The sequence below is a fragment of the Pieris brassicae genome, chromosome 9, assembly GCF_905147105.1.
Source record: "Pieris brassicae chromosome 9, ilPieBrab1.1, whole genome shotgun sequence".
NCBI classification, from domain to species: Eukaryota; Metazoa; Arthropoda; class Insecta; order Lepidoptera; family Pieridae; genus Pieris; species Pieris brassicae.
Window position 1 is genome coordinate 9,626,291 of NC_059673.1, and position 109,025 is coordinate 9,735,315.

The 109,025-nt window shown below is 35.3% G+C and overlaps 6 protein-coding genes across 9 annotated transcripts; 3 read left to right on the forward strand and 3 right to left on the reverse strand.

Annotated features, from left to right (window-relative positions):
* Window positions 1-16,701: 16,701 nt before the first annotated feature.
* LOC123714206 (visual system homeobox 2-like) lies at window positions 16,702-77,636 on the forward strand. The gene is made up of 9 exons (XM_045668397.1): window positions 16,702-17,134; window positions 34,996-35,049; window positions 44,356-44,376; window positions 47,737-47,827; window positions 48,315-48,441; window positions 68,023-68,197; window positions 75,460-75,605; window positions 75,911-76,090; window positions 76,280-77,636. The coding sequence occupies exons 1-9, from the start codon at window positions 16,840-16,842 to the stop codon at window positions 76,358-76,360; spliced, it is 1,170 nt and encodes a 389-aa protein (XP_045524353.1). The 5' UTR covers window positions 16,702-16,839; the 3' UTR covers window positions 76,361-77,636.
* A 125-nt stretch (window positions 77,637-77,761) lies between these two features.
* On the reverse strand, window positions 77,762-85,743 carry LOC123714112. 2 transcript variants are annotated; one of them, XM_045668248.1, is made up of 5 exons: window positions 85,597-85,743; window positions 83,572-83,668; window positions 81,317-81,502; window positions 80,643-80,793; window positions 77,762-80,524 (listed from the first exon to the last, which is right to left on the reverse strand). In XM_045668248.1, the coding sequence occupies exons 2-5, from the start codon at window positions 83,650-83,652 to the stop codon at window positions 80,430-80,432; spliced, it is 513 nt and encodes a 170-aa protein (XP_045524204.1). In that variant the 5' UTR covers window positions 83,653-83,668; window positions 85,597-85,743; the 3' UTR covers window positions 77,762-80,429. The 2 variants fall into 2 exon arrangements, with proteins under 2 accessions (XP_045524204.1, XP_045524205.1); XM_045668249.1 differs by lacking the exon at window positions 85,597-85,743 and adding an exon at window positions 85,304-85,548.
* A 734-nt stretch (window positions 85,744-86,477) lies between these two features.
* On the reverse strand, window positions 86,478-88,870 carry LOC123713913. Its single transcript, XM_045667793.1, has 4 exons — window positions 88,736-88,870; window positions 87,634-87,801; window positions 87,205-87,364; window positions 86,478-87,011 (listed from the first exon to the last, which is right to left on the reverse strand). The coding sequence occupies exons 1-4, from the start codon at window positions 88,814-88,816 to the stop codon at window positions 86,881-86,883; spliced, it is 540 nt and encodes a 179-aa protein (XP_045523749.1). The 5' UTR covers window positions 88,817-88,870; the 3' UTR covers window positions 86,478-86,880.
* Window positions 88,871-91,731: 2,861 nt separating this feature from the next.
* LOC123713911 (acid phosphatase type 7) lies at window positions 91,732-97,849 on the forward strand. Of its 3 annotated transcripts, none has more exons than XM_045667791.1 (9): window positions 91,737-92,247; window positions 93,310-93,504; window positions 94,155-94,461; window positions 94,772-94,978; window positions 96,126-96,244; window positions 96,737-96,872; window positions 97,322-97,383; window positions 97,465-97,556; window positions 97,669-97,849. In XM_045667791.1, the coding sequence occupies exons 1-9, from the start codon at window positions 92,130-92,132 to the stop codon at window positions 97,750-97,752; spliced, it is 1,320 nt and encodes a 439-aa protein (XP_045523747.1). In that variant the 5' UTR covers window positions 91,737-92,129; the 3' UTR covers window positions 97,753-97,849. The 3 variants fall into 3 exon arrangements, 2 of the variants coding, with proteins under 2 accessions (XP_045523747.1, XP_045523746.1); XM_045667790.1 differs by lacking the exon at window positions 96,126-96,244 and adding an exon at window positions 96,436-96,554 and having other exon boundaries at window positions 91,738-92,247; XR_006754247.1 differs by lacking the exons at window positions 97,465-97,556; window positions 97,669-97,849 and adding an exon at window positions 96,436-96,554 and having other exon boundaries at window positions 91,732-92,247.
* A 928-nt stretch (window positions 97,850-98,777) lies between these two features.
* On the reverse strand, window positions 98,778-100,672 carry LOC123713912 (poly(A) RNA polymerase cid11-like). Its single transcript, XM_045667792.1, has 3 exons — window positions 100,464-100,672; window positions 100,182-100,334; window positions 98,778-99,966 (listed from the first exon to the last, which is right to left on the reverse strand). The coding sequence occupies exons 1-3, from the start codon at window positions 100,477-100,479 to the stop codon at window positions 98,924-98,926; spliced, it is 1,212 nt and encodes a 403-aa protein (XP_045523748.1). The 5' UTR covers window positions 100,480-100,672; the 3' UTR covers window positions 98,778-98,923.
* A 979-nt stretch (window positions 100,673-101,651) lies between these two features.
* Window positions 101,652-104,924, forward strand: LOC123714415 (terminal uridylyltransferase cid1-like). The gene is made up of 3 exons (XM_045668655.1): window positions 101,652-101,655; window positions 102,520-102,573; window positions 103,774-104,924. The coding sequence occupies exons 1-3, from the start codon at window positions 101,652-101,654 to the stop codon at window positions 104,664-104,666; spliced, it is 951 nt and encodes a 316-aa protein (XP_045524611.1). The 3' UTR covers window positions 104,667-104,924.
* The last annotated feature ends 4,101 nt before the right edge of the window (window positions 104,925-109,025 follow it).

Sequence of the window (109,025 nt, forward strand, 5' to 3'; positions counted from 1 at the left end):
ACTAAAGTTGTTTACTATTCGTGAGGCATAATGGGACCAGTGGCAGTTGGCAGTTACGTCTCAATCATCCTACCTTTTACTTACGAGAGAAGGAGACAGCAAAACGCTCGCCCTTACTATAGAGCGAGTTAGAGAACACATTCACGATCATTGTGCTTTCCCATATCTGGAACGCGATTCTAGATTTTCGACCTTACCGTTGAGAAGTTAGAGCTGAATTTCACGCACCGCGGGTTTCTTATTTCGCTAACAATTTAGCATGTATGTTTTCTTTAGATATGAATGCAAATAGTAATGGCGCATTTTTATTCAGAATGTTTATGTAGAGGAGTGCTCGGGGCGATATGAAAACTGGTAAATACGGGCGCCATTTTGTGGCGGGCCCGGTACCGACAGCAGAAGGGTTCATCCCGGAGAGATTTGAGAAAATTGTAGTGGAAGCTGCGAGGGTGACATCGGCACACTCCCTCGAGGCTCACGAATCATACTTAATATAATTCTTTACAAGTATAAACCTTTATAATTGTTATAATTGCAAAAGTGCGAATACATTCTTATTACATTACAGTACAATGTTTTGAATCTTTATACGCTACTGTACCACGCCCAACATACATATATAAGTAATATATTCATGTGCCCGAAGACAATCATAAAACTGGTTGTTAAAAAAAAATTCGATATAATTCTTTTTCTTACAAAATTTGTATGTTACAAACGGTCTGAGCATAAAGGCCTTATTTATTACATAAATCAATTTTGGCCTTAATGCTTCTTTTAACACAATATTTACGAAATTTACTCAATGAGAAGAATAAAAATGATAGTGTATAAATGTGGATTACATATACACTAAGCATATCAGGCATTAAATGATATTAATATATGTACACATATAATTCAGATATTTATATATTTACTCTCTTTCTCTTACTGAAACGTTTGTCTATTGTTAGCTTTTAAAACTGAATCAGTAATTAAGTATCTGAATATATATATATATATATATTTACTAATTTAAGAATATATAAATATAAGAATATATAAATATATATTTATATTTATATATTCTTTATATTTATCCTGAATTCAAAATATAATTTAACGTTCTCTTAACATTACCTACCTTGACTACGCCAGTGAATTTATTTTAAATACTACCTAGAGGATATAGAAATACTACTGCTCAAACGAGTGATGGGATGTACGTATTTGGATCATTGGGTTGCAGAGGATTTGTCTGATGGCCCCGATCTGGAGCGAAAAGGGGTTAAGCGCCGAAAGGGGTTATACACTGACTCGCAGGTTAATGCAAGTAGCTCACCAGAAGCCAAAGCAATTCTGTTCAAGGTGTCAGACATGTTACCTGGGCTTGTTTTACTAAAAACGTAATATTTAGGTTGCTATTGGATTTTATGAGGTTCTGCCGTGTTTCGGGTATGTTTGCCGTGACCCGAACTGACGGTTTTAACGCCAATATTCGGAAAAAGGTGGCATCCTCGATGCATCCTGTTAGGCATAACAGCAACAGTATCCTGAATGTGTTGAGCACGTATATCTTGAGACGTTGGTATACTGTGAATGTTCCACCGTGGAGTCTTTTTGTTGTGTTTACATAATACAAACATAGCAACGAAGAACAAACTTTTACTAACTAAAACTTAATATGGATAAAATCTGAAATAAAGAAGTTATTATTATTATTAAAACACTCTTTTAAAATATGTGGTCTCTGGGCCACAACTCTTTTCATATCTTCACAAATTAATCTTATGTATTATTTATAATTAAGTGATAAAATACCTAGTGGTCGTAATGTGTCTTAACTCTCGTAAAAAGTCCAATAAAGCATTTACATAAATACTCTTCTTCTTAGATGAAAATTTTGCCTGATTTGTCGTGAAATCGTGTCGTGTCGTTTATGCAAGTGGTTTAGGGGGTACCTAAACCACTTGCATAAACTTAAGTTTCAATTCCCTCGAGTGAGCTCCATAAGAAAACATCATAGATTTCACAATTTGTCTTATATGCTATATAATATAGCTATTTCTCGTCACCATACAAAGGTATCAAGGATGTCGATCAATATCTCCGGTATAACTAAAGCTGCGACGGCAGTGTCACCAGCGGAAAGAGAACGCAACGCAGGGCGTCTGTCTGCAACAAACGAGTCTAATAAGAGCGCTAATGCTCATTTCGCTCTGCGGTCCTCTGCGAATCCCGCCAATTCACGTACAGGATGTTATAATATTATGTCAGTTTTAACATGTGAATCTAACCAACTGTCACGTTGATAAACTAGATTCTAATAATTGTATACCCGAGTAACAGATCCTCTGAACTTGTTCTTAATTCGATATTATTAACGTCCGTAGAAAACGCAGAAGATTTCTTATATTTCACGGATATTTGAATCTCGCAAAGGTCAAATCAAATTTAAATGACCAGATTTGCATATTTCTTTTCCCGATAGAATATAATTAAAACGAAATATATTCAAAAGGTGTTTGAAAACACGACTCTCTTGTAAACGGTGGACTGACTGAACGTATGAATAAAAAAAATCAATGGCGCTACAGCCTTTTTAGGTCTGGGCCTCAGATTTTTGTATCCGTTTCATGACCATTTGTTAATTCTACTAGGTACCTAAGCAGGTGATCAGCCTTCTGTGCCTGACGCACGCTGTTGACTTTTTGGGTCAAAGCAAGCCCGTTTAAGCAACGATGTTTTCCTTCAGTGCGTTAAATGCGCACATAGAAAGAATGTCCATTGATGCACAGCCGGGGATCGACCCTACGACCTCAGGGATGAGAGTCGCACGCTGAATCCACTAGGCTAACACTGCTCTGAACTGACTGTAACGTATAACCATATAAAAACATGGAGACGAACACGGTTTACAATAATGCGACTGAGCACCATAGTGTAGAATTATCGTATATTTTGAGTAATTTCGACCAAATAACGTTTAGTACTTTCCTAAAAGATGTTGCCCCATACGTATAATTTATTATGTATTCGAAAAATACTACTATTGTATAAATAAATTAAAAATGAAATAAATATTAGTTTAAAAGTAAGTATAAGGTTTTTGGCAAATGGCGCAACGTTAAATAGTGCAATAACTTTAACTCATGAAATGACAGTTCTCAATAGAACCTCTACCTATCTCTATTTGTCTGTTTTGTTGGAGTTTGAATATGTAAACAATTTTAGTTTCGAATATTGGTCGGTAAGAAAATCGATTATAAAAATAATATCATGTAAATTATGAACTCAAAAGGACCAGTTTGAAATGGTCTATTAATCATTTATATATTCTATTGGGTCCTTTAGAAACATGGAGCAAATGTATCAACCCTCGGAGTACTACTCACACCTACCTGTAGATGCCAATGGTGATAGAATGATCGTCAATACATTATGATATAGAATAATTTGTTCGTTGCGTGCCCTGGGGGGTGGTCGCAAAGGGGTGGGGCGGTCGCGGTCGAAAGTCACGATCTCACGTACCACCGCCCCGGGCGCTGGCCCCAGGGCTGCCTCGTTACTTTGTAATTCTCGTCATTACTGCAGTACCCCTTATTAAAAATAATTTATATCAAAAACATTAATTTTCATTAATATAGCGATCATAAATTTGTAGCTAATTCCCAAGATACACAGAACTAGGCATCACTTTAGACTAGGATCACCTTTGATTTAAACCACACCTATTTATACAAATAAGAAATGGCTAACTATAGTTAATTACATTTTATTTCATGAATATTCTCCTAAAGTTATATCTCTGAGTGAAACCAATGAAATGGTGTAATTGTGTGAACCCTGTGTTTGTAGTACCTAGTGTCGATTTATAACGAGTTTGGACAACTCGCTAATGAGTGACAGTAGATGTCACGCGGCCTCACCCGCACCCACAGCCTGTCTCTTGGCAGTGGCTCAACTAGTCTGATATAGTGTCATTTGTTATATAACAATCGTCTGTGTACAGGCATATACGAATTCATTTCAATACTGAATGGAGTCTAGACGAGGTGACTTAAATACTAGAATGCGGCTTTTATACCTTATCTATTTCTATGGACATAGTACCTTACTAGGATTATCATTTGATGTTAGAAAGATGTTATTTTTGTTTTAATATTCTGGTTATTATGATTTCCAACTTTTTAAAGAATATGGAGCATATAGGTATTAATTATATAAATATATTATGTTCGTGAGAAAAATATTATCAAATTTACAATGTGACTTATTCGTATGAATTTCTCGAATATTGTAGACGCTTCGTAGAATACTACAAAATAAAAGCGAATGATGCTGCATTCTGATTGGCCATTGCCCCTGTCGCAGACCTACCTAATTATTGGTTGACGTAAAACAATACGCGCGTACAAATCAACATGGCGGCACAATCGGCGAAACTAATAATTGAAAACTATTGTTATCCTCTAACGAGCCAGTTGATATCGGATTTTTGCAACTGATTGCCGTTTCTTCTATATTTCTACGTTGAGTTTATTGTGTCATGGCTAACAAAATAAAACAGGATTTTGGGAATGTTCATTTTTCTGTGAAAAAACTACAGCTAATAAGTGAAAAGTCTAGTATTTATTTGTGTTTGTAGATTATTTCAATGTGGCCTCGTCGGAAGCTTTGTTGTGATGGTATTCGGACTATTTTTTTGGCATCAACGTATTTTAGAGCTGTTTTTCGCAATGTAAGTACAAATACCAATATCTTTATAATGTTGCTTCAACATTGAAAATGTTCATTTTTAAACGATACATTTATATAAGGAACGTAAAATAGTCTGTATAAGTATACGTGTATATTAGTCACGTGATATGTATTTCTGCTATGCTTATATTATGAAATTGGTTATTTCTTAATATACAATTACCTTGTCATGCGAGTGTCACCTATATAATATAGGTACGGAATATTTTACGTGAAAGAAGTCGATAAGATATTTTACTTAAACACGCTTAGAGGTGTTAGTTACACATAATCCTAAATAAAACTACATCGCATTATTTTCTTAATCAATACAGAAGTGGAAGTAAGAGGACACAGTTTTAATAAAAATATACGTTTAATATCAAGCATGAGTGAATCAGCGGTCTACATCAGCGGTATAACTGAAGACGCTGGTAGTGGTAGGTAGAAGAATCTTAAACGATTACACATCTTACACCTAACCTCCTTCAATCTTGTCTAGAGTTACACTGCGAGTAGACAAATATCCGCTTATTACAAATATTTGTAAACGAATGAAACTTTTGCTGTTATGTATGGAAATTATATAGAGTATAACAATGACCACATTATTTAATCCCCATTTCTGGAAATCACCCGAAATGTTATGTAAAGAATATATTGAATTCGCCTTTATTAGTAACGTGAAATAGGAACTTGCGTAAACCAAACCAGGAGTTTGGATCGAACATTTTCTTTGTATAGAGAAATACTACATGTTAGCCGTTCATTGCAAGTTAAAGATGATATTAGCTGCCGTTTAACCCAAAATAGTTTAGGTTGTTATCTGGTACGTCTGAATTACTTAAACCGATGGTTAACGTGAATTTGGTACAAACGTAACATAATGATATATAAATATGTATTTTTTGGTTAACCAGCTCTTGTTGAGAGCAATCTGTAGACATACGTACTTAATCGTTATTTAATTCGCCACATAGAAACCCAGTTTTATTTATTAAAAATCGATAACAAGTTAACAAGTTTTGTAATTCTCCACTCAGTTTTTAACTTAAGTAATGCGGGCCTCTTCAAGTTACCCACATCGATTTATCACAGTTACTGAACAACTTTTGCAGATTTGCTTAAATGATAAGGTAAAAGAGAGAGAAATAAGAATATTTCATAAATTCGCAATAAACATAACACATGTTTAGCAATCTTGGTAGGACTTAATAATTTCCATTGTGTCATTCATGTCATTCTTGTTAACTTTTGGTATGAAAATATTGTCAGTGGAGGTACTAAGTCGTACTAATCGTTCAAAGACACGAGTGGCTTGTCGGAGCAGAGTGCAGCCATGAGAGCTCTCAAAACAATGACGTGTCTGCACTTTGCTCCACCGTCTCTGCGGTGCAACAAGTTTGCACAAAATTCACTATTTTTTTCATATCGCTTCCTATATCTATTTAATGCTAAGCCAATTACTTTTTTTGCATAAAAATAATCCCAAGAGCAATCTTTACAATTTGCAAACCATTAACAAATAATCAGAAATAATAGTGAAAACCGTAAGTTAACGAGCCCGTGAGAAAACTGTTTATTTTAATTAAATTAAAATATCACTCTTAATTTCGAGAGCCATTATTTATATGGAAAGTGTTAAAGGCAGAAAAGAAAAAACAATTTTGAAAATGCAATTTAATGAACTGGAGGTAGATATGAAGCAAAAACTCATATTTTCTTTAAGGTGTGTTCGCCATAAATATATTAATTAATAGGTATAATTTTTAATGAGTGGAACCAGTGAGGGGTGTGTATAGAGTGCAGCGTGGAGCCACGCCTCCGCCCTCGCTAAGGTTTTTAATCAAGCCTCCTGTCATTAGTATGCGGTATAATGGAGGTGCATACGAGCCTCGCGCCCGGCGCCGCCCGCCCTCCGCGCATTATACACTTTGCATTCTCTCCATTGTGCATTATTACGTGAATACGTGGAATGTGGCGCTGAGACTTCTTGCAAGAACTATTATACTTCATATTCACTTAGTTTTTAATTACACTAGAGCTCTACGCGACTTCGTTCCGAGAGCCCACTCAAGAGCACGGCTGAATTGCTCGCGGCTCGAGACCCCACATTACTCCCAAATTATTCCTCTATGTACCTACCTATTTCTCTTACTCGGGTCAATTATTCTTACAACCAGCAACACTTTTCTTATCCTGTATTATTTCTATTGTGAAAATGACTACAAACAATAGAAACTAAAAGACAGCAATATGGTAATATATCATCTCTGTGTATTTCTTAATATAAACTTTAAGAGTTTAAGCCTTTATATAAATAAAATAGTTATTAACCCATTCCAATATACCTATACTAGTGTTGGAGATGATGAAAAGTAAATTTTCCTAATACCTACCACAATGGGAAAGAGATCTTACAATTCTTTTCAAAGCCGAAACCAATTTTGACCGGAGACGACCAAACTAAGCTTAAAATATAGCTATATTTCTATGGCTTTATATATATATTTTTATCTAATATTAGGCAAATGGGCAGGAGGCTCACCTGTGTTATGTGATACTGCCGCCCATGGACAATCACATTGACATTGGACAATCACCAGAAGGCTCGCCAGTGCGTTGCCGAAATAAAACAATTAAATAAAATTGATCCGAGCTACAGAAAACAAATAATTCATTGTTAAAAACTACTTTTAACAGCTATTTTTTAATACGTACCACTAAACTCAACAAACCATTCGATGAAGGTCTATCTGTAACACTTTGATACAATCCAGGTTTAGGAACAAAATCCTCTTATTAGTTCCAAGTCTTATTGTAATCAAACCGTACTTTCGAGAAACCAAGTGTCCAAACCAAGTGTATAATTTGTGTACATTATAAACCATTATAAAATAAAATCTTCAAAAATTCATTATTCCTGAAAGTCTAAAGATAAACCTGTCTTCCTTAATATAAAATAAGGGTTGACGTGCGTTACGTGGTTAAATTCCGCCGGGTGGTTTACTGGGTTATTGAATTAGGTCGCAATGTTACAATTAAATACATTCCGAAACAACCCATTATCTTAGCAGTATGACTGTCACAACTGAGGGTATTTGTAGTTGAAAAATGGTGTGTTCTATAACAAATTTCGTTAATGACATGTCTATTTTCTTTGCCCTCTAAACTGAATTGTTATAGTAAATTTTCATAATTTATGAACAGATATTTTATATTGCAATGCGTCAAATTTGTTTTATACATATTTAACATATTCATGACGTTTGGGTAGGTATGTGTACATTATCTTATACCTACCGAACATATTTATGTACCTAGTACCTAGCCTTTTCTCTACTAAAAAAGGCTGTATTATGCAATAAGACTAATTATTCCGTTTCATTGTTTTCACTTAAATAGTACTCATCTGATTGGACCTATGCTTACTTATATGATAAATGTCATTTTTAATGTTTACTTTATAATAAAATCACTATAAAACATTAAACAATTAAATTTAAAGGGCATGATTCCATAGGACAATGTTATTCTACTGCAAAGGAAAAAAAAATTGCCACTCGCTGAATCAAATTGAAAAATTCTCAGCTAACTTATCCTGATGTACTGAAAACTCACCGGAGGAGATAATACAATGATATTTAATACATATATCTGATGCACTGTATTTAACGATACAGTTTTGTGAGTTGTTAAATTGCGCTAGATATTTCAGGTCGATTACGGGTCTTTTTCCTAAGTGTAATAAATTCGTGACTAATAATAATAATATCGTTGAGTAATCTATATTAAGTGTGACCCCTGGAGTCATTGGGAGGTATTAGGCAGATAAATTCGAGGCTAAATACGTGATTGATTTGGAAAAAAACCGCACACAGTTTGTAATACAAATGTAAATCTGGATATGGTTATAGTAGTTCCATACAGTCGTAGTCACGAGCAGCAGCTATTTATATCAAGATAGACTAGTACTATAGAAAGTTATTAAAAAATCATGCAAGTTACTATTATTATTATACCAACATTTTGAACAGATTTTTTATTCATCTACTCTAACGCAAAACGTGGATGCACTGTTATTGTGAAACAAGAATAAATATAACGAATATGAAGACATATAAAAGAGAATTGAAAAGTTATTACTTTAGACAATACTCAATACGGCATACCCTGAGAAAATCCTGTATTTAGTTGACGAATCCTTTCAAATGTTCTGAAGTTCTGCTTGTAATGCCAAAAATGTATTATTTTAATTTATAAAATACGCAACAGTAGGTATCGTTATTAATTCTGAATGCATGTCTACTGTATCAAAATGTCATAAACAATCCCTTTCATAGATTAGATATAAATAAATAAACTAAAAAAATTGACAAAACGAGATATGAGTTTAAAAATTAATAATAAAAAATGTTCAAAGAGTTTTTTATTTGATTTCACTCTCTACTTCTGCCCTTCTCTAGTGAATATCGCATAAGTAGTATTTCTCTTTCAATTAGAGTTACTGTATAAAATAGTCAAAGAACAAATAAAGAGAATCTTATCAACCACATCTTACCACAAAATGTCCATAACTCAGTTTACGCTGGTCGCAACGAGGTGCACGCCGCAATTATGCACCCCTGTGTCCCCGGTGGGGCGGTGGGGCAGTCCCCCCGGGTGCGGCGGGGGCGAGAAGGGGCGGCGACACTTAATAAAAATGTGTGCGTACCCCCTCGCTGCGTGTGAAGCCGTAATTGAAATTATGAAACAGTCTTTGATTTCTAAGGCTGCAGTCACATCAAGCAACCGCTCGTAGTCGTTGCTACTCCCGGGTATCGTCTCTAAAGAGATATTAATAATGCCTAATACATTTTATTTTTAATTTATCTAATAACACAATCTTCTAATGTGAATAAATTCTTTATTCGTCGTTAGATAAAACGATTTGTAGTACTCATATTCATAGTCACTACACCCTATCTACTCAACAGGTAAACGATGTCATATGAAATAATCCTATGCACACACATGATCTAGCAAATTATTAGTAGGTACATTGTCTTTGTTAGTACATGATGTTGGCCGTATATATGGTGCAATCCCTTATGGCTATATTTTGAAGTGAAAAATTGTAAATGTCATCTTTTATAGCTTCAGATTATCAGTAATTAAATACATAATGTTAATAACTTCTTTCCAGATTTATAAAACAATTTATTTATTTATAAATAAGTATACTTTCACAGAGGTTCAAATATCCTGTTGAAATCTCTTCTATGCGATACGATACCATATAAGAGTTGTAAGCTTGAACAAAATAATCTGTGAAACATGAATCGATTTTGACAATTCACCTTATTTGTTTAGTCGAAATCATCTTTTCCCGTTTCTGTTGTTACTATATTCAAACGTCTAAACTTTCTAGTTTATCATTATATTTATCTATCTCTTTTGCCAAATGTGAAAGCGAGTAATAATAATATTACACAAACCTAAGGAGTAAGAATCTCCATTAGTAAGAATAATGTTAACAGTCAGCTAACTTTATATATCATTAACTAGATTTAACTAGGTTTTAATTGTGTATTTTAATTGAATGTTCATTTTAATATATTAACTACACACGAGACATCTTTGTACTCAATGAAAAATAACAAATAGGCATTTGATCTTGAATGGTTTCCCTTAATTAAAGTAATTATTCAACAATTTTTTTCGATGGCGGTTTATTAGGTGGCCATGTCGACTGCAACGTATGTGGGACACTTATAAATGTATAAAAGCTGAAATAAGTGTTCAAATATGACAATTAAAGGTATATTTACCGATGAGGCGTAGATAAGTGTTGCAAATGTGGAAGATAATGTAGTACAAGTCGAAGTACAGGAATATGATGGTTTCGCTGAAACTAAATTAGTTTTCAAGAACATTGATTGAATATCCGTTTATATACACATTTATGGCTTATGTTTTTGTGTGAAAATGTTATTATAGAAATCACTCTTGCATCTTGCAATTATTTTGAATATATAATAGACTATACTGAGTCTTGTTTTGGCCTCCACTTGGTATTAGCTAACGTAACCGATAACCTATCAGCGAAAGTAAGAACAATACATAAAATAGTGAATAGTTTATAGCATTGATACAAAACTAAAACTTGTAGTTTAAGTGACAACTTTTCATGAATCTTAGACTACAAACCACTGCGATTTCGTTCCCTGAATCACGTTAGAATTCGCGGTCCCATCGGTATCCACATATAACTTCTCGACCTTATGATTAATAGTGTATTATGTGTATTAATAGTGTGTATATGTGTTATGGTTCTAGTGCCCAAGGATCTTCACTTTAAGTTGGAGCAGGAGTACACCATACTTCGTCACAAAAGTCAATATACGGGATTAAAATCGAATATTGTAATAGTTTCAGTGCAACACAAGAACACACACTTTCGAACCACTTATACCAACTGAAAAAGGCTTACTTGTTTTCTACTTGTTACATTACACAGACAAGATTAGGATTTCTGTAACATTAAAACAACTGGAGCCTTTTAATTATATTTTACAAGTCACACTCATCTCACTTTACTAAGAGAGATTTAGGCGTACAATCTAGCAGGCAACAATAGATATATTTTTTTTAGGTTGGATAACTAGGTAAATAAAAAAATATACTCTTTTGGCCATTGGTAGTGAAACTCGGTTGCTATGGCGATCGAAGACAGTACCCAAACGATTGGTAAAACTACGTTGTGCCAAAATTTTTGTTTGCATATCTGTAATATTAATACTTAATAATAATTAAGTTCATATACAATTTTTTTTTAATTTTCGTTTAGTTAATGTTTACAATCTGGTTTCGTTGATTATTTTTCAACGGACATAAACATTTAGTCATGAAGTAGCACCAAATAAGAAGAATATGCATCTAATCGTCTCCGTCGCTTAGTTAGTCATTCGGATTGTTCAAGCCGAAAGTCCTATAGCCACCAGAAGGCAGCTCTTATACCATTATGCAATATATAGGTACTATCACTTTTAAGCAGAAAACATAGTAACAGTTAATAAGATTATTACTTGTATAAAAATACTAAAAACACACTGTCTGTCATTATATTCATGTTATGTGTCACTCGTGCAAGAGCTTCTTTATACCATTGAGGACCTAATAGAATGCTGTCGAGCAGAAAGTACTGAGTGAGGTCGTGTTGCCTGTGCGGTTTCAGAGCACCAGAAAGCCAACACTGAATGAAGCCCTATAAACCCTTGGTCATCGGAGCGAAAGATACACTTTTTAATTTGGAATTAGTATTTTACAAATTTAATATTTCTTATAATAGTTGAACTCAAATTTATATTACATTACATTCGAACATCGTCCTGTTTATACTGAAGGTTTAGTTTTATACAAATTTATAATTATTGTGATAATTTATTTTAATACGCCCGAAGGTGAGTAAAGCAAGAGTAAAACAAATAACGGGACCTATCCGTTTTGAAAGATATCGAATAATATCATTGGGACGAAATGATATGTTAGTTTAGGCCTTTCTACCTGTTCTAACATAACGCACGATGATCAGATAACAAACGTATGCTAAAAACGAGCAGATTATATCTAAAGGAAATATTTAAATTAATGCAAATAGTTTAATATAATCAATCAGGATTGAAAGCTGAAAGCTACGAGATACGATACTTTGTTAGGAAACGGAAATAAATAAGCTCAATGTTTGTATTATATAGGTATAAATTACATAAGTAATAAATATTTTTACACGCAACTTAGTTAAGAATGCCAAGTTTAATTATAAATAAATTAAATCGGTTTATTAAAACATTAATTAAGAAGGAACTAGTGGTACTGCAGTAAATTACCTATTTGTTTTTTGATTATTATTTTAAATAAATACATGATCCGAAAAAAGTAGTTGGAACCTTTAGAAATGCGAAGATACTCAAATCTCAAATACTAGGGAATCGAAGAAACTCGTCATAAAATTAAATAAGTGGAACATATTTAATTTAAAATAAAAATAAATTTTATCTTCATAAAATATTCTGAGGAGATCCATATAAGTTTTGGTGGAGATACGTACAAACATACATATACTTAGAAATTTGAAATGAAGTTGTAATAATTCCAACAATAGCACATTCAAACAGGTCAAACCCATTTCTTCCTTTTTTGAAATCAAGAAAGTGAACGTAGTTTTATAAATATCATTTGAAGAAGTTGTGTTGAAGACCAAATTTTTAGTATTGACCTTATCTTGTTGTGTCTTCGATGTCATCAAACATATTATAATTGCAAGTAAACTCTTCATCGTCATCATAATAGACAATTAGGTATAGTGTTGTTTCATTTGCTTCGCCTTCGAGAGATTGTGCGTTTGAGCGATTAAAATAATTTGTGCACGTATATAATAATATGTGTGTATATATATATATATATATATATATATATATTATTCTTCTTGTTTGCACATCGAATGAACTCAAAATTTAATGTATTGGATCTAGTAGGTTGTAGAACGTATGAATGTTTAAGATAACACAGTGTAAATAAATAAAATAACGAAAACCAATTTCTCATTTTCAATAACTAACAAGTAATGCACATACATATTAGTTGCCTGGACGAAATTTCTCGAAAGCGATGAGGCCGCCAGTTGCCCTCCTTTTTATTTAAATATGTCAATCGTAGGTTATACATGTCTGTATGTAACCAAGTATAAATACATAAATACCAAATCGGCTTAGGCTACAATGATGATAAAAATAGATGAATTATTTCATTCACTTTTATTCGCCATCAAATTTTTGTGTAGAAATTTCATGTGAGATTTATGAGGATTTTAATTCTTGTAAGTTTTATCCTAAACCTTTAAAATAAATAAATAGTTTCCAGAAAATTAATTAAAGAAAAACAAAAGTAAAAGCCACTCTTTATTCAAAATTCAAAATAAAGTCATTACAAACATTATTTGGAATGCTTTAATATGCTTTTTATCTACTTGGTAGAACTATTTGTTCTACCAAGTAGATAAAAAGCAGAGAAATTTTGTAGATTTTTAGATATAGATAATTATTTATATAGATTCTATTGTATCGACATCGAAATATTTACAAAAGATAATATATTATTTTAAGAGAAGGTATTATCTTAGTTGTTTATTTATTTATTTACACTACTTTTCACTACAATATAAAAAAAATACCATAATAAAATCGAAAGGAGGGATACTGGCGGCCTTATCGCTTACGAGCGATCTCTTCCAGGCAACCACTGTGAGTAAAGAAAAAATAAAAATGTATTAAATTAGATAAGATAGGCAAGTAGTGCAAAAATACATGTTATACACATTTATTAAGACAAAACTAAACGGGAACAAAACAAAGAAACTAAACTAAAAAGATGATACATTAAAAATAGAAAGTAAAAAGACACATAAATCACGATAATTTAAGATAAATCTCAAGTCAGTTAGTAGTTAGTAAGAAAGTTAGGGATACGATGTGGACAGGTAATGTTTGTACAGAAGAAATTTAAAGAAGATAGAGAAGGAGCTAAGCGAATAGGGACGGGAAGTGAATTGCGGAATCGCGAATAGTTGTTGTAGATATTATTGGGTATTTCTTTTAATTTGTAATGGATATATATGATAGACAATAGTAGTAGACTTTGAAGTAAGTTTCTTTTAAAATATTGCTGGAAAACAAAAATAGTAACATGAATTCATAATCTAGTCGGCTCAGCCCAAATCGCAGATTCAATTAAAACTATGTAAAACTTCCTAATATAATAGCAGGGAACTACATAATAATTCAAAAGCCGGACGATCAATACGCGCTGGTACATAAAGGCGAAGCAAAGACAATAATTAGAAAAGATCGTGCGAACTGAGTCATACAATGCGAGCCGAGCGTAACGTGACACGAGCTCTTACACCACTACAATATTTTGATCGCCTACAAACGTCGCTATTCTCTTCTCTTCGTTTGGCCATTTCCTTATTCTTATTAATATGCCATCACTCGTTATGATTTCGGTCTTCGTTGCTATGTTAGTATTGTTTAGTAAACGAGATATACAGACGGTATGCCAACATTTTGTTACCGTTGGTGCTATGCCAGAGCCGTCAGTTTCTATTTTATAAATTTTCAAGAGCCACATTCGCCTTTCTCTTTCTCTCTATCTTCTTCAATTCTTTATTATTTGTAATCATTTGGAAGATTTATGCCACTGAAAATAATAAAATTCTTTGAGGTGGCTAAATCTGCATTTCAGTCCAGTTAAAGATTTAATTGTAATCCCATAGAATCCAGATAACGTGAAAGTCAATTACTACGATTTACAGCTCATTTCATAGTTCATACTCAAACCCAGTGTTGCCTCAACTACTAGTTCTGCTACTTAAGAAACTTTTTAAAGAAGAAATGGAAACAAACGAAAAAAACGTAAAATAAATGTTAAATTACCTAATTTATTAATATAAACGTTTATTTATAAATTCCTATTTATCAAAATATTTTGAAACCTTATTAAATTACTGTGTTGACATCTTTAATACCTTCAGTGTGACGATAGGAATAAGGCAAAATCACTTCTTCCAATATTAATATTTATCGCTTGATTTATTTATAAAATAAAATTCGCTTCTAGTCCTACCTATGGGTAGTTCGTGTAAATTGTTGTCTGTGATTTTAACAACAATTTACTATTTTCTATCTCTTACATTGCAATGTTTCTACAACATGTATATCATGACTTATAAAAAGGCTTAATCATAGTTTAATTAGATTAAACCAATATGGGTTTACCAACTACTGTAAGTTATAAGTGAATACGAACAACTTACGAATCTTAGAAAATAAACATAGTTGAAAATATTTGATTAGTTGAACGGAACATTATTTAAGAGAGTCAGCTGCAAACTAAATCTACTTTGAGTGATGGGATGTTTGTTGCACCACAAAATACTCCAAACAGACATTGAAATAATCCAATCTTTCCAAATTACAAATGAATAAATTTACTTTACAAGATAATATAAAATATGTTTTTGTATGTCAATGTTTCAATCACTATTATGAACGAATGTTTACACCATACTTGTATCCTAAACCCCGTATTCTTCTCTTTTATTATCGGTTTCAGCATTATCAATTAATTGCTTTATCTAAAAAGAACTTTAACGCCGAAATTCGTCAAATCAAAAGTAAAAAAAAATATTTTTGAAGAAATGACAATTTCTTCAAAAATATGTGGACTCGATCTCAATGCAAAGTTTAGGCGAAACTAAAATGAACAAAACAGTCTTCAGAAAGCATTGAAAGATATGTGGGCGTAAAAAGAGGTTTCTTTGTTTTAACGCAGTTTTACCCCGAACCGTGCGGCAGGTAATGATCTATAATGGGATATTATACACTCGTGTGAATTCGCGGACGTAAATTAATACCCCCTCTCGCATTATAGGCCTCCGCCTCGCGGGAACCTTCTCCGGCCACCTGCCGCCGTCGTCGCCGCCGTCGCACCGCAGCGCCGAGAGACGGCTCACTCTTACGATTAATCGAAATTAAATCGAGTCGAGCGATTCCGACACTTTAAGCTTTAACTCGAAGTGTTGTAGTATCAATTCGGTCGCCACGAGTTCGAGTGGGCGTGTACGCCGCGAAGAAATCCGGCCAATAGAGTGCGGTAACAAAATATCCGTATTGGCTATTAGCAGGCTCCGCCCCCCCGGCCCGGCCGTAGAGGCGCCCGACGCGAAACGTCCCAAGCGCAGCGCGGCCGCGCCACAGTTGGGACCTTTTAGAGTCGGCGCTGCGGTTCCGCGTCTCAGTTCCGAAAGGTCGGGTGGCGCACGGGGAGGGTGGTGAATTAAGATTTTTCAATAGCGAAACCGCTAACGGAGCGCCGAGGGGGGTTCGGTCGTTTTTACACGTCGACGGGCGGCGCCGCGAGCAGACACGCTCGGCACGTCGCGGAGAGCGGTCGGCGTGCGGTCACATATCGCTCTCGCTACAATTCACTTCGCAACTTTAGAAAAAAATCTCAATAAGTGATCGAACGTTCCAGTGTAAGTGTTATTAGAATTATGTCTAGTTGAGGACGAGACTGAAGATGCAAGCCATGAGCGCCAACACGAGCGCGCCGCGTGCGCCGCAGCGGTCGCCGTTCGCGATACAAGAGCTGTTGGGATTATCGGACGGACGAGATGCTCGCGACCGGTACCTCGAGAGCCGCGATGACCGCGTTCTGAACCTTTCCGAGGGCCGCGAGGCACGCGGTTACCCACCCCAGTTCCCTCTGCCGGCGGCGATGGCCAGCCGCGTAGCATACGCCGCCGCCTTCAACGCACAGGCCGCCGTAGCGGCCGCCTTCCTCCCTGGACCTCCGCTGCTGCATCCGCCGCCCGGTGAGTTCAAGATATTGAAAATCAGACCGAGCTCAAACTCTCTGTGCTATTATCTTCTTTGGGTCGCCCGCCGTTATAAAAGTAACACAGTTAATAGAATTCCTACTTTCAAATAAACAATTCCATATTTATAGAAAACAAGGCTTTACTGTGTTAAAAGAAAAAAGGTTTTGTCAATCGAAACAATACAACAAAAATATACGTTCGGCACAAGTAACCAAATAAGTATTGAGATTGCAAATGTCTGCTAAATTAATATTAATTGTATTCTCATTCAAATTAGTTTTATCAAAGAAAAGTACCTAATGCACCTACATTTAGGAAATCGGTTTTTTTAATAAAAGTTCAAACATTGAAAAGTATCAAGTAGTAATATTTCCACGGAAGCAACTTGGCCTTTCCTGTATCTTATTAGAATGAACTAATATGTTCTGTGAATAATAAAATAGTCAATAAGCTACGTTCAAACAGCTCATTGAAGGAACTTCGGTAGGTGAGAATAAATCAAACGCGGAGTGGATTGAAGCTTTTGCGCAGCGACGCGAACGCTTTGTACGATTAATTAGCGTTTATTTTGTTTTATAATTAGCGTCTTTATAAAGTCTGTGAGCTTTGTGCGAGCTGTCAGACAGGATCGGGTTTCTTTGTGTCGCGAGTGTGAGCCGCCTGGCTGCTGCTTCACAGCCTTACAACTCCTTATGTGTCCCGGTCGAAACCTCACTGATGCCCTTTAATATTTGACCTAAACCACCTTTCCTGTGTTTTATTTCTGTGTAAAAATTGTCAGTTCAAAGTAATCCATCAAGAAAAAAATATTTAATTTTATTCAAATAAAATGAAACGAATTGCAAAGTTTTATAAACAGAGTTATTCTTCTTGATTTGAATTGCAATAAATTCGGCTACTTAGATGTTATTAGCATGGACCCGCTGTGTATATGTTTAAAAAAACTAACTGTCTATTCAATATTTATCCATCATAATGAGAATTTAATATATTTGACATTTATTTTCAATATTATATATTGTCTTAACGCACGTTAATGGTATTTCCGTTTCCGTCGGCCGCCGTATGTGCCTTATCAAACGTAAACATGAAATAAAAAACTTTAATTAATTTAACATTTTTAGTTTAATCTAATAAAAAACCGTTCATTAATATGTTAAATTAGTCTGAACTGTGTTTTTATAAGTTATACCGTTTTTTAATTTAGATTACATATATAATAATACGTGTGTCGTTGATTGAAGTTATATCTTAAATAATATGTACAGTTTTGTATTCATTAATAACTTTGGTTTCTTAACATTCATACGTGAGTTACATTTGGAATCATTTATTTGCTAAGGTTTTTTTCCCCAACGATTTACTAGAAATAAACCAATTCTAAAATTGAACCCAGATAGAACTAAATGGCTATACTTTAATATCTAGTATTACTGGTATTTGTGGTTCAAATAAATATCTAATACAGTTAACTTTTATACATCTATTATTTATTACATATATTTCTAAACGTTTGAATTATATATTAATGCATTTGTTTGGAAGACACAATAGGTACGTGACCTAATGGTCACTTATCAACTTGTTAATTTTTTATGTTTTTATATATTTTTTTTGAATATCTTTGAAAATAATTAAGTTGCAGAGTCCCGTTTTCCGTTACCGAGATTATTTAATTTTCTAAAAGTTGTCTGGTTATAAGCTCCGACAAAATTTGCTAACCGCGTTACTACTGTTAAATACACAATTTAGGTTGTTTAGACGTTTCACTTAAATGGGTATTTGGTAGACAAACACTTCTCAAATATTTTGGCTTTTAGGTAATAGTAAGCCCGTACTACAATTACCTAAAGATATCGAGGTAATAACACATGTACATTGTACTCATTTATTCAATAGCACTAGATTAGTCTGTTGACTGCGGTATAACAAGACTGATATTTATATTCGTTCCGTCGTTAGGACATATTGACAGAAAAAGATGAATTAATAGGTACATACAATTATTAGATAGGTATATGTCATCATTTGAGCTTTTACTAAGAGCACCTCAAGTTTTCCCAAAGATGAATAAAGTGTGGTTTTACTCATATAACGGGTTTGTGTTTGTTTGCAATGACAACCAATGACTCATGAACCCAATTCATATAATTTTTTAATTATTAATCCTGTTTTGTGCTTCGAAACTATACTTCTTGTGGAGTAGTACCTAGTACTTTATAGGTATGTCAAATGGAGGAGACTGGCTGCCCACATGGAATAGTGTGGAGGCCAGTGCACTTTCTTATTAGACTGTACATCTGTTTCTGTGTGATAAAGGTTTTGTTTCTTTCTTAAAAAATGTTAAACAATGGCAGTTACCGCCTACAATATGCCACGGCCCAATCAAAGACATTACGTAATAACCAAATCGTGTGGTAATCGTTAATTTAGCAGGCAATCAATATAGTAGGTATGTGGAGCATGGTATGTGCCCTGCCGCCTGCGCCCTCGACAAAGGGGCCCCTTCAGAGGTGAGCACAAAGGCCGCGTGCTTAGCCAAACGGCTAAATAATAATTATCACCGATTTCGCCAATGGCCTCCACATTTTAGTTCCGCTCGTATCACCTCGATGTCCGTCTGTTCGCTACCGAGCATTTCTTAGACATTTGTTGACCCCCGTTTCCTTCAGATAAATACAATCTAATAAAACCAACACCAAATGGCTATGATGAGACTCCAATTCACAGCGCATTCCCTAGGCACGTTAGAGATACACAAGGGTACCTCAGAAAGAGTTTACTATTCTGAACTCAATTAACTTTGGCACTGTTCTATAAATAAACAATTGTTTGTCTTAGTTAACCCAGCTTAGCCTCGGCTACGTGGTGATGATTCTTGAGAGCAATTTAGACAAAAGTTGACAAAAAGCGAAGCAAGGTAATGCTAGTCCACGACACCTCCGAATGTAGACAAAACGCTTTTGAAAACCAGTCGCGAAGAAAAGATAAGTGAGGGCTCACACCTCAGCGGGCTTTTGTGCCAGCTCGGCCACACAATGCTGTCCTCACAACGTGGACAAAGCCGCTTGATAATGCGTTAGCTGATCTCATTCAACAAATTAGTGCTCCTGACAGTTGAGCTTACAGCTTTGTCCTACTTTAGTGCCTTTGTCTATTGATTATTGATTAAACTCGGCTCGTTTCGGTTATTACAAATAAATTATAAGCAGTTGAGCTTGTGATCAACACCCTAACGTATCATTTCGTAAAATAATACTTACAAATTAGATTTTATGTCAGAAGTGAAATCATAATATATATATACTCATTACTTCCTATTTCAATAACTTATATTTTATAGAAGGTATTTGATACTACAGGCATTTATTATTTCACAATTGTTGCTAATTAAAATCAGTTGATTAATGATATAATACGCTAAGTATTTATAGCAATTAATTGCCAAATGCAAGGCTTGTGTGGCAGAGGTGTTGTTTCGTTTTTGCAACATAAGTGCCGATTGGTGATCGATTTCAAAGAAATTCGGCTGAACACCCTCCGGCCACCGGAAGAGTGGAATGGGGCCGAATGGGGAAGAAAACATCTATAACTCGTGTATAATTATAACTTTTTCATACATTTTACAAAAGCGTTCTTGTTGTTTTTCAAAAAGTAATTCTAAAGAAATTTAAACTTCCATCCACTCATTACCACTTCATACTTGTACAATGTAGTACTGATATATACGGAAGATAGTGATGTGTAGGTGATCAGCCTTCTGCGCCAACAGAATACTGCGGGTATCGAAGCCAGGACCTCCGAGCCAAGTAGGCAAGATTCAGAGTCAAGACTTGGCTCAAAAACATATTGCGATTGAAATAGGAGTCGTAGGTACTCAGAGCTCAGTGTCACTTAATCTCTTTCATTGGAAAATATGTTAAAAGAAGAGACACCTAAATAGCAATCGTGTGGGAGAATGAAACAATTATATTTTTATAATTCATTTGTAAATGTTTGCCAGTTTATACATTTTTTATTATTATTCTGTTTTAACCTCGGGTTGGGTCCAGTACAGTCGTCGGTAGGCAAAGGGCGGCAACACATCGATCGCTGCGGAATGTGGCGGAACAAATTAGACAAACGCATTAGCAACGTTATTAGCGGGTTTGGGCGGATATACACCGATTGCTAAGCGATACTATTAATGGTTCCATCAGTATTTGTATTCATTTTTACACCTCCAAAAGTGAAGTAAAATTGGACTCCAACAAAAAAAAATATTTCAGTCCGAAACAAATAAGCTTACAACATTAAGATAAAAATGTAACCAACGGTTCATAGAAGTTTGGAAGTTAGGACCTTATAGACTTCGGCTCATTCTTTCAATATTTGATATATTTCTCTTCTTAGTTCATAGCTTACTGCAGCTTGCAGTGTAGACGCGGCGGTACCCGTAAGGGTAGTGGGTTCTAGTACGAACACGCACGCACACATCTGACGCTCACATGCGAGCGCACACTACTGCACGTGTTCGCGAACGCTTAACCCTTCCTTATCAAACCAGTTTTAGCATTCGGTCGCTGGCAATGGCTAGTAGCGGCAATGACTTCTATATTTCAACCAAACTATTTCTTTACTTTTTATTTTACATTAACGAAGATTTATTAATATAATTATTTGGATAAGAGACGCATTCGCAACTAATTCGTTTATTAAGATAGATTCAGTAATTCTGATTTCTGATGAATAGGAGGTTTATTCATTGCCATGTTAAAGATGAAAGTTTGCTTAAAATAATATAAAAATAAAACAAATATTATATTATAATCGCTGCCGCTCGTTGATTGGACCGTAATTCAAAGCGAGATCCGTGAAGGTGTGAAGTAAGAGCGCTTGGGCCGATATTAGCCGCGCGTTATTCGACACACAAACATTGCACACATATTGCTGTGCGTGACACACAACGCGACTGCGATTTAACCCTGCGACTATGACGCGACTGCAAATACTCAATTACACCAAAAGGATTTTGGGAAAATGTATATGAAATTAAAATAAAAGGGAAAATAATATATCGTATATCTATTTATTGATCAATTATGGTAGAACAAGTTCTCGAGTCACTTATTGTGAAGCAAAACAAAACATGATGTCGAGATACTGATCAACAATGTGACAGTGGTCATAATGATGAGGGATCCCAGCAACGGTTCCTATGAGCCGTGAGTATCGGGCGGCGAGAGAGCTTACGCAGGCAGTGTCTTTGTGCCTGCAGTTTTACATATTGTTGTGTGGAATCGATTGATAATCAGATATGTAGATTACTGTCTCGGCCTCCTCTCCAACCCTCAACAGTGCAAGGTGGCTTGCAACTTGCTGGTTGTCATTTTTTTAAACTTCTCTTACCGGGTTCCATATACTATATTAATACGTCACATATGTATTTGGACATTATCATAAACTTACAACTCAAATAAGTACTTATGTAACGTAAGTACCTAAGTGTATATTAATACTGGTTGTCAGCAATAAAGGTCTAAAAAAAACTAAAAAAAACTTCTAAGTGGACTAGTGGTTCAACTCGTAATTACTAATTTGAATTTCATTTACAATATTCTTAGAGGTTTTTGCGGTTACAGTTTTAAAATTTGAATCAATAATATTCATTCACGGTTTCCACTTTTAAAATGATAAGATAAAGTTATTCCTGTGTCGTCGTTGTCGTCGGCGTCAATAAACGTGTCGTTATTTCTTAAAATAATTAACAATGTCAAAATAATTCAGCGATCGTCGAGCCAGCGGTGCAGTGCATAAGATGTGTTGTGTGTGTGTGTGTGCATTCGGCAGTGTGGGTGTGCGCAATAATGGCGGGAAGAGTTCGCGGCCCGACACCTCCGCACAAAGACGCCGGGCTTAATAGCTACTTTCACAGCCCTAGCGGCGCTCCCGGCGATGCCTCACTCTTTTAATTGACAATTAACCTGCAGATTTTAACTAATGAGCGAATGCATATACCCACAATAACGTATGGTTAATTTACTTAATGAAATGATAATTTAGAAGATGTATGATTGTCATACATAAATAACAACAACATACACAGCCGGTTTATTTTGGATTTTTAACACCTTGAAAATATCAAGTCGGCAAGTGACCCAACCGAAATGAAACGGTTTGCTTACGATATAAGACATGTTTATCACTATTGGCAACAAACAAACAGAACGATAGTATTTATTTATAAGCTAAAAAAACAAACACTAGAAGCACAGAGAAGCGTGGAGCGGCCGCCCGCCCTGCGCCGCCCAAACACCCTACGCTTCTAATTAGCCTGAAAACGAAACTATCACGGCTGCACTCCACTCTCAGCCCTGCTGCTCTCCACATAAAGACTAATCTACGACGCCAACGATAATAATAGAGAACACTCGACCTCGTAGTGCGAATTTTTTTAGTATGTTTGTTATTGAGACAGGTGCGAAGAATTCTAAACTATAGCCTAAGGACTCTCCGGCTGGATATTGAATTGACTAATAAATGAGAACAATGCCTGACTCCATTACCTTTGTGCAGGATCAAGAGATTATTTAGTGAGCCTACGTGACGCGGTATAACCCAACTGCGACAACTATATTTTAGAAATTCGAAAGCCCTAGATCCTGCATATTCAAGAAGAACTTCGCTGTGATGTGCTGCAGAAAAATTAAATGTTTAAATTTAAAAACATATTGTTGCCTTATTCTCTATAAGTGTTAAATGCTAATTATAAAAAGGTCATTTAATCATAAACTTAATGACTTAAAAATAATTAAGTGGAACATAGAATTCTTGGATATAAAGTCACTACTAAAATTGGCAAACAACTCTGCCTTACTTCACGATTTTGTATTTTATTCCTTGATGGTAAGGGTTCTTTTCCCAAATCAGAGTTTTTAAGAATTTTCCAAACTGGAATACAACCTCATTATAAGAACTCCAATAAATTTTTAGCGTCGTCAGAAGTTCTCAGATCGACCGTCCCGCTCTGGCCGTCCTCGGTAGGCTATACTCTGTCTCGCTCGACAGCCGATTATGATAATATCCCTTGGGCTGAATATAAATTGGGCGCTTATTTACAATGAGTTATTTAATGCGCGCGTATCATCGTTATGCTAATTTTATTAAATAATATTATGCTGTTCTGCCCCGATATTCTCCTACTCTATGACTCATCATTTGTGTGTTAACCCATTTTATATATTATACATGCGACCGCCTTCCGACTTTCAAGTAAATTACTACATATCTGATAGCAGACAAAGAGGAAAAGGCATTATATATGCTTTTGAGGTCGATATGCTACGAGCTGGGGCTACGCGACCGCTACGACGGTCATATTATCGTCTTTCCCTGTGCCCGTGTAACATATAGTAAAACATATGACGTATCCTTTTTCGTTTGATGTCTAAATTCAATTCTATAAACCAAATACTTTAATTAAGTCAACCCACCAAAATTAAGAAAAAGTAAATGACTCAGCAGCGAGTTCCCTGAAAAACACGGCCATAAATAAACTCACCCCTGCATTTTTGGACTTTTTAAGGCAAGATGGCTTAATTTCGTCTTCTTGAAGCCTCCATTAGCGAGCGACCCCCGGGATTAGCATTAGGACAATGTATACCCTCACTCGGTCTGTTTGTGTTTTGCTTAATTACGATGGGAGGTTTATTTTCTTTATTTGCGATTGACAAAGTTACGAAAAAAGCCTTTTTACATTAAAATAAAACAAAGACCGACATCCAAACTCCCTTTTTCAATGTTTTCAAAGATTACAGACCCATTATCGCCTTTTTATTTTCACCACGTTGAAACCTGTAATTACCTGCTTTTAATAAATTAATATTACAGTCAGAACTAATTAGTTTTGTTATCAAAATAAATCTCTTTGCCCCTATCTGCAAACTCCGTTTTATTAATTATTCTATTATAGAAATATAGAAATACGTGCAATTTTAATTGCTGCATATACTTTGATAAACATAAAATATCGCTTCATACAACAGACATGACACGCATATAAGTGTTTAAACTTATCATCGGCATATATATTATATTTACGTTACTTATTTGTAGTCGAGGAGCTCGATTTTAACCTCGGTTCTTTAGTAAGAGTCGATGTCACTTTTTGCTCCTCAAATAGGTCAGTGTTGTATGTTTATTGGGTTCAGTTGGAGTCGTGGACGGGTGAGGGGTGTGCTGTTGGAGGGAGAGGAAACAGTGCCGACTTCATTGTTAATTTACTTTCGAACTGAACCCTGTGATGACAATCGGGATGAGGTTCGGAGCACAATGAGATCAAACTACCAGCAGCTACAAGTCTACAATGAGGAATTTAAAATGAGATATAATTTATAAACTAATAAGCAACTGAATTAAATTTATTGTGAATTTCATTTTCATAAAATATTTTTCATTTTCTTTTTAATAATTTGTTTCAACCAAATCCATCCTAAGGAATAAAAAATATCTCTTTTCGCTAATTACGATTACAAAGACATAAAAACTAATAAAGGAATCTTGCAATCCATAGATTTTAATAAATAACTACAATCTAGCGAAGCGAATCTGGCGAAGCAATTAAAGCTTTAAAATATGACGTCATTGCATTAAGAACATACAAAAGTATAGAAAGCCTTAAAGGTATAAGAGAAGATATATGAGAGAAATTATACCGCAAGGTATAAACTCCAATTTACAAGGACGATAGAAGAAGAATTAGTCGATGATTTTTTTTCAAATACTTATTTAGCCATCCTAGTAAGTTTATATTTATGTGAGACTTTAATGCCAAAATAGGTCATCCTATGAAAAAAGAGAACTCAGTAATACAAATAAATGGCAATGAAATATAAACAAAAAAGGAAGAAACCTAATCGAATAGAACAAATAAGAAATGGACCTGGAATTCGCCTGGCGGAAAGTATAATAAATCAGATATGTTCCAGAACAGAACCATTGCGATAGGCATAACACAAAGTCTAGCAGTTAATGCTACAGAAGATAATGCCAGCAAAGAACATAAAATTTGAACAAGTCGCACAATACCACTAATAAAATAAGATGGGGTCTACAGAAAACTAAGAATAAAACAAGAAAGATCTTTCTTCCATATAGAAAGAGACGTGAGGAAGAGAAACATGCTTTCACCAATACAACTAAATATAACATTAAAATAGACGGTATATACCATTTGCGGATGACCTAATCCTTTTGTCAGAACCATGGCACCAATTACAAAGAATGGTTAAGGATTTAAATGATGGCAGAATAGAATTTGGTCTCAATGCTATATATACCTAAACAAAAGAACTTCGAGCGAACTCTGGAACCGGAGAATCTGTAATTATTGCTGGAGCCTGCAGGAAATATTCAAAAGAAACATGTCACTGAGCCTTAAAACTCAGGTATATATATGACCTACGCATGTAAAGAAATTCGATACATTTTAAAATTTTACTACAAAAAAGAAAAAAAAACAACGCAAGCCGCGAAAAAAAATTGCGAACTTAGTGCAGTGTCTATGAGAGTAGCACAAATTTGGTTTAAGCGTTTCCAATCCGGAAATTTTCATGCCAAAGATGCACCTCGATCTGGTCACTCCTATTACCGATAAAATGGATGAAAAAGTGGAGCAAGATTAGTGGTAGTTACGACGTATCTAAAGAACTGGCCATTAAAGCAGCAAGTTAGAGAAAGCGGCTAGAATTACTCAACAGAAGGGGTGTTTTTTTCATCATGATAACACTAGACTTCACACATCTTTAGCCACTCAGAAAAAAATATGAGTGCTTGGCTGGGAGGTGTTAATATATTCGCCGTCAGGTCAGGACTGTTCCTGACCTTGTACCTTCAGATTTCCACCCGTTTCGGTCTCTTCAGAATTCTTTAGGCGGGGTCAGGTTAACATCACGAGAGGACTGCAAAAAGCAATTGTTGCTGTATTCTGATCAGAAGCCCCAAAAATTTTATAGCAAAGGGATACTGTCCTACCTACCTACAAGATGGCAAAACGTTATCGAACAAAATGGTATACTTTAGTTAAATATAAATAAACTATATTAAAAAATATTGTGAATTTTCTTATAAAATGCGTACAAACTTTTTCCTCAAACTATTATTATATGTAAAACAAGTAACAATATTATGTTCGTATTTATTTGTTTGTATATTCATAATAGTTTATTTATTATATTATTAATTTAGTAGGAAATTAAAGAATTGTTTATTTCTATAAATCGCTGTTTCGTCCATATTTTAGCACATTTAAAAATCGTTATTTATAAATGAGTTAAAATTAATCTGAAAAACGTTAGTCCTTTTGTGTTCTCAACCTAACCGAAATCGCTTAATTCCGTCACCGTATGAATTTGCTATTTTCTTATTAAACGTGAGCGCAATCCAGCGTTTAATGAGTATTTCCCGAGGGCGAAGTCGCCGTCGCCTTCGCTTCTGCACATTGCTCACGATCGCTACGGTATACAATAATTTTATTTTGGACAACATTCTACTCGACGTCCATAGAAGAACTACACAGCTCATGCTCAGCTTTGTATTTCTATAGTTGGTAGTGTTTGCGTTGGCGACATTAAAAAATAAGTTATTAAAAACAAACACTGTTTATTTAAACTAAAATTTACCAGTGAATTATAATTAATTTGAAAAACATGGATAACACGCTTTACGTTTAATTGCTAGTTTGTAGTCGCAGCGTGAACACTCCTCTCGCCTAAGTAGTTGTGAAAACTGTCACATTGTATTCATATTTCTGCAGAACCATTTCGAAACAACAGCACGCCACATTTCATTCTTCTACAAAAACGTCTTCAGAATTCACTATGTCCGTGAAAAATAATTGCCCCGCCGCCGGTTTCGGGCGACTTTGAGCCTTCCGCCTTGCAAATAAGGTGCACTTTAACATTTTCAACTCAATAATGCTAACCAAATATAAGACATTCTAGTTAGTCGTTTGTTGACAAGCGAAGTGCCAATTGGTTGTTTTTTGTCTTTTTGCCTCGTTATCACCCTCGTCCCCCTCGCCCCTCGGCCTAGGCGGCAGCGGGGTGCTAGGTGTGTGAGCGCGAGTTGTCATTAGTTTTTAGAGAGACAATAGCAGGTGTTAGGATGTAAAAGAGGCCTGAAACAAACGACTGTTTGTGTTGCCAACAACGCCTCGAGGAGCTCAGAAAAGAAAGCTTATTACGAGTTGCCTCTCTTGCGTTACGGAGCTCTCGTTTATTAGTACGATGGAGTAATTACCCGCTTTATCGTTACATCCTTTTGTTTTAAGTCTTTTCAAAGTAAGTCTGTACTTTCCGAAAACTTGTGTCCAATAAAACTTTATAATTGCACTTTGTACTGAGGCGAAGAGATTGATTTGCTTTACTGTTTCGGATGTATCACAAACTCACTCACTAGAAAGGTTTTATAATGTGTTTATGTTTATCTATTTCATTATCTGAAATGAAAATATCTGCAAAAAAAGCATAATAAGCTAAATTTCACTTGTTTGACACTTCTGAAACAAGAACCACCTTGATGCGCTGAATACTTGAGAATGGTGCGAAGCGATCGCAATAGGCCAGCATGGCGCACGGCAACATTGAGTGGAACAGGATTAGACTAGCGTCCCCTCCCGGAATCGCCTGCGGCGCGCGGCGTCACCTTGAACACCTATGCAATAACTGTACCGTACGCCCGACGACAATTCGCAATATAAACAAAATTGTGTGTAAACGAATTTCACCTCTATCGAGCGGTGCTTTAGCCTAAATTTGAGTGAGGTAATAACGGTAATCGTGTAAATGCATTGCAGGAAACGTGGTAGCTCGTAATAAACACGTTTTATACTCGAACCGTCCAGCTAGGGGTGAGCCCCGACGGCGAGAGCGGCCGAGTGTTTGGCGGGTCAGCCGAGGGCGGCCGGCCGTGGGCCCGTGTGCCCTAGTGCTCACTTCACACGTAGGACAAAGAGCCCTAACTGCCTGCTATTAACCCCGCCCCGCCCCACCGCGCCCCATCCCGCCGAGCGAACGTTGCCCTAGTGATGTTTGCACTCATTTGCTAATTTCATAATATTATTTTTACCAAATTAATTAAATCATATAAAAAATAATAATAACTTAGTATCGATGTTTTTATTGTTCACCCAAACGTAATATTTCATTGCGATAATAATATAAAGAATAATCAAAAGTGATATTATATTCATCGTTTAGAATTTGCTAAAGCAGAATGTTAAACATCTCGAACCTAAGTTTCCATTGTTTTTGCTCGTTACAAGTCAATAAGTTTTTCATATAATTAACTTTAGCAGATATTCCTCTACGACAGCTGTTACTACTGACTAAACAATGTTACGTACATTACGTAGGATCATAGCACCAAACTGCTTTGGCGTGTCAAAATAGTAGAAGGTTAGTTATTATTCAGGCAATATACATGAAAGACTATGTAGCTGTAATAAATCATATAACGGGTGCATGAACATTAATTCTTTGTAATAATTTAATTAAAATGCAATAAAACATGCAAATCCGATTGCGTGTATCCCATCTCTAGCTCAAACGCACGGGCTCTCTTAGTAAATTTCCAACCCGACTTGAAACCTTAACACTATGATAATAAAATTCTAATTGCTTTATTTACCGCACACAATATGAGAGCCGTGTGTCCCTGTCGAGCTATTCTCGACACACGCGCAACGTGTTAAGGTTTTATTTCGTGTGGTTCGCGACATAATGATTTGGAGAAGTCGCCGAGGGCGGTAGACGAAGATCCATCTAGATTGTTTTCAAAATATTTATTCTAGTTTTGAAAAGAATATGACGAACGCTCTACGAGTTACATCCTAGATAGCTGCCACTTGTGAATACAGACGCGACGAACCTTATCTGACGCTGCTCTCAATTAAAACCACTTTATGAATAACTTTTATAAGATCTATTTATCGTAACGTTTTCATTATTTTATCGTCGAGTCCGTTAAGCACCAAGAATGCTTTTGAATATTAGGGATCAGACTCTCTTGCCCTTTTCTCCCACCATGAAGACATTTTTTAACACTCGATCACGTTCTTTGATAACATTGAAATTGTATTTATGTAATCCTAGACAAAGAGTACTAGTACTAAACGTACTATACGTACTACGTACTAAAATAAGCTTTTATTGAGTACTAGCGAGTAGTTCATGGTGACAATAGACCACGTAAGATGATCAGCACAATGCTGCCATCCGAGAGGAAGTGGTGATCCCTCGTAAGCCGGGAGGTGTGGCGCCTGTCACAATATTGTGCGCTTTATTGTCACTTCTTTGTTGGCAATATTCCCCGCCTGCAACAATTCTATTATGCTTCCTAATGTAAGGGTTATCGGAACTATTATAGTTAAAATTCTGGATTACAATATAAGTTATATTTACGGTGAACTATAATCAACTTACACGAAAACTAAATTGAAATTCAAGTATTCGACTATTATTATTTCGTCAATTTGTTGTTTTTGCGGGACAAGTGGTAAGTTTTTGCCTGTTCAGGGAAACGTATGTTTATGTAGCGAAGTGTTGCTTTCCACTCTTTCAATAATTTGTACCATTTTTTACAAATAGGTGTAAAATTGTGATTTTAGGACGCTATTGTTAATTAAAGTGACTCGCAGATGGCTCGAACGGCTTGAGTTTTACCGTTCTGTTATTTTAATACAAAAAGTCAAAATGGGGTAGATCAGATCAGACAATTCCAGAACAGAAGTGATATTCAAAACAATATTTTAAGCATCAATATTAGCCGAGTAAAAGCCGGGACTCGAAACTTTTTTTTTAAGGTTAAAAAAAAAAATTCTTTGGGACGTATTTTTTCTCTCTTATCAATAGTTGTGTGGTGAACAAATGAAAAATATAAATTAATAAACCCACTACTCAAACACGTTTTGAAGCATATGAGCTTTATGAGATAATAAATGAATATCCGATATATTGTAGGGGATAGTTAATTGAAAGCGTTCTGTCACTAGGACTTGTAATCCGCCAAGAATGCGACGATACAACCCCACCAGCGCAGCCTGACTCCCCGTCCCGCGCTCGCCGGTCGAGGCCAGAGCTCTGGACTCGCTGGCGGGTGGTAATACCGTCTAATACACATAGCTATTTCAATTACTAGCCCTCTGCATGCCGGCAGCTAATCCGCCAACAAAAGACCGCTTATATTTGAAGTCATTTCTGTTTAATTGAAATTTTATTGCGGACCCAAATACGAAGTGGTGGCTTAGTCGCGGTTTACCTTCCGACCTACTTCAGCGTAACAGATAATTTAGACGCCCTTTTTGAAGTGGCTTTGCTTAGCTCACTTCTTTCTAGCGATTATTGCAACTGCCCGCGGCATAGTTAACCTATTGAATTATCGTAAAACGGTATTTTGTATTATTTATTTATTTTAAAAAGGTACACTAACGTAACACATAGACACTTACAGAGAACACACAACCTTCGAAAACCACACCACATGCATGTGCACAACGAGAAAAAAGAGAAAAGTAATGATATAATAAAAATAAACTAGACGAAGAAAATATGCCATTTAAAAATGTAATATATTTCTTCTTTGGGATTGTTAATGGTTAAGGAACAATGGCTACACAGCATTACGTTACGCCTGAGCACATGGAGACTGTCATAATGTCTCTGCCTCGCATGTACTCAAAGCGTCGTTTACTGCAGAGAGATCTGATTAGAGCATTACAACCGACGTTGGTCCTCACTGCCCAAACGTAAAAAAGGACTGATGTGTTTCTCGTCAAGATAAAATTCACTTGATTTGAACATTTGATAAATCTACCTAGTTCTTTAAAATTTTGTAAACAAAGCCAATTATTGCACTTTAAGATGTTTATATCAGAAGTTCTTTACGAAGTATAGAGTAGTTAATCTGATTGTGACAATTCTGTAAAAAGACAAACACACGTAAAATTATTTTCAATTAATCATTATTATGTTAAAAATTTGAACTCAATATAAAATTAATATCTACGGTAAAAAAATATGTTACAAAATAACATGTTGGTTTTACTTTACATCATCATACATGTTTTACTTTAATGCATACATCATGTTAATGAAAACACCAATTTGATTGGCCTACTATGTAGTTAAAAATTAATACTATACATACTAAATCCTAAAGGTGTATAATTTAGTAAAATCATAAAATAGAAAAAAATCAGTGACGCTACATCCTTTTTAGGTCTGGGCCTCAGATTTCTGTATCTGTTTCATGATCATATGTTAATTTAATAGGTAAGTAGGTGATCAGCCTTCTGTGCCTGACACCGTCGACGTTTTGGGTCTAAGCCAAGCCGGTGTTTTCATTCAACGTTCGAGCGAATGTTAAATGCGCATATAGACAGAAAGTCCATTGGTGAGCAGCCTGGGATCGAACCTACATGAGAGTCGCATGCTGAAGTCACTAGGCCAACACAGCTCGATACTTACTCGATACCAGGTTTATTTTTTTCTACACCATAAGTGTATTTCTGTAAAGATCATCGTAAATTTATTTCAGTTTACGCAAAAGCCAGTGCTAAACCAAACCATGTTAGGAGCGGTTAGCATAACAATGTCAATCGGTCACTGAGATATAATTATAAACTTCTTCCAAGTTAAAAACTCGTTAAACCGGCGAATTTGTTATAAAACGGTAACAACTTTGTAACCGACCCCCTTGAACTTAATCTGAGCTCAACTATACTCATTATTCGCTTTATAACTTTCCATCAGCCGCAACAGGCATTCCTGCTTAAAGTGGGGAAAACGCCCAATTCCCACTACGGCTCCACAGCCTAGTGCCTGTGTGACTCATCTTTCAAACCAGCTAGCATGTGAAATCGAAAGTTCAAGTTTACAAATGATTGCAGGCGTCAAAATGTTGCACTGCCAAGTGCCATCCATTAATTATCTAAATGCTTTAAATGAAATATTAGATAAAGTTAGATCGAGGTTCCTCTTGATGATTAATGGCAGTCAATAAATGCCATAAGAAATATTAGGTTACATCACAATACTGATGTGGTTTATGACTGTGTCCTTTTATGCATATAAGTTATACTAAAAAATAAAAAACTTACTTTTTGTTACTGCGCCTGCGTATATACAGACATGGCCCGCTGCGTAGTACAGTTGTATCAATTGTGTCTCAAGTCAGTCATGAGCAAGGCATAGATGGCATATCGTTGTCGTTGCAAACGCTGTTACGCTGTAAACGCTAATGATAAGGTTGCCCATCTAAGGGCGGTGCGTGCACTGTGACATCATTAGCGGGCTATCAGCGGGTCGTTAGCCGCCCATCTTGTCGAATTGTCATTCTCGTCACGTCCGGGAGCCGGCCCGTGGCCCGCGGCGCCTCATTTTAATATTATTACACCATATCACATAAGTAATTAATCTCGAGACTTGAACAAATTAAAAATATTGTATAAAAATAATAAATAAACCAAAAGAAAAGTTTTTGATAATACACATGTATATTTTAAGTGTACCTATATACATACATTGAGTTTTGTTCGCTGACATACTGAAAAAATCTGGGGATGAAAATTTGGTTTTCCTTTACTTAAATATAAAAGATAATGTAGAATATTGCGCCTCGTAAATACCCTTATAAGTGCTGTCAATGATCATCAAGACAATAGCTCTAATTATAAGAAAAAAACATGCGCATGAGTGTTCTCGATAAGTCAATGGGCTGATTATGCCGCAACTGCGGCAAAATGACGCCGTGCCGATGACAGCAAATTAACAACGCTTCTTATAGTTTTTTTTACTAAAACAATAATCAGCGTATCATTATATACACTATATGTATTATTAAACAAGCGTTGTATTACTGAGCTTTGTCCACTGAGTCATAGTGATACTTTATTGCTAAATTTATTCATCTGATGCAAGCATCAGAACTAATCAAATGACACGGGGACCGTTCGTTTGCTATAATCACAACTACACTGTTTTCGGGTCAATCTATTTATATGGTGAAGTATTAAATTGCTCCATTCTCCTTGTCAGACAATGCGCAAGAGTGTTTTCACATAATTGAGGAAGTGTTTAGCAGCCATTGTGCGCTAACTCGTGAAATTGCGCAAAAAAGCTCGTCTTAGCTTTCCATTGTCCCGCTTACGTGAGCTAAACCGTCTAAATTCGATTCTTTGTTCGTTTCTTTTTATCTGTGCTGAAATCGGACACCGCGACATGTGCCCGCGTCACTGTCTCTGTGTTCTATTTGCTCGATTTACTTTTTTTAATTGAAATCTCTAAGTTTATAGAACAATTTAACTTATTTTCTCAAATCAATGTTGAATTCCCGATTAAAGTTTTTGAAGCCTCGTTGTCATGTTGTCAAATGATCAAATTAACAGTTTGCATCTATAACTATCACTACATGTCCACTATAAGGCTTTAAGAAGTTTTGAGTAGTTTCAGAATTGTTTTATAAATGATCTAACGAGTTATATTTTGTTCTATTGCCATGTGTTTATATATGTACTTAATTTCCACAAACACTAATCATTTTTATTAGGTATAAATAATACGTGGTTTACTTAATGATGCAATGTCATTTTAACGTATATCCTGCTACATGGACATACATAATTATTTGATGTCTAATCAATTAAGCAATTTCTAGACGTACTTTTGTAAAACCAACGAGATATTCCGTAAGCTAAATTAGATAATTATAGAGAAAGGCAAAATAAAGCAATTTGCCAGTCCCGGGCGTCCCCAGGTCCCAGCAAATTGAGATTCCTGTAGGAAGTGTTAATTGTTATTGAATGAATGCAATTCTTGCAGGCTTCCCGCAAATGAAGTCGCCCTACAGTCCCTCCGCGCAGCATCACCTCACAGGTCAGTACTTATCTTAATTTTCTTATTATTTCATTATACATTTCATTAATGTAATTAGATGTTTTTGTAGTTAGTTAAAAACTAAGAAGACTTAGACTAGAATAATTTGATGACATTTGTTTGTTTGTTTGGTACTATATTACCGGTTTTGTTGACGATTTGTTTGAAAATATTTTTATTCGGAATCACATAAAAAGTTACAGTATGTAACTTATGAAATGATGGCTTAAGAACAATTCTTCTTACGGAACAATTATTTGTAGAAAATACTCATATTTCCCGTCTTTAAAAAAAACTCCTTAATTACTCAATAACTAATTTATATATATATATATAAACTTAATTATCAATATTGATACATTAGAATTAAATTGAATGTGTTGATTCTATTTTGAGCCGTTTGGATAATTTCGAAATAAGTTTCCACACACAGCGCTCCCATGCGATTCCAGCAACACCTACCATACCGAGTGGATTCCTAGGTCAGAACTAATATCGAACAATACACGCCACTGATTTAGGAAAGTAGCTGCGGGGTGGTCTGGCTAAGGGGGCAGGAGGGGGGAGGCCCCCGTGTGTACCCGCAGTACTCCCCTCGCCTTTGTCTCTCAGTAATGAATCCGCCAAACACCAAACGTCACCGCGCAGGCTCCCCGCTCCGGGCCAATACCATAAATCATAAAACTTATTCTACATCCGATTTTGAGCCCTGATTTATTCCCTACAGAGTTGGCTTTCCCACGCACCGGATGTGTTTATTACAATATTTCTAGAGGGTGAAGAATTTGCTTAGGTAGGACGCGAGGAAAATATCCTGCACGATGCAAATTAGAGGAAATAGTTCCGGTGCTCGAATTACGTCATTAGGTCTCTATACGCGGCGTGCACAATGCTGGCTCCTGTATGACTTTTCAAATTCTTTCAGCCAACGAATCTTATTTTGATAATAAAAATAAATAATATCACCTAAAATAGGACATCATAGCACTCACACTCATGTCGAATTAGAGTCTCTAAAGTAATAATAAAAACAACAAATCGGCTACCAAGTGATCTGTCAAAATTATGGTATACCCACAACCCAATCAATTTCGTTACTGAATTCTACTTGAGTATTTAAGATTGTTCGAGAAATGAAAATGAATTATGCTATGCTTAGTAAAGTCCTAAGCCGATTGCATCAGTCGAAGTCATATATTGATTTGAAAACGTTGAGGAATGTCTGTGGCCATTTAACGTGTGTTTTTACAACCCCAGCGTGGTTTATGAAAAGCAACCTGCCTGGTGAGGGCTCGGCAGCCATTTGTAAAAAATTGCCGCCATTTCTACGCGGGAATTTCATATTTGGAACGCCGCGGGGTGGAATTCAGAATTGACATTTCCAACAACATGGCCGCGCTTTTTTATTGTTCCTAAAACAATGAAACCCGATGTTCGTTTCGGCAGCTATTGTTTAGAAAGACGCCATTTTTAATTTGAAAATTAGGGTCAGTTATATATATATATATATACATGTAAAGCATATAAAAACCTAATAAAAAGCTATGAAGATAAAAAAACCAATGACATTTCTAAAAATACCAAATCAAATACTAAAAATAACAAAATCCCTTCACTGACCATTGAAATGCGTTTATATGCCTTATGCAGCAAATCTGGGTCTAAAAAGTGTATATCCAATAATTAATGACAAGAATTAAATGGTATAATCTATATGAGCGTAGTAGCCTACGGTGGCGTCTACGTAGCATCGTAGCATCGTAGCACACTTGTTCCAACGTATAATAAACGAAAGGAATGATAAACTGACGCAAATAGATAAGTATGTTTTACTAAAATCGAAATTATTGGAAATTAATTTGATCATGTATTGCTGCTTTACACCAGTGCATTTTATCAGATATTTCGCAACTCTTGATGTTCTCGTTAATGGTTTATCTCTATTTAAAAAATTAGTTACATTCCCATCTTAGAAAATACATGACGTCAAAACCTTCGTAAACAACGGCGTGACAAAATGTCATGAAACTAAAAAATAGTTCCGTTCGAAGTGTCAAAATGACGGTTTCCACACTAGCAGTTAATTCAGTCATTATTAACCGACACAACGTTATCTATTACTTCTACATTTGTTACATTAGGCTTGAACAAAAATGAGCGTTATTTTAAAGTAATATGGTACATTTCAGTTTACACGGGTAAGCGTGGTGTTGGGTTTCGAAAGCGCCGATGTTGTCTCAGCTAAGTGGAGCTGTAACAATAACAAGTATCGGGACGTATCGGGTTCTGTTCGGCGTCCTTTCATTTTACAGCTCTTAATTTTTGGCTTTGCTTATTAGTGCGGCGCATGTTAATTGTTCAATATATTCCTTAACTCAAAACATTCAAATGTTCCGACATATAGGTCAAATAAACAACAATCTGATTCAAATAAATGCCTTAATTACTTCGTGCTTACTCTATAAGTATTCAAATCAAATATCACAGACTTTAAACTATTTTACGTGGTAATTAATGTCCATGGAAAAGCCTTGCTGGTGGCCTTAATTGATTGTCACACCAATCTCACTGCTGCAGACTGAGACAGTTTTTGGATTATTTGTTATAATTTATAGGAACCATGATGATGCAACTACTAAAAAATGAAAAAAGTCTAAGATTAAATTTACAAAATATAACAAATTGAATTAATGAAAGGTCTACGCATAAACCGCAGTAGCTACAGGCGCTACGCGCGTAGCACTCTTCACACAAATATTATGTGGATTTGTTTGACATCAACACACTAATTAAACAATTTACTATTTGCTAAGCTATTAAGAAATCTAAAACCTAGCAAGTTTTCTAATCGATTGACTTTAATTACTAATATTTGTCGAAACAGCGCGACGTAAGTCACATAGAACTCTTGCAGGGAATTGAGTCTCAAACTATGCGTTTCTAAAAAGGAATTGATAAGCAAAATTGTGTGCAAACAATCTCCCCTAGCTGTGCAAGTGATGCACTAAGCAAACCGAGAAACAAGTGCCTAGTAAATATACTAAATTGTCAACTAAACGTGTACAATTTCTTCGACATCTGCCGATTCGCACGCTTCCAGGAATGTTTATTAATTCATTATTTATACGTGATAAATATTTGATTTTGATATAAGTAAATGAACAAATTCTTTAGGATCGAATTTCTCAAATGATAGCTGTCTAAAAGTAAGAAAAAAAGCGTAGAAATGTGCAATGTCTTTGCGCAAACTGCGTGAAAGAACTATGCGATGGAAGTGTTCTAAATAATAGAGAAATATTATTTTCGAAGCCATTTACACACCTAATTACACATTGCCAAAATGTCTCAATATTAAATACTAATTGTCTATATTAATATTTTTCAATAACAAAGAAATGGGTGATTACATTTTCCCAGCAAATTGAGTTACATTAATATAAAAGTTAGGATGGGACTAAAAATCCATTTGCTAACGACAATTTAACAGCATTAAGAGGAAATATTTTATGACTGTAATGCTATAGCAATGCTCAGGATCTAGAAGCTTGATGAATCCTGCAAAAATAGTATTACTTTATTCTTAACATATTTTGGTAGATTCTATTGCCCAGAAAGAATAATAAGACTTTAGATGATAAAATATTAAGTCTATTATAAAATACGAATGTTACGTACACATAGCTAGTTGAATAGACCTACAAATTTTCTTATAACTGGAGATTTAAAACAACGTTTGTATAAACTTTTTACCAATCATTAATTGGATGTTATAGTAAGTTGCCAACCATTAATAGAAAGAACTTAAAATATATTTTTAAAACAATGTAGCTCATAACACTTTGTGAACGATGGAACAGTATTACTCTAAGGTCTGAATTTTATACTTGCTCCAAAATACTTATAATAGTGAAATATCAATAAGAATCTTATACGTTTGGGTAAATATTTGTTGTATACCATGTGAAAAAAAATTTGAAACTTTCCATATTTATACTTGGATTGGTGTTATATAAAAAATAAGATCATACACTTATTGAGATAGTTGTCTAGAAACTACTAACTAGTTTTACTAGAAAAAACGATTTTCTATAATGAAACTTACGATACAGATATTTTTACATTAAAGTGAATTATTAAGAAGCTCAAAGCAATACAACAAAGAAATTAATTCAGCTAACAATAATAATTTATGATTAGAATCATCCCCCCTCTTTCATTCAGCCTCGATCGAATAATGATTTAAGTGCCAACCACTGTTTTGGTTAGTAAAAAATCGAACTTATTCCTTGTGCCGTAAGGGCATTCTCACCCCACGAGGGCCGGAAGGCTTTTGGTAATATTAAAGGCCCATTAGCAATTATAATGGAGGCGTGAGTGCCTCATTACGGTGTCAGAAACGAAACTGCGCCGTGACACCTTGCCTGGATCGATTTAGTTATTGTCGAAGGATTATTTGTTATTGTTAACGAATAACCATTTTCTGAAGGTTCAATTTACAACTAAAGGTTTTAATCTGTTGGTTCATTTAATCCGGAAAGTGTTCTATGAGAGTTTTAATAACTAAACACGTTTGATACAAATAGTAAGAATCTTAAATTCAAGGTGTAAGAAACGAGAGCCATACATATATATTCCATATATGTACTCTTTATTTGATTCAGATAGATTTAGCAATGATAAATTAAAGATCATAAAGTAGATTATTTTTAATTTTTAATTATTATTTATAAAGTAAATACGTATGTTTATTTAGTTCGAAACTCGGTAATGTGAGTTAGAATCAAGTATTTACAAACTTTCTTGCGATGCGATGCATTTTGCATCAGTAACGTATAAGGCGCGTTTTTATTCACACTCTTCTAAATAAAATATATTCATTAAATTTGTCGTCGATAGCTTTGTTTCAAGTCCTGTTCGAGTGTCCTCTTCGAGTATGGTTAACGTTATTAGATGTAGATAAACGCATACAAAGGCTACGTGACGCGTCAGACAGACATGTGTTATGAATAATGTACGCACTAGAGGCCTGTATGTTAAACGACGCTCCCGGAGGGCGCAGCGCCCTCTGCCGTCGATCTCTTAAGATACAAATTTCAGTCTGCACAAACTACATGCTACAAGTTATACGCTTGATTAATTAATTCAGATATATTTTCAAGGCTTTCTTGATATGTTTGCTCTGACATTACACATGTTACACGGAGGATAATCAGATACTTAAGAATAAATATTAAGGAAAATGTGTGAAAGTGACCAGATTCATGCTTCTTCCTCACAATCGAGTAGCCCGCAATATCGCAGCACACTACTCACGAGGGGACTCTTTGTATTGAAGAAGTCGCATAGGTTCACCTTTGGTCATGTTGTGGGTCAAATATCGATGAAGGTGTTATCTATAAATTGATTTACTCATCTTAGATTCTAATGAAAGATGCTAAGAGCATAGTTCAATTGTCAAATGTTTCACCCATAACAGTTAAACGTGTTGTTGTCGGGTTTGATGAGTCTTAGACCCAGTGACTAAAGTTAGTCATTATTCCCATACAATACTAGAAGGAGGATGCTCGTAGTACTTTTGCAATAAGAAACCTTTTTGAGTTCCATTTGTGGTATGTTGTAGAACAGCACAATCGAAACATAAATATGGATTATTGGAGAGGGCAGCGTGGGTGAAGGTTCAATGTAGAATTTTAATTGGCACTCGTGAGCTGGGCGGGCGGCGCGCCAGCACAAAGCTCTTTGCGATCGCCCGCGCCGCCTTAATTAGTTGTCGCCGCCTGCTGAAACACCACGCGATTACATTATAACAACTGATTACTTACACCTTTTAAACATAGTACATCTTAGCTAGATTTATTAATAATTCATGTATGTATGTGAAACTGATATATATAAGAATAGATAAGACACAGACCGACCGACCGAATCGATCTGTTTTCTACATTTCATTTTTGAAAACTTATATAAAAAAATGTTCAATGACTATATTAACTTTTTTAGTTTAGTGTATTGCTATAGATACTGAATTTTAGTTTAAAGAAATGCAGTGATATAAAGTATGTATGTTTTATGTATTTACACACCCTTACACATACATCCAGTGGCACTCAAGTACGTAGTATTGGCAATTTGAAGTTATAAACTTCAAAGATCTTTTAAGATCAGATGTCAGTGTAATTGAAAGTATTTTTAACTGCTTGAATGAATGCAATTCTACATAAAAGAAATATTTTTTCCATGCATCTTAAATATACGTATAGATTGTTATGTTACAAGAACAAACATAGGTTATATGTATGATATTCATTGATACCTGGGACCTAACCCACCCCACTGGGTGAACACAGTAACGGTAACGAAATAAAATCGCTTATGTCGATAGAAATCCTCTTTATGTTTTTGACGCTTTGTTTTCGCCAGTGAAAGAAGTGGAAATAATCGATGCTTCAAAGCTTATATTTGTTATAAAAAGCTAACAAGCATTTAAAAATTTTGCACGAAAAAAACAAATTGTAACAAAATCTAATTTAGAAAAGTGTACAATAAACAAGGGAGGGAAGCGGAGCGCACGCAGTCGGCTGTGAAAATATAATGGCCTGGTAATAACATTATAGCTTTCTTGGGTAGCAGGGGGGGGGGGGCAGGAGGCAGTTTTATTCTTCGCCCATTTTAACCCTGAAATCTTGACAGCTAGATTAGAAATTTGTGAATGCTAAATCACATTTGCCTGCTTACAATTAACCTTACCGGAGAATATGCACCTACTTTAGCAAATTGGTTTTCAAATATTCTGCAACTGTAAGGGGTTTTTACCGTCCGCGCCGTGGTCCCAAGTGGCCCATACACTTAGTGATGAGGTTCGGCCATATCACGAGTTCAGGGGGCTATTTGATGACACGACTATTTATTTGTAAGATGGAAATGGGATGGTTTCAAAAATTCCGTTATTCAGCCGATAAACGAAATAATGAAATATTAATAAAATTATAAACTTATTAAAGTTTGTTTAAGACACTTGTTTCCAGACAATAGAAGTAATTACATTTACATTGCTACATTGCTACATATTATGTTGACAAATTAATTGAGTCATTGTTCGTTTCTTCATAACCTATTAAGTTAAATCAATTGACAGTTTTGTTAACACATTGCGCAGTTAACTCATTAGTGAATAATTTGATTGGCATTTAATTATTTGGAGTCCCTTTACTTTATTAGGAAACATCGTTTACCTCACCATTTTAAGGCAATTTAATACATTCTTATATTTGGAACATATTACTGTATTTCATATATGCTTTGAAATTTTATGTTCAATATTAACTGATTGTCATACATTCACCGAATAATTGCATGCTATAAAATTAACTTACATTTAGTCATCAATGCATCTATTTTTCTAGGCATAACCATAGATAGTAAACTCCAGTGGGGCACACATAGAGATTCTTTCGAATAGGCTGAGCAAATGCACTAAAGAAAATCCGACAGTTTACTGATGACACGGACACGGCAAAAATTGTGTATCATAGCTACTTTCACAACGTTTTGTCATACGGTATTCTACTGTAGGATGTTGCTGCAGAGGTTCAATCCATATTTGTGCTGCAGAAGCGGGCTGCTCGGGGTATTTGTGGTGTTTCCCCAGAGGAGTCGGTGCGGAATAAGTTCAAGGAATTAAATATTATGGCACTATCTGGTCAATATATTCTTGAAGCCTTGTTGTATGTACAAAAATGGTTACTTTCACCAGTATAATACTCGAAACAGAACCAATTTGAGTGTACGACCAACCAGGCTCCAGAAGATAAATCACTCCTTATATGGAAATTGTATTCGTTTTTACAACAAACTCCCAAGGGAAATTAGATAATTATCACTAAAAAAATTCAAAGCCCTCGTTAAACGTAAATTAATCAATAAAGATTTTTATAAATTTGACGATTTCTTAAATGATCCTCATCCTTGGGTGTGATTTGCTCCAGTTCAAACAATTTGTATGACTCAAAACTTGGCGATTAAAAAGTGTGGCGGAAAGTTTCTTGCCCGCTCTACGCCCTTGACTAGCGAACTGGTAGTAAATGTAAATTTAAAGAAAACACTTTTTCAAAGGATTGACGTTATGTATATGTAACTTACATGTGTAAAAGTTATTTTAATAAAAGACAATACTAAATGTAAATTTACAATTAATTGAACTTCATAAGTGAACTTGTTTACCTATATGAATAAAGATATTTTGAGTTTATTGTCCGCTGAAATACAAATCTTTAAAAAAATTCTTCACAAGCAGAAATATAATACCATTTAGTAAATGTGTCATTACTTAAATATAAATTATACACAGGGTCACACAAAGCCCCGGGCTGAGTCTTTTGGCTTTCAACATACTGCCCAGTATCGGCTTGGCAAAGGCGATTGCCTCTTAGTTCTTAGGGACGATCACAAATGATCCTAGTGCGTGTAATTATTTAATTCAGATTGTTTCGTAATAAAATGATTATAATGGGAAATCATTTAATCAATATACACGTACTTTAATACTAATTCAAATTTCTAGAATCTTAATCTGCAAAATAATAATAAATATAAATAGAAAACGAAATTACATTTAAAAAGTTTAGTTCTTGTAGCAGTATACCTTTATGCCATTAAATGTATTTTCTCCTAAACTCCTAAATAGTTTTTGTTACGATAAATTATTTATCAACCTTGTGTTATACTGATAAAAAAGAATGTACTCAATATTAAGTTATATTTTAAATTCTATTTGAGTGGAAGATGGAAATGATGTGGTAAAAAACATTAGCCGTCATATATTATTTATAATTCGAGTTATTCGCGTCGACCTCCAATATTATAAATGTAATGAGTGAATTCATAGCGGGTTGTAAATTCGGGGTAATTTGAAAGCTCTGTCCGAGTCGAAGCGAGGCGAGGGCACAAAAGGTGCAGATCACAATATCAGACAAAACCGGGGGCTATACAAGTGTTTTTGCTCCATTTTCTTAACGCCCGGCGTGTGAACGAAACACGATACGTCTCAAAAGGTTTTCATATCGCGGAGTACGCTTCTATTTACTTGAGTACTTTGATTTTGTGAAATTTCGCCTTGGGCCGTCTTTACCGCGGACTTACTTGTCAGTCCTTCGCCCGAAATCGACTCCGTTGCGCAATAGTATGCATGTATGTGTTTAATTGTGTGTATTTTTGCCTTAAAATCTACAATTTACATTAAAAGAAATAAAATTTGTTGTTAAAATGCTTGCTTTAATTGTGTTATTTTGATTTGTTTCATGTATGTAGCCGTCCGACAATTTTACTCAGGTAACTTGCTTTTATATTATTCCAATAATTTTAGCGAAATGCACTAATTTTATAGACTTTTGGTTGCTCTCGTACCTATGATTTGGGATTCTGAAGGCCTAATTATTTAGATAGACCTAAATAATTACTGCCATATATTTAACATGTGCTTTAGAAATATTTGTATTGCAAGTTTATCAATTGAAACATAACTCTCCTTAGCTAAATCGTGTAAAGCATTTCGTATTTGGTGTTGTGGCAAATCAAATATTGTCGGTGTGGGCGCCAAATTGGCTCGCTGCGTGGAAATTGGCAATTTCTTCCTCTCGCGCCACTAATTGTATGCGCTCTTCACGCGACGAATTGAAATTTAATGTCATTTTTTATGTCTCAGAGATTCACCGAAATAGACTTTGCAGCCAACAAGCGCTTTTCTCCACCAATTAATTATGTTTTATTTCGTAAACATTACATTTACTACACCGTTCACTTCACAAATTATTCAACTATCTCTTTCAATGACAATGACCCAAGATTTTAAGAGACGAAGGTGAGCGTATCTCGGTTCTGAAATTGTTGTTACATATATAAAAGTGCCAGTGAATCACACGGATTTGACTTAAACATTGTTTAAGATAGATAACTATTAACAAGACAAGGAATGGAAACTAATTACTTCGGATTCGTAGAGCGGTATGGAAATGACACGAGCAAAAGATCTGAACGAGGCGGCGCGGTCTTTCCGAATACTTATTTAGTCATTAACGAATACTTAAAACACTCGTTCATTAACTTCAATGCACTCGAAATACTTTAAAACCCCGAAATTATCCCCTTTCCTTTCACGGCTCCTTTCAATCGTTCGCCGAGTCGAGTGTCTTCGCTGTCATTACGCCGAGGTGTCTAGCATTCAATACACGAGTACCGATTTCGCACCTCAAATCAATTAGTTCTCGTCTCTCATCTCTTTGTGCGTCTTAAAAATACTTAACTGCCAACTATTTTAGAAGATCTTGTTTAACTTTATTATATTTTTACCTATCATAAACCCTCGGGTGACTAGAAACTTAAAACTATTAACTTACTAATTTCATATAGTACAATGAATATATAATATATACGTTTAGGTACTAGTGTCGTATATTTTTATAGTTTTTTCTCTTGGAAAAAACTGCATTCCTTATTCAGTCTAGGAAATCTTAATATAAATAATACTAAAACATAAATAATAAAACGATGTGACAGAAAATCAGTTAGAAATGTAAACAACATCAAAGCCGACGAACGTGTTCTGCCGTAAACGGTGGAGTTCAGGTAACAACGTCTCGCTTCACAAATAAATCTAATAACTGCACCGAAGATTGCCGAGAATTGACGACGATTGCCGTCGATTGGCCTAATATGACACACTCCACCTTTGAGATACTTTTATCAAATTTGCTGATATTTTTGTGCATCCATCTTGTATCGAATGTATGGCTTACTAAGTGCGACAACAATTTACATTGAAAACTTACAACTTCGTAAGACTAACGATTAATAAGTAACCTTTTTTTGTTGAAGACATGCTTATATTGTTTCAAGTCGTGTTATGCTCACGATCATACAAATGTGAAGTGAAGTGAACCAGGCTAGCGGCACCTGCTTCACGTTGGCAAAGGGGTGTGACCGCCACCAAAAACTGGCGAAAATAAAAATAAATCCGCCGATTATCAAGAAGGAGCAATTACCAAATAATTACGCGGCTCGAATAAAAGGTCGGTTGTTTGTTATTATGTGCAACAATGTAAAGTGGCAGGCGCTCTCGAGCGGAGTGGCCGACCCCTCCCTTCCCTCCCTGCTGGGGCCTTCTAGCCTCTATGGCCGCGGCGTAAGGCCGAGAGTGGGGTGCGGCTCGCGTGCGTGGTGACGCATACATTGAGTAGAGGCTTGCGTAATGATCTTACGGTAACCGACTTATGATCCGTTCTGTTTAGCTCGTTATGTCTTCGGTTTGTTGCTATTGATTTCCGATATGGAGCTGGCTGCTCGCCAGGAGCCGCCGCTCCGCGGACGTGACGTCATACTCGGTCCCTTACAGGATACCGGTCGTCTACTGAAGTGTACGAACCCCGTTTGGCCAATATTAGTTTTTAAATAATATCAAAGTTTACCTAATTGCGAGATAATCATTCTTCTCCCTGAAGTGATCAATCATCCTATAATTATGAAGCTTTGCGGTCCTTAGAGTAGGTTTTTCTTCTATTTTCAGCATTTTGCATTCATTTTTGTATTCAGGAACCTGATATCGTATGCCACTGGAATAACGACAATTATTTAATATTATGAATATTAAATCATTTTTGACGTTAATAATCTACCTTTAACATTATTTTATATTCTTAATAAGACATTGTTAACATTGATATGACATTTGCAGGGCTATTTATATATGGCTGATTGTGCGGATAATTGTAATTGATCGATCTAACCACTGTATCACTATCTTGGCAAATAAACTATTATTATTATTATTCTAATAACTTACCTATTTACTGACTATGTATTTACATTTTAAAAAAGTAACAATGAAACAGACACAGTAATGAGTCTGCTCTTTACCTCTTGGGGGTTTACGCTCTTCTTTGATAATCTGGATCATGATTAGTTTGCCAGAGCATGAATTCGCTGATAAAATATCAAACAACGAACCTTTAACTTTTTGTTTTGCTGTAAATTATGATTTATATTTGTGAAGTTAAATCGTGTAAGTGCAATTTAAAATAAACAGAACGAATTAACGTCGCACTATCCCTAGCACGTGGCTTGACCTCACAACATGTTACGATGTTACCCTTTACAAATAAACCATTGCAATTCGTCACACGCACCAAATACGTCACCCGCGCTCTCACTACGCAATACATTACTGGCACCGGCCCGCGTTCTCATCTCGCGTGTTGGTAACGGGCAGTGTATAAGCGACAACACGATAACGCTCGGTGTAGTAAATTTAATAATTCATTGTAGTATTCATTGGTGCAAATTCAATTACGTGTGTTCCCCCGGGTATACCCGGTCGGGCCCAGGGGAAGCAATTCTATTACCGGCGCTCGGCTGTTTACTAATTCATTTGGCAATCACATTCGGTAATTATGTGACAAGTTAGCGCGTAAGTTGTCTTTTGGGATCTCGCAAGTTGGGCCGAGAATTGGGGTTCGATAACATCGCGGTTGATTGAAAGTTCAGTCACTATAATTTTTATAACGGTTTGACTATCGGAAGAGTTAGACCAATATTTTTATCAGCTTTTACAGCCACGAACTTTTTCATATTCATTGTAAAGCTTTTTAAATAGTAGGTTGAACATTAAAACTTAATTACAAGTCTCTTATTGTTTAGGCGTGTCGTCTTTAGAAGCAGCGAAAGACTTCACGGTCGACGGTTTGACTGGCTACAACGGGAAGAAGAAAAAGAAAAAAAGGAGACATAGGTAACTAAAAAATGCTTTAATCATTTGATTACGCGTAGACACTTTGTAAATCTCTTCCTTTCATCAAGGTGAAGTTTATTAATCAACAGTCAATTAAATTTATATATCCTGTTTTTTTAATACCTATGTTTATCAGTAAAAAAGTATTCGGTTTTTATAAGTGGGTAAATGGTAAAAAATGTATGTTACGAGTAGGAAGGTTCCCTTTTACGCTTAAACCTTGCATAAACTAACTAATCTCAGGTAATTTATTTTTGTAGTTACTAACCAATGTGTTTAAGTTGTCTGTACATCAGTATTCCTATAACGGCCGACGTTCAATTCTGTTTGGTATATGAAATATCTAATTAGTTAATAAATATTTACGACGGAGCTTTACATTGTAGTATATTATTATGACCTCACCAAATCATTTTGTGAGAACTAAAACGCAGAAGAGTCAAGATCTTTCACTTACCAGAAATCCCGTCTGTGTTCTGTATTATAGCCGGACCATTTTCACCTCGTATCAGCTGGATGAGTTGGAGAAAGCGTTCAAGGATGCCCACTACCCTGACGTGTACGCGCGAGAGATGCTCTCCCTTAAGACAGACCTGCCCGAGGACAGGATACAGGTGAGTGCTAGATCTTCTACGAACAATTAGTGTTTTTTTACTGCTCCAGCGTAGTAAGCAGTAATTTAAATTATTGTGAAAAGTAAATATTCGCTTTCCCTTAAATCATTAATTTACTCTTAAAAGTAATACCTTTGTGGCGCTTCTCATTGAAAATAATTATTTATTCAGTTTTTTGGAAACGGTATTCCTTGGTATGGTAGGTATGCCTCAATTATAATTTTTGACATCGACTGATGATTTTATAGCCTTATTTAACAACAAACAATATATATTAGTAGATGTTCGCTATCGTTTGATGGAATATCTTTGATCTATTCAATCAGCATACCTAAATTTACATAAGACCTGAAATCTTAAGCTTGGCAGAACTTCGGCTTGCACTCGAGGCCTGCAGCCAGGAGCATGACTAGTAAAATAATGAAAGAAAATTGATTAATTTATATTTGAGATTTGATGTCAACGTTTATTAGGTATACATGTCATACGCTGAAATACAGAGCTGAACTTGTACTGCCCATGTTGAACGGATTCATTTGTATACATTGGTATTATTGAGCACGGTTTACATGCGCGGGTTTTTTGGCTGCGATATAATAATCGCATTAGGATTATGTCCTCAATTGGCGTCGCTTGTAATGCGACACTGTGTTTTGTGTTGCGTAAACGTACGGCCCACAGATCTACGTTGAGTAGGGTGTCCATTGCTTTCTTACGATTTTATATGCAATATAGCCCAACATAATATTTTATACTCCGCTTGCTTTGCGACCCAAAAAGTGTCTTGGCCTCCGGAATGAGGATAATATAATCGATGACTCGGGTTCGATATAGAAAGATGATGTACCTACCATATTGGCTTTTATGAAACAAATATCAAGAATACAGAAATCCAATACTAAGAAGGCTTTAGCGCCACTGGTTTCCTTATCGTTGAGTCCGTAAAATTGGGTTAAAAAAATATCTCTCTTCGATAGGCTCGAAAGCCATGGACTGCGTGGTCAACCTTCTCTCAAGGGTCTGTTGATCCGAATTCGACACCCGTTGGTAGCAATACGATACTTTAAATCGGCAAAAGATTTCGCGGAAGCAATTTCTATGCGATTTCTTTCTATTGTTGTGAGATTGACGTCTCTATTGACGTTAATTATGTGAGGAGCTCCGTCAGCAGCAGTAATTAATAAGGATTAATTGACGAGGGTCCCCTCTTTATCGATTGTTAAGCGAATTAGACAAGTTTTTTATTAAATAACTGATTTTTAATTTACAAAATGTGCTGCATATTGAAGGCATAATATACCCCTGGTCAACGATTGGGTTTATTATTTGTTGTAAGGAAGTTCTTTAGCAGCACAACACAAAGAGCGAAAGTGAAGGCTTGTATGTATTTAACTAAATACCGAAAAGATCCGTGATTGTGGGCAACATTGTCGCTGTATTCGTAATGTACATACGTTATAATTACTAACCACTAGAGGTGTGATTATTATTAATAATTTTTCCGTTTGCCGGCTTCACACAACGGCCTCAAGTGTCGCTTTCCCTCGGAAACTGCGGGGAAAATACAACCTCCTCCCGGGCCCCGCGGAGGCCCGCGCTCCTTGCGACTCCTCACCCCATTCGAAGAAACCCCCCGCCAGAAAATAAACTTTAACCTAACCGCATAGAGTGTATTACAACTTAATTTGAATGAAGAGGAAAATTCGCTAAAACATTGAAAAATGGCTCGTATGTCAGGAGTTATGAAGTTTAACATGGCAGCTCGGAGCACCGAATTCGGAATAATAGCTTTGGAGAGATTAGGTTTCCCCGATACGGGAGAGACGTTGCAATAAGTGAATTATTGTGCAACACAATCTCTATGTGGAGTATGAAACGTATCCGCTATTAATTAAAATCGCTCCTAACGATCTGCTTTTTCTAAAATACTCATCCAGTTAGACGAACACTTCACAATTCTGAGTTTCTCGTAATATATACCTACCTATATGTATTTGTTTGTCTCTCTCCTCTTTTATACTTACTAATTTTGTCTAAAACCCGTTTTATTACATTAACTTTTTACTTTAGACACTTAAGGTACATATTTACGTTTTAGACAGACAATGTTTTTAATTTGTTATGATATTGTATTGTATTGTTTTCACTTCGGCGAAGGTTGTTGTTCTTGGGAGCAGTAGGTAGTATAAATAATTAAATTAAAAAATATCTATATTTCAATAACACCTGATGTTGAATAAGATTTGAAGATTTATATCATGATCTATAATGTAAACTAGGTTAAATCCATATAGTTTTAAGAAAATAAATAATATAGTTTTTATAAAATCATAAAGTTAAGAAATCATTTGATGTGTAATATAACAATATGTTCAGCTAACGCCATCTATGAAGTAAATGTGAAACTACGAAGGTATGGCGACCGCGCGCTGATTGGCCACTTTTGTACTCTACGTGCATGGTAAAAGGAACTAACCGCCACCGTACGGCACTTAAAATGACGACTTGATTTGTTGGGATGAAGCACATTTTTACCTAAGTTGTTATGCTAAGCGAGGATGCTTGTGCTACGTGCTGTAATATGATTAGCTCCGCCTTTCAGAGTGGCATGGCGGCCGTTTTGTCTTGAGAGTTGTCTTTTTATGTCGTTTCTGCGAATATGTGAGCCTATTTTGTTATTGAATTATATCGCCCGGAGCAGAATTTATTGCTACGATTAATTAAATGGAAAACATGAAGTTTTCTTGATGACTGTGTTGTGGTTGTGAGCTGGTATATTTTCGATTATTATTAGGTAGGTACGCATCCAATTATTAAGCCTTAACAATAATAACACTTGCAAAGCAGCGTTTTAAAAAAATCGATGTGCATGTGCATGGAGATATTATAAAAAGTAACTAATTTTGGAGTTAGGAAAATATTGAAAGATTTGTGGATTTTATTTATTTTTATTTGTTAGTAAGCAAAAAAATAGAAGTAGGTATTAATATGTATGACTGTCCTTGGCGCACATGAGAACATAATTCGATAAATAGTGTACAAAGTATCAATGTTTTCGCATTGGCATGCATTTAATACATACAAGATGTGCCTTTCTATTTCGTAAGGTTAGGTTAGGTTCATTATGTAGAAAGAAGCTTTATATGAAAATTAATCCCTGACCTCCGCGTTGAACATTGAATAAAAAGGTAAAAATTGCAGGTCACACGGAGAAATTATTTGTGAACAAGAAATTGATGCGATTAGGCGATAACGGAACTCCCAATATCCTCGAAGCAGCTCTTGCTGAAAACCTAATCAATTCCATCCGGTTTCACTTGCGGAAATTTTACTTTAGAGCACAGTGACAAGTTATTGAATCTGACGAAATCATGTTTCTATAATAACAATAATCAATCGAATCGGCGACTCGTCACACAATATATTTTTGCTAATACCACAGTACTAAGGGAGACGCGATATTTCATAATACCCATGGGAAAGACTAATGGGCTGCGAATTGCCCCAGGCAGTATCTGCAAAGTCTCCACGTAAGTCTTCTTAATAATATGATGATACTTCTTTCCTGAATTTCAAAGAACGACTCAAATAATAATAGGTTGTATTAAGTAAATGTTTCGAACTATTTCCAACGTTAAATTAACAAATGAGAACACATAATATCCTACTCTTGTAAACAGTCCCAAATCCATATTAGCTTTATTATCCGTTGGTACAATATCCAGTAAAGGGCTGTGCGCCTAATGATCGGATAATCGGATTGTGCGCACAGATAGGTAGATACTCCTACCTACACCGTAGGCCACTCTGATTTGAATTATGTTCTGTTTAACTATTAAACTTAGTTCTTAGGTCCAAATGAGACTTCTTTGACAATATTACTTAACTATTTACGGAAAAAATGTCGTTGATTTGTCTCTTCGTCGGCTTTTATGTTATCAAAACAGAGCTGAAGCCGGGAGATACGCAGACGGCTCCCAGAAACTTTTATTAAAAACTGAACATTGCCAAATATGCACTCTTAAACAATTCGTAGATATTCAAGTAGGTACTGTAGTGCCATATTTTTTTGTTAATTGTTTTAGTATGAAAATAAAATTTTATAATAAAAACCTCATCATGAGTCTTTGTCTCGAGCAGTAACGTATTAGTAACTCAGATAGTAGAAAACAGCTTAGTAGCACCTCGGGAGACGTCGATATTTCCAACTAAAAATAACCAATGCCACACCAGCTTCGAAGATTTACTAATTATTTAGATGTCAGAGTACAATTTCATTAGCAGGGACAATGAACGCGTCCAGACGGGGCTGAGGCTTAGGGGGGTTAGAGGAGTGGGGGTGAGGCGGTGGAGGCCGGGCGGCGGTCCGGGCGAATTTAGCAATTAGCGTGCGTGCGGCTTCCTCCACTAATAGCCACCTAGCTACGCTCGCTCGACCAGAATTGACAGATCCGTAGCTCGCCATACCTACTGACTACTACCTAGTTACGATACTGCATACGCAGCTCATACCTACGTAGTCAGTACCATTCCAATTAGAGACCTAATGTTAGCTTCTGAATGATAACTTAGGTACCTACATTGGTGTGTTATGTACATGTCATAATAATCCTCTGATGATACAAATCACTAGTGGTCTCTGTGGCTGATTGATTGCTCTTGTTTCTGCCTTAAGAGACTTTTTCTGTTTCTTAATAATACTGAATAATACTGCATTTTTAATTTTGAACTTGGTCAAATCCTTCAGTGGCCTTTTCTCAGCTATTATTGAAAAAGTGGTTTCTGAAAGCTATAAGTCTTGTCTTCTACATAGTCTTTGAGTAAACAGTATAATGTCAATTGCCTCTGTGTGTATTGTTTTTTTTTTACACTTTGGTGATAAATGTACCTATGTTTGTTTGTGAGGATCCCTCACAAGGAGGGTTCGCTAATCCCAAAATCGGTCTTTCAAGTGCTTGCCTTATTAAAATGCCAAATGTTCCTCTAAACAGATTAATTTGTCGCCTTTTAAAACAGTGTATTTATAGACTAAATTTATACTGGCTGTGTCATAGCATTTATATGCTTTAGTTAGTAGTGCAGTTGACGTAAAATTACGTAAAAACTTCAATCTGAACAACAGTACCTTTTCCTCTCAATGTTAAAATGTGTCTGATAATATACCTATTAATAGATATAAAGAACAGCTCGGACACTTTAAAAACTCCATTAGGTAATTAGTAATTTAATAGAGCATAGTGCTGTGCATTTTTTCTCCTGATTTCTGATCGAAACTATTTTAATCTTATTCAAGTCATTCCTACATCGACTACTAACTCCATACGAGAAGTGCTTGTGTTTTGTTCCAACTATGTTTATAAGAGCGTTATGACATTTTGTTTCAATGTGTCAAGTAAAACATGGCATGCAGTTCTAAACAAATTCCTTGTACACATAACGAGCGGCAAAGAGCCTTTCTTGCCAGCCCTTCGCTCTTAATTCAAAATTGGTAGTAAAAAAAAATTGTCTTCCATAAATATGATTAATAATTACATTTTGATTTCATTTGAAACTGATGCGTTCTCTTTGCCCCGCAAATCACTAAAGTTAAACATCAAATTAAGGAAGATAAATGCGCAGAATGCCAGAGAGTATAAAGAAGTAATAGAATAAACCGCACAGTCTCCGCCCCTCATTCGATTAGCGGTGATTAACTGCCGAGCTGATCCGTTTACACGATCAACTATACATTAACATTACACAAGTTCAAAACTCGATGGGGCCTGCTTTTCAATAGACAATTTAGTTTTATTAATTCTGTCGTCAATTCAGTTTAATTCGTCTTAAAAGATGTTGATTAAATTAATAGATGTGGAATAGATCACACGTCTTAACCTTGAATTATCGCGTCGATCCAAAATAATATGAATTCAAAAGGTGTTTTTTACATGTTAATTTTTATATATTTTAACTGTCTCTGACTGTTAAAACTGAAACTGAAAGTATCTTAAATCACTTTGTATCCAAACAACGGTTGTAACGATTTACGGACCTGTCAGACAGGGACGCGTGTAGCCCCGTTTCGCTCGTTTGCAGAGGCCAGGGGAAGGGGAGCGAGGGCCCTCCGAATAATTTGGTATCATTTATTATAACATCCACAATAACTTATAATGTTATTAAGCTCCAGAGGGATGCTCTTTATTAATTCATGTGTGAATTACGCACTTGCTTATTAATGGTTATTTTTATTTGAAATAAGTAACCTCCGTTGTCGTCTTTGTAAAATTAAATCACTGTTATTATAATACATGTATAATAAAATAAACCCATTATTCACTAGTAATGAATTACCTTTAGAAAATGTGCTTTCACGTCGTGGGTGGTGTGCAGCAATATATGTATATGTCACCGAAATATAACAAAATCCGCAAGGATTCGAGAGATAAATTGTATTATTTTACGCCCGGATTTTGTTATATTCCGGTGACATATACACTACTTATGTGGAGGAAGACACCTTTTATCATGAAACTACATTTATATTATCTATATTCGATCTGACTAAAGTAAATTTTGAATAACATGTCCTCACACTCCATTGAGACTACATCACAAAACATGACTCCCCTGCACTTGTCGTTTACTGGTACATCACCACCATTAATATTCATTATAGCCGCGCACGCGACGTTCACAAATGATTCAGTTACGCAATTATCATTCTTAATTACATGACTTTAAGGTTTTAAATGAGATAAAGCTCCACACGAAGTAATGGTCCAAAAAAAATTCTACTTTAAATGCTTTTAAAAGCAAAATATTCAAAATTTATTAGATTACATTAGCAGAATCATTTGTAATGTTTCAATCGAATTATTTTAAACGGATTTAAACTTTTTTAAATCAGTTTGGTTTAAACAAGACATATTTTAACACTATTGTACGTTTAAAATATCCTACGGTATCCATACATAAGTTAAATTTTGAATTTCATTTGAAGTTCTCCAAAACATCTTCTTTAGTTGTTCAGCCTTCACCTGTGCCTTTGTAAAGTAGTCCCTAAAAAGCATTAATTATATAGCAAATAATATCTATTTCAAAGTAAAGTCGGTTCGTAATGGTGGCTTAAAAGATTTTTTAAACGGTGTTTATTGAATAGGAAGAGGGTCGTTGGTCGAAATGTTGGTTTTGGTCGGGATCAACAATTTCATTTCGAAGATACGGTCATTTGTTAATAAATACGTGATAAAGCTAAACAAATGAAAACTTTATTTTATTGTACTAACACCATTTACGGCAAAAATTGGTAGAGAAATAAAACTGCAGGAATTTAATAAAATAACATTGCCATCTTAAGTGTCTCATGCTCAATGGTAACATCATCAAAACGAATGAAATGGATCTAGTCTAATGAATTTGAGTGTAATTAGGGTGTTAGCGTCGATAAGTCTCGTATAATCAGCCGCGCGTTCGCACGCAGGGTGCGCCGGCGGCGGTCGACCATCTTAAAAAAAATGAGTTGGTCTGTAATGACGTCACGTGCCCTTAACGAGACATTTTCCCGCCCCCCGCGGAGCGAGGGAGACTATTATTTTGTTAAACCATTATCTGTTTGTTATACTTAATAGCCATTGTGTGTTATTGTGATGAATCGGCTCGTGTGAATATATTTTTTTATGTTACTGAAGGTAAACGGGCTCGTCTGATGGTTTGATAGCCCACCCATGCACACTCACATTGCCAGAAGTGTGTTGCCGGCCTTTTTTAGAATTGATACGCTCTTTCCTTGAAGGACCCTAAGTCGAATTGGTTTGGAAATACTTCAGCGAACAGCTGGCTCCACATGGTTTGTCGCGGAAAACACTGCCTAAAGAAACGCTTAGTTTCGGAACGTCAGACGTCGAGGTGACACGGATGGTATTTTGTATTCTTCCTTGACGTAGGTACTTGATGAAACTCAGCTGCAGGTATCCGAACATCTCCTCTAAATCCTCTCATGTTAAATTCAGTAGAAAATCTACGCCAAGAAATGGGCTGCGGAAAAGCCGCTCGTAAAGTGACTGGTCGTCGAAGATTCGAATCCCTCTTCATTGAATACGTATAATGTGCAACGCAAACTAAAGTAATATTATTTCAAATGCAACTAATTACGTAAATCAGAAAGAGTACTCTGATCTTCAAGACTCAAATAAAGCATAAGATTGGTTAAGCGATACGTATAGGCAACATTGCATCAGACATTAAAGACTCAAATCGATGACGTACGACTGACTTGAATATATAGGTAACTAAAGTATAGGCCATCGGTAATAAGAACGAAAGTATTGTCCACTAATATTATTAGTAAAGTAACGATATTTCTTACAAAAGCGCAGCAAAAGTTATCTAAATATGGCCCACTCGACGATAATCCCACAATGAACGCTCTAGTTAGGTATCTGAAAATTTCCCGTAATGTGATAAAGTGGGTTTGATTCCCGACGATGTAATTTATTGGTTCGTTGATACGATCTCCGGTAATGGACAGTTGCTATCACTTACTGTAATGAGATTGCTTCGACTTGTACCAAGCGTCGACCCCATAGACCTCGAAGGAATATCTACCTACACAACTATTTATGTATCACATTGTATTCTTCAAGGATGTGTAGAGTGTTTCTTTATGTTTTCTTAAATCAAAAATATGTCAGTTTTATTCAATTTGAGATGAGATGGTGTTAACTGTAAGATAAGAGTTACTGAAAAGCTGTGTAATAAATGATCAATAGGTTCAATCAATCAACATTGTATAGTAACATATATGTACCAACATTGCTAATATATTTACTTTAAAGGTCATTTCAATATTTTCTTAACTATTAATTACCCGCCTTAGTTTACACAATTCCTTATTTGCGGTTTTGCATCACTTTGCCAACGTTTATTACAGACACAAAATATATATCTTCGACCGCCCCATGAGGCATGGGACAGACACATTTCCGTGTATTTACTAAACAGCCTTTTGTGACTGTGCATGTCATAATATTTATTTGTTAGCCTAAAATCGGACCCAAAAGAAAACTAGTAACTAGGAAAACTACTAACCTTTAACCGCCAATTAAATTAAATAATACTGTCTCTAACACGAACGACTGCAACATTTACAGTGTAATGTTTCTAGTGAGCGTGAACCTGCGGCATGTCAAGCCCACGTCCCGGCAGCCGACTCGCGAACAAAGACAATTCATTTTGTAATGGACCCATTGTATTGATAATATAATTATATTTCCCTTTTCCTGACTCGTTTATTACAATGTGCTATCATTTATGACAAATTGTTTACATTACTTTATTATCTTTTATTGTCGTGGATTTAATCGTGATCTAACATTTATAAGTTTAAACATTAAATTAATCCGCAAGTTAATGTTATAAGTAAAGCCACGAGAGACAAAAAGGACGAGTTAATATTTGTAAAAAAACCACATTTCATCGTAACTTAATAAAGAACATTGCAAACCGGGCCATTAATCCGAAAGACCCCTTGGCGACACAACTCGCGTGTCCAATACGATTCGTCGCAGTGTCGCGTTGGACCTACTGTAGTTAATGTGATGTAAACATTTAATTTTAATATTGTTTTGTTTTTAAAAATATCTTTGCTTGTAATGTTTAAACAAATCAAATGACCTTTAGTGAGTTTTTATTGTTTTAGGTCAGAAATTACGGCTTAAAACAGTATCCGTTCGTAGCCATGTATGTCGTAGCGTTTCGTAGCACATATATATAAATAATTATTATATATACATTAAATTATATGCCCAAAGATTACAAAGGCGCCTAGCGTTGAAAATCTTCGTAAATATTAATTCTAATGTTAGTACAAACCGAACAGCAACCGTGTATTAATACAAATATTGGGACGTAATAATTCGTTGACACCTGTGCTGACTGCACTCCCACCTGTGCTAACAAGATATTAATTATTATTTAATAACGCACATTGTTCTCACGAAACCTACATTATTACGCGTTACACCTAATTAATTATACATTTTAATGGAATTAACGTTTGTAAATTCACGGTAATATTGTGTAGTTATTCGTGATTTACGAATTTACTTGCATAATTATAACTGAATTTATATCATATCGTATGTATTAAAATCTATTAAAGATATACCCAGGGTATAACCTAAATACTTAACCTTTAAAATGAATAAATAAAAGATTTTAAATGCCAAATAGTTAATTGTTTAATTAGAGTTGATTCATAATGTAATGTAAAATATATGTAGCAAGCAAGATACTTTACATATTTTAAAATTGTATATTGTAACTAAATCAATATGTCTCAACGAAAAGGATAAGTTTAGTAACATATCTACAGAAAACATTAAAATAATGTTATTGTACAAAAACGTGCTGAAGCTTAAAGTAATCACAGAATGTTGCGGAAATAATTCAATATACCGTAATATCCGAAATGGGGAAGTATACAACACCACGTTAGTAAATAACAATCTGATAACCGCCCACAGAGAGATTTACAGGCTATGCGCTCAGCCTTTTCGTGGCATCTTACACGTTGTCTACTTACACATAAGAATGAAAGTTGTGTGTGTGGGCTCGGGATAAGTGATATAAAAATGTTGGCAAGTGGATCCAATAAAAGGTTGCATGCGAATGTATGATAAACAAGCTTGAGATGCTGACTCAGAACTTTTATATTGATCTGGTGTTTGGAGACATTATGAAAACTGATAAAATTGTTATAGAGTTATAACAAACAATGACTTTAACCTAATATAATAACCTTAAAATCAGCAAAATATATTTGTCCATAGTTTATTTACCGGCATGTTTTCTTAATTGAATTTTTTTCTTTAGATTCGCGTAACTTTTTTCTGTTGGGATGTATAAATAGCATATGTAACATTAGTTGAAATTATGTAAATATTAGGTCCTTGCATATGAAATTGGCGTATTTCGTACTGGCCACTTTAATCACGATGTTCTCCTCTTTGGTAAGGAATTCCAAATTCAAATTTGTACAGCTATTTACTCATGTATTTGTGCTTCGATGATCGTCATTCATTTGTTTTTTTCTTCTGTTTTTTTCTGTTTGCGTCACTCATTTTACAAAATGGAAAACTTAAAGTATCGCATTATTTACGAGTACGAGTTCCGCCGTGGCACTAGTGCTGCGGAAACGACTCGAAGGGTGAATGATGTCTATGGCGGTCATGTTGCAAAAGAAAACACAGTTCGTTTTTGGTTCCAACGTTTTCGTTCTGGAAATTTTGATCTGCAGAACAAGCCCCGTGGACGACCTGAGACCGAAGTTGATAATGAAGTATTGAAGGCTTTTGTGGAATCGGATCCATCGCAAACCACGTCCGAGTTAGCTGCAGGCTGCAGTGTTAGTGATAAAACTGTTTTAATTCACTTGAGGCAAATTAGGAAGATTAAAAAGCTTGAAAGGGGGGGACCTCACGAATTGACTGAAGCAAACGCGCGTCGACCGCTGCGTTACATTACTGAACCAGCACAATAATGAAGGTATTTTAAACCGAATCAGTACCTGTCATGAAAAATGGATTCTTTACGATAATCGGAAGCGCTCAGCGAAATGGTTGGATCCTGGCCAGCCAGCCAAATCCTGCCCCAAGCAAAAATTAACGCCAAAAAAGTTACTTGTAAGCGTTTGGTGGACTAGTGCCGGTATTGTTCATTGCAGTTTTCTCAAATCTGGCCAGACTATTACGGCTGATGTCTATTGTCAGCAATTGCAAACCATGATGGAAAAGCTAGCGGCTAAACAACCTAGGCTGGTCAATCGCTCCACGCCACTGCTACTTCACGACAATGCTAGACCACACACTGCACAACAGGCGGCTACCAAATAAGAAGAGCTTCAATTGGAATGTCTAAGACATCCTCCGTACTCCCCGGACCCAGACCTCCAACAGATTACCATTTTTTTCGAAATTTGGACAACTTCTTGCAAGGGAATAAATTTAACTCTGATGGAGCAGTCCAAATCGCCTTCACAAATTTTATTGATTCCCGTCCGACTGTTTTTTTTAGTAAAGGGATAAATGAACTACCTATGAGATGGCAAAAGTGCATAGAAAACAATGGTTCATACTTTGATTAATTAAATATATTATATTTAAAAATATTCGACTTTTTGTTCCTCCCAAACAAAACGCCAATTTCATATGTAAGGACCTAATATTTAAAAATATTCGACTTTTTGTTCCTCCCATACAAAACGCCAATTTCATATGTAAGGACCTAACATTAATTTTCAAAAACAGAATAAAAACAACTTTTCAGGTGTGGTATACGCGTGTTTATTACACATTTCAAACATTTTAAAAAGCTAAGAAAATTCGTGCACTCTTAACATATTTCCTAAAGAAACAAGCTACTAGTGGAAATATTTACGCAATCTTGAAATAAATCGTTGGTGCGACCTCGACGTGAAGATGTTTGCATACAACGAAAAGGTTCAACTCTCCGCTAGAGCCTCGGAAACTAATACCTCTCAATTGATTCTTTCTCAATAATACATTCCTTTACTACATTTCAAATGCTGATAATCTTAAGAGATTTTGAATCAAACAAAGATTTTTTACTTTTAATTAAATAACTTTCATAGCAGGACGGTATCAGAAAATAGTAAAAACTCAAACAAAGTACTTATAGTATAAATTTGAAGATTTTTCTTAACATTGTTCTAAAACCCTAAGTTCTTCCCAATTTTTATCAATAACAATATCGACGTTCATCTTCCATTTAAAACCTGCTTAAGTCGTACGTTATACTCGTTATTTCAACAATTTTAACTCTTAACACAACAAGTTTAACATTTAATGTTTTATGAAAAACTGGTGCAATCCGTTTCTTTAATCATAATTTTTTAGACGAGATAGTAATCTACCTTCTATGCCTATGACAACTCGTTGATTTTTGTGTTTGAGACAAGACTGGACTGGACTAGCCATTAGGCCACCACTACTGCTTCTGAAACGTTAATGTTCTTTTCACTTAAACATTCCACTGGCTTTTCCGAAGAGAAGAATTATTGTTTTGTGTGGCTCTCAACTCTGTGTTAACAAACATTCCTGTTTGTGTGTAATTGGGTATCCTCGCACAATACCTTAAAGTTATTTTGTTAAAGTTTGTAGTTTGTGAGCAAGCTGTCCAATTTGACGGACAAATTGGAGGTTTGAGTGTCGTGGAGTGACATCTACTCGAGCACTGCGTGCTCGCGCCATTATATTCTGTATTTTATTTCATAAAAACATTTCTCTTCGACCAGGTCACTATCTAGGTCTTACAATGCAACAGTTTGGAAAGTATAATTCAACCTTTGTAACACATATTGGAGTTAAAACGGTGCGTTCAGAACGAGATGCGATGGATTTTTAAATACCGAAGTCTTTCCCCGAACTCCTTAGCCATCTATAAGAATAAGACCGAACACTCGACTACGTGACACGGCAGAATAGTTTTCCAGTTATATGAACACGATAACCGTCTAATCCGTGTTCTCGTCCGCGCCTGAACAAACACCTTCAACGGCGCGGCCAATTACCACCAATGCAGAGTGTTTGCTTAGTCGACACTAACACTTCTCTCAATAGATAACATCAGTGCAGGTAATCACAACAAAAAACAACTTAAATGCTTGGAATTCACGATTTTATTCTAATAAAATTTACAAAATCGTCGGTTTACCGGTTTTCTAAAAAATCTGAAAGTTGATAGTCACGATGATATAAAATAAAACCACATCACTCCTTATCTACAATATATAGCAGTTAACAAATTTAAGCAAGTTACATGTGGAAGGACATAACAAAAAACGTCTCGTCTGAAAGGGTCTCTTTTAAACTTTGAAAACACAAAGAGCCTTATTATCGCTTTATTATTTTAATATTGTTGCAACACTAACAATCGCCGAGCCCATATTATTTATTATAAGACACTAATGAGCGTGTAGGCACCTCATACAACAACCAATTTTATCTGCGTTTAATCGATGCCGCTCGAAAGTGGACCTTATCGACCGGCAATAAGGTGTTACGGCATGTAACGGACGGTTATTATTTATTTGGCGGAGATACAATAGTGACACGGGATGCATCGGGCTGAAGTGGGGTTTTGAGTGAAAATAAATGCGTAATGATTGTGGCAGAGTGAGCGAGAGGTCCGACTGAGAGGTGTCTTGTAGACGTTGATTGACAGCCTATTTGCTGAGCAGCCTCATTCAATGATTCGATGAGAATTGCTTTTATTTATTTCAACAATAAATTAATATAAACTATCACTCAAAGTAAATATCGTTTGTTATTTGTAAGCGAGATTCATACGAGGTTATTGAGGTTTCAATTACCGAATGATAAGTCTTCTGTAAAGAGTATATAATAATTTTATTATCTATATTTAAGGCTTTTTACATATAACACCTACGATGAGTTCAATGTCTTAGAGGAATAATATAATTGTTGGCCACTAAAGGCAGAAATTAAAATATAAAAAGAATGGACAATAATTTGAAAATCGAAACTCATATAATGCATCGTTTCCGTTGCATACAATAATGACAGATGACAGCAAGATGGCGGCCGCTATCACACGCCGCGAACAATGACAGCTCTTGGAATAACAACGATTCGGTCTTTGAACACTAATTATGCTTGCTGTACATTTGTTAATATATTATAGTGGAAATGTGACGTATCAGGGACGTGTGCAAAGAAATAATTCCGGAATTGTGTTTGTTTAGAAACATTTGAGAGAGCAAATAATAATAACCCACACAGAATTTGGTTGATCTGTATAATATATACCAATAAAAAATATTGTTTAAGATGTCTTTGTAAGTATTGTATAGTTTAATTCGTTGTTGAAGAAACAAAGAAGCTATTATGGCAAGGCGTACTCTCATCAAGGCACATTGTCTGCCGATAGGCTGCCACTTTGCCTCTAAGAGAAACAAAAAACAACTTTTTCCAGTGTCTGTCATATTTCTCTGTGTATTCTTTAGATATGTACTTATAATTTGAACACTTAATCGTTTATTTCCCTTACATAGTTTAAACAACAACACACTACAACTCTTCGTACTAAATGTCTTAGAAAAGCTGTCACTATAAAACCGTTCATATTTTGGAGCGTTACAGTATCACAGATAAAATTAATCTAATAAAGAATAATAAAGCTGATTATGTTTGCTCAAGTGTAGAAATGTGTTTGTCTGACACATTCCACCCCGACACCGCACTTCCCTGATGTTTGCCCATCGTTATTTTTTGGTAATTGTTTGCCCATCATTACGCTCATTCTCCTCGACATTATTCGTCACCTGTACCTTGATGTAGTCCATACAATATGGATCCATTTTGTGGGTAAATCTGCCACTCGACAGTTTGTTTGACGGGATTGCGTATCGCAATATGGATAAGAGGAATAGCAATTATTAAATGTCCTAAATAGAATACACGAACGAATTAAAAATTCGCCAAATATTGGAATATTCGCACACAAAGAGAGCTATCTGAGTAATCTGTATTAATTCCGACATTAAACCGATACACGGATATGGCAACTATTGAAATCAATTTGCAATAACGCAAATCTCCATATCATAATCGGATATGAGGCGATTGCAATTAAAAAATATATTAAAGACGTCTTTTGAGCGGTAAGGAGATTACGCGGCAGTCGCAGCCGCTTTCAGCCGCCGATCAATTCGGTACTTTCAGCATATTAAGATTACCTATGATACATTTTCACCACTTGTGGATAATTGGGATGGTCCGAAGTAAATCACTTTTTGTTACACACACAAACGTAGCGAGTACTTGTTTTATTCGCCTCATTTCGAACGTGGTCTCGTTTAAACTGTCATCCGTTGATTAGACGTCAATTGGCGCTCTGTCAAGATATTATAGCAATTATTTCGATTGGGCAAACCGAGCAATTGCCCGAAATCGCTTATTCACGGCCGCTAGTTGCTCCGTTGGAACAGCTGTTGACCACTGGCCTAAGCCTCGAGCGATAGCGATTTGGAACAGGTTTACGTTACATTTTATAAAATCTAAACTTTCTGTATTATGTGTAAAAGTTGTATTTATACTTAATAAAAGACAGCTTAAATTACTAATTTCAACCCTAAAGGTAATATTGGAATAATTAACGATAACATGGCCTTTAGTATTAACCGTGCCAATAATTAATAACCTTTGAAATTGATGTAGATTCTAATCTCGCAAGAGTTCTTCGCTTGCAACCCGCTCAATGTAAACTATAATAATTTCCCGCGACACGGCTCGCCATGTTAGTCTAACGTGCTGTCGGAAGTCTCCGCCAGTCGTTATTATCATATTTTTATAACTACCCTCCATGGGCAGCAACCTGACTTGCACTTAATAAATTACAGTTATTTTAGGTTTCCGTTTCCAACAATTACATAATATAATTGTTCCTATAAATTGTTGGAATATGGAATATTGTGGCGGTGACAATGTGTAAAGCAAAGTGAAGCACTTAACTCATCACTCGCAAACCGCATATTAACTTATAGATTAATCAAAATGTGTCCAACGCACCCCAATTGAATAATAACTTGTTAAGGCGACGCGGCGCCGAGTCGACCGACGGCATTGTGTCGCAAATTGCTGCCAAATTGGGAACAGAATCGCAACTCCATTTAACCGAGGCTGCACCTGATTGGTTGCCACGCCCCCGCGCGCACCAAGAAATGAAATTATGCATCTCGCAAATAAGAATGCCTCCTGTAACCTTATTTCAGCTGTCAGCGACCTAATGTAATTGCTGACACTCCGATTCCTTGCTGCTGTCACTCGCCCAATCGACGTGATCCCATTGTGTTGAAATTATTACCTGACGATTCTAATCCATCCAATCAAATAATGTTGAAACATGCTGAAGAAACTTCATTAGTGTAAAAGAATAAAGAGAGGAGCACGTCTCACTCCGGGTCAACAAAATCAATTTCCTACACTTACAACAATTATGGCGAGTGATCGTGTTAGGTGATTATAGTATTTATACAATAACGGTGAGCCCCGAGGGACCCCGTCCCCCGGGAGCGTACTTAGCACCTTGATTGTGATCCTGTCGGCTGAGTTTCATCCCTTTTGTGATAGATTAGATACTGTGAGGAGGGAAGTGGCTCACCCACACCTTTCAATAAGTGTTCACAACTTTGTTGCAACCCATAAGGGCCTCTTACGGAAAATTGACTTTTACAATTTAATTAAATCGTAAGAACGAATTATTTATATTTCGTAAGAAAAGTTATTCTTATTGCGTAAGTTGATTCTTCTGATTTGAAAAAGATGATGTCCATTAATCGCTCTCACATCTCTTAATTGCCGATTGCGTTAGTTCTGTTGTACCACTAGCTTTAAAGTTAGCTTTCAAATCTACCAGCTACTCGTAACAAATTGTTTTACAGACGTTACAAATTCAACCCTAAACTAATGCGTCCATCCAACGAGGAGCCCTCGAGTCGGCCACAATAGCGCATCCAGGAGGTCATGTGAAAGTGGATTGTCACACATGGATAATAAATTGTCGGCGGGTGTAATTCGCAGTACACGCGTCATTAACGTGCCCGAATGTGCTGCCAAATTAACAATTACACCAACCTTGTGCCTTTATGTTAATTAGGAAATTTGGAGATTCCGTGCATTGCCTGTCTCCACCTCTACCCAAGGCTACGGGCGGTGCCAATTACACGATATTGAGAAGATAACTGGAGCGGAATTACTTTTAGAGCCGACGATGTGTTTGCATTCTCATTACTTGTGTTTAAGCAGTGAAACACTGCCATAGTTTCTTAGTACTATGAGATATCAAATTAATTTCTTACTATGTACCACCTCTGATTTCACTGCATAAGCCTGATCCAATCTTAGCCGTCAGAAATAATCAACACGATAATGTTAAGCCAACAAAACAATTGAATTTTCCAATAATCATTGGGCCGCGGGGCTCGACCGCAAACAATTAGAGTAGCCTGGTGTAATCCGGGTTGGCTGGCTAATCCCGGGCCGCACAATTAGTCTGTCACCGGGTCGTAGTGTCCAATCAATAACGTCCGCGTCCGTCCCTTCCGGATAAGCTGACGTAAACGCCGCTAAGTGATCATTACGCTCACAAACATGCTTTCTTTCAAGGGTTAACTTTGTCGGAGCTACGAACAATAATGTCTCTTGTCATCAAATCATATTATTTTACTGAACTTTACGTTAGTTGTACGTACGTACGTACGTTAGTTGTAGGTGCATACTTTGTGTACTCACATTGAAAACGGCCGTGCAATGGATTTTTTATCAATGTACAAGAGGAATACTCCGTCATACAGTGAAGGAAACAATGTAAGACGCACGCCTATGACCCAAAAATTCACAATTTCATGCACAGAATGTATACTATAAATATGAAGAAAATAGATACGATACTCTGAAGCTAAGATAAAGGGTTATATATTTTACCAAAGAAATCTATAAGTTGCTGATACTTACAAAGTCTATGCATACGGAAGGAATAAATGGAGGAAGACAAATCGTAGTAATTTATTTAATAATATCGCCATTGTGCTTGACCAGTAAACCCTTGTTACTTTAAAGACTGTGTTCTTAAATATTCATCATGGTATCCACCTCCTTTAATGTCACAGGTATCTTAATATCGTTAATAATATAATAACACGTTGATAAATACACGTTCCGCTCACAAAGCAAGTAGGCGGATTTGAGACGAGGGGGTTACGGAGAGCGGGGGCGGGCGGAATATAATACTGCCGGAGTATTAATTTGCGCGGAGAGCGCGGATCGAGTTTAATTAACAAATTTAATTAGAAATTAACTGTTTCGCAGGCGCTCTGCACTGAGATTGTAGGGCTGCCAGTTCCCGAAGTGTGTGCAACATTATTAAGTTTAGTTATTACCATTGAAGTGTCGTATGATTGGTAAGAAGAATAACGTTCAGTTACTCTAACTCTGTTCTACTGAGGTTTTTCTTAAATGATAAAATCATTACATTATATCGTATAGTGATTAGGCCGATGGATTAAACGATAATTCCGTATAAGGCGATCCTTATGATGACTGAATAATAAAAACCCATATAAAAGCTAATACCGGTGCAGCCCTGCCGGTTAGGTAGAGAGCTACACTCGAGTTTGAAAATTTAATCTAGTCGCGTTTGTTCCCACTAATTGGTTTGTTTTACTCGCTTAGTTAATAACGCGGCGTCGCACACTTCACATCCCTCGCCGGCTGGACACTGTCCATGTAATCAATTTATGTTCTAAATTCGAAAAGTGCTTTTAGGTAACCTATTCGCAATGAGGTATTAGAAAAATAACAGCATATTATGAATTAATATACTCGTAGCATACGACTTAAGTTATCATTTTAAGCATAAATAATCTCATTCAGATAAACTCACTTTCCCTCTGTAATATCACAATTTTATTGATAGGATTTTTTATGCCATAGAACGTATCATTTAGAGTTTAATTATGAACAATTAATCATTTTTAGGCTCTGTATGATATATGATAATTTTTAGGTGTGGTTCCAAAACCGACGTGCGAAGTGGCGCAAAACGGAGAAGTGCTGGGGCCGGTCCACCATCATGGCGGAGTACGGCCTCTACGGCGCCATGGTGCGTCACTCGCTACCGCTGCCCGAGACCATCCTGAAGAGTGCTAAAGACAACGACAATGTCGCCCCGTGGCTGCTCGGTAAGCAAATCTCCATTACTTATAGGAAGAAATTATTTACATACCCAAATATTTATATCAAAATGTATGTATATTAACTTATAGTTTTTTATGTCACATAAATTATGAAATTACAACAATAAACCTCGTGACTTGACTGTCTTTTATCTTCGCAACTGTTAGCATAAGGAATTAAATAGATGTATATGCCATAATTAATGCAGGTAAGTGATAGTGGTAGTAGCTCTAGTAGTTATATGATAAGAAAAGACTATTATTACTACTTAAGGTATTTTAGATGATTGGGAATGAACTCTCATTGAAAATACCTAATTGGAACACGTAACTTTAACCATGCAATATCTCGCAAGTAGGCGGGTGTAGAACTAGGTACTTGTTGTGCCAAATGTATGATGTGATGATTTTGTTGAAGAGTCGAGCGGCGCGGCCGGCCGACCGTAGCGCGCCCTGCGCCTCCGACCACCCGCCGGTGAGTCACTTTTTTCTTTCCCGATCGCAGATTCAATTAACAATACAATAATTAGCCACAACAAAATCATCACATATTAATAACTAATCAATATAATTGGACACTAATTGGCTATGCTTTGTACGACATAATTGTTAGCAATCCAGTGTTCTTAATATAAAACTCATTTGAACGTATATAGCAATGTAGATAAGGATTTTAACTCTTTTTTTGTCCAACTGAAGTCAATATTGAAGAATTTCGCTTCATTTATTTATTTTTTTACTTTCATCTAGTATAGCGCGAAACAATAACGCGTACTTATTAAAAGCATAGTTTATAAAAAAAGGAAAGATGTGAATGAGCGCTAGGTTGTTATAAACCACCTAAAGCTATCTGAAAATGATGCTAAATGAAACAAAGCCCGAATTTTTTAATCATGCTCCCAAGAACTGCTCATTTTTCACACTTGTCTCAAAGCTGGAACGTCGCGTCTAGCCTTCATGTGTCTACTCGCGGCCGTCTTTGTTACACTATACAAGGCTGTATTATTTCCTACTCCTGTCATGCAACTCATTTGACTCAACATTCATCATCCCTAAAAACATTTTTTCTTCATTATCATTTCTCAAACTTAAAACATTTGTTCAATTACACATAATAATAATAATAAAAGCCCGAATAAAATAATATACAGCATAGATTTTATACATACATTTAATTAAAAAATTATTAATATCTTATGTATCCCATATCCCAGCAACCTTAAGTACCGTCGATCGGAACCCCTTCACGGGCGTCACCCAGCGTTTTCCAACTGTCTCTGTCCAATTATATACACTACATATTAAATATTTTGTGCTCTGATATTGAAGGTCAATAAAATGTCTAGCATGATACGTTAATTAAGGTCTAAGACCTTACATAAATGCTTAATAATCAGATATTGGAGATATTGATTAGTCAGGTAAAGGTAGAAAAAATCTGCGATGTTTAATGGCTACGGGTCTATGCAGCGTAGCCGGCGCTACGCGCTACGAGGCACCGTTACCCGTTCCCTATGAAAACACACACAAATCATTAAAAGAATGCAGCAATATGCACAGAGCTCAGGCTGCGCGCGGCGCAAGGTTCGGGGTGAGGGCGGAGGGGAAAGCCAGGCGGGGGGAAACAAGATGGCCGCCCTTGTCTAAGGCTTGATTAACGCAGATTTAAAGGGCTACCGCTTTACATATTAATTATATACTTACTCACCTGCCCATGTAGTAGTAGAGGGGTTGCGTTTGTTTTTGCTTTTTATAATTTTGCATTTTCAAAATGGCCGCCCTCGTCAATACATAAACGTAAGGTTCTGATTAGGTATAAAAGCTGACAATTGAAATACTCTTCGGCTGCCTCCACATTATGATAATTTCTCTCTAAATAAGAGTGTACACTCATTTGTTAATCATTTATATATTTTTAAATTTAATAAATTTATATTATTCAATTGTAAGAACTATGTAATGAAGTAGGCAATATTGAAGTAAAAATGGGCAGCTGTTAACGTTATTAACAAATAAAAATAATTACCTGTACTTTGCCATATTCCTAAAACTATAAAGTTCAATAAATACATATGATATGAATATACTTTAGGAAAAGGTACTTCTATTTTATTTTAATGTTATTTTAAAATAATAGAAGCCATGTCTCATTGATACTAACCTAAGATGACTTTTCTTTACTGCTAATCTTTGAATGATATATAAACAGTGCTTTGCCGCTTATCTTAATGTTATATATAATAAATTATACCTACTTATAATCAATTATATACAATATGTACAATTATTTCATTTTCGTTCTCGTTGCTCTTTCGGTAGATCACATCAAAGGGACATGAAGGCCCTCGTCCGCCTGCCCTACTGCTCCATAAAGTTTAGCACAATTTTAAAAGTTGAATGCGCTCTACGAGCCACTTAATAAATCTCGAAATGCATAAAAAACTTGAAAATCCTTGGCAACGCCAATTAAATGTCAATCAGTGATAAACAAAAGCCTTGCATCAAGGCATTATCCAATCCACTAGACGGCCGTGTGCGCCACTCCGGCAGATCAAAGGAAACGCAAATGGATGAAAACAGGCATCTTTCTAAATTATCAACCTATTACACACTTGCTTTGTGCATAACGCTTTTATCTAGGAAAATGACACCAACACTTAGGCGCAGTCTACACGACGCGCATTACGCACTCCGCTCAACGTTATCAACAAACAAATGAGAGTGCCTTACTTCATTTCGCCACCATTTTTTAAATCAAAGGAATTAATAACATATACCAACCTATACCACTGAGCCATTCGATAAAAGAGTTCAATTCAATAATTCAATTTATTAAAGCCTTAAACTTTTTTTTTTCAAAATTTATAAAACGAAGTATGAAATAATTATTACGTTGTCGATTGAAAATTAATTGCTTATATCAAACACCAGATTAACATCGATATAGTACAGATATAAATAAAAAAGCTCCTGACTTGTTCAAAAATTGTCTCTCTCTCGTGTATTCGAAACCTAACGTTCGTGATATGAAAATTTAATATGAGCTTAAAACGCTAGGTGGTATAGGACGTGTCCTTTGTGTCGCGGAAGCCACTTCACTAAATGGCTAAAAATTATCACACAACGCATTAGCAAAGGCTTTGATGTCTTATTTCTTTTAAAATTAACTCTACATTATGGCAACGTGCTAACAAACGCAGCAACGACTCAGAACATTGTTATATCTATTAGAAATCAAAGGAAATTGAGCCATCGTTGTGGATTTCATTGCACTTCAATTAAAGCTTTTAAGCGACACACTAACGACTATTGAAAGAGTTTTTAATAGTAGACTTAGGTGATGTGGAAAGTTGCCTTTGAATTTTACTACTTTAAAGGTTCATATAACTAGATTAATTTAATTAGTTAATCCTTAATTTAGTTAGTCATTTACACGACTAGGCAAGACAGCCTAAGAAAATGCAAACCTCATCACTTGAGAATTAAAAAATATATATTAGTTTAATAATTGGGAATAGCATACGTTAAATGCTGGAATTAGAATTTCTTAAATATCATAAATGGAAATCAATAAAATACTGACAAATACTATTTGCTAGACACGAGACAAACGTTGGCACAGAGACCGCAGTTACGTTTAAATAAACGAATGTAGTTGGGCTGTAATAGAGGAACTTTGCGAGTTAGTCCGGTACAATTTGTGACGGTCAGAAAGGTACTTGTCTTTTGGCTTCTCGTTTAGTAGTCGTGCATACTCGTTTATTGAGATGATGATAAAAATTAAATATAATACTGTATTTTCTAAAATTCTTACAAGAAATATACCTGGCTATATGCTGGCTGCTTCAGTTGAGTTTAGTTATTGAGTGACGATCACAACCGATCAAGTGAATGCCATGTTTCAAGTTCAAATAAATTTGTTTAAAAAGTCTTTTATGCCATAATAATTTATATTGATAAAGTCAATGTTTCATTATATACAGACTAAGATCTTATCAATATACATTGGGATATATCGAAAATAAAATGAGCCCCAACGGCGCCACTCGATGTCGTAAAGTAGAACAACGTCTACTGATTAGGTATTCAGTATTCACATCAGCTTCTACGCGGAAATAAAAACCTCGTAAAATCCTGCTTTGATATTAAATCTTCATAGTTCTTTATTAAGAAAACTTAATCGCAATCTCTGTTTTAAGTTTGAGCTGTGTTTGATTTATGGTATTTAAATTTTTGTCTATCAATCTCTAAACCTAACATATTATTAATAATACATTGTAATAAAAAAAATACGAATAGGTGTGATCTAGTTATTTATGCTCAGAAGTTTTATAATACGGATTTTTAGAATTTCATTGTTAACATGTACTATAACTATTCTGGCCATAAAAACTATTACATAAAATCAGTACTTTTTTTCAAACTTTTTAATTATATATTACTATTTTGAATTTGGAACACGTATACACGATTTTGTACCATTTCACATAGATTTTCGTGTTTAATATCAAATTTCAATGTAGAATGGGGTGTTAAATAAAATGGGATTGCAGTGATCGCCTCGCACAAAGTGGATATGGAGCCGTCGGTCATATTCCACACACTTTAAAAGCTGGTATCTGGTCTGTTGAAGACTAGTAAAAGATAGGGGCGGCCGCCTGCTGTTATAACTACAAAGGCTGAGTATGTTGCTAAAGCCAGATTCATCGAAACCCCATTTACGAAGCAAAAAATGTTATCGCTAGAAATGAAGATTCACGCTAGGACTCTATCGCGTGTAATAAAACAAGACCTGAACCCTCTGTACTTATCGTCGTTATACAGTACATGCCCAAAATCAGTCTTTACAATTATACAGAAATGTTTTGAATCGATCATAACGCCTTCCGTCACGATACGCAGGTGAAAAGCACAGAAATATCCTATTTACCGATGAAAAAAAAATCACGATTGAAGATCACTACAATAAAGCAAACTGTACGCTCACAGTTCTAAAGAAGCTGCTCAAGTGGTGGGAAAGGTAGAACGTGGTCATCATTCAGCGTCAGGCAGTGATGGTTTGGTGGGGCGTGTCTTATCAAGGAGGCACAAAATTACATTTTTCTGAAAAACGAGTAAAAACTTTAGCCAAAGTGATGAATATATAGTCTTTGATCATGTTGTGAAACCTCTCAGTAGTACACTTTGCTTTTTTAGACACAAAAAATATGCGGTAGACTTTGCAGCAGGACTCTGTACCTGGTCAGAAGGCACGAACTACCCAAGCCTAGCGTGAAACCAACGTTTATTTATTTATTAAAGCTTACCACATCATACATTCTACTTAATCTACTGCATATTTTATATAATCTTTCCTCTAAAATGTATGACAATTGAAGTAAACATAAGTGTTTCAAAATAGAAATTAAAAATTAAAAAATACATTTAAAACATATAGTACAAAAAAATCATGAGCAAAACATCGAATTAGGTTCGAGATAGGCATCCAACAATGCTTTCTCTAAAACCGATCAGCCCACTACCGAATATATCCATAAGCACTGTTCAATCCGTTAAACTCGCCAAGAATGGAGTCCAAGCACCTCTCTTTCGAGGTGCTTGGACTCCTAGGTTGGTTTTGTAGGACGAATTTGGAAGATATTTCTGATTTTAGACCTAGGGAATGAGTACGGGACGACAATTTTAATATCATGTAAGGTCACTGCTCTGTTTATATAAGAAGATTATCAGAAGAAGAAGAACACTATCTAAAGTTCTACGATCATACAGTGATATCATATTAATTTTTTTAAGTCGCTGATGGTACGGGTCTATGAGTAAATCCCCTGCTTATAAAAGCTAGGTGTCGCGTAAAAGATCTTTGAATGCTTTCAATGTTTCGAACTTTCAAAGAGCTGAAGACTGGCCCTCATCTAGCCCAGACCGCAACCCTTTAGACTTGAAATTATGGTCAGTTTTAGACACGGCGACATTGAGTTCCGGCGACTTTGGAGCTAGCAGTGGCGTTTCCCTTAGAAATAGTGAGTAAATCCATAGATTCGTGGCCAAACAGATTAAAGGCCGGTATAAAAGCCAAAGGTGGCCCTTCCGAATAGAATTTATTTTTATTTTTTGCTGAGACTAGGTATATGTTTAAATTTTAAACCGTCTTGAGTAACAACATTATATCACGAATGTTATTATAGCAGAGCAAGCATGATATTTTATAGACTTTACAAGTTTTAATAAAGCCCAAAACCACATAAAAGACCCAGAGCTCACATACATTAAACAACTTAATTAGTCAAATTCCTGAATTAATTTGTGAAGTAATGGTAAAAAGTGAGATCAAAGACGGTTTAATGACGTGAGCTGATACGTGTCGCTCCATTGGCGAGATCCACACTTCGTTATCATTCCCACAGACACGAATTCCCTTACCCTTAAATACATAAATCATAATATATTGGATTTGACAGACGGAAGTTAAACTTTGCGCTAAAACTCGCCTCTCAACCTCGCCCTGATTTCGTGAAAGTGTTATATATATATGTAACTTTTATATATATATATATATATATAAAAGTTATTTTGTATATTCGACGAGAAAAGGTAAAACACAGGTTGCAATGATTATTTAAAAAAATACAAAACAGTCCAATATTACCAAGGGCACACAAGTCATCAGCCTCATTTTTAAATAAAACTATTTGTATGACTTCTGTTTTGTAGTTATACCTACAAATCATTACCAAAAGCCTTTTTACTTTTGTTTTTAAAATTGGAAAAATATTAAAGTAGGTACACTCCATTAGTACTATAACTATATAATTGGTATACAAAATATCTGTTTAACAATAAACACTGATTATACTTACATGAAACTATTGAGCGTAATAAGTCTGAATCCGTCCCCGTAGTTCAAGTTATCGGTATTGAAGTATCGTGCATAGATGCCGGCGCCTCGTAACCAGCTCATTTGGTTATCCGGGTTAATATTGAGTGCTGTGATCGTCACGGCTTTGATAAACGCGTTAAGTGATTGTTTCCATTCATTACTACGACAGACTTTGCTCCGCTTTTGTTTTTTTCCTTTAGACAACAGTTTATATGTTTACATAATTAAATTAGTACTCACATAAGTGAGTCACGCCGTGACTTATTTTGAATTGGTGTTTAACTAATGCAAATAAGACTGGTGGTCTTTGGCACTAGCGCTTCTTCTAATATATTAAATTTAGGAATAGAGGTAGTGTTGTACATTCCTTGATAAAGGTTCAATCTTGCAGGTATGCACCGCAAATCTCTTGAAGCGGCGCAGCACCTAAAGGAGTCAGGGTCGGAGCGCGAAGGCTCGGAGGCCGAAGGAGAGCGGGCGCCTTCAGCCTCCCCCCACTCCCCTCACTCGCATCGCCATGACCCCCACGACGCACAGGTAATGTATACTGTTCTCAAGAACTGTTCATTCTTATAATTGGAAACGAAGTACGTGGTCAGTTTAACCCAGGACAGTACGGTATTCGGCACGGTCCCATTAGACTTGTTTACATTTCAGATTTCAATGGGAATCGCTTATAAAACTAACGTCTAGATATATTTTTTACCACGACATATTAACCATTGGTCTGTAATTTACATTAATAAAACATTGTGGCATTGTATAGATGTAGAAGGCATTAACAGTCAAAGCTTTCGTTTAAAACAAAAATCTGGGACTTATTTGGTATGGGCTTTCTGCAGGCACAAAGCTCTCCGGGCAGTAGCACAACAGCGTCATCTGGGGCGAAGGGTCGAACTTCGCCCGACGGTCGGGATGTTTACGAAGACCCGGAAGCCTTCCGCAACAACAGCATCGCCTGTCTTCGAGCAAAGGCACAGGAGCATCATGCGCGCCTGCTCTCCAGCAACCTCCTTCTTCAGGTACAAACCATGTCACTTATATCATAAACGTTTGCGAAGATGCCTGTTTGACGACTTATTCGTCTACTTATCCATTCCAAGAAAAAGCAAATGACTTTACTTAACATTATTAAAAGAAAGCTTAGTCCTTCAAGTAAAGAGAGTCCGACGTTGCCTTTGCAGCTGTATGAGCGGCGGGACTGTCCACAGGTGCGCGGGCTGCGGGCCAGCGCAGAGGAGGACGGGGACCGGCAGGACATCGACGTGGGTACCGAGCAGCCTCTCTACTGACCCCCGGCTCCTCTGGCCCCGCTGTAATTATGTACATTCTAGCCTATTTAACGTTTCCCACTTTTCGTGCAATACCTTTAGTTAAGTATTTATCTGTTTAGCGTTGTGTTAGCGTTGTATAAAGTTGCGGCGACTCGCCATTTAGCACTAAATGTACTTATTAGGCTTAAGGCTCCGGACTATCGACGGTTCAACGAATTTTCTTTCGTAGCGTATACAAAGTTATCATATTTTTATAGTTTGGGAGATCGGACATTCCATGTTTTGCGAGACGAGGTGTTCCGCTGTATATTCTTAAATTGTAACGAAAATATAAATTTATTGTGGAAAGACTAAGACAAATAAGATAATTAAGACATTACCAAAAACGACAAATTAACCCACTCATCGGTGTGTCAGTATTTTTACTAAAGAACACTTATTTAATTGCAATAGTTACTTTTAATAGATAGGTTCTTTTCTTGCGCAATAACTATACATTATATTAAGATCAGCTAGAAAAATATTTATCTCGAAGAGTCGAGTTGAATTGCGCCATTGACGACATCTATCGCATCTTTTGTTCTATTATCATTGGTTGTGAATTGTGATGGCCGCAGACGATAGACTTGTCAGCTGTCAACATTATATTTTATTTACCTTAGTTCTTCAAAACGGCACGAAGCTTTCAAAGGGCCTAATTGAAATGACATCATTTTGTCGGCGACATTTTTATTATCTTGTAACGCAATTAACTTATCTTAATTTAGCCTAATTAAGAAGTTTAAAAAGTTATATTAAGACAAATGCGCACTCACAGTACTTATTATTGACGAATAAAAGTTTGGCCTAAAGAAGTCACTGAATGTACGCGTTACTAAAGCCCTGTTAACTTTTTAGAGAATATGACCGCCGCGTACGGCAAAACCTTTTAAACGACGGTAAACCTTTTGCTCAATAACGATATGACTTATAATTGTAATTGTATAAAATTGTAATTTTCTACGAAATTGATAGGTTTGTCAAAACTTTTTATGTAAACAGGTCAAAATAGCAGTTTAAAAATGGTTCAGCCGCGTCTAACGCCTCGTAAAATCAAAATCATAGCTGTATTATTGTAAAAGATTTGTTTATATTTGTTCTGTTCAATTAACAGGGCTTTCGCAACAATTGTAAAGACTAAAAATAATCTGATATTCGGCGTTGTGATAAATTGTTGTTTAGTCTTAAACCGCCGTAATCTGTACTTATAATAATATTAGAATAAAATTGTAATATATTTATTGAATTACCACTCGGAGGCAACTCAATGTGACTTCATCGTAATATAAGACTATTCCGATGAATAAATAATTAATTGCATAAACTGATTTTGATTTATGAACCCACCCGTCGCCCCTCGGAGGAAATAAATAACAAACGTTCGAAGAGCACATTTATTACTCGTTTGAGTATATCTTACAATTAACTAAACAAGTACATTTCTGCGTCGTATTTCTTTTTAATTTATGTGATTACATACTATTCAAAGGAAAGGTATTGTGGCAGCTAAATTATTGAATATAACAACGATAATATATTCTAAAAGAAAATAGTATTAAAATTATATTCGAAAAGAGGAATGAAGCCGAATCTGATATACCTATATATATATATATATATTTAACACATACAGTCAAAATCTTTTATAACGACTACTCATATTTGGTCGTAAAAACCGATAGTCGTAGTTTTTATTAAGTACCTAATACTTATTACTGAATGAGTGATTAATATACTTATGTATAAAATAAACGACATTTTAGTTTGTTCCAAACACTTCTGTAGTACGTACGCACTTTGTAGTTGACGCTGAATTTTAATTAAAGTATTGTGATTTGTTTATTTGTGAAACTGTTCTTTAATAATAATTTTTTTTAGTTATACATTGGACAGTATCGAGACCATCATCCAAAGTTGGCGGTGTAATTTTTCTTCAGTCTCTTACTGTTCCTCATTATCCTCTTGAACTTCTTCTACGATATCTTCTTCTGTAGCCGGTGCACAAATACCGTGCCAAGCCCGGAAACATCGAATACAACTGCACGTGCAAACGAAATCTTCACCAAGACACTAAGCAAAATCTTTTGCTTTTTGTTAAAGAATTGGTCCATTTATTGCCCAATTTGGTGAAATTCTCGACTGATACACCTTTGTTTGGAATTCCACTCTCAAGCTTTGTTATAATACATGTCTTCTACAGTAATTGGTTTTTGACATGTTAAAGGTTTCACGAATAACTCAACGTTATGTTTTTGTGCGTCTCGTGTTCGCATAAGTAATAAACCGATTGAATTGAAAATCGGATTCGTTTCTGAGAAAAACAATAGACATTCAACTCGAGTCCTTTTTGTTTACTTCTGCGATCTTAATTCACTTCAGTGGGCCAGATGTAGAAAGAGGATGCTGCCCTCGTCTAATCAAATATTTACAATATGGTCGTTCTTACAGATATAACTCTTTGAAAATATCATTACATGAAGTCGCTTAAAGAGAAATGTTGTAATAAGCGATGCCGTGAAAAGCGGTGCGGTTATAAGCCGGTCTAATAGAATTCATTTTTGGTCAATATAACTACCAGGTACCATATTTTCAACGATGTGGTCGTAAACGGTTTTGACTGTAGTTCCAAAAGATAGATGTATAATTTAAAATAATTCAACGGCCAATAGATCTGAGTTTCAGTAATATCGAATAAACGTTAAAGAGCGACATCTGTGAGCGAAAGCTGAACTTATTTCGGTAAGATGTTTGGAACCGCTCCTGGATGGCGCTGCATGGCGAAAGACAAATAAGTAAACATAAAATATATTAAACTTTACAAAACAATAAAAATACAGTATTTATAAATAGATAAGCCCATCCATGAGCGGTGAGATCGTATTTGTGGTCTCAGATTCCATATTAACACAAAAATATAATTACAGAAGCAATTGGACACGTTCCGTACTTAAAAATAATAGTTAAGAAAACACTTTTTAAACGGTCACGGTGATCACGCACGCTGTAAAACACGCGAAACGTCGGAAAAAATTTATATAAATAATTATAAGATTATAATAATAACACATAGCTTCAATCCGTCTAAAGCGTTTTCTTAATGTGTAAAAGCCATGTTAACAAAAGACAATACTATAATAGTTAAGTCTTAACCGGAAACAACAATAACATTTAGACATACGCTAAGTTTACACATATTCTTAATATTAAGTTTTTAGCATTAAGCGGTCCAACTTAACCGTTGAAACCTGTTTAAAAGTTGCGCAAAAGGACCCGTTTCGCTAAGTCAATAACAGCCTAAACGTATTAAAACAACGTAATATATTGAACAAGTATAAAATCACATTTATATCACCAGACGAACCACTCGTCTCGCGTATGGCACTCGCAGTGAGGGGACTCCTTTCGTGAAAATTTCTTTTTTTAATGTAGACTAGTATATGAAAATATACGTTTAGTAAAATGAACGAGTCGAAAGGTGAAAGTTCATCTTCAAACATACGAAGGGGGAATCGATCGGACGGATCGGAGCGTCCAAAGGAAATGATCGTCTTTAGTAAAGAATGGTCCGTAGATTACAGTAGGCAAAATAGGTTGATACTGTAAATATAGTTAATATATTATACAATTCGAAAAAATCAATTTCTTCTCGTAAATACGACATTCGATTTCTTCTAAAAATGGCTTTTCGTAAAACTCTATAATACTTCATTTTCTATATAAAATTGAGATTCTTTGGCATCAGAATATTCCGTATACGAACCCTACTTCCCTCTCACGAACGTATAACGCATCGAAGAAAATATATTACATCTGAAATTCTCAACGCTCCGTTCGTGCAACCAGTCCAGTGGTATACTTCGGCACGGTCACGGTCCGGGACGGTGGAGGACCGTTTACGTAAAATACATGGTTCAATAGATGTCTTATAAAATTTGTCAATTCACCATTGCATTTCATTCCATTCAAAGTAAGAAATAAAGCGACGAAGAATTAACCGTTTAAGCGACATTTAACCTTAAGAAGCCTCGAAAGCACCGACGACGTTCGCTTAATAGTCGGCCTTGCAGGGTCCTCGCATGTCTTCGGTGCTCTTCAGCATCAGGTAAAAGCTGTTGACGCAGAGGATGCAATACAACATCGAGCCTGGAATTTTTATAAGTAACATTCAGCTATCGATATTAGGACTCCGCCGATCGTATCTGGCGGTGTATGCGATAACACAGATTACGATAATAGATAATAATGATGAACTGTATCTGACCGTAAAAGAAGACGCCTTCCACCACGGCCAAGTAGATTTCGGAGCCCGAGGAGGAGAAGCCCCAGGGCATGGACCCCAAGATGTACAGCAGCGAAGATAGAGACAGCGCGCACATCATGAACACCCACCCGCGAAGCACTCGGCTGGACCGCTTTTAATTGAAATTGTCATCGTCAATTGTAAATGTTCGAGCGAGATTGATAATACTTCTCTCGTCTCCGAGTGAAGTATAAACGGTCGCATTCGACACGCGCTCCTATTATGAAAGAAAACATAGCGAGAAAACCGGCATCCACGCGTGTCAGACACGGAAGGCTGATCGGTTTCTTGCCTATTAGAAAAGAACAATCACAGCACAGACACATACAAAACTCTAAGACCCAGCTCTATAGTCTGTGTCCAGGAGTTGTATGCGCCAATGTTTTTTAAGCAAATTTGAAGCGTTCGTTTAATATCATATTTTATTGCTTATACGTATAGTAACTAATATTTATTTGTATTTAATCATGTAAATCACTGTTGTGGTACACTTTTGATACTTAAATAAATGAATTAGAGTTAATAAAAGATTGAAGCATGTGATTTAAGCTTTCTCGCGTATAGCAGAAGATACTACTGAAGGCAGATTTACTATTACGATCTCATAATAGGTTAATTACATATGACAGACTTACCGTGTAAGCCCCGTACAGCAGGGCGCTGGCCAGAAGAACGTGAACAACGCTCAGCACCGCTATTGTGGTGGTGATGACGTACCAAGTGCTGTACACGTGGTCACCCGCGTCTTCGGCTGTGCCCGCGAATGCGCGGAAACCCTCCGCGTATATCGAACACACAACCATCAGACTTAATGATGTCAGCTAAAAAGTCGTAGTTATTATATTATAGTTTTTTTTTTGTTTTTACAAACTAATCGACTCTAAAGTAAACAAACTAACGATACCAACAACCATTGATGTCCAGTATATAGACAAACATGCTAATAACCTAACGTCCCTACTCCTAATAAGCTAAACGCAGTCGTGTCTCCTCACCGTACCAAGATGGAGGGGGGCAAACAGAACTGGTCCCGAATTGGAGAGACACCGTCGGAAGGTCAGGAAACTGTTCAACAGCTGGGAACATAAGGTTAAACACCAACTTTTCGAAAATTTCATTTTACGTTTGTACGCATCCTAAAAATGTACTCTCATCATTTTTCCCTAACGCGCCAGAAGAAGTATAACTTCAAAATATTTTTTTTATGTATTAGGAGGCAAACGGGCAGGAGGTTTACCTGATGTTAAGTGATACCGCCGGCCATGGACACTCACATTGCCAGAAGGCTCGCTGGCTTTCGGCATTTTTCCAGGTCTACTAAGATGGAGTAGGAATCATACATCATTTTTATAGACCTCTGAAATGGAGGGAAGTAAAAATCACATTCATCCCAAAACCAGAGAGGACTACACCCCAGCGAAATCCTTCAGACCCATCAGCTTCACCTCATTCCTTCTAAAACGCTGGAGACTGGGAAACCTGAAGATACGAAGTCGGGTATCTTTGTCTGAATTCCTATATCCAAATCAACATGCCTACAGCTCAGGCATTTGCCTGATTCTAATGATTTCAACATAATCATCACTCCACAAAGTTGTGTCTCGCATTGAAACTCCCTGAAACTAAAGCAGCTTGGTGCATTTATTGACATTGAAGGCGCTTTTGACAAAACGAATTGACGAGCATGAAGCCAGAGCACTACTTGAAACATGTGGAGTACCATCGACTCTTACAGAATGCATAAACAATATGTTAAAACAACGAGCTATACAGTTCACCGTGAATACCATTACACGAGGTATCGTCAGTGGAGGTTGCCCACAAGGCGGTGTCCTTTCGCCGCTATTGTGGAATCTCTACACTAGTTGGGTCTAGTTGGGTATGCGGAATAAAAATTTTTGCAGGTCTTGGATTTCGGGGTGGTGAAGAAATTGTTGGTTCACCTCACAATGGAAATTATTTAGGCTTGTTATAATTGAAAGCACAATTTGACGCTTTTATGCCTGAACACATCAACATATTAAATTTCCTTCATTAACAATCATGCTAATGAAGGAAAGGGACATGCGTAATATTTAATATACTATTGTATTAAGTTCGTATCCGACAGTGCGTCTGTGCTGATGGCGCTTATAAGTAAAAAGTGAAACAGCAAACTGATACTGTAGTGTCAAAATGCTCTGGTGACAATAACCCTGACAAACAGTGCATAAAGGGGCACAGTGGATCTCTGTAATGATGCTGTGGACAAACTGGAGAGGAGAGGCTCCGGAATGATGCCTGCTAGCCCGTATCCGCGTATACCGCTCCTTACCTTGCCCTTCTTGCAAGTGCGAACCTGGATTCGCGAAAGATCTGTAAAATTCCAACATCAACGATGGTCGCGAAGCACTGACTGCAGACCGTCCAAAATGGCTTTGTCGACAATTCAATCTCAAAACAATGATAATTTAGGCAATTAAGGGGCCATTGTCTCCTTATTGAAGATATTTTTCGTAGGTGTGACCGCCAGCCCCATGTGCTGTCAGTCATCCACGTAGTCCTGGAATGCGAGGCAGTGGCTAAATGTGCATATATCTTTGGAACAGTGTAGTCGCTCCGTGAAGCCTGCGAAGTGCCCAGGAGGCCTCTGTGTTTGAAAGAAACAAATGGCTTAGTTAGCCCGAACTATACGCGTTGGGTATAGTTCGGGCTAACTAAGCCAGCTGTAGTGAGAGGCTAAGTGCAGAAACTGAGTCCACAAACCCTATAGTTAATTTACGAAAACGGAAGGCTACAGCTTGCCTTATATTATTATTCATAGCCCTAGATTCACATCTGAGCATCATACCTAGCCTCTCGAGTTTTACGCGATGTGTAACAAACAGCATAGTTCTAAACATAATCTTACCAAATGCACAAATCCAATGAACTTGCAGCCAGCCTCCAACCCCATGCACCAACAAAATGATGTAATATGTGGAACCGCCATTTTCTGCACTGATAATCTGAAAACCCATAAAACTTTGCTCAATTGATAAAGATTTTATAACCAGGAAACATAAATTAAAAGGTATTAATTAATAAATAAGGAATTTAATTGCAAATGGATTGTCGACCTCTCTGTTCTCTGTACTTTACTTTTGATATTTAAGACTCAAAGTAGGAAAATAATATTACTAGCAATCCATATCCACTGCTATGGTATCTTCAAATGAACTTATTACTTTTACTAGAATATATTAAGAGATTCCTGTTTCATAAACTACTTTTTACAATAACCAGTTCATTTTTGCAGTGTTTGTGACAAGTAATACTAACTCGGAATAGATTTTAGTTCTCGGACTATGTTTTAATCAATATTAGATAGAAGTGTGAGTTTGTTTCTTTATAATACATTCACATTTATTTATTTATTTACACTTTGTTGTGAAAATACAGTACAGTTTAAAAAAGTATATAATGATAATGGCAATGGGCTTTTAAGTGATCTCTTCTAGGCAACCACCAACTTATATTAAATAAGGTAAGCACAAGAATTGCAAAACTACATTAAAAGGACTATAAAATAAAAAAGTGCTGAATCAAAGCTCAAAATATTGTTCAAGTACATATAAGAAAAATATATTATTTGACAAATATAAACTGTCTTCAAATTAATATGTCCCTTAGTTTTAACCAAGTTATTTCTAGCTTCTAACATGCACCACACTTGAGATGGACTTGATCAAGGTTAACATCTAGTACCTAGTCCTGCTTCCATTTTAGTGCTCATTTATTTGCTGGACAGACAGCAATAATCTTAATAACATGCTGCAGATATTTCATAACAGTCTGTGATATATCAGCAGTTCATTTAATTTTTTTTAACCAAAGTAGTTCTACAAGAAACTAAGTCAAATTCAAATTATATTAAATTATAATTACTGTAAAAAGAAAGCTTTTCCATTTTATAAGCTTTATGTATGTTTATGATGTTAAAGTACAGCATAACAATCTATTTTAATAAGCATGTGCCTATTAATTAAGTGAATTCTTTAAAGTTCATGAAATTCTGAAAAAAAACATGGTCACAACAAACATCTGATATCCAGATTAAAAATCTACAATACAAGCTTTAGTTATGCTAAATTCTGTTAGCATTTAGAATATCAATAAATTCAAATCTTTGATTTACTGTTACACTGCTACAATAATTTATCTTTTGCAACATAAGAGTTTAAACTTACAGCACAGTTAAACCTGATAGGTCTAATAAAATTTAAATTTAATCTCATAATACTTGATGGAAATGTAAGGCCTTCCTTAACTACTTTCAGTAAAAGCTTCTATCCTTATGTACCAGTAGATTACTCTTTACAAATTTATATTATACATTTTCCCTAAAGAATTTTCGTACTAACATAATATTGTTCATTTAGATAAATTATTGATTATCGGTTACACATAAATCGAAGTCAGGAAAAAATATATAATAATGTTACTTATATTTCTAATATAAAAAAATCCATGTATATATATATATATATATATATACCATTTTAGTTTTTTACTAAGTGTAAATCATTTACATGTACACATAGGGAAAATAAATCAGGAGACAAAAATATTATAAAACCATTAGTCCATAAAACCACACATACCTTCAGAAAATATTTCACTCCTTAATGAGAACAACGATCTCGAAACAACCACTTTTAAATTGATTTTTAATAAATCTGTTGAAATCTACCTTATCACCGCTAGTGTAAACGAAAGAAATAGAGTTTAGAGACAACACCAGTATTTAATGGAAGTAAATCGATATTTTTTTTCACACTGTGTATTGTTTAAGTTATTAATAAGAATTATTTAAGATTTGAATATTTATTGATTTTCCTTATTTATTTTAGAACTTATTTTCGAATAAGAATAATTAATTACATTAGGTACTTACAATAGGCTGTGGTAATAGGAATTAGGATTTGGGTGGAGATAATACGCACTACGCAGATAATAATTTTTTTTTTGTTTGTCTTGGACACGAAGAATATGTGAGCACAGACTATAATGTATGACACAACATGCGGAGGACTAGTATATTTTGTCAGTCTAGTGTAAAGACTAGTGGAAATACAATACATAAAATAATAATAACGCCTGTTTATTTCCAATCAATAGTTGACAACATACTATTTACAATTAATATATCTATGTATATTTTTTCTTATTACTCGTTATCGTAACTTGCGTCAGTACTATTGTGCAACACTATCTCGAGTAAAGGCCTCCTCCAGCTTTTTGTAAACCTCTCTATCTATTTCTTTCTTCATTCGTTTCCTGCCATCGTTTCGATAGCATCCACCTTTTTCAAGGATGCCCTCCCATCTTTCCTCCCATTAGTCCTGTCCATATAGTTGTTTTTAAAGTCCATCTTATCTCTACACGCCATAAATTACTGTAATTTTTGTTTTCGTCTTATTTTCATTGCATTTTACTTTTTGTATTACTTATTTTAAGTATAGTTCTTTCCATGGCTTTCTGATATGCTACTAGTTATTTTTGTATTATATTTCCACTTAAGTTTAACCATAACCATTTAAACCTGTGTGCTAAAGACATTTTGTTTTTAGGTAAAGGGGATTGTCCTTTTAGAATGTTCCTCAAGGACCAAAACTTGAAGCTCATGTTTATAGTTCGATTTACGTCTAGCTCTTTATTTATTTTTTATTATTATTTATTAGTGTCAATGTGCCCATTTATTTCTTGTTATATAGAAAGGACGTATACACCTAATAAACATAACAAGCATCTATAAATAAATACATCATTCCATTTCAACAATCATTATTTCAATATTACTTAAGTTAAAGATCAATATTAAGAATTGTCGAAACCAATTTTTTTTCAATTAATTTATTAAACTTAAACAATTTACGGTTCACGAAATAGTGGAGGATGGCAGGCCTTCGGTGAAAAGGGAAAATAGTCAACCAGAACGGAAAACTAACTGGTTTGCCTAAAGATATTATGTGACACCCAATGCCTGCTGCATTTGACACAGATTCAAATGCACATTTCACAACCACAGTCTGGGTTTTTGGAAAATTTACTGTATTATACAACGATTAGTTAGATGACTAGCTTCGTAATAGAAGGAGGAATATTGGAGGTGCACTTTTCAAGGCTATGATATGCTTTAATCGATTCGTCACAAAAAGCAATGCATATAAAAAAAATATTATAAGGGGTGGTCGGAGGTTTTTACAGGATAGTATATCCTTGCTGAGCCTTGAAACCGTGCTTCATCTTCTTCGTACATGATCTCTTTGTGACGGCTATGAACCACTATGATGCTGTATACTGAAACGCCTGTAATAAAACAATAGCAATATAATATTTTCAGTTAAAGCCAATACATAATTATAAGTACGTGTTACTAGAACAAGCGTATATTTATCTTTAAGAGGATAATAATCACATAAATATAATTATAGTTTGGTTGTGTTACTAATAAAAAATAAATAAAACGCATTTGATTTTAAAATCGAATATCAACACTCACAAGCTCGCGCAAGGTGCACAGCGATAACCACGATTTCTATTTCAAGGGTCTCCCCGGAGTCCTGAAGGATCAGACTGATACCTGTGAGACACATAACGAAGAACAATGCTGTCAGGATACCCGTCACTATGGTCCATGGTAGCGTTAGGGACGCCAATTTCTGATGAAAACAAATTAAATAAAAACACAGATTTATTGCTGAAAAATAGGTGGTTTTGTTTTTGTGTAAATATTTTTACATGAGATATTTTATTTAGGAAATTTAATAAGATTAGGTAGGTGGTTTAACATTGTTGCGTATAGCTAAATGCCCATCAACATCAATATAAAATCCAGAAATTTTCACCAATTTTTAACTCTATCATTATATTTTTACGCTGTATTGTCTAATAATTTCAGATTGATATAAATCATTGTATATAAACTGACCTTATAAGCTGCTACAATGAGAAGAAGGGAGCATAATAAATGTATTCCGCTAACAGTAGCAGCCGTGATATACAAGACGTACCGATGAGCAGACACTTTACCTTCTCGAGCGATAGGAGCAAGCGTTACTAGCAAACTGTACCCAGTCAGCTCCAGTAATGCCCATACCTGGAAAAAAAATTAATCTATTTTCATTTCATTCTAAAATTTTACCGGAATATTCTACATAATCGCTTGCTTCAATAGATTGCTCTTAAATAAAGCACGTAAACCTAAAACCTAGGCTTGTTTTTCGCCTAATATATCCGTTTTTGTTACTGAGCGGATTTAACTTGAGGTAGGTATATTTGAAGTTTTATGTGTATACATATAAAAAGTCTTATCAAGAACTTGGGTACACATTTCACTAACATCTATGTAATTTGTTAAGTATCCAGGGCTTCCCCCATTTGTAAAAAGATTTATCATAGTAGGTGAATACCTATATCTATATGATGATGTCTATTGTTATTATGTTTATTTAACCGGCCGGTCAACCTTGCTAAGAGTAACGTAAAAGTCAAGAGGATCATTAACTACTTAAAAATAAATTAATACTTGATCGTAATAAACCTGTTTATAATTTGTTTGACACACAAATGCAAAGAATGGATCTCACTGGTTTCGAATCAGTTAGTAATGGCTCGGTTGTACCGACGATACCTTTTAAGTTTGAAGGTGTATTATCCTGAAACATTCAAAGTAAATATTTTTACCTCTCAAAACATACATAAGTGAAATAGTCCTCAACCTACCGGTGTAGAGTGCTATAATAAGTTATTGGTACATTGTACTATTTATAACTGCGCGCAAGGTAACTTTAGCAATGACGTATCAAACAAATATAATTCGTGATAAACATGATAATAAATTTGGTAATAAACAAAAAACTGAACAAGAAAATGAAAAAACTGCGAAATATAACGAAGAGTTCGAATTTTGGCATTCCAACTACTGAGCATCTAAAATGGGATAACACGAACGATACAACGTAGGATTTTAATATAAATGTATGGTGTTTAAATGATAGATAAGCTATCAATATCACCTGTTAAAATCGTACCGTGTACAGATAGGCTATAATCAAGGTCCCCGTGTGCAGAGTGGCGCAGCAGCAACAACTCTTAACCATGGGCACTCCCATATTTCTCCCTCTCTCTTATCATCACTACACGTCTCTATACAATGACTAGTAAACTATTACTGATAATGCAAACGATATCTTCCATAATATCTACATAATCTAAAACCTCCAAGGTAAAATTATTAATATGAAAAACGTCAATACATTCATATTTTTTACGTGAAACGGATTATGTGACCGCTTAATATAATGCTTTAGTAAACATTATTTAAATCAATATGATATTTTTTATATATTCAGGATATGAAATTTTTGATAGAATTATACGAAAATTAAACAACGTGACAACGCACACCTTCTCGAGTAATAATTACCTTCTACACAAATATTATAAAAACAAAACGTTTTTTATGTGGTGTTTGTAATCAATAAAAGTTACTTTTAGTAATTAAGTATTTTTCACAGTTAGACTAATACAACATTCGTGAATTAGATAAGTATATGATAAATAAATTGAAATAGGTTGATTATATTTAATCCCGATGGTGAAAAATAGAATTATGTAGGTACTTTGTGTTGGTGCCTGTCTAATGGGAGGTGTGATACCGGTTATCAGTATAACTCTGATAATAAGATTATCACACTGATTGCTTCCAGTTATTTGTCAATTACTTATTGGTATTTATTTTATTCGCGTAGCCGGCTAGTGGTTGTAGTTAACAGAAAATTGAAAACTTATAAGTACCAAAGATAGATAAATCTCGGTGATATTCACCAATTTATTACTTAATGGAGACGTAGACATTTTAGACTTAAAATGTGTCTACCTATATCAAACTGCTGTTGTTGTATAAGTTTGAGTGTTGGCGCCAAAATAGTTGCAATTTTGAGTTTAGTAAGTATTATTTCAAACGATTAGTACTCATAGATAACGCCTTGATACAAAAAATTATATTACATAAAATAAGAAAATAATTAATATGATTAAAATATTTTATAAAGTAAAGTCAAATACATTATTAAATGGGAAAAAGTAAGTTTACATTTACCATTTCGCAAGTCAAGGGCGTAGAGCGGGTAAGAACTTCCATATATAGAACTCTCCACCACTCTTTTTAATCGCCAAGTTGCTGAGTCATACAAATTGTTTGAACTGGAGAAAACCAATGCCAAGAATTAGGATGATTTGAATAGTTGTCAAATTTATAAACAGCTTTATTGATTAATTTACGTTTAGGGCTTTGAATTTATTTAGTGATAATTCTCTAATGTCGCTTCGGAGTTTGTTGTAAAAACGAATACAATTTCCATATAAGGTGCTTTAACCTTAGTTAGGAGTAAAGTAAGGAAAAAAACTGGTATTACATAAAGACGCAAAATGTTTTTTTTTGTATTGTTTAATTTGTTTTACTCGTAAACAAGTTAACGTATTTGACATGAGTCTGAAGAACATAAATATTACTTACAAGTACTATAATTTACTACTAGTATCTTTTAAACGTTTTCATTGCATGACTTTCATATTATAATGAAAATATTTCGCTATTACTATTTGCATCATGTTGCTTATTATATTTCCATTACTCAAAACATATTTGTATCCATTTGGATTATTCCCCAGGAAACCCACTGACCCACTATTTGAAACACTGTTTGGAATATAGACAATATTAAACTAATAAACCTATTATAGATGACGTCAACATGCACGGTTCTGGTGTACGGAACAGCGGCTTTACTCCCGCGACCAGACACCGAGACACGAAGAATAAGTTACATAGTTGTGGCCGCTGCAGCCGTTATCAAATTCATCATGGCCTGTCTCATGGCATATGGCGCTTACCAGGTATAAAATATGACAACAACGCGACTCTCAAAAGGTCTTCGAGCCATGCTTAGTGACTGAATTTTATCCTTCGCAAATATTTGTAATTCGATAAAAATGCGTCTGCTCTGTAACCATAGGAATGAAATTCTAATTATAATGCGTACGCAGTGCCTGTAATGTCAAAAGACTACGATTATTTGTGGGACGTTTTTATATATCTTCATTCATGAATGTCAAATCACGTGCTTGAATGAACATTATATTTGACGTTCCACAGAAAAAACCAAAGTTCCTTCTTCCCTGGCTACTTACTGCTTGGATATATGCAGTGCTGTTATTAATTGCATCGCTCTTCGGGAGTATACTTATCTCACTCAAAGTTGCCAAAAATATGGAAACGACATCTGAAGTCAGCACAATGGTGTCTGCATATTTTATTTATGCAAGTAAGTATTGAGAGAGTAGCTGTCACCTATTTGATTTTTATGAATAATATAAAACCGTAGGAGTAAATAATATAAATGATGTATGATGCTCTTTTAACCGAGTCAAACACAACAAACATTTATTTACCTATCACAATTTATTTTCAATTAAAAAACTGCCCCTACATTTTTTATACTATACTCGTAATAGTACCTACAATTTTACAATAAAAATATCATACAATTATTAAAATTGAAGAACGCAATGATGTTAACTATTGATTTAAACACTTTTATGTTATATATATGCGATAAAAATTTAATGTTTCAATGTTTTCAGTTATTCTATATTACTTCGCATCTGTTGTCAACAGCAGAAGAGAAGAAATGCTTCGAGATAGACAAATAAAATTCACTTACATTTCACATCGTCTGATGGGCCAAAAAGTCCTTCCAAAGATGTATACACCATGAAACTATTTACGCCCGAGTCGGCATAAAACATTCCAAGTGAAGAAGAGAATTAAGTGGAAAATTATATTTTACTTAATAACTTGTACTTAAATAGAATATTAAATATATTTTTTTACAGTGCTGTATTAGTCTGTATCGTCCGTCGTTTCTTTAAAAAAAGTTGTTGGTTATATAGGGGTAGATAGTAATGAGGCATATTTTAATGCTTCTTCAATCTTCTATCTCTGGTCAAACTTCATTATTTTAACAATTACTAAAGTTGACGACGTAATATATGTCAGAATATAGAATGTTGTCTTTATTCTAATAACTACTATTGCGTCTTATATGATATCTATGGGTAAAAAGGTTTTTTTATTAGTGAGGAAATACCGATGTGATGATAGTGTGCCAAACTTACAATTATTAGTGTTTTGATTTTGAATACTTGGGCATTGATAATTGTAATTCAATAATAGGAGATAAAAATTAAACTATAATTATAAACAATATTATCTGATTTCTTTATCAGAAAGTTGTCATAAATAATACTAAACACACTATATATCGATAGTATGTCTACTGTATAGTATAGTAATATAGTTGTAGTGCAATAGCGCTGTGAAGTGGCTGTGTTTTGGAAACAGTAATTGGAAATTAAAGAACGATGAAGTTTTTTATTCAGTTAATATTAGTTATAAATGTAACAACAAGCCTAATTAAGGCAAATCCTGGTTATGATTGTCAATATTGCCAGCCTGAACAAGTACACATAGCTTTCGGGAGTAAGTATATTTTTTTTATGTAGGGTTTAAGTCTTAGTTTGTTAAATGGCATTCCCTATTTGTACCACCCCAATTGTATTTTTATAAATATGGATTTATAATTATTCTTAAAAATATTAATTTTATTTTTTTAAAAGGAATTGCTTTAAGTATTTGAATGTGGATAAAACTAGTCAATTTATTACTTTTACTGTGTCATTTTCAATCAATGTAATAAAACTGTCTATATTAAATATTATACTTATAACAAAATGTTTTGTTGATGTATAATTAAACTATGGTACTAGTTTATATATTTAAAAAAAAACCCTTTTGGACCTTTAATACTAATGACTCAGTGGTGCTACAACTCATAATGGATTTGGCCTTGGATTTCATCTGTATCTAATAAATTTTTTGTTTGCTATTTATTTGAGGGTGTTGTGACTGGCACAAGTCAAAGAATACATTGGTAACTTCACAGCTTGGGTTTGAACACACAACCTCAAGGTTCAGCGCCTTTACCGCTACAGCTAATAAGTCTGGAAATTAATATTACAATTTATATCTGACAAAACCACCTACACTTCATAAAATAGATTATATTATTAGTTAGAAGTTTATGTATTTTGTGATAACATAATCAGTGTTTTGAGGACAATAATACAAAAACATGTTTTGAACTTTGTATTAAAACAGAAACAGATTAAACGGGGTCATTAAACAAGTTAATAAACTTGATTAATAAAGTCAAATTCTACTATTTAAATATATTATTACTAATTTATGATTCCTATGAAATTGTTTTAGTTTAGTTTCAGTAATATCAAATACTCAAATTGTAATATTATATAGATAGATATTTGATAACTTATTACTTTCTAGTTATTTTTGTTTATGAAAAGTCCTGCCTGGTGTAATTTTTATCCAAACATATTTTCCAAACAAATTAATATTTTATTTATTCTTGTTTACATTTTTTATTGGTTATCTAACCTTGAGAATTTGCTTTGTAGGATAAATTACACTTATTTTTATTTATTAATAATAATTAAAAACGAATGTTTTTTTAATGGATTTTAGCAAAACCTAATGACATAATAGTCACATGGACAACATTTAATAACACCCATGAGTCTCGAGTGCAATATGGTTTGGGAGAGATGAGCTTAGAAGCTGTGGGCACACGACACCAGTTCACAGATGGTGGTCAGCTGCACCGACATATGTGGATACATCGAGTTACTCTGCTAGATCTCAAGTTTGATACCAAATATGGTATGTTGGTGGATTAATTATATTACTCATTTAACAATTTTATGTAGTACTGACAAACTTACTTTATAATTACTATTTTTGTGTTATGATAGTTATTATTTATTGAGTTCAGACCCATTCTGCATCACAAATGCATGCATATAGTTAGTGTTTTTTGTGCAACTTTTTTAATATATGTTATCTCCAAAAATATTAAAATCAAATTGTAGCCAGTAATGTTATTAATAATTAAATATTTATGATTAATTACATACTAGATGAAAAATTAATATCATATTTAGAAACACTTATTGGCTATTATGAATTACTTTAGAAGCAATTAGATTAGAAGTCCTTAAAATATTAGTTCACGGAGTTAACAACATCTGAATCTTGAGAATTTTTCATAAAACATCCTACATACATTTTTCGTAGTAAACGTAACAGTAGATTTAAAAAGTAATATATATATCGTTATTTTGCTAAATCTTTAATACATGCTCTTAAGGAAGTATCATGAGGATAAATAGCTTTCCAAAAATTTACTATCTAATCAGAACTTTTAAATTCGAGCCATTCTTGTAAGTTATTAAGATTAGCGTGTCCGACCAAAACAATAAAGAACTCGTTTAACAAATCTACTCAATATTCGTACCGGAATTATGCTTCAGAATATCATGCGGGGTCTGTATATGGGTGGTCAGAGCTGTTCTCCTTCAAGACGCCGCCAGAGGGGGAGAAGTGGGTGTTACGGGCTGCCATCTACGGAGATATGGGGAATAAGAATGCCCATTCATTGTCGTACCTGCAAGACGAGGCGCAGCGAGGCCACTTCGACGTGATCCTCCACGTGGGAGACTTTGCCTATGACATGGACACTGACAACGCCCTCGTCGGCGACGAGTTCATGAGGCAGATCCAGCCATTGGCGGCTTCCGTGCCTTATATGACCTGTCCTGGAAACCACGAGGCCGCTTAGTGAGTACTTCTTTTTGTTTTCTCTAATAGTCAAGTTCAAGATGTATGTGACCTTCAAAATATGGTCACCGGTGGACGGAACTTATATTATAATATGCAATATGCATAGGAGACTATTATAAATTTTCACCTCTGCTGGGCTTTGTTTATATTTGGTTACATGTTAATCCAGTCTTTATTGTAAAAAATGATAGTTCAAGAAAAGTTTATTTGACATTAAAGCTGAGACTGGGGTATAAAAGTAATAATAAAAATTAAACAGTCTCCAATAGAGTACAAGTGATAGTAAGACCACTCACCGATATTTCAGTAACTTCAGCAACTACCGCAACCGTTTCTCGATGCCGAACCACGAGCGCTGGGAGAGCATGTTCTACTCGTTCGATCTGGGTCCCGTCCACTTCGTCTCCATCTCCACCGAGTACTACTACTTCCTCGAATTCGGACTCAAGATGCTCTCGGAGCAATTCGAGTGGCTGCAGAGGGATCTCAGCGAAGCTAACAAGCCGGAGAACAGGTATTGAGACCCGACCGGCGATGGAACACCCTTGACGACCTTCTATTTGGTTATTTACCTATGTATAAGTTTCGTCGTCACTGCGGTCGTAGGTTCGAAAGCCGCCTTTGTACTTTCTATGTGCACAATGAACATACGCTCGTATGATGAGGAAAAATATTGTCAGGAAACCGTGCGTGCCTTAAATCCAATAAACCAATGTCGTGTGTCAGGCGCAGACGCCTCACCTATGTTTATTAGGAGAATCAAATTATCACGGATATTGTCAAAATCTATTTTTTTTTAATTAATAGCATTTTATCTGATTGGTTGTTTTTAATAAATGCTGTCACGTCGTGTTAAAGGGTAATTAATACAACTCCCGGTTCATTATATTCACCAAACCGAAAGTATTCCTGTTTACTTGTTTTGTGTTCTACTCTTTCTGGAAGAGTTCAAAAATACATATCCTAAAAGTGTGAGCGTCACTTGGCTGACATCCGGTTAGCCTCGAGTCCTTTCCACTGTTTAACAAAAAATTCCTTTGCCTTGAGGCACACAGTTGAGTATCATGTTGTCAGATCATTACGCCCGTGGGCGATAGCGACGCGTCACCGGCCCATGTTTTGCAACAACCATACGGGCCTGTGACAACTCTGTGCCCCAGCGCAAAGGGATGCTCTTCTTTGGGTTCCTTGAGTCTTTCAACTCGGCCGAGACTTTATTCAACTATACGTATCTCTATTGACGCTCTTTCGAATGTTCATGCTCTATATTTTCGTCTCGTTATCTTTTATAACATTGTTTTAGTAGATGTCGGATACAATTTTAAAGTACCTACAGTCTAAATCGCGCTATCAAAGTATTATTCGCTAAGGCTGAGACATACAACTTCTCGACTAACCACTAGTAGTTGCAGGATTCTCCCTCTAGGTGGGCCGGGGGGGGGGGGCTCGGTGACAAATGAAAGACGAAACGATGATGCGTTCTGTGATAGGACTAAAGATGATGTTGATCAATTAGAGTTTCGCCATTCTGTTTCTAAATAACGTTTACCTCTCTCCCTCCCTTTCCGTCCGTCTGATGTCCACAGTACTTCTCTTATCTTACTTCAAACATTAATTGATATGGACGAGACTGCCCACTAAAACTGCCGACCGGTTTACAGGGCCGAACGACCCTGGATCATACTATACGGCCACAGGCCCATGGTCTGCAGCAATATCGCGGATGATTGCTGGAACAACTTCCTGCCCAATCGCGTCGGCTTGCCAGCTTTAGGCTTCGGTGAGTGAGTCCGTTTCGTTTGAGAGTTTTATGCCCTCTCTAAGTTAGATTTATAATAAAATGTTATTAATTCGGTTCGGAGCCAGCTATATTTGTAAAAACTGGGTTTTCGAGTGAGATACGTATGGTCGGATATCGGATCGATCGTTGAGGTCTTCCCCTCGGAGTGAGTGGGCCGACGTGCCTTGCAGGGCGAAGCGGCCTTGGCTCGTTCTGTTCGGCCACAGACCGATGTACTGCAGCAATTCGGACGACATCGACTGCAGCGTCGAGTACACGAGGAAGGGGCTGCCGCTCTTCGGGGCCTTTCGTGAGTGATTTCTTCGTATCGCTGCTAATTTAGATCTCACTATATACTTTTAGCCTTTTCTCGTTATTCGATCCGGTACCGTGTTATAACAGATATTTGTCGGACGATTTTAAAAGAGATTCAACAGAACGAGATAGAGAAAGAATTCTCGAATTAGTCAATATATTATTGTGCTTCCGCAGGCCTGGAACCGCTGTTGCGCGACTTCGGGGTGGACGTGGTGATCTGGGCCCACGAACACTCGTACGAACGCACTTGGCCCCTCTACGATCTCAAAGTGTACAACGGCTCGTCGGAGCGACCGTACGTTAACCCGCGGTGAGTTAGTTTTTGCTTTTGGCTAAAGAGCAGTTCATCCACCGAACGACGGAATGAACCGGCAAAAATATATTTATTTTACGTCCCGAAATAAAAGATGCGACGAATAATTCGTTTCTTCCGTACGTGCCGAAAATTAATGGGTCGCCGACGAAACAATACACTGCCACAGATTTTGTACATTATTAAACACAGGTTTCGGGCGATTTCCCGTAAATTCATATTCTGAGAAACTTACTTGAAAATAGTTCTCATTTGGGATTTAAAACATCATCGCGTAAACCGGTGTGGAGGATAAATGCGCATCGACGTGGTAAATAAATGATATTTTTTAAAGTTACCCATTTAAGCTTTTCGCATGGATTCTTTTGCCTTTATTTTGTCTTTTTATTAATTTAAAATCATATTGCAACGATTTCGATTATTTCACTTAATATCTCCTCTTGCAGGGCACCGGTACACATAATAACCGGTTCGGCGGGTTGTCAGGAAGACACGGACGGCTTTAAGCGTAAGACATTTGGACTAAATTGATAAACGCCGACTAATAATATTCATAGTTTTTGGTATGTGTAAACGAATGTCATTGCAGCTCGTCCCCCGGCGTGGTCCGCGTTTCGTTCCAGTGACTACGGATATACGCGTTTCAAGGCCTACAATCACACGCATGTTTATTTCGAACAGGTAACGCTCACTTGGTACCATAATTCATTACTTTCTCAATTGCTATTTTACTGATCTTTTATAAGTTTTTTTTTATAACACGAAACAAGTAAAAAGTACTTTTTTTTTTCAGGTGGACGTGGACGAAGACGGTCGCGTAATAGACTCCGTGTGGATAGTGAAGGACAAACATGAAGCTTATCACTTCGATTCGTAGCCAACGCGAGTGCTTCGAGCGAAACCGACTAATGTTACATTTTTCCAAAGAATTTGTGATACCGACTGTGTCGGTACTTAATAAATGATTTTTTATAGAATTGCCTATTATTTCTATGGGAAAACTGAAAAGCCGGAACTAGTATTGAGCGCTTTTAAAATCACAAATCCTTTTGTTTGTGTAGACGTGAATCAAAACTAGTTTCGGCAGAATTTGACTTTTAAATTGTCTAGTAAGTACAATAGAGTGAAATAATCGTAAACTTTGCATAGAGCGCCAGTGCACTTGGTGACGGGCTCGGCGGGATGTCAGGAAGGAAGGGACCACTTTCAGCGTAAGTGTCATTTGATGCATTTAATATTACATGACTTTAGGGCTGATGAAAGGGCTTCTAAGACTTACTTTCTACACGCACGCTTAAGAGATTTTGTGTACAAATATATTTATCAAATATTCGACTATTCGTGACAGATGCCCCGAAGGAATGGTCCGCTTTTCGCTCTCAAGACTATGGCTACACCAAACTCAAGGCTTTCAACAACACTCATATCTATTTTGAGCAGGTGAGATTATGAATTGTTTTTTTCCTATCTACCCTCCTAGTTGCCTAAAACATTTGAATACTATGTCCATATTGAGCAGTTTCATGCGATTCTTTAAAATCATAATTTATATATATATAATATTTAGTAAATGGTAATTCCCATAGCTATGCAGTATATGGGATGTGAATGTATACTCAAATAACTTTATTTTCCTATATTATTATAGAAAATTATATTTCACTTTTCATTTTCAATATCTGTAAACATGAAAACATCTGTAACTGATCATAAGACATATGATTAGGAACAGGATGGTTAATAGCTACTCATTTTAATAAGATTTAATTTTATTACAGGTATCCGTTGACATTAAGGGAAAAGTAATTGATCAATTTTGGTTAGTCAAAAAAAGTTCTACAAAATGAGATTAAAAGTATATGCTTGTTTTTATTTGCATTTTACATGCTTGGAAACAAAACAAATGTAGAAAACATTTATTTCAAACATTTGCTCAAACTACGAGAATCACATTTTGTCAAAAAGATGTACCATCACCACAAATTCATACTTCGTAGTGATGACCCCAATTATTTAATATACTTATGACAATAAAGCAGAAATAAACTTTATCTCTGATTTCTATTATGTTTAAATTGTTGCTTGAATTTTCTTCCCTTTTGTTTTAACTGGCCACGGTTCCACTGGTGCTTGTGGTTCTTCTGAATACCACCCTTTTTAGCTACAAAGTTCCTGAATGTGGGCCTAAATTCAGTTAGCGGTTTTTCATTAGTGTGGAGCAGTTTTTTTAAAAATATTGCTTCAGTTTCTGATTCATAAATTTTGACTGCACTACTAAAAAGATGAATAATTCTAAGAGCCAACTTGGGATGAACAGAAACACCGCAATTGCGGCTATGGTTAAATGGGTCTTGAATACACATCATTGTATCAATCCTCAATGGTTGACAAATATTTCTGGTAACATTTATTTTATATAATTCAAACTCTTCTGGTAGATTTTCTAAACTCTTAAATTTCTCTCTATCAATTAAAGTCCCAGTGTACAGTGATATAACATATTTTTTAAAATTAAAATTCTCATAATATTTGAGAAATCCACCAAACAATGTGTACAAGCTATCGTTGTTACTGGATTTACTTACAGAGTGTGAAAATGCCGTGTTCCAGTTATCTTCAATATCTTCAGTAACATTTTGCTGCAAACTTCTTATTGAGGGTAAAATATTCTTTTGTTGTAAGTAAAATAAGAATAGTAATGTAAGACTGTAACTTGACATTAAGTTCATGCCCGTGAAGCATTGAATCTTTGACCAATACTTGACAAGAACCATTAGGGTAAGTATGCGTTCATCACTTAATATCAAATATTCCAGAAGTTTGGAATTCTTAACTGCAGCACGGGTAGAAAAACTCACATCACAGTGAGTATTTGTTGGTACATAAGTAAATTGCACTATAGGGACCTTAGCTTTTGTTATTGCAAATATGTTTTGAAATTTACGATTTCTTTGTAATATCTTCCGAGCTTCTATTACAAAATCTGCCCTTGGCATATCCAACCATGGTGGAAGATTAACTAAACAATCAACATCACTGCTTCGGAGTGCTAGACCTGTTACAACTGATCCAAACACCTCTAACTTAGAACCTATAATAATTAAGTAAATTAGTAATGAAGTGTTAATTTAATATTGACATCGTTTCATTACATAAATTTTAAATGCAAATAGAACAATTAGTTTTATTAAAATAATAAGTTAAAAGATAGGCTTCATTTCCTAAATATTATAATATCAAAATCTGTAACTACTACAGCTCAGGTAAAACAAGAGCAAATTAGTACTAGTAAGTAAACAAATGTACCTTTCCAAGTATTTTCAAATATTTCTTGTAAATCATTAAATAATAATTGTAATCTTTCCACTTCATCTCGACTCATTCGAATGTATTCCATTAAATGTTTAATTTGTGTATGAAAATCTCCATCAAAACTTACATTTGTGGTATCTAAGATATCTAAAAAAAACACAATAAAAAATAAAGTAATGAATGTTGCTAAATTGACTCCTCGAACATTTGCTATTGTATCGCAACTTTCTCCTAACAGAACTAACAATGGTGTTCCGAACTGGACTGCACTCTTACCTGTGTGATAACTCATTATTTTATTAGTCTTAATAAATACACTTGTTCTCAAGTTTCAAAAGATTCACATGAATACAAATTTTCTATAAAAAAATACAATATTTTTTTACTACGTAAAATATGATGTTAAAATTATAATAATTTTAGAAAAATATTGTCTGTTACTAATATTAATCTTTGTGGTGTGTAAGTCCTTTAATAGCCTGCTGCAGAGACTAGACAGAGTCATGTTTAGACAGGCGTAACCAGCCAATGCTAAACAAATTTGTATGAGAATGACATGAGCTCACGCTTTGTCACGTGACCATTTTCCATATATATATATATATATAATAATAATATAATATATATGTGTAAATTCCTTTGGCGGTCACGCTTCTCGAACAGAGATTCTAACTGAAGCCCCTGGATGTAAGACTCGGGTCATAGGGAAAATACCTCCTCTACATTCAATCAATGTGTGGATATTATTACTTTTTCTTACGCTACAATTATAATAATTTATTTATTTACAGCCCATACATGGCCACATGTCAACAAAAAATAATATAAAACTAATAAAAAATATAGAACAAAATATTAAGTAAAACGAAGCGATTACTCTATATACTCTTTGACAGTAAGTGATTGTCTATGGACGGGTATATCTGATTTGAAAAGTCTTTAAAATGTTTGTAATGATCTCATAAGCTTGCTAGCTTTTTCTGTTTTACCTATGTTTATGGGAGAAATATAGAGAAGAGTATCATTATGGGCAATTTGTACATATAAAATAACTCTTATTTTAAAAAATTCTAATTTAATTTGTTTTTAATTGAATTGAATATAATAGTTTAGTTGTTCATATTAAGCTTAAAACCCAACTAAAAAACTAAACCAAACATAAACTTCAAGCGTGGCTATATATATATATATATATTTATTTAATTTTATGGCGTGGTAACGAGACCTTTAAGCCAAGTCTTATTTTCGGTTAGGGTGGCTATAGCTGAAATATCAAAAATCTATGTATAGCTTGAATGTACCTTTGGTTAATGTTCAGGTCTTTTTTAAGTTCGTCCTAGGGGAATAATCTGTAGGAGCTAGCATCACTTGTTGGCATTCTATTATATTCTACTATATGCGTGATACGAAGTACCGAAGTATATACTACATAGTTGAGTTTTATTTCAAATAAAATAGAAAGAAATGGGTGAGTAATGATTATACAATTTAGATTATTTGAGAATATGTAACATCTGCTAACGACCACTATTAGTCAAGATTGTTTAATGTTTAGTAGAATAGTTATCCTTGTCAGACATTTATAGCTCCAAGATACAAACATATTCCAATAATATTATGACGTAAAGGTGTCTTTAATTAGTACTACCCTAACCGAATATTTGAATTTCAGAATACATAAACCCCTCTTGTCTCAGCTTTGATGGTGATTTTAATACACAAATAAAAGAAATAATAAATTATATAAAGATATCCGACGAGGAACGCAAAAACCGGAGAATCGTCATGTACGATTTGGATTCTGTACTTGCAAGCATATGAAAAGGTAAATAGTTATATAAATACTGCTACATTTACCAACGAAATAGCTTTAAGTCGCGAGACAATTATAGAAGTTAAAGAAAACATTTTAACAATACCTACAGTAGATATGGTAACTTGTTGTGTTACTTTCAATCTGATTTATTTATTTATCTAGAATTCCAATTCATGATATCTATGTTATTATATTCTAATATACAATCTATAGCGTAGTTCCCCGTTATGCCCCCGTATTATTTTTTAGGGCTCAATGATCTTAAACGATTTGCAAATTTGAATTAAAAATGTTAAGCTGTTTTTTTTATGTAATAGCAGGCAAACGGGCAAGTGGCTCACCTGATGTGAAGCGATACCGCCGCCCATGGACACTCACATTGCCAGAAGGCTCGCAAGTGCGTTGCCGGCCTTTCAAGAATTGGTACGCTCTTTTCTTGAAGGACCCTAAGTCGAATTGGTTCGAAAATACTTCAGTGGGCAGCTGGTTCCACATAGTGGTGGTGCGCGGCAAAAACTGCCTTAGAAAACGCTCAGTTTTGGAACGACGGACGTCGAGGTGATACGGATGGTATTTTGTGTTTGGTCACAATGTTTATTCGTTTTTAGAACATATTGTATGTAGTAAAAATATAGAGCCCGCGCGGGCCATCTCCTGCCCTGCCCTATAATACTTACCTTTTGACCTCCCACTTCTCATTCGATTTATCGTTGTGAGGTGTGACCTAAATTCGTTACGTAAATTGTCCACAGGTTCCGATCCCTTGATCGCGCTTATAAAATATACGTCTTACGAATAAAGAAGTTAAAGTTTAGTAGAAAACATAGAGGAACAGACAGCAATAAACTATAGGTTTTGTCCCTAATGTGAATTAATGTTTTCTTACAACAAATAGAATTTTCTTAGACATCACTAAACTTAATCCGTTGAAAGTTATATAAAGGAGGAAAAAAGGAGTGAAAACCTTCTAGGAAACAGTAGTAAGTTTTTTACTTAGACCTTAATATATTATTTGTTCAAATTGTGCACTTTATTCTAAAGGCGATTACGTTTTATCTAACAACGTAATAAACTAAAAAATTCCTTATAAAAAATTCAAAATAAAGTGCAAAGCACAAAGCGGTGCGCGGCGCTATGTACTAGAGCTATCGGCGACATCAAAGAATTCTGCGCATTAATCAAATTGTTATAATAGCCTATCATAACAAATGAGTTGATCTATTTTGTGTCGAATGTACGACGATTATTTTACGTATGGAAATAATCATTTTAAGTACGATTTTTGTTCAATAAAGTCTAAATCGTCTTTAGAATAAAATGTACTTTTGGAGCGAATAAAATATAAGGTTTTTAAGAAACTTACTGCTGTTTTCGAGAAGGTTTTCACTCCTTTTCTTCACTTAAACTTTTCTATCGGAAGATTCAGATTTCTATCTGTTATTAACAAACAATAATTCACATTTATCTGTACCTATAGCACATCAATTATTAACTAATAATATAATTTCTTTAATCCTAAGACTTGAGCGCCTGTGCATGGACAAATTATCACGGGAACACCATTAACGATGGTTCAGATTGAATACCTTTCCTTGATTAATAGACTATTAACACAAAATGGAATATTAATTTGTACCAATAGTAATTATTAAGATTAACTTTTTAGTTAGCTGTATAATGTTAAGTAGAGATCGCTAACTGTTGGACACCTTACACGGTTTTTTCTCTGTATCTATAAAAAATAATAACATTTAATCCTTCCGCTAACAGGCTCTCAGTTGGAGGAATTTGGATCAATTTTAACCGGTCTAGCCCTGAAAAACAGCGACATAGACTGCTTCGTGAATATACCGCTCGATGTCGGCGAGGATGCCGTGCAACTCGCATTACGTACTCATAGAGCTCTTCTTAAAAATAAAACATTTGTTAACGTTAAAGTATTTACTAAAACAATGATCCCTAAAGTCAATTTTAAGCACAGGGAAACCAAAATCTTTTGCGATGTTACTTTCTCTGGTCGAGGCGCATTGAAAAATTCACTTTTACTCCAATATTTGATATCCAGTGAGGAGCGTATCCTACCTCTGATGTTTATAGTTAAATATTGGGCTAAAATCAATAAAATCACGGGTAGATATCTAATGTCTAATTACTGTCTAATATTACTGGTAATATTCTTTTTACAAACAGAACGTATATTACCAACAATTGAGTTTCTCCAGCTAAATGTCGAGATGGAAGAAACCGACAATTGGAATACGGAATTTGCTCGTGTTGTCAATTTGAATGATAATCCAAAAAGTGTATACGAGTTATTAGGCGAGTTTTTTCGTTTCTATTCGGTTTTGGATTTTAAAAATAATATTATTTCATTATATACCGGTGATTTAATAAAGAGAAAAAGTTTTGCCAACGTCGAGAAAATTCCATCGGTCTACGAGATTTATTGGGTAAATGTTATGGAACATAATCTTCCGGCCCTTGTTTTAGATACTCCTTTCTGTATTCAGGACCCTTTCAATCATTCGCGAAATGCGGGTGTTACTGTAAAATCTCAAACAGCCGGGTGTATCGTAAAGCTTATGAAGAATGCCGCGTCAATATATGAACATGAATCTGAAGATTACTTTCTTCGGAAACTCTTGAATTCATATGGAAAATAAATCTAGTGTAACGTGTGTAATGTAGGGCTCCGACAAGATACGGGCGACAAAAAATAATTGTCACCGGTAACAAAATCACTGAGTTGAATTTTTTTTTTTAATTACAAAATGGCAGGCAAGTTTATTCGCAGTTATCTTTTTCTAAATTTGTACTAGCTACAAGGCACTTTTATGTTCAAATGTTTAGTTTTTTATGTTATGTAATTAGAAATTATAAGCTATAACATTATAAATTGGAATTAAAATATATTACTTGGAGTTTATTTTTATTTTAATTATTCAACATTATATCTTAACAGTTGCTACTAATTCGATAGAACAACAACATAATACCCACACCGATTATCCTACGTAAAAATATATTTATATGCCTAAATCTTATAACTAACGTACGTACTTTGTACGAACAAATAGGTCTACCTCAATAGAAATTTTGTTTATAAATAATTTGTATTGCTCGCGTGAATGGCGTTTCGCTAACCAAGTTAGATCGTGCACGCGGTACATCCAAAATTTTAGACGGAAGCCTCAGGTTTCTACTTGGTACCCGTAAAACAGTCTCTTCATTATAGCCAGATTATGAACCCCATCCGTAAGTATCTTAAATAAATACACTGATAAAGACTCTTCTGAGGCGTAGTTGCATAACCCGCCATACTCGGAACAAACAGGGTCGGGTACATAAGCAGATACAAGGGATACACTCCATACAGTCTTGTAGAGGTAGAGTGAATTTATTTTGTACCCGCTCTACCATGAGCCTGTATAAATACAGGCTAAAGCCTCATATGGGGCCGACACCATTGCGTTGTACTCCAAGTGACTTCTCACTAGCGCATTGTATACAATTTTAATTGCACTGATATTCGTGAAGTGTTATCTACGTGGTGCGCAAAACCACAACGGCATAGGCTAAATTGGTTGCCTAGGCTAAATTGGTTGCCTAGGCTAAATTGGTTGCCTAGGCTAAATTGGTTGCCTAGGCTAAATTGGTTGCCTAGGCTAAATTGGTTGCCTAGGCTAAATTGGTTGCCTAGGCCCAAAAGGTGTTAAACGGTAGACAAGCAAGACAGATAAGGCCATGGAAGTGAAAAGACACATTAACGACCAAAATTTACGTTTCTCCGCCAGTTAAAAGTTTCCTTATTATGTTAATGAATTGTATTATTATCATCGGCTGTTTTGTGTCTTTAAATAAATTCAGACTTAAAATATATTTAAATAGAAAATAGGTATGTATTCTAGTAACAGTATTTTTTTCGTTAGGATGACGCCAACAAGATAGAAAAAGGGTACAAACATATATTTGATTGCGGCTCTTCTTTGGCAAAATGTCTTAAGTGGAGTTGTAAAGAAAATATAATTATTTATGGTTTACGAGCTAAGTATAAGTTATATGATGACTTAAACAATTTGTAAAACTATAATAATAAAACAAAAAATAAAAAAATCTTTAAAAATAATAGTAGCGCGACTGAATCTCTCAGCTGCATTTCCAGACTCTGGGGCGATTCTCAATACCCACGACTGTTTTTATGTAAAGTGGGAACAAACCGTGATTCATGTGGTATCAAATAATTTCAGTAAACCCAGTATTATTATTATTTCCGTCATGCTCGCTTATAAAAATAAGTTTTCGATATCACACGTCTCGTTTGTGAATTGTCCTTAGCGTTGTAATACAAACTAATTAAAGATGAACATACTCAAAAAGCCGCTTGTACTTATGTATTACTTTTCTGCAATAATAATAATAAGCTATTATTATATAAGCTGTAGACCATTTTTTTATGAACTCGGTATTTTGACGGTACCGAGTCCTTTAAGTACTTACTACTGCAATAAAGCATGTGTATAAAGCATCCAAAATTGTTCAAAACATTTAAAGATACGCACGCTGCTCCACGGTGCATTCAAAAAATTGTGACGCCATGGCTAATAAACTATTTAATCACCTTTCTAGAAGTTATAGTATATATATATAGTATAGTATATATATACCGTGTATTGCTCTCAAGGAGAATGTAATAAAATTTTTAAAGGCAAGGTGCCTTTTTATCCTGGTTTATAAAAACGCAAATAAAATGTGTGTTAAACACTTATTTAAAACAATCCAACACATCATACAGTATTTACAATATTCTTAACTTAAAATAAAAAAAGAATAACTAAAATATATTATTAAAAGGAGTCCCTTTAGGCAAGGTTCCGATGATACTAGCGGCGTTCCTCCTTTGAATAGCTAGACTAATTCTATGTCCGAGGTTGCTGCCAGCTCTTCGATCTCCTGTGATGTTGAATAACCTTTTTGCTATTTCCTTAAAGTCTTATAGCGCTAGGACCCCAGACTAAGGGTCTCGTCGCCGAATGGGACAAAAAATATTCGGAGCCTAGACCCCCTGTATTTGCATGGTTTAGCGTTTTCAGCCGCATCATGACTTAATGAAAATAGTATTACCTTTGCATGTCTATTTTTATATGGCCGATTGTGCGAATTTTTATAATTGATCGATCTAAATGTACCACTTCATTGCAAATAGATTTATTTTTGTTTATACATACTTTGTTACTATAATATACATAATTATACAAAAAAAGTAAGTAGGTTATATAAGTTACTAGGCAACAGGCGGCCTTATCGCTAACAAGCGATTTCTTCCAGGCAACCCTAATATGGGACAATAAAAAAAAGAAACACCTACAGAGGGTAAAGTACAAGTAGTGCATAATTAATTAACAAAAAAAAACACTAAATAACATGCAACTACATATAACTAAAATTAAATAAAATAAAATCCAAAGAAAAAATATAAATAATAATACATATATATAAACAGACATTTACAAGCTCTGCCAAAGGTTAATTGACTCACAGTTAATATATATAAGTAGTAGATATTTACGAGGTAGAAGAAAAATGATCAAAAGGAAGATTTTTAAATAAATTTAGAGACAGCTAGTCTGATATCAATTGGTAAGGAATTCCATAGTAGGATACTTTGCACAGTGAAGGACTGATAAAAATCAGTTTTATGAATAAGAGTTTCAAGAATTAGATTATCTAAGGAACGCATATTGTACCACAAAGAACGGTTCGGTGGCCGTCGATACACAATCTTATACTAGAATAATAAGTCCTGAGTACATACCTCGTTACAATATCTTCTTACCAGGAAGGAAGACACACAATATTAGCAGTTGTAATGATTTGGAGATATTCTATTAATTTGGGAACAAAGAGAGATTAGACTGATGCTAATACCTTGCCTCACGATAGTTCTCAAAAACGCACTAAACACTCACTATAAAAGTCTAAATAGTGGACGTAACTATTATCAATTATAATTAACAAAAACTATATATCAAAATAAAAATCTCAACAAGGACTCAACTAATAAATGTGACGCTCGGCCGAGAAAATTTTTTTGGGATCACCCTCATCAAAAAATATTAAATTGAAATTATGTATTTCGAACACATATCAAAACTACCGCCAGAGAGGAATACAACATTTTGCTTTAAGTAACTAGGAGTTTTAGGATTAAAAAGAACATTATAAAGAAGTTGTAAAATGTGCATCAATCAATCCAATCAATGGGTAGCCAATTAAGCTTTCTTCGGAACTCCGAAATATGATCAAATTTACGAAGTCCAAATATGAATCAGATGCAAACATTTTGTAAGCGCTCTAACTTATCAAGCTGCAACACAGTTAAATCTGGATAACATACATCTACATAATCAAGAATAGATTGTAAAAGAGAATGAGCAAGATTAATTTTAGTAGGGATAGGCAAAAAAAATCGTAACTTATTAAGCGTATGAGAAGAAGAAAAGATCCTCCTGCTCAGTTCGTTAATTTGGGGCTGCCAAGATAGGGTTGTATCCAAGGAAATGCCAAAGTTCCTAACAGCGGGGTAGTAATCTGAGTAAAGTTGACCAATTTATTCTCTTTATATACGATGTACTCCCAATGATAATAGACAGGCTCTTATAAGGGTTTATCTGAAGACCATACGATTTACTCCATTCAACAACTTTGTCTAAATCAAAGTTTGCCGACTGAATAGCAGAGGGCAATTCATCGAAAGTAGACTGATTGTATATTTGAAGGTCATCAGTATAAAGACTTCCTACGAAGTAAGTTGATTAGTAATAGAATTTATAAAAAGCGAAAAGTGCAGTGGAGAAAGAATACCACCCTGCGGTACACCAGCAGAAACATGAGACCAAGAGGAATAGCAGTCGGTTAATTTAATTCGCTGCTAGCGATCGGATAGATAGCTTTTAAACCAATTAATCACTGACGGGCACATATTAGTACGATGCAAGGCAAGAAAAACATCAATGTCTACCGAA

Bases quoted from the DNA above. Each gene is read 5' to 3' on its own strand.
- LOC123714206 (XM_045668397.1), top strand. From the start codon at position 16,840: ATGCAAGCCATGAGCGCCAACACGAGCGCGCCGCGTGCGCCGCAGCGG. The intron at 47,828-48,314 runs GTAACTAAAAAA...TCTGTATTATAG, and splicing joins AAGAAAAAAAGGAGACATAG to CCGGACCATTTTCACCTCGT. The intron at 76,091-76,279 runs GTACAAACCATG...GACTGTCCACAG, and splicing joins CCAGCAACCTCCTTCTTCAG to GTGCGCGGGCTGCGGGCCAG.
- LOC123714112 (XM_045668248.1), bottom strand. From the start codon at position 83,652: ATGGCGGTTCCACATATTACATCATTTTGTTGGTGCATGGGGTTGGAG. The intron at 80,794-81,316 runs GTAAGTCTGTCA...TTCAATTAAAAG, and splicing joins TGCTGTACGGGGCTTACACG to CGGTCCAGCCGAGTGCTTCG. The intron at 80,525-80,642 runs GTCAGATACAGT...TAAAAATTCCAG, and splicing joins GGAAGGCGTCTTCTTTTACG to GCTCGATGTTGTATTGCATC.
- LOC123713913 (XM_045667793.1), bottom strand. From the start codon at position 88,816: ATGGGAGTGCCCATGGTTAAGAGTTGTTGCTGCTGCGCCACTCTGCAC. The intron at 87,802-88,735 runs GTACGATTTTAA...TTTTTTTTCCAG, and splicing joins TTATAGCCTATCTGTACACG to GTATGGGCATTACTGGAGCT. The intron at 87,365-87,633 runs GTCAGTTTATAT...TGTTTTCATCAG, and splicing joins TCATTGTAGCAGCTTATAAG to AAATTGGCGTCCCTAACGCT.
- LOC123713911 (XM_045667791.1), top strand. From the start codon at position 92,130: ATGAAGTTTTTTATTCAGTTAATATTAGTTATAAATGTAACAACAAGC. The intron at 96,873-97,321 runs GTGAGTTAGTTT...CTCCTCTTGCAG, and splicing joins CGACCGTACGTTAACCCGCG to GGCACCGGTACACATAATAA. The intron at 97,384-97,464 runs GTAAGACATTTG...ATGTCATTGCAG, and splicing joins AGACACGGACGGCTTTAAGC to CTCGTCCCCCGGCGTGGTCC.
- LOC123713912 (XM_045667792.1), bottom strand. The intron at 99,967-100,181 runs GTACATTTGTTT...TAATTATTATAG, and splicing joins ATTTGAAAATACTTGGAAAG to GTTCTAAGTTAGAGGTGTTT.
- LOC123714415 (XM_045668655.1), top strand. The intron at 102,574-103,773 runs GTATTTTGTGTT...TTCCGCTAACAG, and splicing joins ACGTCGAGGTGATACGGATG to GCTCTCAGTTGGAGGAATTT.